The sequence below is a fragment of the Pelodiscus sinensis genome, chromosome 9 (genome assembly GCF_052426305.1).
Source record: "Pelodiscus sinensis isolate ZL-2025 chromosome 9, ASM5242630v1, whole genome shotgun sequence".
NCBI lineage: Eukaryota > Metazoa > Chordata > Testudines > Trionychidae > Pelodiscus > Pelodiscus sinensis.
In genome coordinates, this window is record NC_143060.1 from 67,741,006 (window position 1) to 67,860,893 (window position 119,888).

General features: G+C 65.2%; 3 protein-coding genes across 13 annotated transcripts; 2 read left to right on the forward strand and 1 right to left on the reverse strand.

Moving 5' to 3' along the window:
- The first annotated feature begins 31,955 nt into the window (after positions 1-31,955).
- Positions 31,956-90,588, forward strand: NOS1AP (nitric oxide synthase 1 adaptor protein). Of its 10 annotated transcripts, XR_016350297.1 has the most exons (13): positions 31,959-32,135; positions 52,910-52,981; positions 61,142-61,252; positions 61,456-61,514; positions 66,232-66,340; positions 67,133-67,325; positions 67,476-67,639; positions 70,397-70,564; positions 76,118-76,283; positions 78,157-78,288; positions 86,353-86,665; positions 87,763-88,685; positions 88,736-90,588. XR_016350297.1 is itself a non-coding variant. In XM_089780650.1 (12 exons), exons 1-12 carry the CDS (start codon positions 32,031-32,033, stop codon positions 88,184-88,186), a joined length of 2,016 nt encoding a protein of 671 aa, XP_089636776.1. In that variant the 5' UTR covers positions 31,959-32,030; the 3' UTR covers positions 88,187-88,729. The 10 variants fall into 10 exon arrangements, 9 of the variants coding, with proteins under 9 accessions (XP_089636784.1, XP_089636776.1, XP_089636777.1 ...); XM_089780650.1 differs by lacking the exon at positions 88,736-90,588 and having other exon boundaries at positions 87,763-88,729; XM_089780651.1 differs by lacking the exon at positions 88,736-90,588 and having other exon boundaries at positions 61,142-61,228; positions 87,763-88,729.
- Positions 83,135-85,736, reverse strand: SPATA46 (spermatogenesis associated 46). The gene is made up of 2 exons (XM_075937091.2): positions 85,403-85,736; positions 83,135-83,643 (listed from the first exon to the last, which is right to left on the reverse strand). The coding sequence occupies exons 1-2, from the start codon at positions 85,506-85,508 to the stop codon at positions 83,153-83,155; spliced, it is 597 nt and encodes a 198-aa protein (XP_075793206.2). The 5' UTR covers positions 85,509-85,736; the 3' UTR covers positions 83,135-83,152.
- A 3,918-nt stretch (positions 90,589-94,506) lies between the features above and the next one.
- On the forward strand, positions 94,507-113,020 carry UHMK1 (U2AF homology motif kinase 1). Of its 2 annotated transcripts, none has more exons than XM_089780660.1 (8): positions 94,507-94,796; positions 96,055-96,347; positions 102,346-102,537; positions 103,104-103,198; positions 104,204-104,280; positions 107,314-107,415; positions 111,634-111,722; positions 112,046-113,020. In XM_089780660.1, the coding sequence occupies exons 1-8, from the start codon at positions 94,553-94,555 to the stop codon at positions 112,190-112,192; spliced, it is 1,239 nt and encodes a 412-aa protein (XP_089636786.1). In that variant the 5' UTR covers positions 94,507-94,552; the 3' UTR covers positions 112,193-113,020. The 2 variants fall into 2 exon arrangements, with proteins under 2 accessions (XP_089636786.1, XP_075793205.1); XM_075937090.2 differs by having other exon boundaries at positions 94,508-94,796; positions 107,317-107,415; positions 112,046-113,019.
- The last annotated feature ends 6,868 nt before the right edge of the window (positions 113,021-119,888 follow it).

Below are 119,888 nucleotides of genomic sequence, written 5' to 3' on the forward strand. Positions count from 1 at the left end.
CCCCCCCCCAAAAGACAAAAGTTTTGCTGCAGCAAGTGGCCGTGTAAATGGCTCCTTGTCCGCTCTCCTGTGGCAGCACGAACCCTGCTCATAGGCCATGGACGGATTCTGTCTGCAAACACGCTCACAAACGGAAGTTACACCAGCCAAGTGATAGTGCCATGGCTGTGTCGCTAAAAGCTGCAGGGGAGACACCCCAAGTTTGCACACAACTGTGTAGGCATCTTCCGAGCGCTGCGGGAGACACAAAGTGTGGGGGTGCACGAGGAGGGCCCTAGGCGCGCACACCGGCCTTGTGTGCAAAGCCTGCACTGTGACCTGGAGAGAGAGCAGCAGCGTGCAGCTGTTTGATAAGGGAAGGGTCTGACCAGAAACGTCCCTTTTGCGTATGCTGACATTTCTCGCGCTCGGTCATAACCTTTGTGTTGCATTCAGGTGCGTTTCCATTTAATAGCCACTCAGATCCGCCCCTGCCCGGCCAGCCAGGGTTCTAATTCCAGTCCGTGCGTACGGTGACTTGAGCTGCGCTCGCTCCTGTTTAAGAACCTCCCCAGAATTCATCCGTGGAGTTACAGCCGGAGACGTCAGTTGTTTGCTCTCTGTACAACCCCCCCAGCCTGGGCTTTCAGTGTGCCACAGCCGGCCTGCCCCGCCCCTCAACAATGCAAGCCATTGTGTGTGAGCTGAACCGTCACCTCGACAGAGCGGCTGTTCCTAGGCAGCAGTACAAGGTTCGTTCATCTGACCCTGAGGCTGCATTACCGGCGCCCGGTATCGTTCACAGCAGGGTCATCCAGCTTCAGCACTGCACCCCCAAGCCAGGATCATTAAAATGGCCTGCAAGGAGACTGCAAGGACGGGAGGGCTTGGGGACGGGCGGTGCAAAGCTGGCAGAGGAGCGCAGGCAGGGAACGGGGGCTCCAAAGCTGCCATCCATGAGCTGCTGGGCGACTGTGACACCAGGCCAGGCGCATCCCCAGACCCAGCACTGCCGGGAGTTGGGCCAGGAGGGGGCAGGCCAGGCCTGTTTCCCAGGAACTCTCGGAGGAGGGACTACACTAACAGAACCCCTTTAGCTAGGCAAGAACTCAGCCAGCAGAAGCTTCGCCCTACGGCTTGGCTGTTCCTGGTCTCTTCAGACCCCAGACTGGACAAAGGACTCACATGCAGCCCAGAGGGTTCTTGTTCCGAGCAGAGGGTATTACGAAGTGAGGCAGGTTTCGGTTGGACATTAGGAGACACTTGCTGCCTGTCAGGGTGGTGAAGCACTGGGATAAATAGCCTGGGAGGTGGAGTCCCCATCTCTGGAGATATTGAAGAGCGGGTTACACAGACACGTGTCGGGGTGGTCTAGACAGTGCTGGGTCCCACCGCGAGGGCAGGGGGCTGGACGCGATGACTCTCGAGGTCCCTGCCAGTCCCATGATTCTATGAACTTGAAAGCTGAGATATCCCTGGGTGTGGTTTGAAGCACAGCCCACCAGCCAGGGCCCAAGGAATAAACCAGGCCTAGTTAACATGCTCAGAAATGGCACCGTGGCCCATCTGGGAGAAGGCAAAAGAAGCCTTCTCATGCAGCCGGCCTTGCTGGGGACTGCAGCGCATCGCCAGGGGTCCGTGCAGCATGGCGTCACATGTCTCCTCCCCTGGGATGCAATGGCCGGGGAGCGGGTCCCCTGCTATGAGGCACATGGAGAATCCAGGTCCTGGGGCAGTTCCCTCACTTTGGCACACGTCCAGCCGGCAGAGCCCAGACATCAAGAGATGGCGGCTTTGCCCATCGTGTTTGAAATGGGGCAGCAAGTTGCCCTGAAATGGAAGTGAAAAGCAACGCCTGCCTTGCGCGCACAACTGCACATTTTGCTGGAGCATCTTTTATTGAAATGCACCTCGCCCCAGCCAACAGTCAGCTGCTTTGTCATGCAGCGATCTCGCTCTCCCTCCTCTGCCTGCATTTTCATGCAAACTAAATTCTTGGCTTTACCAGAAAACTGGTGCGGTCTATGGCGTTACCATAGTTACTGAGGCATGAATATTCAGTCTCACACTAATGACTGTCCCCGCTCTTTGTTTGTGCCAATAAACTGTCTCACCCCGAAAGCAAAATGAAATGAAATATTAAAGAAGTTCTGGTTCACAGAGCAGATGTTGTGAATCAGCTCTTGGAACTAATCACATTCTCAGGCCCAGATTAACATAATCTAAGCCCCTAGGCCAAGCAAGGAAGTGGGATGCCCTTAAACCAAGCACACGGGAGGTGCCCTTGAATTGAGGGGCTGAAGGATTGTATAGGAAATGGCATCATGCCCTGGGGCTCGCCCAAACCGCCTGCACGGAGGCTGGCGAGGGAATGCTGCTGGGGACAAGGGCCACGCTCAGGCGGTGCTCAGGGAGGTCCAGCGAGCAGGGCGGCCGTGCCCCGGAGCACTGCTTGGCTGATGAGCTGGATAACAAGGCCAGCTTTATGACCAAAGAGCTTATGAAAGCAGCAGTGGTCCAATGAAGGGGGAGGCAGCCTGCCAGGCAAACTCCACAGGAGCGGCCTCCTCCCTGGCTGAAAATCCCCTCCATTCCCTGCAGCTAGGAGCAATCTTACTGGCCTGGCTCTGGCTCTGGCTGCTGCTTCCTTGCAACAGGGCTGGTCCTGTGTGCGAGCGCCCCTTGGTGGCTGAAGGGGATCTCGCAATATTTAGTCGCCTGTCTGCGGGCGAGTCAATGGCCAGTCTGTGGCCAGGGTTCAGGCCTCTTCTTCTAGCACCCCCCTTGCTCGGGCATGGTTTGCAGGAGGATTGCGGGGACCCAGGCCCACCCGCTCCTCTGGGTCCCGGCCCAGGGACCCTGTACGTAGCAGTTACCTGCCAAGTTTCAAAGTCCATAATTGTGGTCACACCCCAGGCCACTTCCCCAGGACGCCGTGTCATCCAGCCCTTCTCCAGGGCCTTGCGGCTGAATTCCCCCTGTCCGGGGCTCTGCAGCGTTATCATTGGCTAGCCTTTAGTGGCACCGCTCGGAGCTGTCCAAGGTCCTGGTGCTCCCCAGCCAGCCCACAGGTCTGCCTGGGTTGAGCTCCAGGAAGGCACTGACAGGCCTGTCCTAGCAGCTTCTTATATAGCAGCCTGCTGCATCCTGATTGGCTGTTGTGAAGACTGCCCGCCCTCGATTGGCGGACCTCTCCTCTGCTCCTGCTGATGGCCAGGATGCTGAAAGGGAGACTGGCTTTGTCCGCCCCGTCACATTCCTATCAAGCCCTGTCAATCATTGGTCTCTTCCGCTCCCGCCCACCCACCCCCGCGGGAACTCTGCCTCGGACCAAGTCGCAAAATGCAGCCTGAGCTGCACGCGCAGGGTTTGTCTCCATGGCGATGTGAGCCCGGGGCTAGTGGGCCGCCAGTCAGCAGAGCCGGGGTTCTCAAACTGGAGGGCCGGCCAGCGTGTCCCCACAGGTGTATGCTGTACCTTGGGCTCCGGGCTCTGCGCCACAGCTTGCTGACCGGCGTCCAGCCGGCAGCTATGGCCCAGCCGTCCCAGCTCCCACCCGAAACGTGGCTTCCCGACGATCTGCTCCGGCCACAGGCTGGGAAGATGTGAGTGGCAAGTCACCCGTTGCCGGCCGTCTGTACGCCCTGCCCACACGTTCTGCCAAGTCCCGGTCTGGGCATCCCAGCAACAGCAAGGAGTCACAATTTCGAGAACTCTCTTGTTGGGCTTTCACACCTGTTCACTAGTCCAGTAGCACGACTGTGAGACCATGGTGATGTGTTCGTGGTGTGTTCTGACCCCTTCTGGCAGGCCCTGAGCAACACCGAGCGAGACAGGCTCTTGGGCCAGGCCCTGAGCAACACCGAGCGAGACAGGCTCTTGGGCCAGGCCCTGAGCAACACCGAGCGAGACAGGCTCTTGGGCCAGGCCCTGAGCAACACCGAGCGAGACAGGCTCTTGGGCCAGGCCCTGAGCAACACCGAGCGAGACAGGCTCTTGGGCCAGGCCCTGAGCGACACCGAGCGAGACAGGCTCTTGGGCCAGGCCCTGAGCAACACCGAGCGAGACAGGCTCTTGGGCCAGGCCCTGAGCGACACCGAGCGAGACAGGCTCTTGGGCCAGGCCCTGAGCGACACCGAGCGAGACAGGCTCTTGGGCCAGGCCCTGAGCGACACCGAGCGAGACAGGCTCTTGGGCCAGGCCCTGAGCGACACCGAGCGAGACAGGCTCTTGGGCCAGGCCCTGAGCGACACCGAGCGAGACAGGCTCTTGGGTCAGGCCCTGAGCAACACCGAGCGAGACAGGCTCTTGGGCCAGGCCCTGAGCAACACCGAGCGAGACAGGCTCTTGGGCCAGGCCCTGAGCAACACCGAGCGAGACAGGCTCTTGGGCCAGGCCCTGAGCAACACCGAGCGAGACAGGCTCTTGGGCCAGGCCCTGAGCAACACCGAGCGAGACAGGCTCTTGGGCCAGGCCCTGAGCAACACCGAGCGAGACAGGCTCTTGGGCCAGGCCCTGAGCAACACCGAGCGAGACAGGCTCTTGGGTCAGGCCCTGAGCAACACCGAGCGAGACAGGCTCTTGGGCCAGGCCCTGAGCAACACCGAGCGAGACAGGCTCTTGGGTCAGGCCCTGAGCAGACACCGAGCGAGACAGGCTCTTGGGTCAGGCCCTGAGCAGACACCGAGCGAGACAGGCTCTTGGGCCAGGCCCTGAGCAACACCGAGCGAGACAGGCTCTTGGGCCAGGCCCTGAGCAACACCGAGCGAGACAGGCTCTTGGGTCAGGCCCTGAGCAGACACCGAGCGAGACAGGCTCTTGGGTCAGGCCCTGAGCAACACCGAGCGAGACAGGCTCTTGGGCCAGGCCCTGAGCAACACCGAGCGAGACAGGCTCTTGGGTCAGGCCCTGAGCAGACACCGAGCGAGACAGGCTCTTGGGTCAGGCCCTGAGCAACACCGACCGAGACAGGCTCTTGGGTCAGGCCCTGAGCAGACACCGAGCGAGACAGGCTCTTGGGTCAGGCCCTGAGCAGACACCGAGCGAGACAGGCTCTTGGGTCAGGCCCTGAGCAGACACCGAGCGAGACAGGCTCTTGGGTCAGGCCCTGAGCAGACACCGAGCGAGACAGGCTCTTGGGTCAGGCCCTGAGCAGACACCGAGCGAGACAGGCTCTTGGGTCAGGCCCTGAGCAGACACCGAGCGAGACAGGCTCTTGGGTCAGGCCCTGAGCAGACACCGAGCGAGACAGGCTCTTGGGTCAGGCCCTGAGCAGACACCGAGCGAGACAGGCTCTTGGGTCAGGCCCTGAGCAGACACCGAGCGAGACAGGCTCCCGGCCAGGCCCTGAGCAGACACCGAGCGAGACAGGCTCCCGGCCAGGCCCTGAGCAGACACCGAGCGAGACAGGCTCCCAGTCAGGCCCTGAGCAGACACCGAGCGAGACAGGCTCTTGGGTCAGGCCCTGAGCAGACACCGAGCAAGACAGGCTCCCGGCCAGGCCCTGAGCAACACCGAGCGAGACAGGCTCCCGGCCAGGCCCTGAGCAACACCGAGCGAGACAGGCTCTTGGGCCAGGCCCTGAGCAACACCGAGCGAGACAGGCTCTTGGGCCAGGCCCTGAGCAACACCGAGCGAGACAGGCTCTTGGGTCAGGCCCTGAGCAACACCGAGCGAGACAGGCTCTTGGGCCAGGCCCTGAGCAACACCGAGCGAGACAGGCTCTTGGGTCAGGCCCTGAGCAACACCGAGCGAGACAGGCTCTTGGGTCAGGCCCTGAGCAGACACCGAGCGAGACAGGCTCTTGGGCCAGGCCCTGAGCAACACCGAGCGAGACAGGCTCTTGGGCCAGGCCCTGAGCAACACCGAGCGAGACAGGCTCTTGGGTCAGGCCCTGAGCAGACACCAAGCGAGACAGGCTCTTGGGTCAGGCCCTGAGCAACACCGAGCGAGACAGGCTCTTGGGCCAGGCCCTGAGCAACACCGAGCGAGACAGGCTCTTGGGTCAGGCCCTGAGCAGACACCGAGCGAGACAGGCTCTTGGGTCAGGCCCTGAGCAACACCGAGCGAGACAGGCTCTTGGGTCAGGCCCTGAGCAACACCGAGCGAGACAGGCTCTTGGGTCAGGCCCTGAGCAGACACCGAGCGAGACAGGCTCTTGGGTCAGGCCCTGAGCAACACCGAGCGAGACAGGCTCTTGGGTCAGGCCCTGAGCAACACCGAGCGAGACAGGCTCTTGGGTCAGGCCCTGAGCAGACACCGAGCGAGACAGGCTCTTGGGTCAGGCCCTGAGCAGACACCGAGCGAGACAGGCTCCCGGCCAGGCCCTGAGCAGACACCGAGCGAGACAGGCTCCCGGCCAGGCCCTGAGCAGACACCGAGCGAGACAGGCTCCCAGTCAGGCCCTGAGCAACACCGAGCGAGACAGGCTCTTGGGTCAGGCCCTGAGCAGACACCGAGCGAGACAGGCTCTTGGGTCAGGCCCTGAGCAGACACCGAGCGAGACAGGCTCTTGGGTCAGGCCCTGAGCAGACACCGAGCAAGACAGGCTCCCGGCCAGGCCCTGAGCAACACCGAGCGAGACAGGCTCCCGGCCAGGCCCTGAGCAACACCGAGCGAGACAGGCTCTTGGGTCAGGCCCTGAGCAGACACCGAGCGAGACAGGCTCTTGGGTCAGGCCCTGAGCAGACACCGAGCGAGACAGGCTCTTGGGTCAGGCCCTGAGCAGACACCGAGCGAGACAGGCTCTTGGGCCAGGCCCCGAGCAGACACCGAGCGAGACAGGCTCCCGGCCAGGACCTGAGCAGACACCGAGCGAGACAGGCTCCCGGCCAGAAGAGCTTGTGATCTACATAGATGGGGATGTGAAACAGGCAGAGTTGGGAAGTGACTTGCCCAGAGTCAGTGTGCCCCAGGTCAGTGCCTCCCCCGTGGTGATGATACATGTGGTTACGCCGACTCTACATCCCAGATTATCTGGGGCAGTTCTGATTTTACATACTCTGTCCCGTTGTCCCCCAAAGCACTGAAATGTCCTGTAAATTATAATATTGGGGGGGGGGGGAGAAAGCCCCGAGGCTCCCCGCCAGATCTGGCTTTCAGGGAAGAGTCTAGCCAATGGGAGCAAGGGGAGAGCCTCCAGGACATGTATCCCTGCAAAGCCGTTCCCCCAGCCATCAGAAGGGAAAGGCCAGTGCGTGGAATTGGGCCAATGGGAACACCCGGAAGTCCTGCATGCCAGAAAGTGGTGTGAAAGCAAGTAAGTGACCCCTACCACCCACACCGAGACCCCACGCCCCAGCCCCAGCCCTTCCTCACCCTGCCGAGACCCTCCCCCTCCAGCCCAGTCACTGCCCACCCCCCACGCCAAGACCCTGCACCCCCAGCCCGCTCACTCCCCTCCGTCCACGCAGAGACCCGCACCTCAGCCCGCTCACTCCCACCCTGCCGAGACCCCGCACCCCCGGCCCGCTCACTCCCACCCTGCCGAGACCCCGCACCCCCGGCCCGCTCACTCCCACCCTGCCGAGACCCCACACCCCCGGCCCGCTCACTCCCACCCTGCCGAGACCCCACACCCCCGGCCCGCTCACTCCCCTCCATCCACGCAGAGACCCTGCACCCCCGGCCCGCTCACTCCCACCCTGCCGAGACCCCACACCCCCGGCCCGCTCCCCTCCGTCCACGCCGAGACCCTGCACCCCCGGCCCGCTCACTCCCACCCTGCCGAGACCCCGCACCCCCGGCCCGCTCACTCCCACCCTGCCGAGACCCCACACCCCTGGCCCGCTCACTCCCCTCCGTCCACGCCGAGACCCCGCACCCCCGGCCCACTCACTCCCCTCCGTCCACGCAGACACCCGCACCTCAGCCCGCTCACTCCCACCCTGCCGAGACCCCGCACCCCCGGCCCGCTCACTCCCACCCTGCCGAGACCCCACACCCCCGGCCCGCTCACTCCCCTCCGTCCACACCGAGACCCCACGCCCCAGCCCTTCCTCACCCTGCCGAGACCCTCCTCCTCCAGCCCAGTCACTGCCCACCCCCCACGCCAAGACCCCGCACCCCCAGCCCGCTCACTCCCCTCCGTCCACGCAGACACCCGCACCTCAGCCCGCTCACTCCCACCCTGCCGAGACCCCGCACCCCCGGCCCGCTCACTCCCACCCTGCCGAGACCCCACACCCCTGGCCCGCTCACTCCCCTCCGTCCACGCCGAGACCCTGCACCCCCGGCCCGCTCACTCCCACCCTGCCGAGACCCCACACCCCCGGCCCGCTCCCCTCCGTCCACGCCGAGACCCTGCACCCCCGGCCCGCTCACTCCCACCCTGCCGAGACCCCGCACCCCCGGCCCGCTCACTCCCACCCTGCCGAGACCCCACACCCCTGGCCCGCTCACTCCCCTCCGTCCACGCCGAGACCCCGCACCCCCGGCCCACTCACTCCCCTCCGTCCACGCAGACACCCGCACCTCAGCCCGCTCACTCCCACCCTGCCGAGACCCCGCACCCCCGGCCCGCTCACTCCCACCCTGCCGAGACCCCACACCCCCGGCCCGCTCACTCCCCTCCGTCCACACCGAGACCCCACGCCCCAGCCCTTCCTCACCCTGCCGAGACCCTCCTCCTCCAGCCCAGTCACTGCCCACCCCCCACGCCAAGACCCCGCACCCCCAGCCCGCTCACTCCCCTCCGTCCACGCAGACACCCGCACCTCAGCCCGCTCACTCCCACCCTGCCGAGACCCCGCACCCCCGGCCCGCTCACTCCCACCCTGCCGAGACCCCACACCCCTGGCCCGCTCACTCCCCTCCGTCCACGCCGAGACCCTGCACCCCCGGCCCGCTCACTCCCACCCTGCCGAGACCCTGCACCCCCGGCCCGCTCACTCCCCTCCGTCCACGCAGAGACCCCGCACCCCCGGCCCGCTCACTCCCACCCTGCCGAGACCCCACACCCCCGGCCCGCTCACTCCCCTCCGTCCACGCAGAGACCCCACACCCCCGGCCCGCTCACTCCCTGGGCTACCCACTCCCCAATGGTCTCTTGTGCAGCAATGGGATGGTTCTCTTTGGCCCAAACCCATCCCGATTGGTAGAGGACACTGGGAGGCGTTCTTAGAGGGGTCACATGACATCCTTTACTTCTGGTCATGTGTCCATCTTGACCCCAGAAATACCTCAGGGGTGGGGCCTATGGGGCAGGGGCGTGGCTAAGGAGGTCAGGGGCGTGGCTGACACTTGATTGATGGTAAGGCCCTTATACCGTGTCTCCCCGTTTCGGGTTTGGACAGCACGGTCACCGTGCACCTGGTGCCCAGGGGAGCACTGCAGAGGCTCTGAGGGAGGGGCACTTTTATATGGGGGGAGCCGCTGAAAGGGCAGCTTTGCTCCGGCCCCGCCTGGCCCTGGATAGGAGCACGAAGCCGGGCCCGGGCGGTGAATATGCAAAGCTAGAGCATTGTGGGTGCTTCAAAGGGCTTCACTCCTGTTCTTGGCGGAGCAGAGCGCGGCTGACGGGTGGCGTGCGGGAGCCGCCTTCCCCTACTGGAGCTGGGTGAATTCATTACCCACTTGATTGACGCGAGGCTCAATTAGAAGACATGAATAATACAATATTTACATGTCGAGCAGAGAGAAAGAAGTGCAGCCTCGCGCACAGGGAGAAGCCAGAGCTCAGCTCCGTTGGCTGCAGACGCATCCCGCTGTCTCCCGGATCCCGGAGAGAGCTGCCCGGCCCCACACGTGACGCTGCCCAGCCCCTCACGTGACACTGCTCGGCCCCACGCGTGACGCTGCCCGGCCCCACACGTGAGTGCTGCTGTGCAGCCGAGTGGGGTGGGCGGGCGACTGTCTGGGAAATAACCGTGGGGGTCTCGTGGCAGCCTGAGCATATTGGTGGAGCAGGGAGTGAGTGGCGCGTGCTAGGGAAAACCTCTGTTCCGGGGTCAGTCCTCTGCTGGCAGCTCCAAGCCATGTTAAACATTCGTCAATATTAACTCTGCAGAAGTTCAAATGCACGAGCAGCTAAACGGCCTCTCCTGCAGCCCCGCCATGGTCCCCTGCGGGGGTCTTTTGATGGAGCCACGGGATAGACGCAACGGGGAACTAAAGGCCTAGCAGGCCAGGAGCGGCGAGCGGGGAGCATGCAGCGTAGCCCACAGGGACGCTTGACGGGTTCTGGCCACGTTGGGTTTCCACATTTTTCCACTTGGTGTCTCCCACCCAGATGAGCGCAGCATGTTCCAGTAGGATTCCTCACTGAGAACTGCCGGGGCCTGGGGGAATCGGGTGGGCCTAGGCCCCCGACCTTGGCTGCTAGCTCCCCCACCCTGCTGGCAGCCCCTTGGATATTAGCTAGGCCACGCCACCAGGTACTGAAGGGCTGTTCTAAGTGACTCTGGCTGCTAGGCCACACTGCCCTGACCCCCAGGGCTATTGCCTTTGCCTTTGTCCTCAGGGCCGTGAGGTCTGAGATGATCAAGCAGACTCAGCCGCAGTGTCCGAACGCCCATCCCGGCAGGATGGGGGGGCGTTCACCGCCATCGAGACAAGCTGCCACCCACCGGGCAGCGGAGACCCCTGGGAATGAAACGCAGGGCGAGGGGCGTGTTTCACTCAGTAGTTCTGTTCATAAAAGCCACTAGCGGTGCCCACCCGTGCGCAAGGGGCCTGTTCCGTACACAGTTGGAGCCGCTCGGAAATTGGGTAGTCGCTAGAAACCAAAAGACCCTACACTTGGTGGGAAACTACCAAAGACAGGCGGGGGGTGGAAGAGGAAAATGAAAAATAAGCATGTATCAGCTGTGCAAACACCCCAGCCTGCAATGCACCTCGTGCACCCACACAAGCATGTATCAGCTGTGCAAACACCCCAGCCTGCAGCGCATCTCGTGCACCCACACAAGCATGTATCAGCTGTGCAAACACCCCAGCCTGCAGTGCATCTCGTGCACCCACACAAGCATGTATCAGCTGTGCAAACACCCCAGCCTGCAGTGCACCTCGTGCACCCACACAAGCATGTATCAGCTGTGCAAACACCCCAGCCTGCAGTGCATCTCGTGCACCCACACAAGCATGTATCAGCTGTGCAAACACCCCAGCCTGCAATGCACCTCGTGCACCCACACAAGCATGTATCAGCTGTGCAAACACCCCAGCCTGCAGTGCATCTCGTGCACCCACACAAGCATGTAGCAACCGTGCAAACTCCCCAGCCTGCAGCGCACCTCGTGTGCCCAGCCCCAGGGGTGTACTATAGAAAGGCTATTGGCCAGCCGCCATGACGCCTGTGCTCCCAGCCCGTCTCAGAATCAGGAGGGGAAAGGGCGGAAGAGGGTTTCGTGCAGCATCTTTCATACTCCAGGTACCTGAATGCTTTCCAGGGTGAAGACTAGGACTGGACTGGCAATTGCATTGGCCAGGGGTTCTTAACCTTTTTACCTTCACACCTCCCCCTGAAAGTGAACTTCATGTTCACACCCCCTGGGAGCACAGCCTAGCCCCGCCCCCTCACCTGACAGGAAGCCAAGGGGCGTGGCTAGGACTATAAGAACTCTGCCAGGGAGCTCAGTCGGGGCCCAGCCTCTGAGGGAGACAGAGGCCTGCCCAGAGCTCCTGGCTGACGAGGCTGAGACCTGGCCCGGGCCTCCCACAGCCGCCTTCCCTCAGGCCAGCGAAGGCTTCCCTGCCTGGGCCGCCGAGGCCTGGCCAAGCCGGCCAGCAGGGCTACCTCTGACCCAGAGGAGCCCAAGGCGCTACTGGTGCCTGGTGATTCGGAGGACCGGCCTGAGCTGCAGGCCTGCCTGACCCCTGGGACCTGGCAAACCCGCTGGACGCTGGACACAGCCGTCCGAGCTAATTCCCAAGTCCGTCGGCTGGTGCCGCTGTGGGGTGAGTGAACCCTGCTACGATGCCGAAATGAATAGTATGAGCTTTTTACTTTGAACCTTTTCCTAACAAATGTACGTAATATTTGAAGCTGAAAGTCAGCACTGCTCGCGCACTGTTATTGCCGTGCATCGTCACACAGGCCGGATTGATTCGCACTGCTATCGTACTGTGCCGATCTCTAGACGTCAATAAGAAATTAATGTTTATCATTTTAATTCATAATATTTATGAAGAAATCTAAACTTTAGGGCTGCGTCTACACTGGCATGATTTTGCACAAATAATTTTAACAGTTAAGTTTTTCCGTTAAAAGTATCTGCGCAAGAGAGCGTCTACACTGGCATGTGCCTTTGTGCAAAAGCATCTGTGCCAGTGCAGACGCTCTCTTGTGCAAGAAAGCTCTGGTGGCCATTTTAGCCATCGGGCTTTCTTGCGCAAGAAATTGACGTTACCTGTCTACACTGGCCTCTTGCACAAGAGGGCTTATCCCTGAGCGGGAGCGTCAGAGTATTTGCGCGAGAAGCCCTGATTTCATACAGTAGAACGTCAGTGTCTTGCACAAGTACTCGCGGCCAGTGTAGACAGGCGGCAAGATTTTGCGCAAAATCTTGCCAGTGTAGACGCAGCCTAGAATTTTATCCAGTGAGAAGGCAATTGCGATACATTTTCTGGGAGGCACCTCACACCTCCCCTGTATCCCCTTCACACCTCCTCTGGGGAGGCGCACCTCCCGGGTTAAGAACCCCTGCAGTAGGCAAAGGAAGCCGTATCTACGTGGCACGCCAGCGAATGCTCTTGTTGTGGGTGTGCCGAAGGGCCATGTAAGACAGGCCTCTGCACAAACAGCAGTGCACAGCCCTGGGCCCTCTACGGAGACACATGCGGGTTGGGGTGGGGGCCAAGCACCCCTGCGGTGTGAACTGCACAATGGCAGGAGCTGTCCAGGGAGTTCCAGGTCTGCGGGGCGGAGAGCGGAGCCGTTCAGTCTGGCGGGGACGCGCTGACTAGGACAGGCAGACTTGACGGGGAGGGGGACAGGGCGCAGGACAAAAGCAGGGTAAGAGGGGCAGCTGTGACGATTGGGGGGGGGTAAAGCAAAGAGCCAGTCAGCACAGGGCAGAAAATGTCCCGTCAAAACTGTAGAAAACTCTGACATCCCGGAAACCCGGACGCCCTGCTTCAGTGGCTTCTGCAGTGCTGATCCCTCCCTGCAGCCAGACGGCGGGGGAGAGACAGGCACCGCGTGGGCCCCAGCACACCCAGAGGGGGCTGTCCCCACTGCACAGGTCTGGGGGTACTGTAGGCCCCATTTCTCCCTTTCCAAATGCAGCAGTCCCAGCTTTGGCTGCTTCTGCAGCTGCTCCAGTCACCTTGAGTTCCGGGTCACCGGGCTAGCACCAGGAGCCGTGGGCTGCACGAGAAAGGGGCGTCCTGACCAGAAGGGAGAAGAACAGGGGCTCTCGCTCCGACAGAAGAACGAAAAATGGCACAAAGTTGTGGGACTTTGGTCGCTGGAGAGCGATTTCCCGCTTGACTGGCCAAAGCTCGGGACCATGAATTTTGCTCAAAGCAGGGGGCCCAGCAGGGTCTTCGTTGGTGCATTTCCCCCCGGGAAGGATCTACTCCAGGGATCTCCACACCCCCAAAACGTCAGAGGAAAAGCCGAGCGCCCCTGTGTGGAGAGATCACCCTCTCCCCCTGCCCCCGGCTGTCCTATAGCTCCCAGACTTGGCAAGAGCCGGGGTGCGACATGGAAACACCCGGCCCCTTCCCGGAGCTGGTCTGTGCTGAGGACCGCCGAGATCCATCCCTCCTGCATGGCAGATTCAGGCGCGGGAGCAGCGTTGAGCAATGAGACGTGACCAAGTACAGAATAAGCTGAGATGTCTCCGTCTTTCTGCTGGCATCCAAAGCCAGCAAACCGGCCAATCCATCATCTGTCACCTGGTGCTCATCCGTCATATTAGCGGCTATTCATTCAGAATCAGTTCCCCTCTCCAGGGCGCGATTAGTTCGTATCTCTTGTAAGAGGCACACGTTAAACATACTGCCCGCTGCAGCAAGGACTGATCGGACGGGCAGCAAGCCCTTCGCCAAAGCGCTCGCGTGCTTGCTGTCTCGTGGGTCGGATCGTGGCAGGGCTGCGTCCTCAGGGACTGGAAAAAGGAGCATGCCAACCTGCCAAATAAACTCGCAGCACAATGACTGGCACATCCCAGCCTTGGTGGCTCGGCCCCATTCCCAGCTGCGGGAGGGTCTGGCCATGCTGGGTGAGCGGGAGCAGCAGTGACCGGCGGAACTCCCCGCTGGGAGGGGCCATTTGAACCAGGCACACCCGCAGCAGGGAGGGAAAGTGTGCTTGAGGGAGCGCCGGGCCGCGACGTGCCCCTGGGCCGGGTGACGGCTGTGCTGGAGCAGGTTGTGACAGCCAAGGCGTGGGACGAGCTGGTGGGAAGCATCAACCGGCATCGCTGTGCCGGAGTCTGGCCTAGTGCTTGAGAGCAGCCTCTTCCCTCACACAACCCCTTGTGAATGCTCCAATCACCCTGTGCACGAGGGGGCAGCCAGAGAGAGAGAGCCAACTTCCCTGGGCCTGGCAGAGCTGGGTCGCCTCCTGGGGACCCGCCTCGACTCCCGGACACGCCGGCTTAGCACCTCGCCATCGCTCCTCGTGCCGCTCCCACGCACACGCCTGGCGAGGACTGTGGTGACCACCGTGGGGCAGGACGTCCTATTCTCTGAGGAACAAATCCGTTGCTCCCAGACTCAGGGGAGCCCTGGAATCGCTTGCCCCCCGACCAGAGAGGTCACGGGGTCACAGTGCCACGTACATTACGGTTGGGGCGTTATTGCTTTCAGTGCCGTGTGCGCACTGCGCCCGGAATAGCCTTTCCCGCCAGCCAGAGCTAACCCCCCCTGCAGACTCTGTGCCGGGGCGGCAGCTGCTGCACAGGATCGCCAGGCGGGCTCGCACAAGCACCGGCTGGGGATTGATTTTCAGCTGGGAGAGGTTTCTCCGTCAGCCTGTGCTGGGAGTGGCTGTTTCGGCGATAGGCTGCCACGTGCAGCCCGACTGACGCACCCGCAAGAATCAGCAGAAAGAGTCCGCAGCGGGGCTTCCTCCAGAAACCGCTTCCCTGCCCCCGAGGAGCCCTGAGTGGCCGTTTCCCTTCCAGAGAACGTTCATACGCGCAGCGAGCTAGCGGCCGAAGAGAGACCAGGTCTCCAGGTGCCTGTGCACAGGGCAGGGCTGGCTCCGGGGTCTCTGGCAAACAGCCCTCACCGCCTTAATCTGCACTGCCCGGCCTGCTCGTCACAGACGAGAGAACTGTTCCCGGGGCGGGAAATGAGGCCCGGCCCACCCTGTCACGCTCACATTCCCACGGAGGGGACATGGCTTGTCCCGGGACATTCACCCCGTCTGTGCCTGGCCATAGCTTCGCACTGTGCCCAGTTCTGCCCCTAAATCCCATGTGTCCCATTCCGGGTTGTTGCATCTGGGCAGAGAGCCCCGATTCGAAGGCCCGCCTGGATGGAGAGATGCCAGAGAATTCAAGCCACAACTCTTGAGCTTTGACCCCAGTCACACACCGTAGGCAGAAGGGGGGTTCCGTAGTTAAGTGCCCTTCTTTCTATGGGCTGCAAACCATCTTCAGACAGGCCAAGGGCAATGGGAGACGGGATGCCGGTAAGTTGGTCTCCGTGTGCACTGAAGACAGCCCAGGCCAGAGCAGCCTCTGCCTGTAGGGCACCTGGGCCTGCCTCATACAGAGGCTGCTCTGGCTTCTGGAGCAGCCCCCCGGCCATGGCAGCCCCCTAGCAGGCCTGGAGCAGCCCCCCCACCGTGGCAGGCCCCCCGCAGGCCTGGAGCAGCCTCCCCGACCACGGCAGGCCCCTCACAGGCCTGGAGCATCCCCCTGGCCGCGGAAGCTCCCTGGCCGTAGACGGGCCTTGGCAAGGTGTACGTCACGTGCCCACAGAGTGAGAAATACAGCCCTGGCCCGGTGTTCTTAGGGTGAAATGAGAGGCCAAGGCACACGTGGGCCCCTGCACTGAATTTCACCAGTCGCGTGACAGACGTTCCAGACCCCCAGAACCAGATCTGGGGAGTGAACCATTCCTAGTGTGAATCCCAGGAGTGAGCAGAACCAGGGTGAACGGAGACTGGTTTTCCCAGGAAGGGCAGGCCCTTGCATCATAGCAGGCATACGAGTTACCCCACAAGAACAGGAAAGAGGACGACGTTTTATTCCCAGGATGGTGCCTTGCGCTGGGTGGTGAAAGCCCCCAGGAGGAGGATGTATTTCCTGAACGCCGACATTCTGGTTTCCTTGCTTCATTTTCGCCCTGGAGTCTGGAGAAGCAGAGCAGCAGAAGTGCCCCCACCAATTTATCTAGCTTTTTTGGGACCCTTGTTACAGTCCTGGCCTTCAATACATCCTCTTGCAAGTTCCACAGGTTGACTGTGCATTGTGTGAAAAAATACTTCCTCTGAAAGGCCTAGGTTGTGTAAATAGGAAACAAAACAGAGTGTGCTCCTACACGGCACCACCGTCCTCTTGCATTGCACGTCAGGAGCGAGATGCTGTCAACATGGCTAATAGCCTCGTGTCTCTTAAACGAGGACGCGGGGTGTAAAGAGCAGAATACGAGTGAGAAGTTTGCAAACAAGGCACAGAGCTGCAAATAGCACCATGTAAAGAGAAACAAATTGACAGCAAAGACACAAGCTAAACCCTTTTGTGGGTAATGAATTAGGGTATGTCTACACTACAGCATTATTTCAAAATATCTAATTTCAAACCAGTTAATTTGAAATAACGCGTCTACACACAAAATGCATTTCAAAATAGCTTTTTGCTGTTTAGAAATAGCGCGTCCACACTGAGTGCACATTGAATTGCATTTAAGGCTGGTTGGAACCAGTTCTGGCAGGGCATCAGGTCAGAAGTTATCTTGTGACCTGGGCGGCCAGCAGGGCACTTTGGGAAGGGCTGGAGGTCCCCTATTTCGAAATAAGCATCTACACAGCGCTTACTTCGAAATAGCAGTTTCGAAATTGGCGCTATTCCTCGTGGAATGAGGTTTACCAATTTCGAAATAAGCCCTCTGCTATTTTGAATTAATTTCAAAATAACAGAATGGCTGTGTAGACGCTATGAAAGTTTTCAAAATAACTTTGCTGTGTAGACATACCCTTAGAGTATCCCAAATTTTTGCCACGTGGGCTGTGTCTACACTGGCCACTTATTCCGGAAAATCAGCCGCTTTTTCGGAATAACTTGCCAGCTGTCTACACTGGCCCCTTGAATTTCCGGGAAAGCACTGACGATCTACTGTAAGAAATCAGCCACTTTTCTGGAAATACTATGCTGCTCCCGTTCGGGCAAAAGTCCTTTTTCCGGAAAACTGTTCCGGAAAAGGGCCAGTGTAGACATAGCCCTAGTGTTGATTACATGGCTTTTGCTTCCCTTTCATTCATGATTTGCTTGCCACCCTTACCACTGATAAATCTGCTGTGTGATATTAAGAAACTACTTGCCAGGAACAGCTGGTAGCGGCGGGGCAGCCCGCACCCCACCAGGCATGCCTGCCTAGTTTGCCCTACAGGTGCCATACAAGGGAACACGGTCTCTCAGTGTGCAGGTCCAAGTGCCACCCTGGGCAGTTTATTCAGGAGCAGACTCAGCAACCTGCAGAGCACTCCTGATTCAACTGCCCGCCCCCAGGCACAGCGGGGATCAGAAGGGCAGTTCCCTGGGCCCCTTCCAGGAACATTGTTTGCAGGTTGGCCTTTTTATGTAACCAAATCAGGAAGTTCCCGTTTTCTGGATGTTCCTTCCCATCATTCGGAGACGGTGAGTTGGCTTAGAAAGACTAAAAGGAGTTTCTAAGGCATCCCGGAGCTAAGGAGCAGCAAACACACACATTTTAATAGTTATAGATTTGTATTATGAGGAAGATGGGCCAATTTTCTGCATTGCGTGGAAAGCCATTAAAAGTCAATTGACGTGGGAGCCTTTACAAGTTTGCAGGTAAGTTAGAAGAACTGGCCGAGGCCCGTAAAAGCTGGACTGCACGGAGCAGACAGGAGCAGCCTGGAGTGCCGGAGTGCATGGGCCAATGTCTGGGGCACTGAGCTGAGAGGCAGGAATTCCTGAGCACAGTCCCAGCTCTGCCACTGACACGTCGTGTGGACTTGGCCGGGGGCCTGAGGCCAATGTTTTCAGATGTGGCCCCTGATTTTGAGCCCCACCGACCTGGAGACACAGCAGCTGCCACTGCAGGCACCAGAAAGAAGAGGTGCCAAAGGTGTGGGATGACCCTCACCGCATTTGACTTCGTCCACCTTCCAACGGAGACAGTAAGATGGACCTCCCAGGGGTAACACGGCAAAGGCCCCGCAGGGAGTTGGGAGCCTACGGCCCATATTCAGAAGTGACCCAGGGGTGATTTTAAAGATATTTAAGTGCCAACGATGCCAGTGGGCCACTGGGGGGATTTTCAGAAGCAGCGGGGGAGCTAGTGCCCCCTGCAAGGCTGTCACGGTGCTTCTCCACAGGAATTGACTGCTGCTGCCCTGACTGCATGTGACGTAGTGGGGGTACTTGCTGGGCTGTGGTGACCCCTGCTGTCTGGAGCAAGACCCAGCAGGGAAAATCTCGCTAGGCAGAGATAAGGCCAAACTTGTCGAACCAGTGGCCAGACACCCCCCATGGAGAGGAACAAAGGAAGGTGAATGCTGCCCTGGACTGGGGGGCAGGGCTGCAAGGGAATTTAGTTGTTACTGTGGGAGAGCATGGAGGAGACAGCCTAGGGAGAGGAGCTGAAGTTTAGGGGCCCAGTCTCCCCCCAACTCAAGGGGGCCTGAGGCATCCTAGCCCAGTTCTGTGACCAGACTACATCTGGGCTATGCTGTATCCTGGAGAGGCAATAAACTTCCTCTATTCCACTGGCTGGTGCAGTCTGTTTGTGCCATTTCGGGGTGCAGGAGACGGGGAACCCCCAACACGCCGTCACACTGCACTTTCCAGCTGGGCTTGCACACGGGGTCAGAGCAGGGATGGGGTGGGGGCAAAGGGCTTCGAGGTTTTACTCTCCGCTCAGCCCCAGGGGTCACGGCAGGCAGACTTGGCTGAGGTGTGAGCCGCCTCTAGCCCCTTCGCGCCTGGGCACCTCGCTGTCTAACCCTCCCAGCCTTTGCAGAGCCCCGTGGGCGGAGGTGGCCTTCACAGGGCAAGCTGTGGCTATCAGGCTCCTGCCTCGTGGGTGTGTGAAGAAGGCTCTCACGGGTACCGGGTGGAGGAGGCTGCCGGGCCAGCCAGTCCCAGTGCCCGGGGGTTCGTTCTCGCTGGACACAGACAAACGGCTCTGGGAGCTGCAATAAACCATCTCGGCCTCTGGAAGCAGCTGTTAGCACATCTCAGGTTGTCAAGGCAACATGCTCAGCTCCCCTGCAGCCCACACGGGGTGGCCAAGGATAAGTGGACTCTAATTTTATCCGCGGGGCTCATTAGATGAATTACACGGAGCAGCCACACTCCAGCAATCAGCACAGGGCCGAGGGAGCGGCTCTCGACAGCGCTGGGGAACTGCTCCGACTCCACTCTGCTAATGACCTAAATCCAGTCCCACGCAGTGGCCAGTCCTGGGGACAGAAACAAAAGGGCGCCTCTCCACAGGGTGGCCTTGCATGCACCGTTCCTGCAGGGAGGACGCCATCTTGTTTGTGTGTTGTGCATGGGGTGCCACACAACCGCGCACAGCCCACAGCGCTAAAACGGTTCACACTGGACAACGGGAACCCAGAGGGCTCAGAAACCAGCCGAGCTCTAAAGATTTCTTTAAATCAATCACCGCGGTTAAGGACCCGGCTCCTGCCCTGTGCAGGCCTGTGGTGGCGATCGTAGCACCCTACGTTCACGCAGGCCCAGCCTGTTCCCCATCCCAGCCCCAGACGCACACCGGCTCAGCACCACAGCTGGAGAGGCGCTTGTGAAAGCCCCGGCCCCCCTCTCTGCTCAACGCCAAATGAAAGGGGATTTCGGCCGCGCGGGTGAAGCAGCTGTGAGGTCGCTGTGCCAAGGCAGGAGGATGGTAATGGAGGCGGAGAAGGAACGGCCCGTACTAATGTGTTGCTGCTCATGCTGCCATCTGGAAACAGGAGCTGCACTTTTCCTGCTTGCACAGGTCAGCGATGCCGCCTCAGGACTCAGGCAGGGAGAGCCCCTTCCCTCGCCGGCACACAGGGAGAGACGGCGACATCTGAAACGGCTGCCACTGCCAAGCAATTCATCTCGCGCACAAAGCGCGGCCCACTCAGCCCCAAGGCCGCTGGCTGGCGAGGCAGCAAATAGCCCACAGGCTGGTGCCACTGGGGCCAGAGCGGAGCCTCCCATGGCGAGTCGCTCGTCCCCGGCCAGCGGGTTCTCTTGGGCTCAGAGCTCGGCAGCAGCCTGCGTTGAAGGGGGGGGGCCGGGCCCAGGTCCAAGGAGACCAGATGTCTACACACCTCAATATCCTGCCCTTCGAGTCACCCCCCTTGCCTGGCAGAAGTGCAATGCCGGAGAAGGGCCGTGCAAGGAGGCGCTGTCGAAGGGAAAGGGCAAAGTTGCTTGTGTCCTCTGTGGGACACAGAGAGGGGAAAGGAGCGACACACATCCCCCTGAAAAGCAGTTTGCAGAGGCGTGCCAGGAAAGAGGGCTAGGCCTGCAAAGCCAAAATCAGCCACAGCGGAGTGAATACGGGAGGCCAAACAGCCAGGCAGGGCGCCAGGGGTCAGAGTTAAGGGCAGTGGCCTGGTTCACTATGGGGACCAGAGGATGCCCCCAGCCCCGGAGCATGGGGAGGCTGGGCGGTGCGGGCCCTGCCCCCCAGCCCCGGAGCATGGGGAGGCTGGGCGGTGTGGGCCCTGCCCCCAGCCCCGGAGCATGGGGAGGCTGGGCGGTGCGGGCCCTGCCCCCAGCCCCGGAGCATGGGGAGGCTGGGCGGTGCGGGCCCTGCCCCCAGCCCCGGAGCATGGGGAGGCTGGGTGGTGCGGGCCCTGCCCCCCAGCCCCGGAGCATGGGGAGGCTGGGTGGTGCGGGCCCTGCCCCCCAGCCCCGGAGCATGGGGAGGCTGGGCGGTGCGGGCCCTGCCCCCAGCCCCGGAGCATGGGGAGGCTGGGTGGTGCGGGCCCTTTCCCCCAGCCCCGGAGCATGGGGAGGCTGGGCGGTGCGGGCCCTGCCCCCAGCCCCGGAGCATGGGGAGGCTGGGCGGTGTGGGCCCTGCCCCCAGCCCCGGAGCATGGGGAGGCTGGGCGGTGCGGGCCCTGCCCCCAGCCCCGGAGCATGGGGAGGCTGGGCGGTGCGGGCCCTGCCCCCAGCCCCGGAGCATGGGGAGGCTGGGTGGTGTGGGCCCTGCCCCCAGCCCCGGAGCATGGGGAGGCTGGGCGGTGCGGGCCCTGCCCCCCAGCCCCGGAGCATGGGGAGGCTGGGCGGTGCGGGCCCTGCCCCCAGCCCCGGAGCATGGGGAGGCTGGGCGGTGCGGGCCCTGCCCCCAGCCCCGGAGCATGGGGAGGCTGGGCGGTGCGGGCCCTGCCCCCCAGCCCCGGAGCATGGGGAGGCTGGGCGGTGCGGGCCCTGCCCCCAGCCCCGGAGCATGGGGAGGCTGGGCGGTGCGGGCCCTGCCCCCCAGCCCCGGAGCATGGGGAGGCTGGGCGGTGCGGGCCCTTTCCCCCAGCCCCGGAGCATGGGGAGGCTGGGCGGTGCGGGCCCTGCCCCCAGCCCCGGAGCATGGGGAGGCTGGGCGGTGCGGGCCCTGCCCCCAGCCCCGGAGCATGTGCACATGGAATGCAGGTTCCTTTTAGCCAAGGCTGCAGCTCCTCTGAGCCAGTGCGATTCCCCAGCCGTCCTCTGCACGTAGCCACGGGAAAGAGCCGCTTCTGCCTCTTGCTCTGGCCGGTTTCGTTCTGTCTGGTCCTGGTGCCGTAGCCGAGCGCGTAGCCAGGGAGCGGGCTGGCTAGCAGCGACACAGCAGAGGCAGAGCCTGCCTGGGCGCCCGCAGAGGGCTCTGAAGAGCCATGCACGCTGTGCAAAGCAGACGCGGATTTGTTTCGGCATCAGCGGGTTCTCCATTCATTTCTTTCGTTCCTGTTGGGGCCTGGCGGTGGGGTGGCTGCCCCTGCGTGCTCCGTCCATGCTGGGTCTCCAGCTACTTTTCTAGGGGCTCTGGGCTTTTTCAGGGCCTGGGGAGGCGCAGTGAAGTCTGGCCCACCCCAGGCTACGCTAGGTCCAGGGACAGAGTCTTTCATTCACCCAGTGCTGTCTGCCCAGGCGCTTGGGGCAGCTTAGCTCTGATGCTCAGGGCTGTGCGTGTCCTAGCTGGGCCGGCCAAACGGTCTAGCTTGGAGCAGCCCTCAGCCGGAGGAGACGTGCCGAGGAACTAGAGATGGAGCGTCGCTGGCCGGGTACCCTGGGTGGGTATGCACGAGGCTGGCCGGAGCCTCCTGCCAGTGCGGCTGTCCCAGCTACATTCCCTGGCTAAGCGAAGAGTGTTGACCAAAATGTGCCAAATACCAAGAGGCATTTCCCCAGGCTCCCCCCGAGCAGAGCAGCCCAGGGCTGCCGATGGGCAGGAACCGGCTGCGCCTTGGGGATGGGACGCACCTTCCCACTTGCTGCGGTCGGTCTCCGGAACCTCTCGCCTGCACAAGGAGCATCACTGGTGTTGGCCAGGAGAACGGGAGCGTCTGCTCTGGCTCCTGGCTGGCCAGTGCGGCTCCTTGGTGCGGTCCCGCCTGGTGGAGGACTCCAGGCTCGGGCTGTGGGTAGCCCTGTCTCTAGGCAATTGGTCTGACTCGACAGGCAGAGCCCCTTGTTACACCTTGCTACTGGAGCAGGCGTTACGGGCTCCTTGTCCTTTCTGTGTGACTCCAGCACAGGCCGAGCGTTAACCCAGGAGCAGAGGGCAGGCAGTTTCCCTGGACTTAGGTGCATTTTGCAGCGGGTTCGTTGTTGTTTGGGCGGGTTAAGGGGACGGCTGACCGGCTGGCTGGCTGGCTGGCTAACCGCGTTGTCAGCAAAGGAAGAGTCTCCAGGGGAGGGAAGAGGTTGCTTTTGGCTCATGCAGATCTGGAGCACAGACTCTGAGATTCAGGTGCAGCTTCTAGTGGCTCTGAGGCTTTCTCGCTGTGTTTCCTGGGGACCGGCCTGTTTCGAGGTCATTGGCTTTCCTTATGTGCGTGTATGGACAACGGCGAAGCTCAAGTATGTGGCTTGTTAACTAGCCGTGGTGTGTTATAAAAGTACGATGGTGATTACTCATTATGGGTATGTCTACACTACCCCGCTAGTTCCACGAGGCGTACAGATAGTTCGAACTAGCAAGCCATTCCACACTATCTAGCCTGTGCCGCATGTAGCCGCGCGGCACGGGGTTCAAACTAGCCAGCATTTAAAAATGGCGCCGGCCGGCTTATGCAAATGAAGCCCGGGAAATTCAAATCCCGGGCTTCATTTGCACGTTCGGTATGCATACATTACCCCGCTAGTGCGAACTAGGGTGCTAGTGTAGACATACCCTATGTCTCCTTGTCATGAGGCTGGCAATTAACTCACTTTGCTCCTTTGCTTGGGACCGGAATGTGGGCAGGGGACCCCGTGCAGAACCCCCTAGCGCCTGAATGCCAGCTGGCCGGCTGCTTTTCTGCAGCAGTCGGGGTGTTCGGCCTGGGGAAGGGCAAGGAAGCATTCTCTAGCCCCGCCCCCAAGGGTACAGCAGCCCTGAGTCCAGGGACCGTAGTGGGCTGAAACTCTGTGACGTGTCCCCAGCAGCCAGGCGTGGGCCGTGCCAGCTCTGGGTTGTGCGGGCCGAAAGAGAACGCTGGGCAGTGGTGCTTGGGGTGTGGGCAGATGGGCGCCTGAGAGTTGCCAGCGACTATGGGCATAGGGCCAGATAAGAACCTCGGGGCAAGAGGAGGGTTCAGCATTGAGCCAGTGAAGACGTTTGGTCCAGCTGAGCACAGGGCAGCAGACAGGCGGGGCCCGGGCAGGCCCGGGTGGGCGTGCAGCCGTGCAGTGTGGATAACGGAGGGAGGAATCCCTCAAGCAGTCCTGCTCTTTGGCAGTGGGGAGCAGCCACACACAGCCGACCGCACAGTGCCGCCTCCTGACACAGTGATGTCCTAGCTGGCTCGCTGCAGCGGCATCCCAGGCGAGACACAGTGGGATGCAATCGCTGTGCGTGGGCACAGGGCAGTGTCAGCCGAAATCTGCTTGAGACACGGCACCTCTTGGCCCTGGGCTGTTCCGGGCCATGCGAGCCCAAAGCTTGTGGTGCAGGTGTCTGTACTTGTGCTATGCAAACGGCTGGAAGGGGCTGATGTGAAACGGCAGCAGGGAGGGACCTGGAACAGCCTGATTTATCATCGTTTCAGTGAAGCTACTAATGAGCGAGGAGGACAGGGCAGCTATTGCTGTGGGTGACAGGTAATTAGCCGAGTTCCGATTATATACTAATTGCTGCGTGTGGCCATCACACTTCTGCAGCTGATAAATAATTGCAGCGTCCGGCCTCAGCTGAGAATGCAGCTCACTGCTCCTGAGACATCTTATGCTCAGCTCTTGAGCACATGGCAAGGGGCGGGCGAGCCAGGATTCCCCACACTCAGCACTGTGGCTAATTGGAATCACTCTTGGAAGTGATGTCACATATTTATAACAAAGCAGAGCAAAGAATGGTGATCCGCTCGCATCTTTCCCACCTTGGGGCTGGAGCAAGACTCAGTTTACAAGGTATGTTCATTTCCTCGCACAATTGTGGGCTAACATGTTTGACACCTGCACTAATATCATAAACCTGTTTCCATCGCTGCGTGAAAGCCTCCTTTTTATTGTTGCTTTTTGGAGCATCAGATCTTCAGAGCACCTGAAATCTGCTGTGTTTTCACATAACCACTCTACCATGCTATTGTGTGTATGTGACAAGTCTATTAGGGGTGCACTGGGAAACAACTGGATCACTTGAATGATTTGCTCTGAGTGCCTTAGCAATAGGAGAGAGAGCTACTGGTCTCATTGTCTCGCGGCACATGGTGAGCCATCACTGTTGTTGCATTTATGGATCCTGAAAAAAATAAAACAAATTTAGAGATGGGGCGCTGCGAGAGGAATCAGTGTCAGGCGGAGCAGGGGCCTTGTGAGAGGAATCGGTGTCAGGCGGAGCAGGGGCACTGCGAGAGGAATCGGTGTCAGGCGGAGCAGGGGCACTGCGAGAGGAATCGGTGTCAGGCGGAGCAGGGGTCTTATGAGAGGAATTGGTGTCAAGCAGAGCAGGGGCTTTGTGAGAGGAATCGGTGTCAGGCAGAGCAGGGGCCTTGTGAGAGCAGTCGGTGTCAGGCGGAGCAGGGGCCTTGTGAGAGGAATCGGTGTCAGGCGGAGCAGGGGCCTTGTGAGAGGAGTCGGTGTCAGGCGGAGCAGGGGCCTTGTGAGAGGAATCGGTGTCAGGCGGAGCAGGGGCCTTGTGAGAGGAGTCACTGTCAGGTGGAGCAGGGGCTTTGAGAGGGGAATCGGTGTCAGGCGGAGCAGGGGCCTTGTGAGAGGAATTGGTGTCAAGCAGAGCAGAGGCCTTGTGAGAAGAATCGGTGCCAGGCGGAGCAGGGGCACTGCGAGATGAGTCGGTGTCAGGCGGAGCAGGGACCTTGTGAGGGGAGTCACTGTCAGGTGGAGCAGGGGCTTTGTGAGGGGAATCGGTGTCAGGCGGAGCAGAGGCACTGTGAGGGGAGTCAGTGTCAGGCGGAGCAGGGGCGCTGTGAGAGGAGTCACTGTCACATGGAGCAGGGGCTTTGTGAGGGGAATCGGTGTCAGGCGGAGCAGGGGCCTTGTGAGAGGAGTCGGTGTCAGGTGGAGCAGGGGCGCTGTGAGAGGAGTCACTGTCACATGGAGCAGGGGCTTTGTGAGGGGAATCGGTGTCAGGTGGAGCAGGGGCGCCGTGAGAGGAGTCAGTGTCAGGCAGAGCAGGGGTGCTGTGAAAGGAATCAGTGTCAGGTGGAGCAGGGGCCTTGTGAGAGGAATGGGTGTCAGGCGGAGCAGGGGCACTGTGAGAGGAGTCAGTGACAGGCGGAGCAGGGGCGCTGTGAGAGGAGTCAGTGACAGGCGGAGCAGGGGCGCTGTGAGAGGAGTCAGTGTCAGGTGGAGCAGGGGCCCTGTGAGAGGAATGGGTGTCAGGCGGAGCAGGGGCGCTGTGAGAGGAGTCAGTGTCAGGCGGAGCAGGGGTGCTGTGAAAGGAATCAGTGTCTGGTGGAGCAGGGGCCTTGTGAGAGGAATGGGTGTCAGGCGGAGCAGGGGCGCTGTGAGAGGAGTCAGTGTCAGGCGGAGCAGGGGCGCTGTGAGAGGAGTCAGTGTCAGGCGGAGCAGGGGCGCTGTGAGAGGAGTCAGTGTCAGGCGGAGCAGGGGCGCTGTGAGAGGAGTCAGTGTCAGGCGGAGCAGGGGCCTTGTGAGAGGAGTCAGTGTCAGGCGGAGCAGGGGCCTTGTGAGAGGAGTCAGTGTCAGGCGGAGCAGGGGCGCTGTGAGAGGAGTCAGTGTCAGGCGGAGCAGGGGTGCTGTGAGAGGAGTCAGTGTCAGGCAGAGCAGAGGCGCTGTGAAAGGAATCAGTGTCAGGCGGAGCAGGGGCCTTGTGAGAGGAATGGGTGTCAGGCGGAGCAGGGGTGCTGTGAGAGGAATCAGTGTCAGGCAGAGCAGGGGCCTTGTGAGAGGAATGGGTGTCAGGCGGAGCAGGGGCGTTGTGAGAGGAGTCAGTGTCAGGTGGAGCAGGGGCCTTGTGAGAGGAGTCAGTGTCAGGCGGAGCAGGGGCCTTGTGAGAGGAATGGGTGTCAGGTGGAGCAGGGGCGCTGTGAGAGGAGTCAGTGTCAGGCGGAGCAGGGGCCTTGTGAGAGGAGTCAGTGTCAGGCGGAGCAGGGGCCTTGTGAGAGGAATGGGTGTCAGGTGGAGCAGGGGCGCTGTGAGAGGAGTCAGTGTCAGGCGGAGCAGGGGCCTTGTGAGAGGAATGGGTGTCAGGCGGAGCAGGGGCCTTGTGAGAGGAATGGGTGTCAGGTGGAGCAGGGGCGCTGTCAGAGGAGTCAGTGTCAGGCGGAGCAGGGGCCTTGTGAGAGGAATGGGTGTCAGGCGGAGCAGGGGTGCTGTGAGAGGAGTCAGTGTCAGGCGGAGCAGGGGCGCTGTGAGAGGAGTCAGTGTCAGGCGGAGCAGGGGCCTTGTGAGAGGAATGGGTGTCAGGTGGAGCAGGGGCGCTGTGAGAGGAGTCAGTGTCAGGCGGAGCAGGGGCCTTGTGAGAGGAGTCAGTGTCAGGCGGAGCAGGGGCCTTGTGAGAGGAGTCAGTGTCAGGTGGAGCAGGGGCGCTGTGAGAGGAGTCAGTGTCAGGCGGAGCAGGGGCCTTGTGAGAGGAATGGGTGTCAGGCAGAGCAGGGGCGCTGTGAGAGGAGTCAGTGTCAGGCGGAGCAGGGGTCTTGTGAGAGGATCGTGCATTCCGCCTCGGGCGCCAGTTGCCAGCAGCTCTCCTCAAGCCGCTCCTGTTTGCAGCCCTGTCTCCACCACACTGCGCCCTGGAGCCTAGAACAGGAGGCAGGGAAGCTGCTCCCCCCTGTGGAGCCTCTGGACCAGTGGGCAGTGGATTCCCTCAGGGAGGCAGGCCCCACAGAAGGCTAAGAGGAGCCCTTTCGCTCCACTGGCAGAAGTCTGTCCTGGGAAGCTGACAGCTCTGGAGTCTCGTGCTGCTGTAGGCTCGCTGGGGTTTGCATTGGGTTAAAGTTTGTTTCATTTCCTCTATGAGAAAGGCCCCTAAAACCACTGCACCAGTGAAAGCTATGCACAGCCACAAATTACACCCACAACTACTGGTGCCAGGCTGCAGCCTCGCATTTCATCTTCAGCTCCTTCTTCCATCGACACACAGCTCTGGCCTGGGGTTCAGTTATTCCCAGAGCACAACAAATCCTCTGGACTCAGAGGGTGCGTCTACACTGCAGCGTTTTTCCCGAAAAATGGCTATTTTTCTGGAAACACAATACTTGCATCTACACTGCCATTGAGTTCTTTCGACTTTCTGTTGAAAGAACGGAGGGGATTTTCCGACAACGGTAAACCTCATTCTACGAGGAAGAAGCCTTTCTCTGGCATGTGTGGACACAGAAGAAGGAGTTCTTTCGAAAGAAGAGGCTTCCAGGAAATAACAGAGGTGTTCCGGTGGCCACTCCGTCCAGACTAATCACACTTAAATGCAAGGTAGTGTCCAATCAATGGGGATGCTATCTTTCAAAAAAGCACATCACTTTTTCGTTGCGCTTTTGCTGTGTGGACGGTGTCTTCTGAAAGAAACTTGCAGTCTAGACATAGCCAGAGAGAGGCAATTTTAAGTCTCCTCTTCAGGTTTTTTGGGGTGCTGGGGAAGGTGGGGAGGTAGTTTGGTCTTTCTGCTGGCCCGATAGCCAAAGCTATTTTCAGGCAGCAGATTTTGAGTTCTTTTCTGTGCTGCATTTGGCTCAGTTCCCAGCAGATGGTGCTGATGTATCATCCAGGGTTCCAAATCAGTAGAGATGTGCCTTTCTGAAAAACTCTGGAGGATGGTTAGCTGGAGGTGGTCAGGATAACTAGAAAGCAAGTGTGAAAAATCTGGCTAAGAGTGTGGAGTAATAGAGGCTTCTATAAGACAAAGCCCCAAGGATCCGGGCTGTCCCAGTAAAAGTGGGATATCCAGTCACTGGAATGTGAGCTGGCATGCAGAACATTACCTTGGGCAAGCCTGGCTTGTTGATAACATTCAGAATGCTAAAAAATCTTTTCTTTTATGGAACAACCCTTCAAAAACATGCCTGTACTTTGTTTAGGGACACCCAGGCCACTTCTCAGTCACTCTCCTGTGCCTGGGGGTGTCCAGACATCCCAGGCCTTGGGCTCTGCAAGGCACAGATCCAAAGCCCCATGTTCAAAGAGTTCCACCCCCTTGGGTTTACGCCAGAGTAAACTCTATGCAGTTAAAACCAATCAGGCTGGTGTTAAAATACCAGTCACACTTCACATCACAGTTGCATCACTTTAAAGCAGCTCTGCTAGAACTTGGAAGTGCCTATTAATAGGAACAAAAGGATTCTGGCCTTTTGATGACGGGAGTCATCAAGTCCAACCTCTGCTGAAAGCAGGACCAAGCCCAACTCAATCAGCCCAGCCAGGGCTCCACCCCCTCCCTAGGGAACCCATTCCAGTGCTTCACCACCCATTACAAAGATAGCTTCCCCAATTATCACCTCTAATATCATTAGCTCACAGACATTTACCTCCCCCCCCAATCCCCTTCTGTTCTGAAATGTGATTTGTCCTTTTCATATTTGTTCATTTTTTTTAATTGTACCCTTTGGTATATATGGTTGTGACAATTTTCTTCCACTGTTTGATCTGAGGAAGTGGGCCTGGCCCACGAAAGCTCATCGCCTAATAAACCATCTTGTTAGTCTTTAAAGTGCTACATTGTCCTGTTTTTTGATTCAGCTAAACCAGACTAACACGGCTACATTTCTACACCATCCTCCTAGGGAAATCATTTTTCCAACCTAGACCTCCCCCACTGCAACTCCAGACCATTGCTCCTTGTTCTGTCATCTGCCCCCACTGAGAACAGCCTCCCTCCATCCCCTTTAGAACCTCCCTTCAGGCAGTTGAGGGCTGCTATCAACCCCCACCCCTTCTCTTCTGCAGACTAAATAAGCTCAGTTCCCTCAGCCTCTCTTTGTAGGTCATGTATCCCAGTCCCCTCATCCTTTTCCCCCTCCACGGGACTCTCTCCCTTTGTCCACATTCTGCAGGGGTAGCAAATTCCATGGGCACATGGTGCCCGCACTTCAGGAATATTCAGGGCCTAGCGACATGTTTCCACCAATGTTCCCAGCTCCGCCTGCCGCCACTGCATGCCTCGGAGAATCTCCTGGCCCTGCCTGCTGCCCCCGGGTGACTTAACGGTGCCTGAAACCCATGGCTGCTGCCACCACCAGCAGCACAGAGGGGCTCAGGTGGCTTCCTGCCCACCCTGGCTCCAGCTTGCTCCCAGAAGCAGCCAGCAGACACCTGTGGCCCTGGGGGTGTTTTTCTCTGTGCGCCATCCCAGCTCTGAGCACTGACCCTGCAGCTCTCATTGGCTGGGAACTGACCAATGGGAGCTCTGGGGGTGGTGCCTATGGGCGACAGTGTGAAGACCTGCCCCCGCTTTGAAGTCCTGGCCAGAGAAAGGTGCCGGTCGCTTTCAGGAGACACCCACGGTAACCCGCCAAACCTGCCCCTCTGTGCACCCCGAACCTCTGTCCCAGCCCACAGCATGCACCCCAACTCCCTCCAGAGCCTGCGCCCCTCCCGCACCCCAACTCCCTCCAGAGCCTGCGCCCCTCCCGCACCCCAACTCCCTCCCAGAGCCTGCGTCCCTCCCGCACCCCAACTCCCTCCAGAGCCTGAGCCCCTCCCGCACCCCAACTCCCTCCAGAGCCTGAGCCCCTCCCGCACCCCAACTCCCTCCCGGAGCCTGAGCCCCTCCCGCACCCCAACTCCCTCCAGAGCCTGCGCCCCTCCCGCACCCCAACTCCCTCCCGGAGCCTGAGCCCCTCCCGCACCCCAACTCCCTCCCGGAGCCTGAGCCCCTCCCGCACCCCAACTCCCTCCAGAGCCTGCGCCCCTCCCGCACCCCAACTCCCTCCAGAGCCTGCGCCCCTCCCGCACCCCAACTCCCTCCCAGAGCCTGCGCCCCTCCCGCACCCCAACTCCCTCCAGAGCCTGCGCCCCTCCCGCACCCCAACTCCCTCCAGAGCCTGCGCCCCTCCCACACCCCAACTCCCTCCAGAGCCTGTGCCCCTCCCGCACCCCAACTCCCTCCCTGTGCCCCTCCCGCACCCCAACTCCCTCCCAGAGCCTGCGCCCCTCCCGCACCCCAACTCCCTCCCTGTGCCCCTCCCGCACCCCAACTCCCTCCCAGAGCCTGAGCCCCTCCCGCACCCCAACTCCCTCCAGAGCCTGCGCCCCTCCCGCACCCCAACTCCCTCCCAGAGCCTGCGCCCCTCCCGCACCCCAACTCCCTCCCGGAGCCCCTCCCGCACCCCAACTCCCTCCCAGAGCCTGTGCCCCTCCCGCACCCCAACTCCCTCCAGAGCCTGCGCCCCTCCCGCACCCCAACTCCCTCCCAGAGTCTGAGCCCCTCCCGCACCCCAACTCCCTCCCAGAGTCTGAGCCCCTCCCGCACCCCAACTCCCTCCCAGAGCCTGCGCCCCTCCCGCACCCCAACTCCCTCCCAGAGCCTGCGCCCCTCCCGCACCCCAACTCCCTCCCAGAGTCTGAGCCCCTCCCGCACCCCAACTCCCTCCCAGAGTCTGAGCCCCTCCCGCACCCCAACTCCCTCCCAGAGCCTGCGCCCCTCCCGCACCCCAACTCCCTCCCAGAGCCTGCGCCCCTCCCGCACCCCAACTCCCTCCCAGAGCCTGAGCCCCTCCTGCACCCCAACTCCCTCCAGAGCCTGCGCCCCTCCCGCTCCCCAACTCCCTCCAGAGCCTGCGCCCCTCCCGCACCCCAACTCCCTTCAGAGCCTGCGCCCCTCCCGCACCCCAACTCCCTCCCAGAGCCTGCGCCCCTCCCGCACCCCAACTCCCTCCAGAGCCTGAGCCCCTCCCGCACCCCAACTCCCTCCCAGAGCCTGCGCCCCTCCCGCACCCCAACTCCCTCCAGAGCCTGCGCCCCTCCCGCACCCCAACTCCCTCCCTGTGCCCCTCCCGCACCCCAACTCCCTCCAGAGCCTGCGCCCCTCCCGCACCCCAACTCCCTCCCTGTGCCCCTCCCGCACCCCAACTCCCTCCAGAGCCTGCGCCCCTCCCGCACCCCAACTCCCTCCCTGTGCCCCTCCCGCACCCCAACTCCCTCCAGAGCCTGTGCCCCTCCCGCACTCGCGCCTGAGGTGGGTGGGCGCCGCACGCGTTGCCGTGGCAACCGCCGCCCAGCAACAGCTGTGACGCGGCCGTGCGGGGCGGGGCTCCCGGGCCGCTCTGGCCCCGAGTCACGCGCTGGCCGGCCGGGCTGGCACTGCGCATGCTCCGCGCCCCGCCCCTCGGCCGCCCCGCGGGGAGCCGGGCGCGGGGCGCTGCAGGACCGGCCGCTGCCGCCATGCCCCGCGCCGCCCGCTACAGCCCGGTGGAGCAGCGCGGGGACCCGCGCGTGCCGCTGCACAGCGACCAGGCCTTCCAGCGCGGCCTGTGCTTCGAGGCCAAGGTGCGGGGCGGGGCGGGGCGGGGAGACGGGACGGGCTGTGCGGGTGCGGGGCGGTGCGGGGCTGTGCAGTGCGGTGCAAACGGGACGGGCTGTGCGGGTATGGGGCTGTGCGGGTGCGGGGCGGTGCGGGGCTGTGCTGTGCTGTGCAAACGGGACAGGCGGTGCGGGGCTGTGCTGTGCAGACGGGACAGGCGGTGCGGGGCTGTGCAGTGCGGTGCAGACGGGACGGGCTGTGCGGGTATGGGGCTGTGCGGGTGCCGGTCGGTGCGGGGCTGTGCTGTGCAAACGGGACAGGCGGTGCGGGGCTGTGCTGTGCAAACGGGACAGGCGGTGCGGGCTGTGCGATGCGGGGCGTGCAGGGCTGCGCTGGGCTTGCGGGGCTGCGCGGGGCGGGCTGTGCGATGCGGGGCGTGCAGGGCTGCGCTGGGCTTGCGGGGCTGCGCGGGGCGGGCTGTGCGGTGCGGGGCTGACGGGCTAGGAGCTGCCCGGGGCGGGCTGCCATGGGAAATGCGCGTTTCCTGGTCCCGGTTCTCCCCAGCCGGCGCCGGGAGCCGCGCTCAGGTGTCGGGCGGGCGGGCGCTTGGCTTCCCTCCAGCGGGAGCCGGGGGGAGCCTGGCATTCCCGGGCTGGCTGAGCTGACCCCACAGCCGGGCCTCTAAGGGGGATGGCGATGTCAGCACAGGTCAACACCCGCCGCTGGCTGGGCCCCAGTCTACTTCTGGAAGGACTTAGGCAGCTCCCCGGGAAGTGCATTCCTCAGTCTGACTCACCCCCGCCGTGACTGTCACTTCCCTTTGGCCTTGGTGGGGACAGGACCTGTCCCGGGATCCGCTGCCTCTCTTGCCTGCTGGCCAGCGCGTCTGTGGCCCGGTGGCCATGCAAAGTGGCAGCTGAATTGGACAGTGGCCATGGAAAGATCCGTTTTGCTGCCCGTTCAGACCCTTGGTCCAGTCAGTTTGGGGCCGGTGTCTGGCTGCAGCCAGTGCTTGAGCTGCGTGTTCCAGAGAAAAACAAACGTTTCCGCCCCGCCAGGTCTGGCGTGTCACTTTGGACTGGACTGGGGGTGGGAGGTTTTCAGCGTTTCAGCCTCTTGCAGCAAGGCATGCCTGGGGCTGGCTCTTCGGGAAGGACTTGCCTCTAGACTGGGTCTTTGCATCTCAAAGAGCCTTGCAAACTGATCCCATCCCTGTGGGGTTTGTTCCTCCCTCCTCTGGCGTGGGGGGGGTAGGAAGTGAGAGTAAAGCTGGGACGACTAGGTGGGGTCTCGAGCCGGCCGAATGGCGCTGCCCGGGGACCGACCTTTTATTAGGACAACTGGGTGAAAACGGCAGCAGGAGACTTGGAGTGAGGAGGATTGTTCCCCACTGCGCAGTGCTGGGGCATTTGTTTCCACGGAGCAGAATGCTTCCTGCGGCACCTGTGCTTGCCAAGGGCTGCTGATCAGCTTGGTTCACGAGCTGGCAGTACCAGCTTCTTCGTGATTCTGAGCCTCTCGGTGCCAGTTCCATCTTCTCCCCCACACAGAGCAGCCTGTGCTCTTTGTAACTTACACCTCTCTCGCTCTAGCTACCTTCATTGCCCTGCTGGGATTTTTCCGGTTGCTGCTACAGCTTGCTCAGGCAGGGGCTAGCGCTTACGCCTCTTCTCCAAACAAAGGTGCACCTTGTTTTGCAGCAGTGTGGTTACAACAGTTTTAGTTCTTCCTTTTTCACTGTTGCTTTGTGCTCTTTCATTGCTGGTGCCTGGTAGGTGTATGTTTGGCTTGCCTCCATATGCACAGCAGCGGGCTTTGGATCCGGCCCAGCAAATCCACTTGAAATCTGCGGGTATCCGCTTCCACAGACGTGGGTATGTCTGGCTTCTTTTTGAGGATACGGCCACAGTTACCCACAAATTTGCAGGGTTCTAGATACAAAATTTGTATCTGCTTCGTATCCATGGATATCTGGATGTGGATGCTGGTATCTGTGGATCATTTTTGCAGATGCAGATACCGATTTTGTATCCACGCAGGGCTCCGCCCAACGGATCCTTCAAGTTCCAAGCCCCTTGGTGTGTAAGGGAAATGTAGTTTGTTTTGGCAAATGAGCCCTGCCCTATTCTTTTAATACTAGCCAAATAGCCCGTCAGAAAACGGGATTTTTCAGGTCTCTCCTCCACATCCTATTCCCTTTCTATCTCGGTCTTCTCCCCTGAACCTCCGGTCTCTCGCTCCGTCTCTCTCTCTCTCCCCTCCTTCTACTGCTTCCCCCCCCCCGCAGCTCTCCTCTGTCTCCTGCCGCTCACTCTCTTTCTGTCCTCCTCCTCCTGCCTCTCTTTCTCTCTTCTCCTTCTGCCGCTCACTCTCTTTCTGTCCTCCTCCTCCTGCCTCTCATTCTCTCTTCTCCTTCTGCCTCTCGCTCTCTTTCTCTCTTCTCCTCCTGCCTCTCTTTCTCTCTTCTCCTTCTGCCTCTCGCTCTCTTTCTCTCTTCTCCTCCTGCCTCTCTTTCTCTCTTCTCCTTCTGCCTCTCGCTCTCTTTCTCTCTTCTCCTCCTGCCTCTCATTCTCTCTTCTCCTTCTGCCTCTCGCTCTCTTTCTCTCCTCCTCCTCCTGCCTCTCTTTCTCTCTTCTCCTTCTGCCGCTCGCTCTCTTTCTCTCTTCTCCTCCTGCCTCTCTTTCTCTCTTCTCCTTCTGCCGCTCGCTCTCTTTCTCTCTTCTCCTCCTGCCTCTCATTCTCTCTTCTCCTTCTGCCTCTCGCTCTCTTTCTCTCTTCTCCTCCTGCCTCTCTTTCTCTCTTCTCCTTCTGCCGCTCGCTCTCTTTCTCTCTTCTCCTCCTGCCTCTCATTCTCTCTTCTCCTTCTGCCTCTCGCTCTCTTTCTCTCTTCTCCTCCTGCCTCTCTTTCTCTCTTCTCCTTCTGCCGCTCGCTCTCTTTCTCTCTTCTCCTCCTGCCTCTCTTTCTCTCTTCTCCTTCTGCCGCTCGCTCTCTTTCTCTCTTCTCCTTCTGCCTCTCATTCTCTCTTCTCCTTCTGCCTCTCGCTCTCTTTCTCTCTTCTCCTCCTGCCTCTCTTTCTCTCTTCTCCTTCTGCCGCTCGCTCTCTTTCTCTCTTCTCCTCCTGCCTCTCTTTCTCTCTTCTCCTTCTGCCTCTCGCTCTCTTTCTCTCTTCTCCTCCTGCCTCTCATTCTCTCTTCTCCTTCTGCCTCTCGCTCTCTTTCTCTCTTCTCCTCCTGCCTCTCATTCTCTCTTCTCCTTCTGCCGCTCGCTCTCTTTCTCTCTTCTCCTCCTGCCTCTCTTTCTCTCTTCTCCTTCTGCCGCTCGCTCTCTTTCTCTCTTCTCCTCCTGCCTCTCTTTCTCTCTTCTCCTTCTGCCTCTCGCTCTCTTTCTCTCTTCTCCTCCTGCCTCTCATTCTCTCTTCTCCTTCTGCCTCTCGCTCTCTTTCTCTCTTCTCCTCCTGCCTCTCATTCTCTCTTCTCCTTCTGCCTCTCACTCTCTTTCTCTCTTCTCCTCCTGCCTCTCTTTCTCTCTTCTCCTTCTGCCTCTCGCTCTCTTTCTCTCTTCTCCTCCTGCCTCTCGCTCTCTTTCTCTCTTCTCCTTCTGCCGCTCACTCTTTCTCTCTTCTCCTCCTGCCTCTCATTCTCTCTTCTCCTCCTGCCTCTCACTCTCTTTCTCTCCTCCTCCTCCTGCCTCTCATTCTCTCTTCTCCTTCTGCCTCTCACTCTCTTTCTCTCCTCCTCCTCCTGCCTCTCATTCTCTCTTCTCCTTCTGCCGCTCACTCTCATTCTCTCTTCTCCTTCTGCCGCTCACTCTCTTTCTCTCTTCTCCTCCTGCCTCTCATTCTCTCTTCTCCTTCTGCCTCTCACTCTCTTTCTCTCCTCCTCCTCCTGCCTCTCATTCTCTCTTCTCCTTCTGCCGCTCACTCTCATTCTCTCTTCTCCTTCTGCCGCTCACTCTCATTCTCTCTTCTCCTTCTGCCTCTCATTCTCTCTTCTCCTTCTGCCTCTCACTCTCTTTCTCTCTTCTCCTCCTGCCTCTCATTCTCTCTTCTCCTTCTGCCTCTCACTCTCTTTCTCTCTTCTCCTCCTGCCTCTCATTCTCTCTTCTCCTTCTGCCTCTCGCTCTCTTTCTCTCTTCTCCTCCTGCCTCTCATTCTCTCTTCTCCTTCTGCCTCTCACTCTCTTTCTCTCCTCCTCCTCCTGCCTCTCATTCTCTCTTCTCCTTCTGCCTCTCACTCTCATTCTCTCTTCTCCTCCTGCCGCTCACTCTCATTCTCTCTTCTCCTCCTGCCGCTCACTCTCTTTCTCTCTTCTCCTCCTCCTGCATAGGGAGTGTGGAACCCAAACGGCTGTTTGCACCGCTTGCTCCCACGTGGCAGCCTGGCTGAGCAGCTGCCTGTGACCTTCAGCTGCCCCCCTGCACTGTTTCCCTTCACCCCAGCACTGATCCTGCAGCCTCCCAGTTGTCCTCCACCTCCCCCTCATTCCCCCGCCCTCCCCCCAGCCAGGGTCTGTCCACAGCCAGGGGGCGGGGCCTGGACCCGCTGTCACGCCGCACGTCACCGTCCCGCCCCCCCTCGCCTCCTGCCGTGGCGCTCGGCTGACTTCTGCGCCACTCAGCTGGGCTGCTGCGCAGGAGCAAGCGACCGTTTGGGCCCCGCGCTCCCCATGCAGCACGGACCCCAAACGGCCGCTTGCGCCGCTTTTTCCCGTGTGGCGGCCCAGCCGAGTGCCCCGGGGGAGCAACGCCAAGCGCGACAGCGTTAGTCACAGGCATTGGGCTACTGTCTATTCGATTCTTTGTGGCTTTCTCTAGCATTAGCAGCCTGATCAAAATAGCTTTGTGAAATCGGCCATCGACACTGGCTTCTCCATTCGTGTGATCGCTGCCAAGTGTCCCGCGGGGCTGGGTGCTGTACAGGCTCCGAGTAAGACGCAGGAGGGAGCTTTACAGAAACACCCAAGTTCCATTCACAAAGTGATGTAGGGCTTCGCTGGAGTCTCATGGAAATTAGGAGCCTAAGGACGTGTGGGGCTTTCGCCAAGGAATTTAGGCTCCTCTGTCACTAACTGCTTTTGCAAATTGTACTTCTAGTCCCCGTCCCAGCACCGAGAGTCTTGCAGTCTCATTTCTAAGGCCTGACATGGGTGGATTTAGCAGCAGGAAGATAAACACCAACAGTGACAGGAGCTCCTTGCTCCTGGTGACAAGATGCTGGCCTGCACCGCACACTGCCAGCCCTCTGTCCTCGTCCGGCCTTCCTGAAGGCTCAGGCGCCTGTCCTCCGACAGGCCGACTGGGCTGTGCCTTTCTGGGGCAGCGTGGGAGGCCGGGGATGCCAGAGGGAGACGGGTTTGGCCCTACCAATACAGAGGCATTCTTCTTACTCTTGGCAGATTTGGGTTGGGGTTTTGCAGTCTCAACACCGGTGATTCCCTCCCAGAGTGCGGGAAACTTGGCAATCCCTCCGGTGATTTGACCTGAGCGGCAGGCGTTTGGTGACTGTCCGTCTCTGGCAACGGTCACCTGCGTCCCGGGTCGCTGCGCTGCGCTGCACTGGGCTGCAGGGAGCTGTCTCAAGCAATGTTTGCTGGGCAGCAGTGACACCCCACTTGTAGCGTCACCCGGGCAGGGAGGGCAGTGGGGCGAGGACGCGCAAGGCTCCTGCGGTTGAAGCTGTGTGTGTCACTTGGCCCAGCTGGGAGAGCCCTGTTCACCGGCGCGGGCCGGGCCTGGCCGAGGACCCTGCTCTGCTCAGCCACAGAAGACGTGGTCTTGGAGCCAGTCTGGCATCTGCTCCTTGCCTGTGTGGTGGGCTGCCAGACGACTTCCCCAGGAACGGACTTCACTCTTCCCCCCTGCTCTGTGCCAAGTGTGCAGAGTTCAGCCCACGTGGAGCGGAGGTGGTGCCCAGTCTGGTCCCTGTCGGCTGGGGGGCAGCCTGGGAGCAGAAGCGGACCCCTCTGCTCCCTGGGAAGGGTGGTGCGGAACATAAAGCCCGGTCCGTTCTTTTATTTGTCCCAGGCTGCATCCGCTGACGCGGCCCAGCTGCCTGTCCGCTTGCGGTCTCTCCTGCCCCGCGGAGGGGGGCGCCTTGGCCTTGCTCTCTGCAGCCCCCTTTGCTCTCCTCCCCTGAAGTGCTGTGTGTCCGGTGAAGTGCAGGTGCACCGCGGAGCATCCTTTCACCCCGTCTTCCCAGATTGTGCTGCTCAAGGGGCTCCTCCTGCCGCACTGCCTGAGCCGTGTCCTGCCTTTCTCCAGCCGCGTGTGGGCTGGGCAGAACTCAGGGAGGTACTGACGCGTCCCTCAGTCTTATGCGGAAGGATCTCGCGGCCGTGGCTCGCCCACGTCTGAGGGGGATGCAGCAGGTGTGTTGCTGGCGCTGCCCTGCCCAGGGGTGGTGAGGCGGGAGGCAGGGAACCTCTGACCAGATCTGGGGGCGCGGTGGGATGCAGTTACCCACGCCGGAGTTCAGCCCGGAGGCCGGGATCTGTGGCTTGCAGCCCCTGGGAGGACAGGAGCAGCACTCTGCTTCTGGCGATGGGAATTCTCAAGCTGCTTGGGCGCTGCGTGGGGGGAGGCGAGCCCAGGCCTGAGTGTACTCGCGGATTCGACACGCGGGCCCGTGCAAAGCACTTGTGCAAAGGGACCTCTCTTGCCTGGAGTAATCGGCCCCCGTGACGCACGGTGCACGAGTGACCCATGCGCTCTGCCTGAGCAGGGGCCTCGCTGGGCCACGGGGGGTTAGAAACGGGTCTCGGGTCACCCTTGAAACCCGCCAGTGAGGCTCATCCAAGTCCCCATTGGTCTCTGTGGGTCCAGGGCAGGGCCTGGCGGGGGGTGCGGCAGGAGGAGCTGTGGGGCAGGACCTGCTGCTGGGCCCCTCCTGGCCTTTCCTTGGCTCTGGCGCAGCACTGTCGCAAAGGCCAGACGGCGGGCCGGCCCCGCTCCTCTCCAGCAGCGCGGGGGGGGGGGGGCGAGGAGGGCAGGGGCTGCAGGTTGCTGCTCCGTGGGCTCGTAGGAGTGGCTGGCCCCCTCGCTTCCTTTGCCAGCCTGCAGCATGCTGAGCAGCCAGGGCAGGGGTCAGCCAGGCCCACGCCCCACGAGGCGGAGCTGGGCTGCCCGTGCCAGAAGGCGCAGGGGGGCAGGCCAGGGCGTTCCCAGGAGTGGGTGGGGAGGAGCCCTCAGCTCATCACCAGGTCGATCTCACCTGGGAGCCCAGCCGTGAGGGGTGAGGGGTCTGGCTGCCAGCTTAGCCCCACTGAGTATGGCCGCCCGCTGCCAGTGAGAGGCAAACCGGGGCGGGCGGGGGAGCGGCAGGGCAGGGCGGAGTTGACTGACCCGTACGCCAAATGACTTGTCCTACATGCACCTGAGCGGAGGGGATGTGCCACATGTACGTGCCACATCACCTTCCTATTGGTGCGCACAACAAAATTCATGGGGCAAGAGTGCAGCAGGAGGCTCAGGTCTGGGGCAGAGTATGAGGAACAAGAAGTGGGGTGCAAGCTGTGGGGAGGATGAGGGATTTAGGGTGCAGGAGGGAGCTCCAGGTTTGGGGAGGGGCTCAGGATGGGGGTTGGGGTACAGAAGATGTACAGGTTTGGGGTACAGAAGATGTACAGGTTTGGGGAGGGGCTCAGGATGGCGGTTGGGGTACAGAAGATGTACAGGTTTGGGGTACAGAAGATGTACAGGTTTGGGGAGGGGCTCAGGATGGGGGTTGGGGTACAGAAGACGTACGGGGTTGGGGTACAGAAGACGTACGGGTTTGGGGAGGGGCTCAGGACGGGGGTTGGGGTGCAGGAGAGCCTCAGGTTGGGGGGCGGGAGGGGCTCAGGATGCTGTTTGGGGGGCAGGAGGGGTACAGGTTCTCCGCTGCGGGTGTGGACAACCATATGGGCTGGCTTGGGAAGTCAAACGCGAGCTAAGTCTCTTCCGGGGTGGTGCTAATCCATTGTCTGGGGACAAATCCAATAGCTGGAGAATCCTGCCCTGTCTTCTCAGGGACAGCACCCCCTCTGTGCGCCTCCGTTGGCCATGTCCCAGATCGTCCTGCGTCTGAATGTGTCCTGGCCAGGCTGGTGGGCGCTGGAGGGGGCTTTCGTTCTGTTCTGCGCGCTGTGGCTGGCGCTCTGGGCTGAGATCAGAAGCCAGACCCCTTAAACTGCTCCAGGCTTGCGATCAGAGCCCTGCGCTGCGCCCGGGCAGGGGGAGGGGCGCAGAGCCCCGTGAACTAAAGAAATGGGCGTTGAGACCCTCCGAGCCTTCTCTGCTCCGCTGCCTCTTTCTAGCTCCAAGGCAGGAGTGTGCAGGGAGCGTGTTGTCTGGGGGCTGAGCCTGGGAGTGCGGGTAAGCCCTGCCCCTCGGTCCAGGCCCGGGCGCATCCATGGACTCCCCAGGAACCCCTGAGCCTGAGCCGCTCTCCACGGAGCTGCGGGGAGCTTGGACAGACATTGCAGCCCCGAGACGTGGGGCCGCGGGGCTGCTTGCTCCTGCCCCTGCGGTGGCCGAGGGGACGCCTGGCTTGGTTCTCTTGCGCGGGGGCAGCGGGGAGCGCTGGGGGCGCTGGGGGACACGTTCCAATGAGCGGTTCTGTGCAACGGCCGCCGAGTTGTTTCCCTGGGGGCTGGGACCAGGTGTGCGGGTGACGCACACGCCTGAGCCCCCCGGCTCAGACTGAGGCCACAGGCGCTGGGCTCTTGTTCCTCTCAGCTTTCCTGCCACTTCCCAGCTGCTCCTGGGCGGGCCTCCAGCGGGCAGCAGTCCAGGTCCGACCCGACGGGCCCCTTGCCCTCCTGCAGGTTTGTGCTGAGCCCCTCCGTGCCCGCCAGGCGCCGATGCTGGCGAGTGGAGAGAGCGCTCGTCCCAGCGTGGGCGTCATTCGCAAGCAAGCTCGTCCTTTGCTTTTGGGGTTGTTTCTGTGCGGGGGAGAGGGGAACCTTTTGAGCAGCTCTGAGTCCCAGTGGGTAGCAGGCAGGCGGCTGCCCCGCGCTGCTTCGGGAGTCCCTGGCCAGGCCTTGGGCGTACCTGGGCCTGGCTTGCCCTGGGCGCACGGGGGTGGGGCTTGGGACAGGTGGTTTGCCCTCTCCGTGGCTAAGCACTGTGGTGTCTGTTCCCGCAGCTGCTGCTGCGCCTCTCCCCCGCGGGCCCTCCCCAGGCCCTAATGCAGCCCCTAGCTGCTAGACTGTGGGGGAGGGGCCACCCCTCACTCGGCTGGGGCAGGCATGCTTGGATCCTGCCTGGCACGCGTGCTGCGCGGCACTGAGCTGGCTGCATTCTTTCTGCCGCCAGCCCTGCTGAATTCCACCGGGGGCCCTGCCCTGGGCTGTGCCTGTGCAAGAGTGCGGGGGGGTGTCGGCAGCCAGGCGGGGGCACGAGCACCCTGCAGAACTGGTGCTTTGTCTTTGCTTGTCCGCGGCTCCGGGAGACGCGGTGCAAAGCAGCTGCTGGCGTTTGCAATGCGCCTGCTGCCTCTGTAGCCTTGCCAGGGCACCTCGTTAGAGAGCAGCCCCCCGCTCGCTCACGCTGCGCTTCCCACTAATTGGAATGAGGGGAGGGCTGAGGCCAGCGTGGGGCGTGTTGTTGCAGCAGCCCAGGGAGGAGAGCTTGGCCGTGCCTGGCGCGGTGCAGACCGGCCCGTTGTCAGCGCGCCTGGTGGCCTGGCTGCTGTCCGGTCCAGTGGGGCTGTGGGCCAGGACGGAGCCTTGTGGACAAAGCATTGGGTGCAGAGGCCGGAGTGCCCCGAACCTTCCGGCCAGCACGTCGGTGCCTTCTCTGCCTGTCCACTTCCCTGTCTGCCCTCCCGCAGCTCGGAGCGGCCGCTGCGCCAGGCTCCGGGCAGGGGCTGCGTGTCAGGCTGGGGCTGGCGCTCTGCATGGCACAGGCTGCCGGCAGTAGAGTGGGTGTAGGGGGCTGGGCCCCGGTGTGTGCCACGTGGCAGCTGCTGCCTGGAGGGAGACGTGTGAGGATGCGGCTGGAGCGAGGGAGTAGTCGGCTGCCAGTGAGGGGGGCGCTCATCCAGCCATCTCTGCCCTCTCAGCGCCTGGGCACCTACCTGCCTCCCATGGCCATGGGGCTGCCCTGCTTGTTTGCCTGGCCGGAGGGCGGAGAGGGCTCCAGGAAGGGCTGGGAAAGGCCTGCTGCCACTCGGGCCTTGCTCCCTCCTGCAGCGGGGCTGTGGATTTGCAGGTGATTACTGCGAAAAGCCCAGATGTTGGTGAGCCGTGTGCTGAGCTCTCAGTGCTGTGCACATATGGCTCCCTTAATGCCCTGCAGGCTTTGCAGAGGGCTGGTTCTTTGCTGTCTCGCTCTGCCGGCACTTTGCACACACAGCTTTGTTCCTGCCTCTGTCCTGAGCCGCTCCCCTCCTCCAGCCCACTGCGTCCCAGTTCTTCACAGCTCCCCACGTCACCTGCCCCAGCCCTCTGCATACCCGCCAACAGACCCCATGGAGGTTCTGGGCCACCCGGGAGCTTGTTGAGCCTGTTAAGTGATGGCAATAAGGCACTCCTGGGAGGTGCCCAGGCTCACAAGTATCCAGGAGCAGAGGCCTCCCATCCTGGAATCCAGCTCTAGTTTTGCACCAGCCTATCAACTCACAGGGCCTTGGCCAAACAGGATTATGGATTCGCTTCAGCACGGAGTCACCTAAGGATAGTTGCTTTTATTAATTCACCGCATCACTACTACTGCAGGGTTAATACTGCCAGATGGTTACACAGCGACACACCAATAAGCACAGGCAGAGCAATGCATAGGAGAGTAACAGGCACTTAGAAATGGATACGCCCCTTCAGTCTGCGGGGAGTCCCGTTCCTGTCACCTCGCACTGGGCCGCAGTGGACGTGACTCCAGCTGGGGGAATCCAGGGCACCCTCTGAGGTCTAGGTCCCTGGTGAGACTCACCAGGCATGGGACTCACTACATTAGTTATACTACAGGGCTGTGTCTAGACTGCATCCCTTTTCCGTAAAAGGGATGCAAATTAGACACATCGCAATTGCAAATGAAGCGGGGATTTAAATCCCCCCCACTTCATTTGCATAAACATGGCTGCCGCTTTTTTCCGGCTCGGAGTTTTGCTGGAAAAAAGCGCCAGTCTAGATGGGGATCTTTCGGAAAATAAAGCCTTTGGAATAAGGGGTCTTTCGGAAAAGGCTTTATTTTCCGGAAGATCCGTGTCTAGAGTGGCGCTTTTTTCCGGCAAAGCTCCGAGCCGGAAAAAAGCGGCAGCCATGTTTATGCAAATGAAGCGGGGGGGATTTAAATCCCCGCTTCATTTGCAATTGCGATGTGTCTAATTTGCATCCCTTTTACGGAAAAGGGATGCAGTCTAGACACAGCCCAGTTGTTACCAGGTGAGCGTGCACCAGCTCAGTGCCACTTTCAACATTCCCATGGGGCTGAGAACCGAGGTCGTGTTGTTTACCCCACACTTGGCTCTCAGTTAGCCGTGGGGCTGTGGCTGATGAAGGCCATCTGATAAAGAACACCTGGTGTTTCTGCCTGCGGGGTTCATGGCTGGCCTAGAGGAATCGAACTTTAACCCCTGCAGGCCTACACGGCCCAGCCCTGCTGCCGCGTTCAGGCAATGAAACCTGTGTTCCGCTTATCCCTGTGGCTGGGATGTGGACTTTCCCACGTGACCTGGAGCAGTGGCCCTGTCAGTGGGCGGCAGAGGCAGCTGAGATATTGCTGTGTGGATATTCCAGTTCTGGGAGGCATCGGCAGGGCCTTTGGAGTGGTGCCAAGAGCTTGCTTTCCCACTGCCTGCAGGGTGGCCGCTGCTGGGATCCTGGGTCCGGTTCTGGGACCCACAGTTCAAGAAGGCTGGGATTGGGCCGGCCTTGGGCGGGGGCTGGACTTGATGACCCCGTGAGGTCTGTGCCAGCCCTGGGATTGTGAGATTCTCAGGCTGTGGCTAACGGTGGGAGGGCTCCGAGGAGTGGAAAACGTGCCTGGGAGCGACGTGCAAAGGGCTCTGCCGGGTTAGCGGGAGGAGCCGGTTCGGGGTGACGGCTCAGGCTCAGTCCCTACCTGGGGCCGAGCATTAAGTAAACGGGCTCCGTCTGTGGAAGACGGTCTGACGGGCTGCCAGCCGGGAGCTGTAGCTGGACCGATAGGGCGCCCGTTTTAACGGCGAGGGTCGGTAACCGCTGGCACGGGGGCGGATTCTCCACGCTGACAGCTGCCATCCAGGCACTAGCCCACGGCAGCCGGGCAGCGAGCTCGTCAGCCCTCCGAGAGCTGCTGCTACAGAAGAGTGAACTCTCAGCCAAGCACCAGGAAGAGGTTCTGGGGTTCCCCGTCTGTTGTTCCCCACGCAGTTCAGCGCGGCTCCCAGCGGGGGAGTGGGCGCAGGGGCATGGCTGTTGGGCAGCAGCTGGCAGAGAACACCCGATCCCATTGCACACGTCCCTACGCGTGTGCGTGTCAGCGGCATCCCCTGGGCTTCGAGAAACCGCCCTGGCAAACAAATGTGCATTGACTCCCGCCCGTTCACGTAGCCCCCCAGACGTGGGAGACGCCGCCTCCTTCCGTTATACTGTACCCCTGAAAATGCTGGGACCGGTCTCTTAGGGCTGTGGAGAGAGGTTCTGGCGCCTTTCCACCAGCCGCAGAGTCAAACTGCCTGACCCCTGACCTTTGCTGCCGGTGGGATGAGGCGGGTGGTTCGGTCAGAGCCCGGCGGGCTGGCTGGCAGCGAAAGGAGCAGCTGTTGGCAATGTATTTATAGCCGCGCGTTCAGTGTGTGTTCGCCGCACGCCACAGCGAGCGAGACCGGCTCCATCCAGCCCTGCGGAAAAACCCCAGGTGCTTGCTGCTCGTGCCGCTTCGCAATGCGCGGGCCCCGGGCCCCGGCTCAGGCTGCCTGGGCCCCTGTCCCGAGGCGCCTAGTGGGCGGATTCTAAGGAATGACGGGCCCGCAGTGGAACGGTTTGCTTGCCCAGCGGGACAAGGGCTCCCGCAGTGTACTAGTGGGGCCCGCATCCTGCCTCCTAGCACTGTGCAGAGCGAGTGCGGGACCCGCCTCTTTCAAAAGCACCTTCCCATCCCTGGCACACGCCCGCGGGCAGCCGCACCAGTCCCCCACCCGGCGGCAAGTATGGAACCAAGAATACAGTGAAAACGTGCACCGACCCAGGAATTCCACACGGCTTCCTGCCCGCACGCGGAACCAATAGTAGGAAATACCCCCCCCCCGACTGCCCAGCACGGCGCTAGTGGGCGTGCACCGTACACCTTCTCAGCTGCCCAGCACGGCGCTAGTGGGCGTGCACCTTACACCCCCGACTGCCCAGCACGGCGCTAGTGTGCGTGCACCGTACACCTTCTCAGCTGCCCAGCACGGCGCTAGTGTGCGTGCACCGTACCCCCCCCTCCCCGACTGCCCAGCATGGCGCTAGTGTGCGTGCACCGTACCCCCCCCTCCCCGACTGCCCAGCATGGCGCTAGTGTGCGTGCACCGTACCCCCCCCTCCCCGACTGCCCAGCACGGCGCTAGTGGGCGTGCACCGTACCCCCCCGACTGCACAGCACAGCACAGGGCTAGTGTGCGTGCACCGTACCCCCCCGACTGCCCAGCACGGCGCTAGTGGGCGTGCACCGTACCCCCCCCCGACTGCCCAGCACGGCGCTAGTGGGCGTGCACCGTACCCCCCCCCGACTGCCCAGCACGGTGCTAGTGGGCGTGCACCGTACCCCCCCCGACTGCACAGCACAGCACAGGGCTAGTGTGCGTGCACCGTACCCCCCCCCGACTGCCCAGCACGGCGCTAGTGGGCGTGCACCGTACCCCCCCCCCGACTGCACAGCACAGCACAGGGCTAGTGTGCGTGCACCGTACCCCCCCCCAACTGCACAGCACAGGGCTAGTGTGCGTGCACCGTACCCCCCCCCAACTGCACAGCACAGGGCTAGTGTGCGTGCACCGTACCCCCCCGACTGCCCAGCACGGTGCTAGTGGGTGTGCACCGTACACCTTCTCAGCTGCCCAGCACGGCGCTAGTGGGCGTGCACCATACACCCCCGACTGCCCAGCATGGCGCTAGTGTGCGTGCACCGTACCCCCCCCCCGACTGCCCAGCACGGCGCTAGTGGGCGTGCACCGTACCCCCCCGACTGCACAGCACAGCACAGGGCTAGTGTGCGTGCACCGTACCCCCCCCCCAACTGCACAGCACAGGGCTAGTGTGCGTGCACCGTACCCCCCCCCCCCGACTGCCCAGCACGGTGCTAGTGGGTGTGCACCGTACACCTTCTCAGCTGCCCAGCACGGCGCTAGTGGGCGTGCACCATACACCCCCGACTGCCCAGCATGGCGCTAGTGTGCGTGCACCGTACCCCCCCCCCCCCCCGACTGCCCAGCACGGCGCTAGTGGGCGTGCACCGTACCCCCCCGACTGCACAGCACAGCACAGGGCTAGTGTGCGTGCACCGTACCCCCCCCCCCAACTGCACAGCACAGGGCTAGTGTGCGTGCACCGTACCCCCCCCCCCGACTGCCCAGCACGGCGCTAGTGGGCGTGCACCGTACCCCCCCCGACTGCACAGCACAGCACAGGGCTAGTGTGCGTGCACCGTACCCCCCCGACTGCACAGCACAGGGCTAGTGTGCGTGCACCGTACCCCCCCGACTGCACAGCACAGGGCTAGTGTGCGTGCACCGTACCCCCCCCCCGACTGCACAGCACAGGGCTAGTGTGCGTGCACTGTACCCCCCCCCCCCCGACTGCACAGCACAGGGCTAGTGTGCGTGCACCGTACCCCCCCCCGACTGCACAGCACAGGGCTAGTGTGCGTGCACTGTACCCCCCCCCCCCCCGACTGCACAGCACAGGGCTAGTGTGCGTGCACCGTACCCCCCCGACTGCACAGCACAGGGCTAGTGTGCGTGCACCCCCCCCCCCCCGACTGCACAGCACAGGGCTAGTGTGCGTGCACCGTACCCCCCCGACTGCCCAGCACGGTGCTAGTGTGCGTGCACCGTACCCCCTCCCCCCGACTGCACAGCACAGGGCTAGTGTGCGTGCACCGTACCCCCCCGACTGCCCAGCACGGCGCTAGTGGGCGTGCACCGTACCCCCCCCCCGACTGCACAGCACAGGGCTAGTGTGCGTGCACCGTACCCCCCCCGACTGCACAGCACAGGGCTAATGTGCGTGCACCGTACCCCCCCCCCCCCCCCGACTGCACAGCACAGCGCTAGTGGGACTGTCTGGAGCGAGAGGAAAGCTCCCGGCAGGGGTCACTCGTGCCTGCCCCTTGCCTAGAGCCCAGCCCGTCTAGCCCCGGGGATCCAACATCCGCGCTCGGTTTTGCAGCTGCGGATACAAGTTGTGTGTCTCCCAGGGCTCTGCCCGGCCCTCCCCAGCCAGGAGGGAGAGGAAGGGGCAGGCTGGGTTTCCCTCCCGCTCCCTGAGGGGAGGGGACCAGCAAGCAGCGTCCTGGCCCCAGTCTTGGGGACGCCGGGGGAGGAGTGCATTCCGGGCTGGAGCAGTCCCAGAGCGGGGGGGGGGGGGAGTGTGCCCCCAGCCTGGCTGCCTTGGGGGGCCGGGACAAGCGCCTGTCGCGCGTTTCTGAGGGGGCCCGAAGGGACAGGCCAGTGCCTCTAGGAGGGCCAAGGAGCAGAGGGCTCCCCCGAAAGGGCTCGGGCACGCGGGTGGGTCTGCCGAAAACTTGGACTTTTCTTTGTCCAACCCAGTTCTTGGATTTCAGGGTTTGGTTTGTGATGAAAGGTCTCTGCTTCCTGTGAGCCTGTCCCCCCCGCCCGCAGAGCCCCAGAGCACAGCGCCGTGGTGGGACCTGGGCCGGCCGAGCAGAGCCCCAGAGCCCCAGAGCACAGCGCCGTGGTGGGACCTGGGCCGGCCGAGCAGAGCCCCAGAGCCCCAGAGCACAGCGCCGTGGTGGGACCTGGGCCGGCCGAGCAGCGTTCGCCACGCGTGCTCCCGACACGGCCGCCGTGACTGCCACAGGCTCCGTCCTGAACGGCGTTGGAAGGGGGTGCACCTTGGCAATGGGGGCTGGCGTGCCGGCTGACACCGGGCCTGGACGGTCGGGGGTGCTTGCTGGGGGAAGGGCCTTTTTAATTAACAAAATCTAAAGTGAGCCAGGGCTCCTGAGCGCTGCAGTGCTGCTGCAAACAGATTCAGAGCTGGGGGAGCGCGGGGCCGCGCCGGTCAGTTGGGAACCAGCCATTGCTCCAGATTTTATGCCCTGTTGTCTTATCGCTTAATTTAAGCATTATGATTCATACCCCAGGAAACAGTGTGCCATGTCATAGGCACCGGCACCTAATCCCGGGAAAGCCAGGGTGCTAACAAGGGGGAGGGGAGGAAAGGGGGCCGTGCGGGCGGGGGAGGGGAGGAAAGGGGGCCCTGCGGGCGGGGGAGGGGAGGAAAGGGGGCCGTGCGGGCGGGGGAGGGGAGGGGGGGCCCTGCGGGCGGGGGAGGGGAGGAAAGGGGGCCCTGCGGGCGGGGGAGGGGAGGAAAGGGGGCAGTGTGGGCGGGGGGGAGGGGAGGAGGCGGGGGAGGGGGCCGGGCGGGCGGGGGAGGGGAGGAAAGGGGGCCGGGCGGGCGGGGGAGGGGAGGAAGGGGGGGCCGGGCGGGCGGGGGAGGGGAGGAAAGGGGGCCGGGCGGGCGGGGGGGGGAGGGGGCCGGGGGCCGGGCGGGCGGGGGAGGGGAGGGAAGGGGGCCGTGCAGGCGGGGGAGGGGAGGAAGGGGGCAAAAGGGGGCCGTGCAGATCCGCTGAATGGGAAGCGAGCTGTGCGTTCCCCGGGTTCCTTTGTTCACTCTCGCCTGCGGTCAGCCGGCTGCAGGTAACCCCGTCCCAGTGCCGTGGGGGTCCCTGGCCGGGTGTCGCGGGGGGAGCTCTCAGCAAAGGGCCAGGCCAGCTTTCGACTGGGGTGCAAACACGTCCTGATCTCCAGGCTCGGGAGCGCCCGGGCACGTCCCTGAAGTGCGGAGGAGCCTCGTTCAGCGTCCCAGCCAGGCTGCAGCCCCGGGGGTTGCCTTGTGCTCTTGTCCAGTCCCCTTGGCCCAGAGCTGCTGTGGATGTTGCTGTGCTGTCAGCAGGTGACGCGCTGCCCCCCAGGGATGGCTGCATTTCGCTGCGACTAAGCGACAGGTTGAGGCAGGGCGTAGGGCCCTGCGGGGGAGGGTTGCTCCAGCAATGCGCTGTCAGCTCCTTACCCTTCCGGGGGGGTATTTATGGACGCACCGTGCTCCCCCTGGATTCTAGGGTTACCCAGCAGCCAGGCACCCGCCCGGTGGCCCAGCTGTGTCACAAGCAGTCTGCCTGGCTCCCTTCCCCAGCCTGGGCAGGAGCAGCCCCCAAGCAGGGCAGGGCTCCCGGGTGCTTCCTGGAAAGGGGCCCATCAGAGCCCTGCGGGGGCACGTCGGGCTCTGTCCCAGGGCAAGCGCACAGAGGCCCGGGCAGCTGCTGGCGGAAACGGGCAAGTCCCTGATGTGCCCCAACCCCCAGCAAAGGCTGAGCCCTCCCGGGGTGAGGGGCAGGCGGGTCTGTGCTCCCTGGGGAGTGTGGCTGCCCTGCTCAGCCTAGGGGGGCGAGCCCCCGGGCAGGGGTGAATCTGGCTGCCTGCGGGCGCTGGGGGCTTCCCACGCAGGGCCATGGGGCTGCCCCAGCCAGCCTGGGCGAGGGCAGCATTCCCATGCCCCAGGGGCTGTCTGGCACTGTGCCCTGCGGGGAGTGGATGGCCCAGCTCATCTCTGCCCGCCAGGCCAGCTGCTTCCAGAGCTTTGCGCTGCAGAGCCAGACCTGAGGGAAGTGCTGGGGACTTGGCGATGCAAGGGGCGGGCTCCCTGTGCGCTGCCAGGCTCCCTCCCGGCCAGCACTTCTGCGCTGGAGTCCGCCTTCCAGAGTTCCAGCCCCGGGAAGCAGCTGGGGCTTTTCCGTGACGTTTTTCATGGGGAAAATCCTGGTTTCCAGCCTCACTAGCACAGGAAGCGAGTTGGCCATTGGGCCGTGGCAGAAGGAAGCCGCTGGGTAGGTAGCGGAGGAGCTGGAGCCTGCGCTGGTGCAGGGGTGAAACGTGCAAAGTCCCAGGTGTGAAGAAGCTGAGGAGGGCTCGTGTTTCCTTGCACACTGCCTGGCTGGAAGCACCTCTGCCCCGTCCTTCCTTCTCTGATCAACGTCAGCTTCCAGCTGCCACGGCACCTTTGGACTCCACGTTCCTCCTGGCCTTCCCGGGGAGCTGGTGCTGTTCTGAGCAAGCGGCTCTCGCCCGCATGTAGCTGTGGGCATCGCTTCCCACTGGCGCCGGCTTCACGGTGACTGTCCTGGGCTCTCGGCCGGGTGGGGGTCAGGCGACCGAGGGAGAGGGTCTAGACTTGTGGTGTGACTGCTCAGGAGTATCCCGCCTGGTGTTCCTCAACAAACGGAAACGCGAGGAATGTTTAGAACAGCCACGCTGGGTCAGAACCATGTGTCCTGTCTTCTGATACAGCCAATGCCCGGGGCCCTTGAGGGGATGAACAGAACAGGTGAACATCAGGTGATCCTGTCACCCATTCCCTCCCTCTGACAGAGGCTAGGGACACCCTCCCTGCCCAGCCTGGCTAACAGCCACTGATGAACCTGTCCTCTGAACTTATCTAGCTCTTTTTTGAACCCTGTTTTAGTCTTGGCCTTCACAACATCCTCTGGCAAGGAGTTCCACAGGTTGACTGCATTATGTGACAAAATGCTTCCTTTGGCTTGTTTCTAAGTCTGTGCCTATTTCATTTGGTGACCCCTAGTTCTGGCATTATGAGACCCTAACTCGTCCTTATTTCCTTTCTCCACACCACTCATGATTTTAGAGACCTCTATCATATCCCTGTAGTTGTCTCTCTTCCAGCCTGACAAGTCCCTGTCTTCTTAACCTCTCCTCAATGGAATCTGTTCCACATCTCTAATCATTTGTGGCCGTTTTCTGTACCTTTTCCAATTCCAATAGATCTTTGTGAGATGGAGTGGCCAGATCTGCACACAATATTTAAGGTGTGGGCATATCATGAATTTCTGTATCCACAATGACCCCAAGATCTCGCGAACAGCCGATTGGGATCCTGCTATGTTCTGTGCAGAGTTGGGATTCTGACGTGCCTTGCGTTGCACTTATCAGCATTGAATTTCGTCTGGCGCTGTGTTGCCCGGGCGCCCAGTGTTGTGAGATCCATCTGTAACACTTCACCGCCAGCGCTCTACCTAGAAAAATACTCTCAGGATTGTCCCCAGATTTTGCCCCCCTCGCTGTGCACCCCCTTTTCCAGATCGCTTATGAATCTGAGGAGTAGAACTGGCCTCAGCACAGACTGCTGGGGGTCCCCACTAATGAACTCTCCATTCTGAGAGCTGGCCATCCCTTCCTATGCTGTCTTCCAGCCAGTCGCTGAGCCGTGAGCCAGCCTTCTCTCTGACCCCGGGACCGCTGGCTTGCTTAAGAGCTTTCGGTGAGGGACCTTTCGGAAGGCGTTCTCGGAATCGAAGTATCTGGATCCGCAGGGTCCCCCTTGTCCACGTGCTTGTTGGCCCCTCAAAGAACTCTAGCGGAGTGGGGAGGCCGGGTAGCCCTTGATGTCGACTCTTCCCCAGCAAATTACGTTCATCTCTGTGTCTGCCAGTGCTGCTCTTGGTTATAGCTTCAGCCATTACATTGCAGCAGGGAGAGTTAGGTTGGCTCTCAGGAAGAACTTCCTGTCGGGTGGTTAAACACTGGACTAAATTGCCCAGGGAGGCTGTGGAGTCCCGGTCTCGAGAGCTATTGAAGAGCAGGCTGGACACACGCCCGTCAGGGATGGTCTAGGCGGTGCTGGGTCCCGCCAGGAGGGCAGGTGTCTGGCCTCGCGAGGGCCCTTCCAGTTCTACGATTCCATCTTTCTGTGGTCTCCTGGGCCTGAAGTCGGGCTTGCCGGCCTGGGATTGCTGGGCTCACCTCTGGAGCCTTTACGGAAAGGTCGTCACGTTAGCCGTGCTCCCGTCGGCTGGGGCAGAAGCTGGTTTCAAAGCAGTTAGAAGTTCGGCCGTTTCCATCTGCGTTCCTTCAGGACCTGGCGGAGGTTTGGCCGAACCGCGCTGGCTCAGTACAGAGTGACGTTCGCTCCGCCGGGCTGGCCGACCGCGCGCCCCAGCCCACACGTCCACCTCACAGTCCTCGTCTCGGGGACCTGGAGGTGGTGATGGAACATCCCAGCGGGGTGTTGTGGTACCCGACGCGCAGGCCTTGGGGGCGGCTGACCGCTGAGCTGTGTGCAGCGCTGAGACCGGCACTGGGCGCGGGGGCCAGTTCTGGCATCCTGCTGGAAGGAGCTCAGCAAAGAGCTGCAGACGTGGCGGGGGGCTGCCTGGGAGGGAGAGCCAGGCCAGGGCCGTTTTAAGGGGTGACTTGGGCATCTCCGACAAGCGCCTTTGTGGGGAAGCGATGTCGGAGCAAAGGGGCAAGAGCCTGACAGGAGCCAGTGGCTGGACGCTGAGGGTTGGCACATTGAGTCAGAATCAGAAACTCACTTTTTTTAGCAGCCAGGGAAATGAGGGGCGAAGGAACCATCTGCAGACAGGCTCTGCAGGCCAGTCCATGGGGCGAGGGCTGTAGCGACTCCGCCTAGGGAGACTGGGAGGAGATTCTGCAATGGGAGAGGTAGGGCCGGGGGGTGAAGCCAAAGGTCCAGACGGGACTCGTGACGTAGACCGGCCCTAAGGAGCAGTGGTTCTCGTCGGCAGGGGGCGGCTGGCGGAAAGTCCCTGCGCTCTGTGCAGTTCCATAGGCGTGGGAGCTATGCTAATCCCCCCCTTTTTCCCCAGTACGTTGGAAGCCTGGATGTGCCGCGGCCAAACAGCAGGGTGGAGATTGTGACTGCGATGCGGAGAATCCGGGTAAGTGTCGCAAGGGGCCTGCGCTGGAGGGCGCGGCTGCTGGCTTGGGCCGGTCCCAAACGCCGCTGCTGCACCGGGGGCCAGCCTGCCCTTCCGTCTCTTCAATCCCCCACTTGCTGGGGGTGCAGCTGTCGAGCCACAGTTTCATGGTGGCGATAAACCCGGGCTCGCAGGTAAACCGCCTCGGTCGATTCTGGCTGAGCTTCGGGGGCTGAATTCAAGCGCAACTTCCTCTCTGGTCTGGCTGTGACGGAGGGAAAGGAGCCCGGATGCGTATGGACGCCTGAGGGGAGGGGGGATTTTTGGAGGACTAAACCAAAACGGAATCAACTTCACCCCTCCTTGAACAAAATGAATGGCAGCCCGAGGGAAGGCGCTGACGACACCAGGGGTTTCCTGTGCAAGGGGTGGAGTCAGAATGAGGGGGGCTCTGGTCCGGGAGTAAGTCGATATCACCGGTGCCGCTTTCGCTGCTCCAGACAGCACCCAGCCGGCGATCACTGGGCGCCTGGGAATCAAACCCGGATCTCGGGCTCTGTCGGGGGTGTGTGTGTGTGTGTGTGTGTGTGTGCGCGCGCGCGAGCACGTTCCACACAGCCATTTCCCCATGTGGTCAGTCGGCTTCCCCTGCCCTTTGTGTGTCTTACACACACTTGCTCTGTGTGTGTGTGTGAGGCTGGCGGCGGGGTGGGGTGTAACTCCCAGGCGTGTCTTTCGAAAGCCGCCAGCAGGTTTCCTTTGGGGCTGAGGGTGACGGATCAGATGTGGAGCGAGAGGCTGTTTGCCCGCGAGGCCTTCCCGGATTGTGGGGCTGGGCAGGGCAGGGCAGATAGTCCATGGTTCAGGTAACATGCTGAGAGCTGAGAAAATTCAGCCAATTACCACCCTTCCTCTAGAGACAATTTGCATGCAGCGTGAGGAGACTGGGCATGGACAGACGTTCTCACTGGCGACTGATGGCCCGCCCCCCCACTGGCATGGGCACCAGTGCCAGGAAGGCTGCCCTGGCGTTGCTGCCTCCGCTCCCCTGCGGGGGATGCTGTCCGGGATTTGGACAGAGCATGGGGGGCACCCTGAGACAGCAGAGACGGGCTCCCTCTCCCTCCAGCGAGCACGGCGCTCACTACGGCACCTGCTGATTGTCACCAGTGCACGCGTCAGCTGTGCATGGCTCTGACGCAGCCCAGCTGTCGCCCCGCTGGCCTGGCTGGTGGGCTCCACGCTGCGGCGGGGCCGGGCGACGTGCCCATAAAAGGCTGCCCTTGGCTGTTTCCACTGCGGACGGGCAGAGTGACTGGTGCCCAGTGGGAGGGGTTTGGAAAAATGAGGAAGGAGACAGGGCGGCTGCTGGGGGGTGTAAACGCTTCAGCTCCCTCGCACGGTCCTTGCGAGGCTTTTCCACCCTCCCCCCGCAGAGACCCTCTGCTCCAGAGTTCTGTTCTCGCGCCCGCGGTGCCGCCAGTGCCACAGCGGAGCCAGCTCTGCCGGCCGGGCAGGGTCCGAGCCCCCGCCAGAGTCCTGCTCTCACAGTCCAAGCTTGTACCCGTGGGCAGCTGGGGGGCGGCTTGTGTGCCCAGAGGCTAGCTGGCAGAGTGGAGTCTCCCAGGCGCTTCCCCCCCAGGAACCCCATTGCCTGAAGGGTGGCCTGGCCACCCGCCTGCGCTGGGCATGGGCTGGCCGGGGGAGGGCGGCTGGAGGGCCGGCCGGGAGGGGGGGGGGCGGCTCGCTGGAACCTGGGAGCAGCCTAGGACTGTCAAAGCTGCCTTGGGTGGGTGCCCAGTTTCCACGCGCTGGCGTCTGGTCCCCGCGCAGCTTGGGAACGCACTGGCCACGCGCAGGCAGGTCGGTGCTCCCGAGCCCCTGGAGTGCGCGGGGCTGAGCGCTGGGCCCAGTTACCGCGTGGCCGTGCTCCCGGCCAGCCCTTGGGGACGTGGCGTGCTGGTCCCTGCTGGGAGCTGCCGGGGGTGGGTGGAGGGGAGTGCCAGGGTGGGGTGTTCCCTGGGCCGGGCTCCCAGCAGCGCCTGCTCGTTCAGCCCCCGCTTGCCCCCTTGGCTTCGCACGGCCGGCTGCAGCCCCAGCCTGGCAGTGAGAGGCGGCTGGGCTGGCTCCGGCGCCCGCCCAGAGAGCCGGCCCCTCCCACCGGCAGAGCACATGCCTCCCCTCCCCTGGCCCCAGCCCAGCCGCAGTTCTGGCCGGGCAGGGCAGGAAGCGTGCTGTGTCGAGCGCGCCGCGGGACCTTTCACCCTCACCTGCGTCAGCAGCTGCCTGGCCCCGACACTTCCCGGATTCTCTGGCTCCTGCCTGGCCCCCCCGCACGCACGTTGCCTCAAGGGACAGTACAGTGCCCGCTACGTCCGAGGGGGGTTCCTGGCCCGAGGGCCCTTCTGGCCTGCCCTCCCCCGCCGTTCCCAGCCTGGGGTCCCTGGCTTTGTGGGGCACTTCAGCCTTGGCCCATGGCCCGTTCTGCTAGCTCAGCTGGCTGTAGCCTGCCATTGTAACTGGGGACAATGTTTGTGAGAGGAGAAGGGCAGCTGAGAGCTGCTGGGACCATCTGGTACTGCACAGCCAGGCCCTGTGTTAGGTGACAGTGCCCCAGGCAATGTTCCCTGTCATCTTTTCCATCCTTGCGTGGAATAAGTTTTGTTCTGTGCACCAAGGCATGTGCGACTGTGCACCACCAGGAGAAACACAAAGCTAGCTGACAGAGCTGTTCCTGTGTGGCAGACGAGGGCTGGTCCAGGCAGGTGTGAAGCAGGGTAACTGGGCGCAGCTGTTCGTGTGATGCGGGTATGCCGGTCTGTCGGTGCCACGGGGGAACCATTCCACCAGTGTCACTGTGCCTGTGAGCGGGGCGATGCGGCCCAGGGAGGGAAGATGTGGCGTGCGGGGCTGCATCCCCTTGCCCGCCAGGCCGGCTGTCTGCCGCAGCCCGCAGAGCCGTTTCGCACCCCCAGACGGGGGGTTGGGCCTCGCCTCCGGACGCCAGGCCCAAGGCACCTGGGACTGCGCACCAAGACGACCCCCTTAGATGTGGGTGGGTTCCCGAAGAGCCTGTGAAACGTGACGCCGACAGGAGCGAGTTAGGCAGAATGTGTCTCGCCCCCGCTGAACCGCCGGGGCGGGGCTGGGCTGAGGGACGCTCGGCGAAGGGGGCTCGTTCCTTGTCGCGCTCTGTTGCTCCACCTGTGTGGCGGCCGCGCCGGTCTCCCCTAACGCAGCAGTGGCATGCCACGGTGGGGAGTGGGGACCATGCGCTAGCCCGGCTGCCTCCCTGCCTCGGCCTGCAGAGCCGTGGGAAGCTCTGAGCTGGGACAGGTTTCCCAGGCCGCTGGGCAGTCACCGGCTCCTGCCTGCACCTTGTGGGGCGCTCTGGGTGGGTGGAGGAGCCGGGCTCGGTGGGACGGCTGCCGTGGGGAGGTGGCCCGGGAAAGGGCAGTGCCATGGGCGCCAGCGCCGAGAGCTGCAGGGCTGGGGCCGGGCGTGGTGGAGCCAGGCCGGGTTAAAAGCGAATTGGCCTTCGGGCCGGGGGAGAGCGAGTGAGTGAATCCGTGAACGTGAGCGGGGCCGTTTGGCGGCGAGGACGCGCCCGCCGGGGCTGAGAGGTGGCGCAAAGGAGCCGGGGGCCTGTCGAAGGGGGTTGACAGGCCGCGCCTCAGGAGCTGCGTGGCGCCGACCTGCCTGGCAGAACCCGGCCGGCTGGTCTCCGTCCTCGGGCAGCGGCAGGCTCCCCGCCGGCTCAGGGACGGGCGCTGTACTGGACATCGGTGCTCGCAGGCCCGCGCCCGGCAGGTGAGCACCGAAGGACGGAGCTGGTCGCGGGGGAGATGGAGCCAGGTGCAGGAGAGGGGCTCCGTCCTGGCGGCAGGCCTGGCGGAGCGGCTGCTGCTTGCCTGTGTCAGCCCCCGCCTGGCCTGGTCCCAGGGCGACGGGTCGCAGCTCTCAGCTGCTGGCTCTGGAGGGCCCAGGGCAGTGGGGAGCAGAGCCTAGAGCTGAGTGTCACTGGCTCCAGGCCTGGCCGAGGGCCTGCGGTAGAGTCTGTTCCCAGGCGCTCCATGCCCTCTGCCAGAGGGAGCGTCCAGATCCGTGGGAGCTGCCCTGAGGGGCTGGGGAGGTGCCATCCCTTGGAGGTTTCTCACTGCAGCCTCCAGTCTGCTGCGAAGAGCAAGGGGGGATTTCCTTCTGCAGCTGAGTGCCCCTGCTCCCCACGTGCAGCGTTCGCCCCTTTCCTCCCGCATGGGGCTCTGGCGGGCCTGTGTCTGTCTGACGGGGCCCAGCCTTGCCGGCCGCAGGCAAGGGGCTTGCTCCTGCCCCTGCCACGCTGCCGATCTCCGCGGGGCTGAGCTGTCTGCGCCCGACATTGTCTCTGCTCCCGTTCAGTGTCCCCCAAAGTCCCAGAGGCACTGGCCGGCCGGCCCTCCTGCCGATCCCGCGGGGCTGAGCTGTCTGCGCCCGACATTGACTCTGCTCCCGTTCAGTGTCCCCCAAAGTCCCAGAGGCACTGGCCGGCCGGCCCTCCTGCAGATCCCGCGGGGCTGAGCTGTCTGCGCCCGACATTGTCTCTGCTCCCGTTCAGTGTCCCCCAAAGTCCCAGAGGCACTGGCCGGCCGGCCCTCCTGCAGATCCCGCGGGGCGCCGGCCTGCCCTGGTGTCCCGTGGCGGGGCGCCTGCCCTGAGCCGCAGAGATGCACCATCCCCCGAGTGCGCTCGTAGGGCCGGCTTTCAGAAGAGCCCCCGGAGCGGTTAACGGCCTCTGTGCTGTTGCCTTTTGCTGACGGTCCCATCGCTGAGCGCTCCCGCTGCGCCTCCCACCGCAGCTGCTCGTTCTTGGAACCTGGGCTCCAGCGGGGGAGGGCAGTTGGCCGTACAGATCGCGTGTGTCTGCAGAGCCGCCCCATCGCCCCTGCATCTCCAGTGCCTTGGGTCGGGGTCAATGGCTGCTCCGCCTCCTGGCGGCTGGGAAGTAGCTACATGGACTGGGGCTCTCGCTGACAAACGGTGGCGTTTCCTGGTCCGGGCTCTGGGGAGCGGCAGTGCCACGTGGCCACGTAGCGGTTCCCGGTGAGCAGTCGTGTGTGGTGTGTCTCGTTTGGTACCGTTCGGGCAGCAGAGAGCGATGCCTCCCAGCCAGGGCTTTGTGGAATTCTCTGAGGGTGGTGCGGGAGCCGCGTGGGACGTGCTGTCCTGGAATGGTGGTTGTGTAAAGACGCTTGCACGGTAAGAGGAGCAATCGCTGGGCTGCAGCAGGTCCGGATTATTTCTTTGTGTTTATTTTACTGAATTTTGCAGCCATCAGTCTGCAGGTGTCACCCAGGTCTTGTGTAGATCGCCCCGGCATTTCTGATGTCACGTCGCTGGCGATACAAGCTGGAGACTTTGCCAGAGCCGTGGCTGTCCCCCACTAGAGAGAGGGCAGTGCAGCAGGGCCTGTGGCGTGTGCTTGTGCGTTGCTGAATCAGGGCCCCTCACAGCCACGTTAACACAGGGAATGGCTTGCGTGACAGGAACTCGACGGGGTCCTCCCCAGGCTAGGAGCCCAGCACTGGCAGGTCTCTGTCAAATCCGTCTGTGGCGGACCCGGGCTTCTTGGAATCATTAAACCTGCGACCAGGCTGCCCGGGCCTGCAGTTCGCTGTGCCCTGCATTTATGGCCGATAAGACTGGGGATGCTCAGGCGTGTCTGGCTAATTGACCCCTGGGGAGCTGGTGCCACGTAACGCAAGGGGTTTCTGCTCGCACTGCCGTTCGTAACCCGCTACGACGTACCCCGGCCTCTGGAACAGGCCACCATCTGCCCTGCTTTCCGTCTCCGTGGCTCTGGAGCCAGGCTGCCTTCCTGGCAGGGCTAGTGCAAAAGCCAGTGTCCCCGGACAGCATGGGCGCCCCGGAGCCGACCAGTGGCCCAGCCTGTGGTCTGCAGACCCCTGGTGGCCTGCGGCGGAACTGCAGGGTCGGCGGAAAGGGTAGCCTAGAAGTGGAAATACACCTACGGGGGCCGGCAGGTCCCACGGCTCGGGAAGGCCACAGGCACGGCTCTACGTCTGGGGGGACGGTAGAATTGAACATGCTGGGGAAGGTTGGGAGCCTCTGGTTTCGATGCCACCAAAGCCCCGGAGGAGCCGTCGTGCGTGGGAAATCCAGGCTTTGCCCTGCACCTCTGTGTGTCCTGGGCTCCAGCTGCGGTTTCTTTGGTGCGGTTTGTCGGGTGGAGAGCGAGGGAGCCCCGGGTCCCGGGCAGAGGGCTAGCCTCGCTCTGTCCTTTCCCAGGCCAGGAGGCTGGGAATCACCTTTCTCAAGTCGCATCCTCCGGCCGAGTCGCCCGTTCCACTGGGTCTGTCTGCACCTCTCGCTGGCGGCTCTGGCTAGCCCCCCGAGAGGTTCCCCGTTACGCAGGCCAGCTCCTTTGCTTCTGCAGCCTGTCGTGTTCATAGCGGGCGGTTTGCTAGCACCGGCCCAGCTTCCCCCAAAGGAGGGGTCGGAGCTCGCGGGGCCTGAGCTGGCCGTGGCAGATTTCTAGGGTGTGCGGGCGAGCGTGTGCCAGGAGAGGGAGATGGCCCCTCCTGCGCTGGAGTGCAGGGGACTGAGCCGAGAACGTTTTCCCACTCTCCGTAAATTCAGGACTCTAAAGTAGGTGCTGCGGCACGCTGGCCCCTGCGCCCTGGTGCCTTGTGCCCCCACTGCAGGCTTTCCCATGCCGTTCAGACCTGCCCCCAGCTGTTCCTCCCCCACGGAAGGGCGCCCCGGGACACGCCCTGCTGGCGCCGGGGTGCAGCGGCGCTGCGCTCCCACTTGCCACTCGCACACTTGCCCTGTCGAGCTGCGCCCCTCCTCGCTTTCTACCCGCAGGCCCCGCTGCTCATGGACGCTCGGCGGCTGGCTCGGAGGTGAACCCGTCGCTCACGAGGCCGCCCAGCGTCCCCTGGGATTTAGTCAAGTAACGAGGGGTGTAAACCCCCCTAAACTAGCTGGCAGGTTAACCGCCCCCTGCTGGGCGCCTGCCACGCCCCAGCTGCACCCTCCAGTGGGAGAGCCTCCGCTGGGTTGCCACCAGCCACGCCCCCTTGGTGGCTCTGAGTTAGCGCCAGGGGGTTCTCCTGCTGTGCCACATCTCCCTAGAGATCCCTCTGCGCATCCCCAGGCCCGCAGATCCAGCTCCACCCCACTGGCCACCCTGCTGCCCCACTGGCCACGCGGCCCTGTGACCTGGTTCTCGTGGCCTCTGGCCTGGTCAGCGTAGCCAATCTGCGCATCTGCCTGGTGTGTATCCAGGCGGGTCAGAGCTCCGTGGCGAGGAGCCGCAGGATGATGGCCACGGATGAGTGCCACGTAATCAGGGTGATGAGTATCCTGGGGAGATGAGTAAGGCAGGGCTGAAAGGCCAGGCTGCAGGCTGGGGCCTGTGAGATGGCAGCTCCGCCATGCCAGGCCGTAGGCATCAGCGACCTGCAGCGGCCCTGCGGCCATGGAGTCATAAGGCTGCTGCGATTGCTCCACACTGCGCCGTGCTGAGACCACGAGAGCCCGGGCTGCAGCCCCTCACGATGCCCCGCGGGGGACGGGAAGTGCGTGGCTGCTGCTGAGAATGAGGCGCCGATGTTCCTGGGGTGTGGAAATCAAGGCTTCCCCGAGTGGGTCCATGTGGGAGATCCACGGGGAAACCCCACTGGTGCGTCTGGCTGCAGCTGGCCCCTGGCGGAGGACGAGGCTGCGCAGAGAAGGCCGGGCCTGTGAGCGCGGCCGCCCCGGGCCCGTGTCCCTCGCGCCGCCGCGCCCGGGTGATGGTCGCTCTCTGGAGCTTGGGGCTGTAGTGACGGGAGCCCAGCCCCTACGGTGTCACTGGCTGCAGTAGCCGCTGGTCGCGGCCGTCCGGGGGGCTGACGGGGAGCAAGTGCTGCAGGCCAGCCGGTGACCCTGCGGGGCAGGGCCCGACCCTGGGTTTGCTGCATCTTTCTCCGAGGCTGTGCGCTAAAACGGGCAAGGAACCCCCATCTCCCCGAAAGGAGTCACGGCGCGTCCGGCGCCGGACACTGGCCTGGCGGCTGCCCCGGGCGCTCCAGTGCCTGGGTATCCGTGGGTCTCGGCCGCGAGAAGCCCCCTTGCCCTCCGCCCAGGCGGGTGCGGTGCCGGCGGCGCGGGGGTCACTGGCCTTGCTCTTGCCCCCAGTACGAGTTCAAAGCCAAGAGTGTGAAGAAGAAGAAGGTGAGCCTGCTGGTGTCGGTGGACGGGGTGAAGGTGCTGCTGAAGAAGAAGGCGAGTGGCTCTGCCCGTGTAGCCGTGAGTCCTGTCCCAGCCCTCCTGGGCCTGGCCGGGCCGTGGGGCTGATGGCTTGTCTCCGCCCCGGCCCCGGGTTTGTGCCCTTCCTCCTGCCGCCCTCCCTTTGCCCAGGCGCCTAACCCCACGCAGCCCTGGGCGGGGCTCCCAGCTGCGCCTGGCCGGCTCCGCGTCCGGGGCCTCGCTGACAGCTGCCTCTGTTGCAGAAAAGAGACTGGGCCTGGGACGAGAGCAACATGCTGCTCATGCAGGATCCCATCTACAGGTAAGAGCCCCTGGAGGTGGCTCTGGCTCCCCCCCCGACGCTGCCCAGCCGCTGCCCTGGGTGGGCCCCCCCCGACGCTGCCCAGCCGCTGCCCTGGGTGGGCCCCCCCCGACGCTGCCCAGCCGCTGCCCTGAGTGGGCCCCCCCCGACGCTGCCCAGCCGCTGCCCTGGGTGGGCCCCCCCCGACGCTGCCCAGCCGCTGCCCTGGGTGGGCCCCCCCCGACGCTGCCCAGCCGCTGCCCTGGGTGGGCCCCCCCGACACTGCCCAGCCGCTGCCCTGGGTGGGCCCCCCCCGACGCTGCCCAGCCGCTGCCCTGGGTGGGCCCCCCCCGACGCTGCCCAGCCGCTGCCCTGGGTGGGGCCCCCCCCCGACGCTGCCCAGCCGCTGCCCTGGGTGGGCCCCCCCCCGACACTGCCCAGCCGCTGCCCTGGGTGGGCCCCCCCGACACTGCCCAGCCGCTGCCCTGGGTGGGGCCCCCCCGACGCTGCCCAGCCGCTGCCCTGGGTGGGCCCCCCCCCCCGACGCTGCCCAGCCGCTGCCCTGGGTGGGCCCCCCCCGACGCTGCCCAGCCGCTGCCCTGGGTGGGCCCCCCCCCCCGACGCTGCCCAGCCGCTGCCCTGGGTGGGCCCCCCCGACACTGCCCAGCCGCTGCCCTGGGTGGGCCCCCCCGACACTGCCCAGCCGCTGCCCTGGGTGGGCCCCCCCGACGCTGCCCAGCCGCTGCCCTGGGTGGGCCCCCCCGACACTGCCCAGCCGCTGCCCTGGGTGGGCCCCCCCCGACGCTGCCCAGCCGCTGCCCTGGGTGGGCCCCCCCGACGCTGCCCAGCCGCTGCCCTGGGTGGGCCCCCCCGACGCTGCCCAGCCGCTGCCCTGGGTGGGCCCCCCCCGACGCTGCCCAGCCGCTGCCCTGGGTGGGGCCCCCCCCCGACGCTGCCCAGCCGCTGCCCTGGGTGGGCCCCCCCCCGACACTGCCCAGCCGCTGCCCTGGGTGGGCCCCCCCGACACTGCCCAGCCACTGCCCTGGGTGGGCCCCCCCGACACTGCCCTGGGTGGGCCCCCCCGACACTGCCCTGGGTGCCCCCCCCAACGCTGCCCAGCCACTGCCCTGGGTGAGCCCCCCCCCGACGCTGCCCAGCCGCTGCCCTGGGTGGGCTCCCCCGACGCTGCCCAGCCGCTGCCCTGGGTGGGGCCCCCCCCGACGCTGCCCAGCCGCTGCCCTGGGTGGCCCCCCCCCCGACGCTGCCCAGCCGCTGCCCTGGGTGGGCCCCCCCCCCCGACGCTGCCCAGCCGCTGCCCTGGGTGGGCCCCCCCCCCCGACGCTGCCCAGCCGCTGCCCTGGGTGGGCCCCCCCCCCCGACGCTGCCCAGCCGCTGCCCTGGGTGGGCTCCCCCGACGCTGCCCAGCCGCTGCCCTGGGTGGGGCCCCCCCCGACGCTGCCCAGCCGCTGCCCTGGGTGGGCCCCCCCCCCCCGACGCTGCCCAGCCGCTGCCCTGGGTGGGCCCCCCCCCGACACTGCCCAGCCGCTGCCCTGGGTGGGCCCCCCCCCGACACTGCCCAGCCGCTGCCCTGGGTGGGCCCCCCCCCCCGACGCTGCCCAGCCGCTGCCCTGGGTGGGCCCCCCCCCCCGACGCTGCCCAGCCGCTGCCCTGGGTGGGCTCCCCCGACGCTGCCCAGCCGCTGCCCTGGGTGGGGCCCCCCCCGACGCTGCCCAGCCGCTGCCCTGGGTGGGCCCCCCCCCCCGACGCTGCCCAGCCGCTGCCCTGGGTGGGCCCCCCCGACACTGCCCAGCCACTGCCCTGGGTGGGCCCCCCCGACACTGCCCTGGGTGGGCCCCCCCCGACGCTGCCCAGCCGCTGCCCTGGGTGGGCCCCCCCCCCGACGCTGCCCAGCCGCTGCCCTGGGTGGGCCCCCCCGACACTGCCCAGCCGCTGCCCTGGGTGGGCCCCCCCGACACTGCCCAGCCGCTGCCCTGGGTGGGCCCCCCCGACACTGCCCAGCCGCTGCCCTGGGTGGGCCCCCCCCGACGCTGCCCAGCCGCTGCCCTGGGTGGGCCCCCCCGACGCTGCCCAGCCGCTGCCCTGGGTGGGCCCCCCCGACACTGCCCAGCCGCTGCCCTGGGTGGGCCCCCCCCGACGCTGCCCAGCCGCTGCCCTGGGTGGGCCCCCCCGACGCTGCCCAGCCGCTGCCCTGGGTGGGCCCCCCCGACGCTGCCCAGCCGCTGCCCTGGGTGGGCCCCCCCCGACGCTGCCCAGCCGCTGCCCTGGGTGGGGCCCCCCCCCGACGCTGCCCAGCCGCTGCCCTGGGTGGGCCCCCCCCCGACACTGCCCAGCCGCTGCCCTGGGTGGGCCCCCCCGACACTGCCCAGCCACTGCCCTGGGTGGGCCCCCCCGACACTGCCCTGGGTGGGCCCCCCCGACACTGCCCTGGGTGCCCCCCCCAACGCTGCCCAGCCACTGCCCTGGGTGAGCCCCCCCCCGACGCTGCCCAGCCGCTGCCCTGGGTGGGCTCCCCCGACGCTGCCCAGCCGCTGCCCTGGGTGGGGCCCCCCCCGACGCTGCCCAGCCGCTGCCCTGGGTGGGCCCCCCCCCCGACGCTGCCCAGCCGCTGCCCTGGGTGGGCCCCCCCCCCCGACGCTGCCCAGCCGCTGCCCTGGGTGGGCCCCCCCCCCCGACGCTGCCCAGCCGCTGCCCTGGGTGGGCTCCCCCGACGCTGCCCAGCCGCTGCCCTGGGTGGGGCCCCCCCCGACGCTGCCCAGCCGCTGCCCTGGGTGGGCCCCCCCCCCCGACGCTGCCCAGCCGCTGCCCTGGGTGGGCCCCCCCCCGACACTGCCCAGCCGCTGCCCTGGGTGGGCCCCCCCCCGACACTGCCCAGCCGCTGCCCTGGGTGGGCCCCCCCGACGCTGCCCAGCCGCTGCCCTGGGTGGGCCCCCCCCCGACGCTGCCCAGCCGCTGCCCTGGGTGGGCCCCCCCCCGACGCTGCCCAGCCGCTGCCCTGGGTGGGCCCCCCCCCGACGCTGCCCAGCCGCTGCCCTGGGTGGCTCCCCCCCCCCGACGCTGCCCAGCCGCTGCCCTGGGTGGGGCCCCCCCCGACGCTGCCCAGCCGCTGCCCTGGGTGGGCCCCCCCCCCGACGCTGCCCAGCCGCTGCCCTGGGTGGGCCCCCCCCCCCGACGCTGCCCAGCCGCTGCCCTGGGTGGGCCCCCCCCCGACACTGCCCAGCCGCTGCCCTGGGTGGGCCCCCCCCCGACACTGCCCAGCCGCTGCCCTGGGTGGGCCCCCCCGACGCTGCCCAGCCGCTGCCCTGGGTGGGCCCCCCCCCGACGCTGCCCAGCCGCTGCCCTGGGTGGGCCCCCCCCGACGCTGCCCAGCCGCTGCCCTGGGTGGGCCCCCCCCCGACGCTGCCCAGCCGCTGCCCTGGGTGGGCCCCCCCGACGCTGCCCAGCCGCTGCCCTGGGTGGGGCCCCCCCCGACGCTGCCCAGCCGCTGCCCTGGGTGGGGCCCCCCCCGACGCTGCCCAGCCGCTGCCCTGGGTGGGGCCCCCCCCGACGCTGCCCAGACGCTGCCCAGCCGCTGCCCTGGGTGGGCCCCCCCCCGACGCTGCCCAGCCGCTGCCCTGGGTGGGCCCCCCCCCCCGACGCTGCCCAGCCGCTGCCCTGGGTGGGGCCCCCCCCGACGCTGCCCAGCCGCTGCCCTGGGTGGGGCCCCCCCCGACGCTGCCCAGCCGCTGCCCTGGGTGGGCCCCCCCGACGCTGCCCAGCCGCTGCCCTGGGTGGGGCCCCCCCCGACGCTGCCCAGACGCTGGCCTGGGTGGGCCCCCCCCCGACGCTGCCCAGACGCTGCCCTGGGTGGGCCCCCCCCTGACGCTGCCCAGACGCTGCCCAGCCGCTGCCCTGGGTGGGCCCCCCCCCGACGCTGCCCAGCCGCTGCCCTGGGTGGGCCCCCCCCCCGACGCTGCCCAGCCGCTGCCCTGGGTGGGCCCCCCCCCCCGACGCTGCCCAGCCGCTGCCCTGGGTGGGCCCCCCCCCGACGCTGCCCAGCCGCTGCCCTGGGTGGGCCCCCCCCCCGACGCTGCCCAGCCGCTGCCCTGGGTGCCCCCCCCCCGCCGCTGCCCAACCGCTGCCCTGGGGTTGCAGGCTCTCACATGCTGCTGCCCGTCGAGTCCCGGAGAGCACTTCTGTGGTGCAGGCTCTGGAATTTTGGACCCCTCCCCCCCACACACATTGGCCCCCAGACGGGCAGCTGGATCGGCGCTGGTCCGAGAGTCGCCGACGCCTGCAGGAGCCGGCGGGAGGGAGAACCGTTCTCGAGCAGGGGTTAGAGCTGCCACTGGGGGCAGGGAGTGGAGCAGCCTTGCACCTGCTGGGCATGGAGACCTGCGCTCCCAGCAGCTGTGGCGGAGCCAGGCAGGTCTGTGTGCTCTGGCTGCCATAGCCGGCCCCTGGCCAGCCCCTGCGGGCACCTCGCTGCCGGCCTTGGCTTGCGGTGGGCAGAGCAGCCGGCTGCTCCTCTGGCCTCCTCCCCGACACCTCAGGCACTGCTGGCCAGGTGGGGGCACTGGCAGGGTCTGTGGGGCCCAGTCCCCGTGGGTCACTGATGGGACGAGCTGCCGGCTGGGTGATGTGTGGCCCCGGCCAGCGCTGGTGGGGGCGGTGGGGTGGGCGGGAAGCTGGGCAGGCCCCCGGCCCGCTGAGACCCCGTCCCTCCCCTCTCTCCTGGCAGGATATTCTACGTGTCCCACGACTCCCAGGACCTGAAGATCTTCAGCTACATCGCCAGGGACAGCTCCAGCGACGTCTTCCGGTGCAACGTCTTCAAGTCCAAGAAGAAGGTACCGGCCACAGGGCTGTGGGGTGCCTGGGAGGGGGCAGGACGGGCGGCTCCAGCATGCCCTGCCCATGGGGAGGTCCTGGGAACGGCGCCTCTTGAAGACCCCAGAGCTTCCAATTCTCCCTCCAGCGCCCCCAGAGTGCCTGGCCTTGGGACTGGCGAGGGGCAGGACACACTGCCCAGAGCCCCCGGGGCTGGCCCAGCCTCCCGCAGCCACCACATGCTGGGCACGGCCCATGGGGCCTCTTTGCGCCATCCCCCACGGCTCAGCCCCGCGCGCGCCGCAAGCCCCCGGGCAGGGCAGGGTGCCGATGCTGGGGGGGGCGGGGGGCAGCAGGCCAGGGCCGTGCTCTGGGAAGCTGCCAGCTGGTTTGTATGTGCAGGAGCCAGACCCCTTAGGGCAGGGCCCTTGGCCCGCGCTGGGCTAAGGCCTGGTGCCAGTGGAGACGCGCTCGGAGCGGGGCCGGAGGCCAGAAACTCCAGTGCCTGGCTGCTGCCTGGCAACCCCCCGCACAGCTCAGGGCCATGGCCCTGCCGCAGTTGGGTCAGGCCCCTTCCCCAGCGCTCCTGTGGCCGGGAGCAGGCGCCTCCCCCTGGCCTCAGGCTACTGCACTGGGGCAGCCCCCGCGTGGGCCAGTTCCGGGCTGCGCAGGCTGCATCGGGCCCACGGCACGGCAGGCCACAGGCAGGCTGGACGCACGTGGCAGACGTGGGGTTCCCTGCCCTGTTCTCTGCCTGGGGCTGGAGGGACCTTTGCTCCGACCCAGCCTGGCCGTTCTGTTCCCGTGCGCAGGGTGAAAGCTCTCCCTTCGTGGCTGGGCCCCGGGCCCCCGCAGTCGATCCCACAGCCCCTGTCTCCCCCCAGAGCCAGGCCATGCGCATCGTGCGCACCGTGGGCCAGGCCTTCGAGGTCTGCCACAAGCTGAGCCTGCAGCAGGACGCGGCTGAGCGGGAGGATGGCGACAGCGAGGACACGGGCGTGCCAGGTACGGGCGGGGGCTCCTCCGGGGGGCCGTGGTCCCGGCGAGCTGCAGGCGTTCGGGGCCCCCACGCAATGGGCCGGGCTGGGGGGCTCTGGGGGCGTTCCCCAGCCAGCAGCCGTGCTGGGCTGCAGCGTCGCCCTTCTCCCCTGCCAGCCTGCTCCCTGCCCAGAGCTGAGGCGGCGGCTGCCCCCGCGGAGGAGACGGACCTCGACGCCGTGGAGATCCCCGCGCCAGGCGGCCGCAGCCCGGACTTCAGCCGCGGGGTGACGGATCTCGACGCCGTGGGGAAGGACTCCGGACGCTGCCTGGACACAGAGGTGCGCCGGGACGGGGAGGCGGCTAGGATGGCAGGGCCGGGGGGGCGGTGGGGCGAGGATGGTGGGGCCGGAGGGGGGAGCGGGGCTGGGAGGGGGCGGTGGGGATGGTAGGGGTGGGGGAGGGGAGGGCAGTGATGGGGGGGTGGTAGGGGCGGGGTGGCTGGGCCTGAGCTCCCTGCAGTGGGGCGGATGAGCGTTCGCCCCCGTGGGCCTGCTACGTGTGAGTGTCGCAATTCACCATTAAGCCACCTTGGGCACGGCAGGTCTCGCCGGCAGCCCGGCGCCCTCCTCCCTGCGGCTGCCGGCTACAGCCCTGCCCCTGAGAGTGGACAGCAGCTACCTGGGCTGGGGAGCACCGACCAGCTGCCCACAAGGGTCCACTTGGCAATGCGGAGGGGCTGGAGAGTCAGGCGTGCGAGGGGTAGCGTGCGGATGGCCTGGAATGTGGCTGGCATGCGAAGGGCAGCGTGCGGAGGGGCTGGAGAGTCAGGCGTGCGAGGGGTAGCGTGCGGATGGCCTGGAATGTGGCTGGCATGCGAAGGGCAGCGTGCGGAGGGGCTGGAGAGTCAGGCGTGCGAGGGGTAGCGTGCGGATGGCCTGGAATGTGGCTGGCATGCGAGGGGCGGCGTGCGGAGGGGCGGGAGAGTCGGTGGCGTGGAGAGATCCTCTGGAAAAGGGCTTTATTCCGGAGGATTGCGCCAGTCTAGACGCTTTTTTCCGGCTTTTCCCCAAGCCGGAAAAAAAGCGGGGGACGTGTTTATTTAAATCCCGCGGGGGATATTTAAATCCCCTGCGGATTTCCCTATTCCAAAGTTGGAAATTAGCATGGCTATTTCGTAATGGGGCCAGTCTAGACGTAGCCATCTAGTTTAATCTTGACGCCAGATAGATCTTTTGTCCCCGCTACTTCCCTTGGAAGGCCGTTCCAGAACCTCAACCTTCATCTAATCTCAAGTCTAAACTTCCTACTAGCCAGCTTATATCCATTTGTTCTTGTGTCCACATTGGTATTAATCTTAAATAATTCCTCTCCCTCCCTGGTATTTATCCCTCTCATATATTTAAAGAGAGCAATCATGTCCCCCCTCGGCCTTCTTTTGGTTAAAGTAAAGCCAAGCTCCTTGAGTCTCCTTTCATAAGACAGGTTTTCCATTCCTCAGATCATCCTAGTGGCCCTTCTTTGTACCTGTTCCAGTTTGAATTCATCCTTCTTAAACATGGAAGACCAGAACTGCACACAGTATTCCTAATGGGGTCTCACCAATGCCTTGTATAATGGCACTAACACCTCCTTATCCCTACTGGAAATACCTCGCCTAATACATCCCAAGATCGTATTAGCCTTTTTCACGGCCATGTCACAATGGCGACTCATAGTCATTCTATAATCAACCAGGACTCCGAGGTCCTTCTCCTCCTCCGTTACTTCCAACTGATGTGTCCCCAGCTTATAACTAAAATTCTTGTTGTTAATCCCTAAATGCATAACCTTACACTTCTCACTATTCAATTTCATCCTATTGCTATCACTCCAATTTACAAGATCATCCAGATCTTCCTGTATGATATCCCGATCCTTTTCTGAATTGGCAATAGCTCCCAACTTTGTGTCATCCGCAGATTTTATCAGGACACTTCCACTTTTGGTGCCAAGATCAGCGATAAAAAGATTAACTAAAATTGGCCCCAAAACTGATCCCTGAGGAACTCTGCTAGTAACCTTCCTCCAGCCTGACAGTTCATCTTTCAGTATGACTATTCCTCATGTGGTACTGTATCAAATGCCTTACTAAAGTCAAGGTAGATTAGATCCACTGCATTTCCTTTATCTAAAAAATCTGTTAAAAAATCTGTCGGCGGCATGTGCGGGGCTGGAGAGTCAGCGGCGTGCAAAGGGCGGCGTTCGAGGGGTAGGAGAGTCGGTGGCGTGCAAGGGGCAGCGTGTGAGACGCTGGAGAGTCGGCGGCGTGCGAGGGGCAGCGTGCGAGGGGCTGGGGAGTCAACGGCGTGCAAGGGGCTGGAGAGCTGGCGGCGTGCGAGGGGCTGGAGAGTCAGCAGCGTGCAAGGGGCTGGAGCATCAGCGGCGTGCAAAGGGCAGCGTGCGAGGGGTAGGAGAGTCGGCGTGCAAGGGGCAATGTGCAAGGGGCTGGAGAGCTGGCGGCGTGCGAGGGGCTGGAGAGTCGGCAGCGTGCGAGGGGCAGCGTGCGAGGGGCTGAGGAGTCAGCGGCGTGCGAGGGGCTGGAGAGCTGGCGGCGTGCGAGGGGCTGGAGAGTCGGCGGCGTGCAAGGGGCAGCGTGCGAGGGGCTGGGGAGTCAGCGGCGTGCGAGGGGCTGGAGAGCTGGTGGCGTGTGAGGGGCTGGAGAGTCGGCGGCGTGCGAGGGGCAGCGTGCGAGGGGCTGGGGAGTCAGCGGCGTGCGAAGGGCTGGAGAGCTGGCGGCGTGCGAGGGGCTGGAGAGCCGGCAGCGTGCGAGGGGCAGCGTGCGAAGGGCTGGAGAGTCGGCGGTGTGCGAGGGGCAGCGTGCGAGGGGCTGGAGAGTCGGCGGCGTGCGAGGGGCAGCGTGCGAGGGGCTGGGGAGTCAGCGGCGTGCGAGGGGCTGGAGAGTCGGCGGCGTGCGAGGGGCAGCGTGCGAGGGGCTGGGGATTCAGCGGCGTGCGAGGGGCTGGAGAGCTGGCGGCGTGCGAGGGGCAGCGTGCGAGGGGCTGGAGAGTCGGTAGCGTGCAGAGTGGATCAGGCTGTGCTTTCCTCCCTGTTTCCAGGGCTCCCTCCGCCCCCAGAGGATCCCGACTGCATTGCCCGAACTGCTGCCCCCCTCCCCCACCCAGCTGCCGGGCCTGGGGAACCCCCTCTCCGCTCACCACCAAACGCAGCTTCTCCAGCAGCTCCTGCAGCAGCAGATGCAGCAGACGCAAGTGGCCGTGGCACAGGTGCTGGCAGGGCGGGGCTGTGCGGGGGCTGGGGGAGCGGCTGGCATGCATGGGGGCAGGTCTGAGCAGGGGGCCAGGACTATGCAGGTCGTGGGGAGGCCTGGGCCATGTGAAGCATGGGGCTGTGCAGGGGGCTAGGGACATGCAGGTCAGGGCAAGGCGGGGGGCTGTGCAGGGGGTCGGGGCCGGGTGAGGCGGGGGGCTGTGCAGGGGGTCAGGGCTGTGCGGGGCCAGGCGAGGCGGGGGGCTGTGCAGGGGGTCAGGGCCGTGCGGAGGCGGGGGGCTGTGCAGGGGGTCAGGGCTGTGCAGGTCAGGGCAAGGCGGGGGGCTGTGCAGGAGGTCAGGGCTCTGCAGGGCCAGGCGAGGCGGGGGGCTGTGCAGGGGGTCAGGGCTGTGCAGGGCCAGGCGAGGCGGGGGGCTGTGCAGGGGGTCAGGGCTGTGCAGGGCCAGGCGAGGCGGGGGGCTGTGCAGGGGGTCAGGGCTGTGCGGGGCCAGGCGAGGCGGGGGGCTGTGCAGGGGGTCAGGGCCGTGCGGAGGCGGGGGGCTGTGCAGGGGGTCAGGGCTGTGCGGGGCCAGGCGAGGCGGGGGGCTGTGCAGGGGGTCAGGGCTGTGCGGGGCCAGGCGAGGCGGGGGGCTGTGCAGGGGGTCAGGGCCGTGTGGGGCGTGGGTCTAGGCTGTGCGGGGCTGGGCGAGGCGGGGGGGCTGTGCAGGGGGTCGGGGCCGGGTGAGGCGGGGGGCTGTGCAGGGGGTCAGGGCCGTGCAGGGCCGGGGTTGGGTGAGGCGGGGGGCTGTGCGGGGGGTCAGGGCCGTGCGGGGCCGGGCGAGGCGGGGAGCTGTGCGGGGGGTCGGGGCCATGCGGGGCCGGGGCTGGGCGAGGCGGGGGGCTGTGCGGGGGGTCAGGGCCGTGCGGAGGCGGGGGGCTGTGCAGGGGGTCAGGGCTGTGCGGGGCCAGGCGAGGCGGGGGGCTGTGCAGGGGGTCAGGGCCGTGCGGAGGCGGGGGGCTGTGCAGGGGGTCAGGGCCGTGCGGAGGCGGGGGGCTGTGCAGGGGGTCAGGGCTGTGCGGGGCCAGGCGAGGCGGGGGGCTGTGCAGGGGGTCAGGGCTGTGCAGGTCAGGGCAAGGCGGGGGGCTGTGCAGGAGGTCAGGGCTCTGCAGGGCCAGGCGAGGCGGGGGGCTGTGCAGGGGGTCAGGGCTGTGCAGGGCCAGGCGAGGCGGGGGGCTGTGCAGGGGGTCAGGGCTGTGCGGGGCCAGGCGAGGCGGGGGGCTGTGCAGGGGGTCAGGGCCGTGCGGAGGCGGGGGGCTGTGCAGGGGGTCAGGGCTGTGCGGGGCCAGGCGAGGCGGGGGGCTGTGCAGGGGGTCAGGGCTGTGCGGGGCCAGGCGAGGCGGGGGCCTGTGCAGGGGGTCAGGGCCGTGTGGGGCGTGGGTCTAGGCTGTGCGGGGCTGGGCGAGGCGGGGGGGCTGTGCAGGGGGTCGGGGCCGGGTGAGGCGGGGGGCTGTGCAGGGGGTCAGGGCCGTGCAGGGCCGGGGTTGGGTGAGGCGGGGGGCTGTGCGGGGGGTCAGGGCCGTGCGGGGCCGGGCGAGGCGGGGAGCTGTGCGGGGGGTCGGGGCCATGCGGGGCGGGGCCAGGCGAGGCGGGGGGCTGTGCGGGGGGTCAGGGCCGTGCGGAGGCGGGGGGCTGTGCAGGGGGTCAGGGCTGTGCGGGGCCAGGCGAGGCGGGGGGCTGTGCAGGGGGTCAGGGCCGTGCGGAGGCGGGGGGCTGTGCAGGGGGTCAGGGCTGTGCGGAGGCGGGGGGCTGTGCAGGGGGTCAGGGCTGTGCGGGGCCAGGCGAGGCGGGGGGCTGTGCAGGGGGTCAGGGCTGTGCAGGTCAGGGCAAGGCGGGGGGCTGTGCAGGAGGTCAGGGCTCTGCAGGGCCAGGCGAGGCGGGGGGCTGTGCAGGGGGTCAGGGCTGTGCAGGGCCAGGCGAGGCGGGGGGCTGTGCAGGGGGTCAGGGCTGTGCGGGGCCAGGCGAGGCGGGGGGCTGTGCAGGGGGTCAGGGCCGTGCGGAGGCGGGGGGCTGTGCAGGGGGTCAGGGCTGTGCGGGGCCAGGCGAGGCGGGGGGCTGTGCAGGGGGTCAGGGCCGTGTGGGGCGTGGGTCTAGGCTGTGCGGGGCTGGGCGAGGCGGGGGGGCTGTGCAGGGGGTCGGGGCCGGGTGAGGCGGGGGGCTGTGCAGGGGGTCAGGGCCGTGCAGGGCCGGGGTTGGGTGAGGCGGGGGGCTGTGCGGGGGGTCAGGGCCGTGCGGGGCCGGGCGAGGCGGGGAGCTGTGCGGGGGGTCGGGGCCATGCGGGGCCGGGGCTGGGCGAGGCGGGGGGCTGTGCGGGGGGTCAGGGCCGTGCGGAGGCGGGGGGCTGTGCAGGGGGTCAGGGCTGTGCGGGGCCAGGCGAGGCGGGGGGCTGTGCAGGGGGTCAGGGCCGTGCGGAGGCGGGGGGCTGTGCAGGGGGTCAGGGCCGTGCGGAGGCGGGGGGCTGTGCAGGGGGTCAGGGCTGTGCGGGGCCAGGCGAGGCGGGGGGCTGTGCAGGGGGTCAGGGCTGTGCAGGTCAGGGCAAGGCGGGGGGCTGTGCAGGAGGTCAGGGCTCTGCAGGGCCAGGCGAGGCGGGGGGCTGTGCAGGGGGTCAGGGCTGTGCAGGGCCAGGCGAGGCGGGGGGCTGTGCAGGGGGTCAGGGCTGTGCGGGGCCAGGCGAGGCGGGGGGCTGTGCAGGGGGTCAGGGCCGTGCGGAGGCGGGGGGCTGTGCAGGGGGTCAGGGCTGTGCGGGGCCAGGCGAGGCGGGGGGCTGTGCAGGGGGTCAGGGCTGTGCGGGGCCAGGCGAGGCGGGGGGCTGTGCAGGGGGTCAGGGCCGTGTGGGGCGTGGGTCTAGGCTGTGCGGGGCTGGGCGAGGCGGGGGGGCTGTGCAGGGGGTCGGGGCCGGGTGAGGCGGGGGGCTGTGCAGGGGGTCAGGGCTGTGCGGGGCCAGGCGAGGCGGGGGCCTGTGCAGGGGGTCAGGGCCGTGTGGGGCGTGGGTCTAGGCTGTGCGGGGCTGGGCGAGGCGGGGGGGCTGTGCAGGGGGTCGGGGCCGGGTGAGGCGGGGGGCTGTGCAGGGGGTCAGGGCCGTGCAGGGCCGGGGTTGGGTGAGGCGGGGGGCTGTGCGGGGGGTCGGGGCCATGCGGGGCCGGGGCTGGGCGAGGCGGGGGGCTGTGCGGGGGGTCAGGGCCGTGCGGAGGCGGGGGGCTGTGCAGGGGGTCAGGGCTGTGCGGGGCCAGGCGAGGCGGGGGGCTGTGCAGGGGGTCAGGGCCGTGCGGAGGCGGGGGGCTGTGCAGGGGGTCAGGGCCGTGCGGAGGCGGGGGGCTGTGCAGGGGGTCAGGGCTGTGCGGGGCCAGGCGAGGCGGGGGGCTGTGCAGGGGGTCAGGGCCGTGTGGGGCGTGGGTCTAGGCTGTGCGGGGCTGGGCGAGGCGGGGGGCTGTGCAGGGGGTCAGGGCCGTGTGGGGCGTGGGTCTAGGCTGTGCGGGGCTGGGCGAGGCGGGGGGCTGTGCAGGGGGTCAGGGCCGTGCGGAGGCGGGGGGCTGTGCAGGAGGTCAGGGCTGTGCGGGGCCAGGCGAGGCGGGGGGCTGTGCAGGGGGTCAGGGCCGTGCGGAGGCGGGGGGCTGTGCAGGGGGTCAGGGCTGTGCGGGGCTGGGGGGCGGGGGGCTGTGCAGGGGGTCAGGGCCGTGTGGGGCGTGGGTCTAGGCTGTGCGGGGCTGGGCGAGGCGGGGGGCTGTGCAGGGGGTCAGGGCCGTGTGGGGCGTGGGTCTAGGCTGTGCGGGGCTGGGCGAGGCGGGGGGCTGTGCAGGGGGTCAGGGCCGTGTGGGGCGTGGGTCTAGGCTGTGCGGGGCTGGGCGAGGCGGGGGGGCTGTGCAGGGGGTCGGGGCCGGGTGAGGCGGGGGGCTGTGCAGGGGGTCAGGGCTGTGCAGGGCCAGGCGAGGCGGGGGGCTGTGCAGGGGGTCAGGGCCGTGCGGAGGCGGGGGGCTGTGCAGGAGGTCAGGGCTGTGCGGGGCCAGGCGAGGCGGGGGGCTGTGCAGGGGGTCAGGGCCGTGCGGAGGCGGGGGGCTGTGCAGGGGGTCAGGGCTGTGCGGGGCTGGGCGAGGCGGGGGGCTGTGCAGGGGGTCAGGGCCGTGTGGGGCGTGGGTCTAGGCTGTGCGGGGCTGGGCGAGGCGGGGGGGCTGTGCAGGGGGTCGGGGCCGGGTGAGGCGGGGGGCTGTGCAGGGGGTCAGGGCCGTGCAGGGCCGGGGTTGGGTGAGGCGGGGGGCTGTGCGGGGGGTCAGGGCCGTGCGGGGCCGGGCGAGGCGGGGAGCTGTGCGGGGGGTCGGGGCCATGCGGGGCTGGGGCTGGGCAAGGCGGGGGGCCGTGCGGGGGATCGGGGCCGGGCAAGGCGGGGGGCTGTGCGGGGGGTCAGGGCCATGCGGGGCCGGGTGAGGCGGGGGGCTGTGCACAGCCCTGACCCCCCGCACAGCCCCCCGGCTTGGGGAAGTCAGTTTGGCTGGACAACCGTGGAGAGAAGAGACGGAGCCGAGGGCTGGGAGTCCAGGGCCCTGCCCAAGGGGGCTGAGGCTGCCTGGCCCAGACTCCTGTGGCCATGTCCCGTGTGTGCTGGGCTGGATCCCGTTGGACTGGCGGGCGGAGCCTGTTCTGGCTGCAGGACCGGGGGTCCCCGACGTGCCGTCACTCTGGCGTGCGGGGAGAAGCCGGAGGCGGCCGAGCGTGGAGCCGGGTCTCGGGGCGGGAGGGAGGCGGAGGTGGAGGGAGGGGAGCTCCGTTCTGAGCGGCTGCGGGCGACGTGGCCGTCGGTTACGGGAGCAGGAAGCCTCCGTGGGGGCGCAGGGGAAGGGCAGGGCCTAGCCACGGTTGGGGGGCAGTTGTGGGACGGGAAAGAGGGCTCCCGAAGTGACCCAGGTGGCAGGGGCTCAGCCGGGGAAAGGCCTGGGCCTGGCAGATCCACACGGGCCCGTCCGAGGGGAGGCGCAGAAGAGGTGGGGCCGGAGGAAGGTGCCTGGGGCATTGGAGAACCCGCAGACGGCCCCGGGCGGTGCTGTGGGCAGGCGGGATGCCGCGTCCCTGGGCCAGTGGGGTGCGTGGCCTGCCCAGCCGGCTCGGACTGACACGTGTGGGTCGCATGCCCCGCGGGCGCAGTGCGGGCCCCTCAAACGTCCCTGTCTCCGGGCGGGGCCGGCTGGGCGGCTCGGCCGACGTGTCGGTGCAGCCGGGCCGGGCCCTCCTGCGTGGCCACGGCGTGAGGGGCATGCTGCTGCGGGGCAGGTGGCCAGGCAGATGCCTGCACTGGGGGGGGGCTGCAGGCGAGCGCTAGGCCCGGGCGCCGAGAGGAGGCAGGAGCCAAGCGAGCAGCCCGCCCCGCAGCACCGTGCAGAGGAGCCCCTGGCAGCCGGGCGGCTCTGAAACCCGGCGCAGGCCCCTCGGGACGGGCAGCCCCCTGCTCCGGGCACCCGCCTTAGCCCTGCCGCTGGGAGCCGCGGTTCCGCGCGCCCACGCGCTGCCTCTCCGTGTCCCGCAGGTGCACTTGCTGAAGGAGCAGCTGGCGGCCGAGGCCGCGGCGCGACTGGAGGCCCAGGCCCGCGTGCACCAGCTCCTGCTGCAGAACAAGGACATGCTGCAGCACCTCTCGCTGCTGGTCCGGCAGGTGCAGGAGCTGGAGCTGAAGCTGTCGGGAAGCAACGCCAGTAAGAGCCCCCGCCCCCGCCCCCGCCTTGCCGGGGCCCCAGGGCACAGCTGGGAGGTGCTTGCTGCTGGCCCACCTGGCGCCCTCCCCGGCTGCCCTGCACTGGTGGGACCCAGGCCCCTATGCAGAGGGGAGCCCGGTGGGCGAGGTGGCCACAGAGCCGTGCCCATGGCCGGGGTGGGCGCGCCTGGCACACAGCTCGGCCCGGCTCTGCCGTGACCGTCCCATCGTGTGGGGCTGGGAGCCCGGCCCCTCTGCTCCAGGGGCCACGGGGAGAGGGCTTCCGTGGGCAAGCTGCAGGGAGCCCCTCTGTTCTGACCTCAGCTCTGCCAAGGGCTGTCTGTGTGGGGAGTCTGGGGGGCTGGGCATCGTGGGGGCAGGGCTGTGTGCACGTGGCAGGTGTGGGGGCTTGGTGGGAGTTATCAAGGCAGAGCTGGCCAGGGGAACTGGAGGGGTCTGGACGCTATCAGAGCCGGGGGGGAGCTGGAGGGGCTGGGCGGTGTCAGGGCAGGGGGGCTGGACGCTATCAGAGGGGAGGGGAAGGTGGAGGGGCTGGGCAGTGTCAGGGCAGGTGGGCTGGAGGGGCTGGACGCTATCGGGGGGGGGGGGGGAGGTGGAGGGGGCTGGACGCTATCAGAGCCGGGGGGGGAGGTGGAAGGGCTGGGCAGTGTCAGGGCAGGGGGGCTGGACGCTATCAGAGGGGAGGGGAAGGTGGAGGGGCTGGGCGGTGTCAGGGCAGGGGGGAGTCGGAGGGGGCTGGGCGCTATCAGAGCCGGGGGGGAGGTGGAGGGGCTGGGCGGTGTCAGGGCAGGGGGGCTGGAGGGGGCTGGGCGCTATCAGAGGGGGGAGCTGGAGGGGCTGGGCGGTGTCAGGGCAGGGGGGCTGGAGGGGGCTGGGTGCTATCAGAGGGGGGAGCTGGAGGGGCTGGGCGGTGTCAGGGCAGGGGGGCTGGAGGGGGCTGGGTGCTATCAGAGGGGGGAGCTGGAGGGGCTGGGCGGTGTCAGGGCAGGGGAGCTGGAGGGGGCTGGGCGGTGTCAGGGCAGGGGAGCTGGAGGGGCTGGGCGGTGTCAGGGCAGAGGGGCTGGAGGGTTGTCTGTGGGCGCTATCAGAGGGGGGAGCTGGAGGGGCTGGGCGGTGTCAGGGCAGGGGGGCTGGAGGGGGCTGGGTGCTATCAGAGGGGGGAGCTGGAGGGGCTGGGCGGTGTCAGGGCAGGGGGATTGGAGGGGGCTGGGCGGTGTCAGGGCAGGGGGGCTGGAGGGGGCTGGGTGCTATCAGAGGGGGGAGCTGGAGGGGCTGGGCGGTGTCAGGGCAGGGGAGCTGGAGGGGGCTGGGCGGTGTCAGGGCAGGGGAGCTGGAGGGGCTGGGCGGTGTCAGGGCAGAGGGGCTGGAGGGTTGTCTGTGGGCGCTATCAGAGGGGGGAGCTGGAGGGGCTGGGCGGTGTCAGGGCAGGGGGGCTGGAGGGGGCTGGGTGCTATCAGAGGGGGGAGCTGGAGGGGCTGGGCGGTGTCAGGGCAGGGGGATTGGAGGGGGCTGGGCGGTGTCAGGGCAGGGGGGCTGGAGGGGGCTGGGTGCTATCAGAGGGGGGAGCTGGAGGGGCTGGGCGGTGTCAGGGCAGGGGAGCTGGAGGGGCTGGGCGGTGTCAGGGCAGAGGGGCTGGAGGGGGTGTCTGTGGGCGCTATCAGAGGGGGGAGCTGGAGGGGCTGGGCGCTATCAGAGGGGGGGGCTGGAGGGGGTGTCTGTGGGCGCTGTCCTTGCTCTTTGTTCAGCTGGTCCCCCCGCCCCCGTCTGAGCAGCACCACGGGGGGCGGGCGAGGGGGCTCTTGGCCACGGGCCGGGCGCTGCCCCGCCCGCTCACGCCCCCCCCTCTCTTGCAGCGGGCTCCCAGGACAGCCTGCTGGAGATCAGCCACCGCGCCAGCGCCCTGCCGGTGCTGTGCCCGCCCACCACCCCGAAGCCTGAGGACCTGCACCTGCCGCTGCTGGGCCAGGCCCTGGGCAGCCCCCTAGGTAGGAGTGACTGGCTGGTGAGGCTGGAGTACCTCCGCTTCCCGCCAGGCGCCGCGCCCCCCTGCGAGCCGCCCCTGGGCAGCCTGGAGCTCATCCGGTTCCGCGAGTCGGGCTTCGCCTCGGAGTACGAGTCCAGCCCGGACGAGAGTGAGGAGGAGCCGCCGCGCCTGTGCCACGTCCGGGCCGCGCAGGGCCTGGGGGACAGCCTGGAGGACGAGATTGCCGTGTAGGGCGCGGCCGTCTCCAGGCCGAGGTGGGGGCGTGGCCCCGGGCAGGGCTGCAGGCCTGGGGAGGCGGTAAAAGCTCCTTCCCGCCCCAGGGACAGGACAAAGCCAGGGCTCTGAGCTGCTCGGGCGCCCCCCTTGCTGGGAGAGGTGACGGAGCGAGCACGGCCCGGTACGTGTCTCCTCGGACTGTCAGTGCAGACACGGCCACCGGCCCCTCCCCTGCTGCCTGGGTCTGCTCCGTAGGTCATGGCCAGCGATGTAGGGCTGTACCTCCCTGGCCATAGAAATCTCTCTCCCTCCGCTGAATCCTACACAGCGTTGGCCCTGTAACGACCTGCAGCGAGGAGTTCCAAGGCTCATTGTCCATTCTGGGTAGAAAGGAGGAATTTCCCTTGGTCAGCATTGCTCGTTGCCTGCCATCCTCAGGGAGCCCCTGGGCTCTCACCCGCAGTCTGACCCCCTGCTGCCAGCCAAGGGGGTGGGTGATCCCAGGAGCTCAGCCGGGGCGTGCAGCCCCAGGGAGTTGAGCTGTAGCTTTCAGTGAGAGGCGCAGGCGGGGGCCATCAGGCGTGTCGAGCCAGGTGGCCCTAGGCGGAAGGGGCTTTAGCTGGTGGTGGTGCCCAGCTGCGGTGAAGGGTCCCTGGCTGGGGCTGAGCCGACCCCTGGGGGAAGGGCGAGGGGGAGGCAGTGGCCGTGTCTTCTCACCCATTCTCCTCTGGCCAGGCTGGATTGGGCTGGGCCGGAGGGTGGGGGGGGGGGGCGATGGCTGGAAGGTGCTTGGGGCTGGGAGCGGATTCTTGGCTGATGTGGGGGGGGGGAGAACTTGCCCGCACCCCATTGGCTGCAGGCCTGGAAGGGGCACATGGGCACCAGCAGGGTGGGGCGGGGGCTTGGCCAGCCAGCACCCCAGGTGGGAGGGGAAGGGGCACCTGCAGCTGTGTCTGGGCCTGGTGCACTGGTCGAGCTAGGGTGGGGCGAGATGCAGTCGAAACCTGGGTCTCCTGGGACCTTTGGAGGGTGGGGCTGGAGAGGACCCCTCCCCTCTCCTCAACCCTCTGCTCCCCTCTCTGCTCCCCTGCTCTCCTCTCTGTTCCCCTCTGCTCCCACTGCCTGTTCCTGCCTAGCGGGGGCACTGGGAGCCAGGCTGTCTCTGTAAGTGCACTTAACGGGGCGCTGGGCCCTCTCTGTTGGCTTTTGCTAAATAAATCTTCTATTTCTCAAGCTCTGTCTCTCCTGTCTCTGTGTCTCTGATCTCTCCTTGCACCTTCCAGCTTCCGGCCCAGTGCCGGGAATGCAGCTGCACCCGGGGCCATCCTGCGTGGGAATGGAGCTCTCCAGCAGGGGGCTCTCAGCGCCACTGACCCGCACTGCAACCCTGGACCCCGTCCAGCAGGGGGCGCTCTGTGCCACTGACCTGCACTGCAACCCTGGACCCCGTCCAGCAGGGGGCGCTCTGTGCCACTGACCCGCACTGCAACCCTGGACCCCGTCCAGCAGGGGGCACTCGGCGCAACTGACCTGCACTGCAACCCTGGACCCCGTCCAGCAGGGGGCGCTCTGTGCCACTGACCTGCACTGCAACCCTGGACCCCGTCCAGCAGGGGGCGCTCGGCGCCACTGACCCGCACTGCAACCCTGGACCCCGTCCAGCAGGGGGCGCTCAGCGCCACTGACCCGCACTGCAACCCTGGACCCCGTCCAGCAGAGGGCGCTCTGTGCCACTGACCCACACTGCAACCCTGAACCCCATCCCGCAGGGGGCGCTCGGAGCCACTGACCCGAACTGCAACCCTGGACCCCGTCCAGCAGGGGGCGCTCTGTGCCACTGACCCGCACTGCAACCCTGGACCCCATCCAGCAGGGGGCGCTCGGCGCCACTGACCCGCACTGCAACCCTGGACCCCGTCCGGCAGGGGGCTCTCAGCGCCACTGACCCGCACTGCAACCCTGGACCCCGTCCGGCAGGGGGCTCTCAGCGCCACTGACCCGCACTGCAACCCTGGACCCCGTCCAGCAGAGGGCGCTCTGTGCCACTGACCCACACTGCAACCCTGAACCCCATCCCACAGGGGGCGCTCGGAGCCACTGACCCACACTGCAACCCTGAACCCCGTCCAGCAGGGGGCGCTCGGAGCCACTGACCCGCACTGCAACCCTGAACCCCGTCCGGCAGGGGGCGCTCGGCGCCACTGACCCGCACTGCAACCCTGAACCCCGTCCGGCAGGGGGCGCTCGGCGCCACTGACCCGCACTGCAACCCTGAACCCCGTCCGGCAGGGGGCGCTCGGCGCCACTGACCCGCACTGCAACCCTGAACCCCGTCCGGCAGGGGGCGCTCGGCGCCACTGACCCGCACTGCAACCCTGAACCCCGTCCGGCAGGGGGCGCTCGGCGCCACTGACCCGCACTGCAACCCTGAACCCCGTCCGGCAGGGGGCGCTCGGCGCCACTGACCCGCACTGCAACCCTGAACCCCGTCCGGCAGGGGGCGCTCGGCGCCACTGACCCGCACTGCAACCCTGAACCCCGTCCGGCAGGGGGCGCTCGGCGCCACTGACCCGCACTGCAACCCTGAACCCCGTCCGGCAGGGGGCGCTCGGCGCCACTGACCCGCACTGCAACCCTGAACCCCGTCCGGCAGGGGGCGCTCGGCGCCACTGACCCGCACTGCAACCCTGAACCCCGTCCGGCAGGGGGCGCTCGGCGCCACTGACCCGCACTGCAACCCTGAACCCCGTCCGGCAGGGGGCGCTCGGCGCCACTGACCCGCACTGCAACCCTGAACCCAGTCCGGCAGGGGGCGCTCGGCGCCACTGACCCGCACTGCAACCCTGAACCCCGTCCGGCAGGGGGCGCTCGGCGCCACTGACCCGCACTGCAACCCTGAACCCCGTCCGGCAGGGGGCGCTCGGCGCCACTGACCTGCACTGCAACCCTGAACCCCGTCCGGCAGGGGGCGCTCGGCGCCACTGACCCGCACTGCAACCCTGAACCCCGTCCGGCAGGGGGCGCTCGGCGCCACTGACCCGCATTGCAACCCTGAACCCCGTCCGGCAGGGGTCGCTCGGCGCCACTGACCCGCACTGCAACCCTGAACCCCGTCCGGCAGGGCGCGCTCGGCGCCACTGACCCGCACTGCAACCCTGAACCCCGTCCAGCAGGGGGCACTCGGCGCCACTGACCCGCACTGCAACCCTGGACCCCGTCCCGCAGGGGGCGCTCGGTGCCACTGACCCGCACTGCAACCCTGAACCCCGTCCGGCAGGGGGCGCTCGGCGCCACTGACCCGCACTGCAACCCTGAACCCCGTCCGGCAGGGGGCGCTCGGTGCCACTGACCCGCACTGCAACCCTGGACCCCGTCCGGCAGGGGGCGCTCGGTGCCACTGACCCGCACTGCAACCCTGAACCCCGTCCCGCAGGGGGCACTCGGTGCCACTGACCCGCACTGCAACCCTGGACCCCGTCCCGCAGGGGGCGCTCGGTGCCACTGACCCGCACTGCAACCCTGGACCCCGTCCCGCAGGGGGCGCTCGGTGCCACTGACCCGCACTGCAACCCTGGACCCCGTCCGGCAGGGGGCGCTCGGCGCCACTGACCCGCACTGCAACCCTGAACCCCGTCCGGCAGGGGTGACTTGGTCGCAGTCGGTAGGTATCTCCATAGTGCCTGGGGGCAGGGGCAAGAGGCCCCCACCTGCCCAGGGCTGCCCACAGCTGAGGAGGGAGCTGGCCTCCCCACATGGGATGGCCCGTGTTGTCTGTCACAGCTGCCCCTGCCCAGCCCCATGTCTGGCTCTGACTGGCCAGGACACCCAGCCCCAGGCCTCTTCACCGTAACAGCTAGTGCAGGCACCTCTGTGGCAGGGGGCTGTGGGGCCAGGGAGCGGGGGGGGGAGGCTGACTGTGCCAGGGAAGGGGAGCAGGGGGCTGTGGGGCCAGGGAGTGGGGGGGAAGCTGACTGCACTGGGGAGCGGGAGCAGGGGGCTGTGGGGCCAGAGAGTGGGGGGGAAGCTGACTGCACTGGGGAGCGGGAGCAGGGGGCTGTGGGGCCAGAGAGTGGGGGGGAAGCTGACTGCACTGGGGAGCGGGACCAGGGGGCTGTGGGTCCAGGGGGCTGACTGCGCTGGGGAGCGGGAGCAGGGGGCTGTGGGGCCAGGGAGCGGGGGGAGGCTGTGCCAGGGAGGGGGAGCAGGGGGCTGTGGGGACAGGGAGCGGGGGCGGAGGCTGTGCCAGGGAGGGGGAGCAGGGGGCCCTGGGGCCAGGGAGCGGGGGGGGAGTCTGACTGCGCTGGGGAGGGGGGGGCTGTGGGGCCAGGGAGTGGGGGGAGGCTGACTGCGGCAGGGAGGGGGAGCAGGGGGCTGTGGGGCCAGGGAGTGGGGGGGGGAGGCTGACTGCACTGGGGTGCGGGAGCAGGGGGCTGTGGGGCCGGGGGGGGGCTGACTGCACTGGGGAGCGGGGGGCTGTGGGGCCGGGGGGGGGAGGCTGACTGCACTGGGGGGCGGGGGGCGACCCCTCCAGGGAGCAGGGGGGCCAATCTCGCGCAGGAGCGGGAGCCAGGCCCCGTGGCGAGAGGGGGGGCCGCTGTCCCTCCCTGCAGTGGGGAGCCCGTGGGGCAGGCTGCTTGGAATACTCTGCTTTATTGGGGGTTGCGGGGGAGCGTCACTTGGGCGCCGTGGGGCCGGGCCGGGCCCTCCCTGCCCCACAGGGCCTTGAGCCGCTGGTAGTACACCTGGCAGCTGAAGCCCTCCCGGGAGCCGCGCTGGACGTGGGTCTTGAGCGAGTGCAGGGTGGGGAAGACGCGGCAGCAGGCCAGGCACTTGGAGCCGTTCTGCGGCGCCGGCTGCCACCGGGCCGCCAGGAGGATGTCGCGGGAGGTGATGCAGCCCTGGGGCTCCGTGCCGGGGCCCGCCCGCTCCAGGGAGCAGGAGGAGCAGGGGCTGTCGGGGAGCTCGGCGGCCTGGCCGGCGTCCCGGGCGCTGGCTGCTGGCGTGTCCGGGCGGCTGCAGGCCTCCCGCGGGCTGGCCCGGCCCGTGCACACCAGGTAGCTGTAGGGGGAGAACCAGGGCCGGTAGATGGTGCAGTTGCGCCCCGGGGGCTCGCTGCTCGGCATGTCGCTGGGGACACAAGCTGCCAAGAGAAGGGGTTGGGATGAGCCTGGGCCCAGCGCCGGGCAGGCTGGGGGCCGGGCTCGCCTTGGCTCAGTGCCTCCCGGGGAGGGAGCTCTCCAGGGCCCAGCGCCGGGCAGGCTGGGGGCCGGGCTCGCCTTGGCTCAGTGTCTCCCGGGGAGGGAGCTCTCCAGGGCCCAGCGCCGGGCAGGCTGGGGGCCGGGCTCGCCTTGGCTCAGTGCCTCCCGGGGAGGGAGTTCTCCAGGGCCCAGCGCCGGGCAGGCTGGGGGCCGGGCTCGCCTTGGCTCAGTGCCTCCCGGGGAGGGAGCTCTCCAGGGCCCAGCGCCGGGCAGGCTGGGGGCCGGGCTCGCCTTGGCTCAGTGCCTCCCGGGGAGGGAGCTCTCCAGGGCCCAGCGCCGGGCAGGCTGGGGGCCGGGCTCGCCTTGGCTCAGTGCCTCCCGGGGAGGGAGCTCTCCAGGGCCCAGCGCCGGGCAGGCTGGGGGCCGGGCTCGCCTTGGCTCAGTGCCTCCCGGGGAGGGAGCTCTCCAGGGCCCAGCGCCGGGCAGGCTGGGGGCCCGGCTCGCCTTGGCTCAGTGCCTCCCGGGGAGGGAGCTCTCCAGGGCCCAGCCCTTCCCCTGCCCGCCCATCTGCCCCACGGCTGGGCTCCCGTGGGAACCGGCAGCAGCTGCGGGGCTTGTGCTGGGCACCGTGGGACGGCCGATGCTCAGAGCCCAGGGGTCGGATGCACTCTCCGTGCGGAGGTCGGAGGTCGGACCCCACCGGCTCCCATGGGTCCTGTTGTGCTGTGCCCAGGGGCCGCTGCTCAGCTACCCAGAGGAAGGGGTGCGTCTGGAGCAGGGCAGAGAGGCCTCAGGCACGGGGGCAGTGTGGGGCTGGCAGCAGAGAAAGGACCCCTCCCCCCTCAGCTTGTCTCCAGCATCTGTTCCCGGAGCCAGGCTGGAGCCATGGGGTGGGGGGGGGGGGTGCAATGTGACACACAGAGCCCCTGGCGGGCCCCACGGCCTGACTCAGGCACAAGCCCCTGCGATGAGTCAGGAAGGCGTAGGAGGCAGGGACTGTCTGGTTCACCAGCGCCCACCCCGGCCTGAGATCCTGCACGGGGCTACCCGCCACACGAGCCAGACCCAGGCGTTTCCAGCGCGTGCACCCCCCCTCCCCCCCCAGGCCATCCGCCAGTGCCTAGCTCTGCCAGAAGCTACTTCCCAGGCCTGGGAAAGGCGGCGTGTGACTCTGGAGCTGGGTCTCTGCTACTGACTCCCTGTGGGTCCTCGTCCAACTCATTTAGGCCACCATTTTCAAAGGGGCGTTGCCCATTGTGGCACAGCTGGCCGCTGAGTCCAGCAGTGCGGGGGCCACAGCTAGGTGAGCTCAGTGGGGGCTGTGAGTGTATCGAGGTATTCAAGGGGGCTGCCGCTGCTTTCCCCAGCTGCTCACGTGTCCCCCGGCCCCTCTTAGTTTCGGTCTGGCCCCCTGGGAGCTGAGGGATGTGGTGTGCGCCACGGGCAGGGTAGTGTCTGTCTCGACGCCTGCAGCCAGGCAGCAGACGCACCGAAAATCAGGCCCTGTAGCTCTAACAGCGAGTCCCCAAAATCAGAGCCCACCGTGGAAACCAGCGGTGGCTGCGTGCCTCAGTTTCCCCACCTGTACAGCAGGGCTCGTACCCCTCCTCCACTTCCTGGTTGGCCTGGGCTGCTGCTGGGGAGGTGGGGAGGGGCTGGAGAAAGGTGGCGTGTGTGACCCAAGGTTGGGGGGGCCGTTACCTGGCAAGCTGGGAGTGCGCCGGGGGGCTGGCGCGTCGCGTAGGCTCTTCATGGCACAGCTGGGCAGACGTGGCCCAGAGATGGTCAGCAGGGAGAAGTTCTCCATCCCCGGCGGCAGCTGGTGCAGGGAGCAGGTGCCAGCCAGTGAGATCCTGGGGCTCTGGCCGGAGTTCCCGGGGCCTGGCTCTGTGACGTCACCGGCCGACCTCACAGTCCCTGCGCCGGGAGCAGCCGGGGGGAGGGCGTCTGGCGGCCGCTTGTGTCCCGTGCTGTGCGAGGGCGGAATAGCACGTCTTGGCCCCTCGCGCCCGCCGGGCCCTGCCCAGGCACGGCCCCCGAGGGCAGCTGCTCCACGCCCAGGCAGAGCCGGGCCCTTCCCGGCGCCTCCAGCTGGGGCAGCTGGTTGCTGGAGGGGGGGCCGGGCCAGCGCCACGGCTGGCGAGGGAAACTGGGCGGCCGTACCTCTAAGGTGGGGGCCAGGGGCAGACTCTGGCTGGGTGCCGCTCGCCTTGGGTGGCTCCCCTCTGCCCCGGCCCCATGCTGCCCCTGCCATTGCTGCGCTACGTACCGGGCAGAAGCGTTTGAGCCGCAGCCTCTGCACCCGGGTAGTGCAGCCCTGGCTCTGGGGAGAGTCCCCTCTCACTGGGAAGGTTGTGTGCACCACACGCTGGCCACGGGCCGGCTCCCCGCACGTCCCCCTGGCCACGGGCCGGCTCCCCGCACGTCCCCCTGGCCACAGGCCGGCTCCCCGCAAGTCCTCCGCCCCACGCACAATGCACCCTGCCCACGTGCCAGCTCCCCACACATCCACTGCCCCATGTTTGGCGCGCCCTGCCTGCGTGCCCCCCCCATCCACGTGTCAGCCCATCACGTGCTGCCATCTCCCCGCAGCCCACCTCTCCGTCCAAGCGTCCCCCTCCGTGCGCCGACCCTCCTCTCCTCTCTTCCAGCTGACCACAGCCTGTTTGAGAATTCGAACACGACCCTCGCGCCAAAGCTGCAGCCCAGCCGGTCTGTCTCCAGAGCCCTGCAGGGCCCACCCCAGGCAGCCCTGCCGGACACCGCTGGGCCTGCCCTGCGAGCGGGAAGCCAGCACCTCAGAAACCTGAGCAAGGCCGTCGGGGCCAAGGTCAATGACTTGCTGCGCCGGAGGGAGGCCGCCAGCCTGGGCGAGGCCTGGGTGACCGAGGTCAATGCCCGCGCGGGCGCCGAGCTGGCAGGTGGGACGCTCGCGCTGCGTGAGGATCAGGCCCACGCGACAGGGTGAGTCTCGCCGTGGCCCAGCCCGGCCGCTGGAGAGCGGGGCAGAACCCTCGGTCCGTTGTCAGGCGCGGGCGGGGAGGGACCCTCGGTCTGTTGTCAGGCGCGGGCGGGGAGGGACCCTCGGTCCGTTGTCAGGCGCGGGCGGGGAGGGACCCTCCGCCCGTTCTCAGGCGCGGGCGGGGAGGGACCCTCGGTCCGTTGTCAGGCGCGGGCGGGGAGGGACCCTCGGTCCGTTGTCAGGCGCGGGCGGGGAGGGACCCTCGGTCCGTTGTCAGGCGCGGGCGGGGAGGGACCCTCGGTCCGTTGTCAGGCGCGGGCGGGGAGGGACCCTCGGCCCGTTGTCAGGCGCATGTGGGGAGGGACCCTCGGTCCGTTGTCAGGCGCGGGCGGGGAGGGACCCTCGGCCCGTTGTCAGGCGCGGGCGGGGAGGGACCCTCGGTCCGTTGTCAGGCGCATGTGGGGAGGGACCCTCGGTCCGTTGTCAGGCGCGGGCGGGGAGGGACCCTCGGTCCGTTGTCAGGCGCGGGCGGGGAGGGACCCTCGGCCCGTTGTCAGGCGCGGGCAGTTCCCCCTTTGACAAGTGGTGGGCAAGGCCTGTTGCTTTCTCCCAGAAGCCAATGCTTGAACTCCCAGGCCAGGGCCAATCCTCCCAGCACACACCCACGTCCGCCAGGCACCCGGGCAGCACGCGCCCAGCCAGCGAAGCCTCGGCTTTCAGCAGCCCCCTCGCCCGGCCCGCCTTGCGCACACCCCAGCGGGTACAACACCGTTCTGCGGCGCCGCCCCAGGGACAGCACAGCCCAAGGTGGCAGGAGGGCTGCGAAGTAACGAATAACCGCAGCCCACGGCCGCTGAGACTTACCTACTGGTGGGCTCTGCTCCCAGGAGGCCTTTGGAGCACCCTCCAGCTGGGAAACTGAGGCACAGTGGCTGAGTGCAGCAGACTAGAGCCCAGCTGTCGGAGCTGGTGTCCGCTGCGCGAGTCTCCTGCGGCCGGGCGTGCTTGTGTCTGCGTGCAGGGGGTTGAGCGCCCGGGGGCCCCGAGGCAGCTGCCAGCGCCGTGGGTCTGCCGCTCACCAGGGCCGTTGTGCTTACAGGCACGTGCTGCTGGAAACCTTCCCCCGGCTGGACCCACCGCCCCCCGCAGCCAAGAGGCGCGCGCCCCGGGCGCTGAAGACCCCCCTGGACATGCTGATCTCCCAGCCGGCGGCGGGCAGCGCGGAGGCCGCCGGCGAGCGGGCCGCCCAGGAGGAGCAGTGGAAGACGGCGGGGGCTGGGCCTCGGCCAGGGGCCGGCGCTGAGCTGGGTGCCCCAGGCGTAGCAGGGCCCAGTGGGGCCGGGCCTCCCCACGGCAACGCCCTCTCCGTGCCTGATCTCCTCCAGGAGGAGACCTTGCAGGGCCAGCTCAGAGCTGCTGAATGGTGCCCAGAGAAACCCGCCCTCCGGCTCAGCCTGTCCCAGCGCCAGCCCTGCAGCCTGGACCAGGAGGGGCCCCACCCGGACCTCCTGTCCTTTGAGTAGCTGCCCGGGGCACTGGGCCGTCGCCTCTCCCCCGGGACATTCTGCCCCTGCCCTGCAGGCCTGGGGCAATCTGACCGTGCTCTGGGGCATCATCCATGACGGGCCCGGGGGCTCGGAGAGAAGCCCGACCCCTGCCCCCATATCCCGTCGCACACGCGCAGGGCAGGGGGATGCACACCCGCACTGCCTGGCCGCCTGGCTCAGGCACCCCGCACAGGACTTCCCCTCTCCCAGCAGGGGCTGTAGCTTCACCCTACACCCTCCCGTCCCTGCGCCTGTCTCACAGGCAACCCTGGGGCTGGGGGCAGGGGCCAGCCACGAGCCATTTCCCACGGGCCCCTCTCCAGCACCGCCCTGCGCAGACCCTGCCCCTGCCCCGGGCCACGGCTCTACCCGTGTTTCCGTCCATGCACAGTCTTTCCTCTGATCTGCCATGGGGCTGGCCAAGCCCCCGAACCCACACGGCCTTGTCTCTGATCTGATCTATGGGGCCCCCCACGCCCCCCTACCCACACGGCCTTGTCTCTGATCTGCCATAGGGTCAGCCAGGCCCCCCTACCCACACGGCCTTGTCTCTGATCTGATCTGTGGGGCCCCCCACGCCCCCTACCCACACGGCCTTGTCTCTGATCTGCCATAGGGTCAGCCAGGCCCCCCTACCCACACGGCCTTGTCTCTGATCTGATCTGTGGGGCCCACCACGACCCCCTACCCACACGGCCTTGTCTCTGATCTGATCTGTGGGGCCCACCACGACCCCCTACCCACACGGCCTTGTCTCTGATCTGCCACGGGTCAGCCATGCCCCCGTACCTACACGGCCTCATCTCTGATCTGATCTGTGGGGCCCCCCACGCCCCCCTACCCACACGGCCTCGTCTCTGATCTGCCACGGGTCAGCCATGCCCCCGTACCCACACGGCCTTGTCTCTGATCTGATCTGTGGGGCCCCCCACGCCCCCGTACCCACACGGCCTCGTCTCTGATCTGCCACGGGGCCGGCCAGGCCCCACCTAGGCCCCTTCCATGTCTGTACCCACTGCTATGAGCAAGAGGGGCTGCAGCTGGAGCCTGAAACCCCCCAGATGCCTTTGTCTTGCTTAGTGCCTAGCAAGTGAGCCCCAATTCGCGGGCGGGAGGGTGCACGAGGCCAGGGAAAGCAGCCTGGCCCATCTGTGCTGTAAGCTGGGAGCTGGCCGGGCTGGCCCCCATTCGGCTGTGGGGCTGGAATTCGCTCTGGTGGGTGGCAAGCAAGGGGAGGGGCAGTGGTTTCCTCGGAGGGGTCAAAGGCATGGCCTGAGCGCTGTGTTCCTGGCACCACCGGCTGCAGCGCGATGCAGGCATGTGTCCCGTGTGTGTGGAAGTAGGCGTGTCCCAGCCACCACGGGGCCTCTCTGCATCTCAGGGAAAGGGCCCTTCACCCCCCTAGGCAGCAGGCTCTGGCCATCCCCAGCGACAGCTGCCTGCAGGGACTCCCCAGGGCCGGTTCCTGGCGGCTGGGAATGAGCAGAGCTGGCGGCCGCTGGCGATTGGCTCCCGGCGGGGCTGGGGCGCTGTCTTGCGGGGAGGGGGGGGGAGGAGAGTGCGTTTCCCATCCCAGCACCACTAGAGCTGCACATGGCAATGAAACCTCCCTGTTCACACCAGGCCTTAAATTCCCATCAGGTATTTCCCAGAAGCCCTGTGCACCCCCAGCATGCTCTGAACGCTCCAAGGGGGCTGCGTGCCTGGCCTGATCCCCCTCCAGACGGCAGCCCTGGCTCAGAGCCCTGGTGTGCCCGGGCTGGGCTGGGCTGACAGGCAGGCAGGGGCTGACGACCCGTCTCTTCAGCTACTTTGACAATCAAGTTTTGTAGGTGGAGACAGTTTTGCCATCTGCCTGAGGCCATGCTACTGAGGGGCCCTTGGGTTTGGGAACCAGACAGCAAAGCTGTGACTGATACTTTGGGGAAAAGCCAGGGACAGGTCACAGGCAAGAAACAAAAAGTCCCGGCCTGTGACCTGTCCGTGAGTTCTACTAAAACACTGGTGATTAACTCGGAGTAGGGGGTGCCCAGATGATTAACTCGGAGTGGGGGGTGCCCAGGGCCAGTGGCACCCTGTTGCACGGGCCTTGGACTGGCTGTTCTGGTTGGCTGCCCAGGGACTGTTGCTGGATTCTGTACATGACCAAAGCTACCGTGCACACAGCAATTTGTATAGAAGTGTGCAGCATCTGTAAGCACCTACATAACGTATCACAGACCCACCGAAAGTCTCTGCGAAGAGAAGGAGTCTCCCAGTGCACCGCTGTGCTGAAAAGCCCTGAGGCTCCGCGAGCCTTACTCTGTGTCGGGCAGGATGTGTTAGGTGTTCTGCAGGAAACTGCAGATTGCACAATAAAGACTCTTTATCCAGTGTGATCAGCTTTCTGAAGGACAGTTAGTCTAGGGAAACGGGCTTGTTCTTCAAGTGCTTATCCGCAGTGATTCCATGCTAATTATTACACCCTGCACCATCGTGTGCTGCCACCAGTGTGGGCTCACCATTGTGCGCAAATCATCGTGCACTGCCACCAGTGTGGGCTCACCATCGTGCACTGCCACCAGTGTGAGCTCACAATCATGGGCTCACCATCGTGCACTGCCACCAGTGTGAGCTCACCATCATGGGCTCACCATCGTGCGCTGCCACCAGTGTGAGCTCACCATCATGGGCTCACCATCGTGCGCTGCCACCAGTGTGGGCTCACCATCGTGCGCTGCCACCAGTGTGGGCTCACCATCATGGGCTCACCATCGTGCGCTGCCACCAGTGTGAGCTCACCATCATGGGCTCACCATCGTGCGCTGCCACCAGTGTGGGCTCACCATCATGGGCTCACCATCGTGCGCTGCCACCAGTGTGGGCTCACCATCATGGGCTCACCATCGTGCGCTGCCACCAGTGTGGGCTCACCATCATGGGCTCACCATCGTGCGCTGCCACCAGTGTGGGCTCACAATCATGGGCTCACCATCGTGCGCTGCCACCAGTGTGAGCTCACAATCATGGGCTCACCATCGTGCGCTGCCACCAGTGTGAGCTCACAATCATGGGCTCACCATCGTGCGCTGCCACCAGTGTGAGCTCACAATCATGGGCTCACCATCGTGCGCTGCCACCAGTGAGCTCACAATCATGGGCTCACCATCGTGCGCTGCCACCAGTGTGAGCTCACAATCATGGGCTCACCATCGTGCGCTGCCACCAGTGAGCTCACAATCATGGGCTCACCATCGTGCGCTGCCACCAGTGTGAGCTCACAATCATGGGCTCACCATCGTGCGCTGCCACCAGTGAGCTCACAATCATGGGCTCACCATCGTGCGCTGCCACCAGTGAGCTCACAATCATGGGCTCACCATCGTGCGCTGCCACCAGTGAGCTCACAATCATGGGCTCACCATCGTGCGCTGCCACCAGTGTGAGCTCACAATCATGGGCTCACCATCGTGCGCTGCCACCAGTGTGAGCTCACAATCATGGGCTCACCATCGTGCGCTGCCACCAGTGAGCTCACAATCATGGGCTCACCATCGTGCGCTGCCACCAGTGTGAGCTCACAATCATGGGCTCACCATCGTGCGCTGCCACCAGTGTGAGCTCACAATCATGGGCTCACCATCGTGCGCTGCCACCAGTGTGAGCTCACAATCATGGGCTCACCATCGTGCGCTGCCACCAGTGTGAGCTCACAATCATGGGCTCACCATCGTGCGCTGCCACCAGTGTGAGCTCACAATCATGGGCTCACCATCGTGCGCTGCCACCAGTGTGAGCTCACAATCATGGGCTCACCATCGTGCGCTGTCACCAGTGTGAGCTCACAATCATGGGCTCACCATCGTGCGCTGCCACCAGTGTGAGCTCACAATCATGGGCTCACCATCGTGCGCTGCCACCAGTGTGAGCTCACAATCATGGGCTCACCATCGTGCGCTGCCACCAGTGAGCTCACAATCATGGGCTCACCATCGTGCGCTGCCACCAGTGTGAGCTCACAATCATGGGCTCACCATCGTGCGCTGCCACCAGTGTGAGCTCACAATCATGGGCTCACCATCGTGCGCTGCCACCAGTGTGAGCTCACAATCATGGGCTCACCATCGTGCGCTGCCACCAGTGTGAGCTCACAATCATGGGCTCACCATCGTGCGCTGCCACCAGTGTGAGCTCACAATCATGGGCTCACCATCGTGCGCTGCCACCAGTGAGCTCACAATCATGGGCTCACCATCGTGCGCTGCCACCAGTGTGAGCTCACAATCATGGGCTCACCATCGTGCGCTGCCACCAGTGTGAGCTCACAATCATGGGCTCACCATCGTGCGCTGCCACCAGTGTGAGCTCACAATCATGGGCTCACCATCGTGCGCTGCCACCAGTGTGAGCTCACAATCATGGGCTCACCTTCGTGCTGCCACCAGTGTGAGCTCACAATCATGGGCTCACCATCGTGCGCTGCCACCAGTGTGAGCTCACAATCATGGGCTCACCATCGTGCGCTGCCACCAGTGTGAGCTCACAATCATGGGCTCACCATCGTGCGCTGCCACCAGTGTGAGCTCACAATCATGGGCTCACCATCGTGCGCTGCCACCAGTGTGAGCTCACAATCATGGGCTCACCATCGTGCGCTGCCACCAGTGTGAGCTCACAATCATGGGCTCACCTTCGTGCTGCCACCAGTGTGAGCTCACAATCATGGGCTCACCTTCGTGCTGCCACCAGTGTGAGCTCACAATCATGGGCTCACCATCGTGCTGCCACCAGTGTGAGCTCACAATCATGGGCTCACCATCGTGCTGCCACCAGTGTGAGCTCACAATCATGGGCTCACCATCGTGCTGCCACCCAGCCCCGCAAGCAGAGCGCCGCGTGCCGTGAGGGCAGGCCCGTGGGTGACACGCGCCGGGAGGGGGCAGCAGCAGGTCGGAGGCCGAGTCCGGCTCAGCCTGGGGTGGAGGCAGCGGCCCCGCCCCTAGCGACAGGCCTCAGACGGGACATAGGCTCTGGGGCAGAGCTGAGCCGCTGGCGGTGGGCGTGGCCTGTCGGGGGCGGAGGCGGGGCCTGGCGGGGGCGGGGCTCGGCGCTGAGGCGGGGGCGGGGCCTGTCGGGGGCGGGGCTCGGCGCTGAGGCGATGGCGGGGGCGGGGCCTGCCGGGGGCGGGGCTCGGCGCTGAGGCGATGGCGGGGGCGGGGCCTGTCGGGGGCGGGGCTCGGCGCTGAGGCGATGGCGGGGGCGGGGCCTGTCGGGGGCGGGGCTCGGCGCTGAGGCGATGGCGGGGGCGGGGCCTGCCGGGGGCGGGGCTCGGCGCTGAGGCGATGGCGGGGGCGGGGCCTGTCGGGGGCGGGGCTCGGCGCTGAGGCGATGGCGGGGCCGGGGCTCGGCGCTGAGGCGATGGGGGGCGGGGCCTGTCGGGGGCGGGGCTCGGCGCTGAGGCGATGGGGGGCGGGGGCTGTCGGGGGCGGGGCTCGGCGCTGAGGCGGGGGCGGGGCCTGTCGGGGGCGGGGCTCGGCGCTGAGGCGATGGCGGGGGCGGGGCTCGGCGCTGAGGCGATGGGGGGCGGGGCCTGTCGGGGGCGGGGCTCGGCGCTGAGGCGATGGCGGGGGCGGGGCTCGGCGCTGAGGCGATGGCGGGGGCGGGGCTCGGCGCTGAGGCGATGGGGGCGGGGCCTGTCGGGGGCGGGGCTCGGCGCTGAGGCGATGGGGGCGGGGCCTGTCGGGGGCGGGGCTCGGCGCTGAGGCGATGGCGGGGGCGGGGCCTGTCGGGGGCGGGGCTCGGCGCTGAGGCGATGGCGGGGGCGGGGCCTGCCGGGGGCGGGGCTCGGCGCTGAGGCGATGGCGGGGGCGGGGCCTGTCGGGGGCGGGGCTCGGCGCTGAGGCGATGGCGGGGCCGGGGCTCGGCGCTGAGGCGATGGGGGGCGGGGCCTGTCGGGGGCGGGGCTCGGCGCTGAGGCGATGGGGGGCGGGGGCTGTCGGGGGCGGGGCTCGGCGCTGAGGCGATGGCGGGGGCGGGGCCTGTCGGGGGCGGGGCTCGGCGCTGAGGCGATGGCGGGGGCGGGGCCTGCCGGGGGCGGGGCTCGGCGCTGAGGCGATGGCGGGGGCGGGGCCTGTCGGGGGCGGGGCTCGGCGCTGAGGCGATGGCGGGGCCGGGGCTCGGCGCTGAGGCGATGGGGGGCGGGGCCTGTCGGGGGCGGGGCTCGGCGCTGAGGCGATGGGGGCGGGGCCTGTCGGGGGCGGGGCTCGGCGCTGAGGCGATGGGGGCGGGGCCTGCCGGGGGCGGGGCTCGGCGCTGAGGCGATGGGGGCGGGGCCTGTCGGGGGCGGGGCTCGGCGCTGAGGCGATGGCGGGGGCTCCGCTGCTGGAGGCGCTGGGCCGCCTGTGGCAGGTGCAGGCCCAGCTGGGCAGCGGCGCCTCCGCCTCCGTGTTCCGCGTGCGCTGCTGCGGGGACCCGCGCGCCCCGCCCGGCGCCGTCAAGGAGTTCGTGCCCCCCGCGCGGCCCGGGCCCGCCGCCCGCAGCGCCCCCGAGTACGGCTTCGGCAAGGAGCGCGCCGCGCTGGAGCAGCTGCGGGGCCACCGCAACATCGGTACCGCCCCGCCCCTCCCCTGCGGCCGGCATCGGGCCCCGCCCCTCCCCCTGCGGCCCGCACCGGGCCCCGCCCCCTCCCCTCCGGCCGGCACCGGGCCCCGCCCCGCCCCCTCCCCTCCGGCCGGCACCGGGCCCCGCCCCTCCCCTCCGGCCGGCACCGGGCCCCGCCCCTCCCCTCCGGCCCGCATCGGGCCCCGCCCCGCCATCAGGCTGCCCCCCTTGTCCGGGCGGTAGCCCAGGCTGCATGACCGCTCCCCCGTGCCCCCCCCCAGGCCGGGGGTTCAGATCCGGTGGGGCATGGAGGGGCCGGGCCTTGCGAGTGGAGCGAAGGAGGCTGGGCCCTGAGCCCAGCTCTGCCTCCTGCACATCTAGCCCGGGTGGGAGTGGCGGGGTCGGCGGGGCAGCGCGCGGAAGAGGCCCCCCATGCAGTCACCCCTCACCCCAGCAGCACCTGCAGCCTTTACACATGGGCAGTCCAAGCAGGGGAGGGGGGATGCCGTAGCTAGGGGCGGTGCTGGACTATGTCTGCCTGGGGGTCTGCTTCAGCCCCCTCCCTCCTTCCCTGCCTTGGCGTGTTCCCCTGCTGCTTGGATTCCTTCTCTCCTGGCCATGCTGTGCTGCCACCCGCTCCTCTCCTCCTTGGACAGGCTGGGCCCCCAGCCCCTTGTGTCCTGGCTATTCCTCTCCCCCGGCTGGGACCACTAGACACCGTGCCCCCGGTCTGCTGCGTCGCCAGCTTGCAGACTCCCCGCCAGCTAGCCTGCTCCAGCTGCGTTTGGACTTGTCTGTCAGTGAGTCTCACGCTCGCTGCAGCTCCTAGAGGCCGAAGTCCCACGCAGACACCTCACGAGAGGCCTTTCCCAGCCAGGGTTCAGTGGGGATTGGGGGAGAGATGCAGGATTGGCCCTTTTCTACAGACGGGGGCCCGAGACTCTGGCTAGAGCAGTGCTTCTCACACGTTTGGGTGGAGGCTGGCAGCGCGTGACTTCCCTAGTAACCTCGGGACCCCCGATGGGTCCCAGCCCCCCGTGTAAGAACAGCTGCCCTAGACTAAGCGACCAGCCAAGCCGAGCACGAGGCCACAGTCCAGGGCCTTATCCATCAGACAGCTGCTGGGAGCCCTGTCACGGACAGCACCACTCTGGGTGTGTTGGGAACTTCCGGGGGTGCACGCTGACACCCGGGCTCTGCGTTCAGCCTCTCTGAGGGACAGGCAGGGTGTTAACCCGGGTCGCTTTGCCCTTGTCTGTTTGCAGTGACGCTGTACGGCGTGTTCACCAACCCCTTCGCGGCCAACGGCCCGTCTCGCTGCCTCCTGCTGGAGCTGCTGGACGTCAGTGTGTCCGAGCTACTGTTCTACTCCAGCCAGCAGGGCTGCTCCATGTGGATGATCCAGCACTGTGCCCGCGATGCGCTCGAGGCCCTGTCTTTCCTGCACCACAAAGGCTATGTGCATGCAGACCTCAAGCCACGCAACATCCTGTGGAGCGCGGAGGAGGAGTGCTTTAAACTCATTGACTTTGGGCTCAGCTTCAAAGAGGGGAATCAGGTTTGGACGCTGCTTGTAGGAGCCCTCAAGTCTGTTGTGTGTCACTGTGCTCTCAGCAGCCACCTGGATTTGCTTGGCTGGGAGCAGTGAGGGGCTGGTGACTCTTCAGTTGCCAGTTTCCAGGAGTCACTATCCAGCCAGTGGTCCAGCTGGGTAGGAATGTGGGGATTGCAGGCCCAGAGGGAAGTGCAGCTAGGAAGTGCCCTGGATGGGAGTTTGCATCTCCTCAAACAGGATGCAGATGCTCCCATTATCTGTGTAAATGTCTAATCCATCTCTGGATTCCTACCGACATCTTAGTGGCTGTGTCTTCCTCGGGGCTTACTTGCCCTTTCTAAATGTGGTGCCTTTCAATTCCACAGACGGTCCCTTGCTCTTGTATTGTGCAAGAGCGTAAATGGGCACACATGCCACAGGGTCCCCTCTCGCATTCCTGATGCTGTATGCCACCATTGCCCCATGCCTGTGGGGATCTCACTGGCGCTCGCTTTTCACCCATCTTTTCATCACTTTTCCTGCCTGTCCCATCCAAGGTAGGATGGTGCTATTCAGTTCTCCTATCGTTCCCATTGATCAGCCTGTCACTGAGCCCCAGTTCCTTTGCCCTGTGACTCGACGCCCCCTCCTCCCCTTCCCCCGGTGTGTGGACAGGCCCCACTGTGCACTACCTCACGTTATCACCACTGACTTGCCTCTGTTGCTAGGCAGCCTCCATTCATCCAGCTCGGTTAGGCCCCTCTCTGGAACTTCAGCCTGTCCTTGTCTCAGACAGTGTAAACCGTGTTGTCTTCTAAACCTCGCCATCCTTCTGGGCAGCCCCTTTTCTGGGTCACTCCTGTGCTAACCAGCCCCAGTGCTCCTGAGGAGCCATAGGACCCCTCGCTGTGAACACACGACACTGATTTACCCCACACCCAGAGTCCCTTCATTTCCTTGCTCGCTTGCTAGGAGGGATCTACCAGAGTGGCTTTGAAGTAGGAATAAGAGATCCTCCGGAAAAGGGCTTTTTTCAGGAGGATCGGGGCCAGTGTAGACGCTCTTTTCTGGCTTTTCTAAAAGCCGGAAAAAAGCGGCGGACATTTGTATTTAAATGCCGCGGGGGATATTTAAATCCCCCGCGGATTTCCCTATTATGACCTGTAAAATTAGCATGCCCCTTTCGGAAAAGGGGCCAGTGTAGATGTAGCCTCACAGTCTTTGTTTAATCCTGAGCTGATGGTGTCAAATTTGCAGATGAACTGCAGCTCAGCAGTTTCTCTCTGAAGTCATAGAATCATAGAATCATAGAATAATAGGACTGGAAGGGACCTCGAGAGGTCATCGAGTCCAGCCCCCCGCCCTCAAGGCAGGACCAAGCTCCGTCTACACCATCCCTGACAGATGTCTATCTAACCTGTTCTTAAATATCTCCAGAGAGGGAGATTCCACCACCTCCCTTGGCAATTTATTCCAATATTTGACCACCCTGACAGTTAGGAATTTTTTCCTAATGTCCAATCTAAACCTCCCCTGCTGCACTTTAAGCCCATTACTCCTTGTCCTGTCCTCAGAAACCAAGAGGAACAAATTTTCGCCTTCCTCCTTGTGACACCCTTTTAGATATTTGAAAACCGCTATCATGTCCCCCCTTAATCTTCTTTTTTCCAAACTAAACAAGCCCAGTTCATGAAGCCTGGCTTCATAGGTCATGTTCTCTAAACCTTTAATCATTCTTGTCGCTCTTCTCTGTACCCTTTCCAATTTCTCCACATCTTTCTTGAAATGTGGCGCCCAGAACTGGACACAGTACTCCAGCTGAGGCCTAACTAGTGCAGAATAGAGCGGCAGAATGACTTCACGAGTTTTGCTTACAACACACCTGTTGATACAACCTAGAATCATATTTGCTTTTTTTGCAACAGCATCACACTGTTGACTCATATTCAACTTGTGGTCCACTATGACCCCTAGATCCCTTTCCGCCATGCTCCTTCCTAGACAGTCGCTTCCCATCTTGTATGTATGGAACTGATTGTTCCTTCCTAAGTGGAGCACTCTGCATTTCTCCTTATTAAACCTCATCCTGTTTACCTCTGACCATTTCTCTAACTTGCTAAGGTCATTTTGAATTATGTCCCTATCCTCCAAAGAAGTTGCAACCCCACCCAGTTTGGTATCATCTGCAAACTTAGTCAGGTCCTGAAGTCTTTTTTTTCTGCAGGATGGCTACCTTTAAATCTGCTATTGTGTCCAGGGAGATTGAAGTGTTCTCCTACAGGTTTTTGTATATTGCCATTCCTGATATCTGATGTGTCCAGTTATTCTTTTGCGTAGGGACTGTCCGGTTTGGCCAATGTACATGGCCGAGGGGCATTGCTGGCTCATGATGGCGTATATTACATTGGTAGATGTGCAGGTGAATGAGCCAGTGATGGTGTGGCTGATCTGGTTAGGTCCTGTGATGGTGTCGCTGGTGTAGATATGTGGGCAGAGTTGGCACCGAGGTTTGTTGCAGGGATTGGTTTTTGAGTTAGAGAAACTGTGGTGCGATGTAGAGTTGCTGGTGAGAATTTGCTTCACGTTGGCGGGTTGTCTGTGGGCGAGGACTGGCCTGCCTCCCAAGGCCTGTGAAAGTGAGGGACCGTTGTCTAGGATGGGTTGTAGATCACTGATGATGCGTGGGAGAGGTTTTAGCTGAGGACTGTAGGTGATGGCCAGTGGTGTTCTCTTGGTTTCTTTTTTGGGCTCGTCCTGCAGCAGGAGGCTTCTGGGTACACGTCTGGCTCTGTTGATCTGTTTCCTTACTTCCTCTTGTGGGTATTGTAGTTTTCAACAAGCATTCTGTAGGTCTTGTAGGTGTTGGTCTCTGAGGGGTTGGAGCAAATGCGGTTGTACCTCAGTGCTTGGCTGTAGACAATGGATCGTGTGGTGTGTCTGGGATGGAAGCTGGAGGCATGAAGGTAGGCATAGCGGTCGGTAGGTTTTCGGTATAGAGTGGTGTTTGTGACCATCACTTGTACCGTGGTGTCCAGGAAGTGGACCTCCCATGTAGACTGGTCCAGGCTGAGGTTGAGGGTGGGGTGGAAGCTGTTGAAATTGTGGTAGAATTCTTCCAGAGTTTCCTTCCCATGGGTCCAGATGATGAAGATGTCATCAGTGTAGCGTAGAGAGAGAAGGGGCGTGAATAGACGAGAGCTGAGGAAGCATTGTTCCAGGTCAGCCATACAAATATTGGCATATTGTGGGGCCATGCGCATGCCCATAGCGGTGCCACTGGTCTGGAGGTATATATTGTCACCAAATCTGAAATAGTTGTGTGTGAGGATAAAGTCACCGTGCTCAGCCACCAGTTGTGCTGTGGCATCAGGGATACTGTTCCTGACAGCTTGTATTTCATCTGTGTGGGATGTTGGTGTAAAGAGCCTCTACACCCATGGTGGCTAGGATGGTGTTTTCTGGCAGATCACCAATGCATTGTAGTTTTCTGAGGAAATCAGTGGTGTCACGGAGATAGCTGGGAGTGCTGGTGGCGTAGGTCTGAGTGGAGAGTCCACATATCCAGACAGTCCTGCAGTGAGAGTGCCAATGCCCGAGATGATGGGGCGTCCAGGATTTCCAGGTTTGTGGATCTTGGGTAGTAGGTAGTATAACCCCAGTCAGGGCTCCAAGGGTATGTTGATTTGTTCCTGTGCTTGTGTGGGGAGTGTCCTGAGCAGATGATGCAGTTTCTGGTACCCGTTCATCTAGCTCTTCTATGATTGTTATTTCAGCACTGGGCCTGGTCTGTGACTCCCAAGGTCATTCATTGATGTGCTGCTTGTACAGTACAGTACTGATTGTAATGAGTGTGCTTTAGTTAACAGTCTGTCCTGGAGTCTTTCAGGGCCCTTGGCTGTGTGCCATGCTGTGCTAGGGACTTGTCACTCTGCCTAGCAGAATGTGTTCAAGTTTTTCTGTCCTGGACTGTTTGCTCCTGTAAGTCCCTCTTAACCTTCCTTATTCACAACTTGCCTTTGGGCCTCTGTTTGCTTGTTCTGAGCTGAATTTGACCCAACCACAGTAGAGGTGGGGCTCCGGGGCTCAAACAGAGAACCAAGGACTCCCCGGCATGCGAGTGCGGCTCCCCACGACAGCCCACTGAACAATCGCTGCCCGATTTATAAATACGAAGGGGGCGGCTCTGCAGCACATCCTGCTGCTCCCGAGGGAGCCGTTTGGCTGCATCCATCCCAGGTGACACTGCAGTTGCTGCTCGACAGCAGCTGTGGGGAAAAAAGAGGAGGAAGATGATTTAATGGTGTTGGGGATGCTCGACTTTTGGAGAGGTTCTCTGGCAAAATGAGGGCTTGATCACTTGTGATGAGCAGCAGTCTTGGCTCTTGCCAGTGGTAGAGCTGGCTAAATTCCAGCCTGGGAATTCCATTTGGTCTACTTGCGGAGTTTCAGCTTCCCAGTGTCATCTTTCTGCCCTGTGCTGCTGCTCAGTTGGGTTCTGAGACCTGGGTGAGCTCTCCAGAGGGGTCTGCGCTCTGTGGTGGGGGAAGCAGACTTTGAAAAGCTCCTGTATCGGTTGGACGCTGGCAGGGCACTTTGAGACCAAATCTGTGTGAGACGTACAGTCAGGTAGTGGAACTGAAATGAATTCTCTTCCAGGCAAGGCTGCTTGGCTCCACACTTTGCCTGGAGAATTTACTTTCAAACTCTTCTTCTCTGCTGTAATGCCCTGGCTTGACTCTAAATCCATGCTCCTGAGCAGCCGGACTGTGCAGCGTATTTCCTCTGTTCCCGTGAGACAGGCGGCCTACCAGCATTTGACTTTTTCTTTAGTAGCAAAAGCAGAGCTGTGGATGCTGAACCGGAATGAATTGCTGCGGCTTGCTCTGGCTGCAGAGAGGAGAGCTGTAGGGACCGTGTCTCTGCGTTCCCAGCCTGCATATTGCAGATTGGTCTAATATTAGAAAGCTTTGAACAGAAGTCACTGTCCATCTTCTGCTCTGTGATCGAAGCTGATCGGGAGCTAGGCCCCAGAGATGTCCTGTCTGTCCTTCTAGAGTAGTTCCCGGAGGAGCGTTAGGGGACTTGACCTTACTCAGAAGCATCTAGAACTCTCCCTGCTCAGATGAGAGCCAGGGGGTCACTGCTTGCATTGAGTTTGCTGCTCTGTCTTGTACTTCTCTCTCTAGTACAAATAATTGACGCCAAACCGGTGGGTAAGGATGTTCAGAGGCAGGTAATTGACTAATGGTGTAGTGGATACAATTTGTATCGACTCCCAGCTCTCTCCTGGCTCACCACAGTCCAGGAGCTACCCTGCTGCGGCTCTGCAGGTTTAAATGTGGTAGGAGCACAGGCAGCCAGCTCCTACCACATTTAAACTGCAGAGCCGCAGCAGGGCTAGGTCCCAGACTGGCACGAGCCAGGGCCACTGCAGCTCTGCATTTTAAATGTGGCTCTTACTACTCTTCAAATGCAGAGCTGCAGCGGTCCCGCACCGGTGCGAGCTGGGGCTGAGCTCGGTTTGCTCGGTCCCAATTCGCACCAGGTCCAGCAGCCCCTGTCCACAGCCAGCCCCGGCTGCCATGAACAGAGGCTGCTCTGGCAGCAGCCCCTATTTGCGGTGCCTGGGGCTGTCCATGAACAGGGGATGCTGCTGGAGAAGCCTCCCCTAACCTCTGCCTTTCCCCTTGTTGCCTCTGATGGAGGCAGCAGCAGGGGGTGGGCAGGTGGGACTGCAGAGACACCACTTTTAATTCTGCTCCCCCCCAGTGCTGGCTCCTTCTCCTTCCCCCTGCAGCAAAGGGAGGGAAGCGAGTAGTCGAGTAGTCAACTCGAGTACTCGCGTACATCCCTGTGACAGGTAGGCTACTCAAACTGCCTGAGCTCTCTAGCTTGGCTGGCTGTTGAACAGCTCCCATGTTTCCCTTAAGCTGCCTATCGGGAAAGGACTCTGGAAGCTGGTGTAAAGGGGGGCGGGGAGTCGGAAGGTTGGAAAAGTGGCTGAATCTCCGTGCTCCCCTAGGATGTGAAATACATTCAGACCGACGGGTATCGGGCTCCGGAGGCAGAGCTGCAGAACAGCCTGGCTCAGGCAGGGCTCCCGAGCGAAACGGAATGCACCTCGGCTGTCGATCTGTGGAGTCTAGGCATCGTTCTACTGGAAATGTTCTCAGGAATGAAACTGAAACATACGGTCCAGTCTCAGGAATGGAAGGTGAGGAACCCCTGCTCGGTGGGCCCCAAGTGCAGGTCATTGGTCCTGCTGGAGGAGCTTGCCTTGTTTTGTCCTGCTCCTAGTGCCCCGAAAATGCATTGAAATCACCCCCTCGAGCCGCATGCAGTCCTCTGAGGAGCTGCTGTTCTGGAGCATTCGAATGGCACCGTCCCTGCAGGATGGGCGAAAAGCTAAGGCTCCGGGACTCGGTGGAACCCAGGGCCTTGGCTACGCTGCAGAGTTTGGTGGCGGAGCTGCAGAGAGGCACGCTACAACGCCCCCTCAGTTTCAGCAACAAAGCCAAACCATCTGTGAGGAGAGCCAGAGGAGCTTTCTGCGGCAGAGCGTCGCTGTAGGCACTGCCTCCAGACCTGGCCTCCCCCAGTATCCCACAATGCCTGCGATGACCGCTCTGCTCCTGCCCCGTTCCAGCGAGGAGTGAATGGTTCACCCTCCGCTGCCCAGGGCCTGGGGAGATCAGACTCCTCTCCCCCGCGTGCTCAGCATGTGGTGACTGTTCACCCCGGGCTTCATTTCCTTGCTAACCGGCTGCTTTTGCTTTCCAGGCAAACAGTTCTGCTATCATTGATCACATTTTTGCCAGTGACGGTGCGGTAAATTCAGCCATCCCAGCCTATCACCTCAGAGACCTTATCAAGAGGTATATTGCAAATAGCGAACGTGCTGATCCGAGCAGGCTTGGCCTTGCCTTCGGATGCAGGCAGTCCTGCAGTCCTTGCCGAAGCTGCCTCCTCTCCCAGAACTGCCCTGTGGCTGGGCCTGACTCCAGTGCGAGCGGGGCTGCACGGCGTGGGGGGCGTCGGTGGGAACTCGGAGGCAGAGCTCGACGGAACGAGGCTTTGCCAGCACCTCTGCGGATGGAATCCGTAGGGAGAAATGCCTTCCCCGGGTACGGCCTGGCCCAAATAGGAAGCTAGAGCTGCAGATGCTCCTGAGTTCGGAGAGGAGAGGGCTCCAGCGCTGCTGTGGCTTAGAGTCTTGCCTGCTCCTGGCTCCAGAGGCACTCCAGTCTGCTGCTAGTGGGGGGAGGGGGCTCTGAGCAGCAGCTGGTCACAGCTCCCATGGAGGCTGGGAGAGGCCATAGACATTTGTCCCTGAGCAGCCAGTGGTGGAGCCCCTGTGGCCACAGCTTTTCCCAGAAGGCTCAAGGTTGCCTGGCGTCTCATGAGCGGGCCTGTACGGAGGCTTGCCAGAGATGGGCCACCTCGCTGTGGGGTGTAGACGCTTGAGCACCCCCGGTGCCGCGCCTGCAGCTCCTGGCAGGTGGTAGAAATGGAGCCACTCCTAGCTGTGGCCTGTGCTGGGATCTGTCCCTTCCAGACTCCGTGTTGGTGGGACCGGTTACTACTGAACGCTCTTGTGCGGAGCCCCAGCAGGTGCGTTTTGCGCCAGAGTCGCGTGCGCCGTGGGTCGGCAGTCCCTGTGAGCGCCGTGGGTCGGCAGTCCCTGTGAGCGCCGTGGGTCGGCAGTCCCTGTGAGCGCCGTGGGTCGGCAGTCCCTGTGAGCGCCGTGGGTCGGCAGTCCCTGTGAGCGCCGTGGGTCGGCAGTCCCTGTGAGTGCCGTGGGCCTCGAGTCAGGCTCCAGCCTCGTTGGAAGTGCTGATCTCGGCGCTGGGAGCTGAGCCGTAACGCTGCCTCTCTTCCAGCATGCTTCACGGCGACCCCGGGCAGAGAGCCAGCGCTGCAAAGGCCCTGGGCAGCCCCTTCTTCAGCATCCCCTTCGGTAAGCTGGGCATCTGCCCGCCTCGCCCGCAGCAACGGAGCCCTGTTGCCCCTCAGGCTGTCCTCATGTCTCCCTGGGCTGGTCGCTTGTGCCTGAGGGAAGCCTGCAGCTGCCACAGGCTTTGCCCCTGCTTCGCCCTCACTGGAGAGCACAGAGCAGGGGCGCCCCTCTCCCAGGGCGGGCAGGAGAGCAGGGGCACCCCTCTCCCAGGGCGGGCAGGGGAGCACGGAGCAGGGGCGCCCCTCTCCCAGGGCGGGCAGGGGAGCAGGGGCCCCCCTCTCCCAGGGCGGGCAGGGGAGCAGGGGCCCCCCTCTCCCAGGGCGGGCAGGGGAGCACGGAGCAGGGGCCCCCCTCTCCCAGGGCGGGCAGGGGAGCACGGAGCAGGGGCCCCCCTCTCCCAGGGCGGGCAGGGGAGCACGGAGCAGGGGCCCCCCCCTCCCAGGGCGGGCAGGGGAGCACGGAGCAGGGGCGCCCCTCTCCCAGGGCGGGCAGGGGAGCACGGAGCAGGGGCCCCCCTCTCCCAGGGCGGGCAGGGGAGCACGGAGCAGGGGCCCCCCTCTCCCAGGGCGGGCAGGGGCCCCCCTCTCCCAGGGCGGGCAGGGGAGCAGGGGCCCCCCTCTCCCAGGGCGGGCAGGGGAGCACGGAGCAGGGGCCCCCCTCTCCCAGGGCGGGCAGGGGAGCACGGAGCAGGGCCCCCCTCTCCCAGGGCGGGCAGGGGAGCACGGAGCAGGGGCCCCCCTCTCCCGGGGCGGGCAGGGGAGCACGGAACAGGGGCCCCCCTCTCCCGGGGCGGGCAGGGGAGCACGGAGCAGGGGCCCCCTCTCCCGGGGCGGGCAGGGGAGCACGGAGCAGGGGCCCCCCTCTCCCAGGGCGGGCAGTCAGATGTGTCTCTCTGACTCTGCTGCACTTACACCAGCAGCTCTGAGATGTGTGTGGAGGGTCCCTGTCTAATGTGCTGGGGGCTGCAGCTGGCACCGAGTGTGTGGGGAGGGCTCAGCTTACAGGCCTGGGGCTGAAGCCCTTGGGAGCTGCCACCCAAAGTGGCTCTTCCCCCCCCCCCCCCCCCCCCGGCAGCAGGGCTTAGGTGGGCACAGGCTCTGATCCCCCTTTGTGGGGCCGATACTGACAGGCTTTCTCCCCCCCCCCCCCCCGGCAGCAGGGCTTAGGTGGGCACAGGCTCTGATCCCCCTTTGTGGGGCCGATACTGACAGGCTTTCTCCCCCCCCCCCCCCCCCCCGGCAGCAGGGCTTAGGTGGGCACAGGCTCTGATCCCCCTCTGTGGGGCCGATACTGACAGGCTTTCTCCCCTCCCCCCCCCCCCCCCCCGGCAGCAGGGCTTAGGTGGGCACAGGCTCTGATCCCCCTTTGTGGGGCCGATACTGACAGGCTTTCTCCCCCCCCCCCCCCGGCAGCAGGGCTTAGGTGGGCACAGGCTCTGATCCCCCTTTGTGGGGCCGATACTGACAGGCTTTCTCCCCCCCCCCCCGGCAGCAGGGCTTAGGTGGGCACAGGCTCTGATCCCCCTTTGTGGGGCCGATACTGACAGGCTTTCTCCCCCCCCCCCCCCCCCCCCCGGCAGCAGGGCTTAGGTGGGCACAGGCTCTGATCCCCCTTTGTGGGGCCGATACTGACAGGCTTTCTCCCCCCCCCCCCCCGGCAGCAGGGCTTAGGTGGGCACAGGCTCTGATCCCCCTCTGTGGGGCCGATACTGACAGGCTTTCTCCCCTCCCCCTCCCCGGCAGCAGGGCTTAGGTGGGCACAGGCTCTGATCCCCCTTTGTGGGGCCGATACTGACAGGCTTTCTCCCCTCCCCCCCCCCCCCCCCGGCAGCAGGGCTTAGGTGGGCACAGGCTCTGATCCCCCTCTGTGGGGCCGATACTGACAGGCTTTCTCCCCTCCCCCCTCCCCCAGCAGCAGGGCTTAGGTGGGCACAGGCTCTGATCCCCCTTTGTGGGGCCGATACTGACAGGCTTTCTCCCCTCCCCCCCCCCCCCCCCCGGCAGCAGGGCTTAGGTGGGCACAGGCTCTGATCCCCCTCTGTGGGGCCGATACTGACAGGCTTTCTCCCCTCCCCCCTCCCCCGGCAGCAGGGCTTAGGTGGGCACAGGCTCTGATCCCCCTTTGTGGGGCCGATACTGACAGGCTTTCTCCCCTCCCCCCTCCCCCCAGCAGCAGGGCTTAGGTGGGCACAGGCTCTGATCCCCCTTTGTGGGGCCGATACTGACAGGCTTTCTCCCCGCCCCCCCCCCGGCAGCAGGGCTTAGGTGGGCACAGGCTCTGATCCCCCTTTGTGGGGCCGATACTGACAGGCTTTCTCCCCCCCCCCCCCCCCCCCGCAGCAGGGCTTAGGTGGGCACAGGCTCTGATCCCCCTTTGTGGGGCCGATACTGACAGGCTTTCTCCCCTCCCCCCTGCCCCGGCAGCAGGGCTTAGGTGGGCACAGGCTCTGATCCCCCTTTGTGGGGCCGATACTGACAGGCTTTCTCCCCCCCCCCCTCCCCCGGCAGCAGGGCTTAGGTGGGCACAGGCTCTGATCCCCCTTTGTGGGGCCGATACTGACAGGCTTTCTCCCCTCCCCCCTGCCCCGGCAGCAGGGCTTAGGTGGGCACAGGCTCTGATCCCCCTTTGTGGGGCCGATACTGACAGGCTTTCTCCCCTCCCCCCTGCCCCGGCAGCAGGGCTTAGGTGGGCACAGGCTCTGATCCCCCTTTGTGGGGCCGATACTGACAGGCTTTCTCCCCTCCCCCCTCCCCCGGCAGCAGGGCTTAGGTGGGCACAGGCTCTGATCCCCCTTTGTGGGGCCGATACTGACAGGCTTTCTCCCCTCCCCCCCCCTCCCCCCCCCGGCAGCAGGGCTTAGGTGGGCACAGGCTCTGATCCCCCTTTGTGGGGCTGATACTGACAGGCTTTCTCCCCTCCCCCCTCCCCCGGCAGCAGGGCTTAGGTGGGCACAGGCTCTGATCCCCCTTTGTGGGGCCGATACTGACAGGCTTTCTCCCCTCCCCCCTGCCCCGGCACCGCGGGTGGGAAAAGCAGCTCCCCACATTGAGGATCTGGTGATGCTTCCGACTCCTGTGCTCCGGCTGCTGAATGTCTTGAGTGAAGCCTGCCTGCAGAGCGAGGAGGAGTATGACGGTGGGTATCTGGTGCAGCTGGCGCTGGCGCGCAGAGGTGGGCGGGGGGCCATGCCGGGAGTCGCTGACAGTGCTCTGGGCAGAGCCTGGGTGACCCTGAGACTGGAGTGAGTGGCTGGAGGCTGCCTCGAACATCCTCCCTTAATGAGCCTGGCGCACAGCCTCCTGGCAGAGCCGCACCGGGCCCTGAGTGAGAGCAGGCGGCAGGCGGCCTGGGAAATGCGGTGGCTGGGCTGGGACGTAACCTCTCTGTGCAGCCTAGGGGAGCGGCAGAGCTTCCTCGGGGCGGTGAACGGTAGGAGGAGCCTGCTCACCCAGAACTGCCTTGTCGCAGCCAGGGGCGCTCTGAGCCAAGGCTTCCTGTCACCAAGGGCATTCCCCAGGGCCCAGGGCTGGCCCAGGCATGTCCGACTCGAAGCCCCCTGAGGGCTGCACGAACAAAACCTGACAGCTTTGAGAGCCACCTAGGGTTCCCAGATGGTTTGTCAAGGGGGAAAAAAGCATTTTAGTCCCAGGCAGAAGAACCGGACACCCGGCAACCCTAGGGCCACCAAAGAAAATGTTCTTTGTCGGAAAGTCGTAGTTATTTATTATTAGAGATTGTTTTATAATAATACAGTCATTGGATGTGTACAATTGTTTGCTCATATTACATCATTTTTAATATAAATATAAATTTAAGGTACTTTTACATTTTGTCTATGATGCATAACTTGTTTTGTTGAAATAAAAACAAGTAGAGGCCCCGGTTAATCAAATACAACAGGCTTCTGTGAAAATTTCAGATACCTTGTAAGTTTGAGATTTTGTATAAAGATATAATTATTCATGCAATTGCAAAAAATTGACCTATTTGTTGATATAAAATTAATATAAATGTTGTGGGTTTTTTAACCCCTTCCCCTCCCCCAGAGCCAGGCTCTCCCAGGCCCCCCCCCAACCTAATACCTGGGTCCCAGAGTCAACATTGCCAGCTGTGAGCACCTGCTGGCGAGCCCAGTGCAGAGCGGCCCAGCCGGCTGTGAGCGGTTGCTGCGGCGCAGAGCGGCCCAGCCGGCTGTGAGCACGTGCGCAGAGCGGCCCGGCCGGCCGTGAGCGGTTGCTGCAGTGCAGAGCGGCCCAGCCGGCTGTGAGCACGTGCGCAGAGCGGCCCGGCCGGCCGTGAGCGGTTGCTGCAGTGCAGAGCGGCCCGGCCGGCTGTGAGCACGTGCGCAGAGCGGCCCGGCCGGCCGTGAGCGGTTGCTGCGGCGCAGAGCGGCCCGGCCGGCTGTGAGCACGTGCGCAGAGCGGCCCGGCCGGCTGTGAGCGGTTGCTGCGGTGCAGAGCGGCCCGGCCGGCTGTGAGCGGTTGCTGCGGCGCAGAGCGGCCCGGCCGGCTGTGAGCACGTGCGCAGAGCGGCCCGGCCGGCCGTGAGCGGTTGCTGCGGTGCAGAGCGGCCCGGCCGGCCGTGAGCGGTTGCTGCGGTGCAGAGCGGCCCGGCCGGCTGTGAGCGGTTGCTGCGGTGCAGAGCGGCCCGGCCGGCTGTGAGCGGTTGCTGCGGTGCAGAGCGGCCCGGCCGGCCGTGAGCGGTTGCTGCGGTGCAGAGCGGCCCGGCCGGCTGTGAGCACGTGCGCAGAGCGGCCCAGCCGGCCATGAGCGGTTGCTGCGGTGCAGAGCGGCCCGGCCGGCTGTGAGCACGTGCGCAGAGCGGCCCAGCCGGCCATGAGCGGTTGCTGCGGCGCAGAGCGGCCCGGCCGGCTGTGAGCACGTGCGCAGAGCGGCCCAGCCGGCCATGAGCGGTTGCTGCGGTGCAGAGCGGCCCGGCCGGCCGTGAGCACGTGCGCAGAGCGGCCCAGCCGGCCATGAGCGGTTGCTGCGGTGCAGAGCGGCCTGGCCGGCCGTGAGCGGTTGCTGCGGTGCAGAGCGGCCTGGCCGGCTGTGAGCGGTTGCTGCGGTGCAGAGCGGCCCGGCCGGCCATGAGCGGTTGCTGCGGTGCAGAGCGGCGCGGCCGGCTGTGAGCACGTGCGCAGAGCGGCCCAGCCGGCCATGAGCGGTTGCTGCGGTGCAGAGCGGCCCGGCCGGCTGTGAGCACGTGCGCAGAGCGGCCCAGCCGGCCATGAGCGGTTGCTGCGGCGCAGAGCGGCCCGGCCGGCTGTGAGCACGTGCGCAGAGCGGCCCGGCCGGCTGTGAGCGGTTGCTGCGGTGCAGAGCGGCCCGGCCGGCTGTGAGCACGTGCGCAGAGCGGCCCGGCCGGCTGTGAGCGGTTGCTGCGGTGCAGAGCGGCCCGGCCGGCTGTGAGCACGTGCGCAGAGCGGCCCGGCCGGCTGTGAGCACGTGCGCAGAGCGGCCCGGCCGGCTGTGAGCGGTTGCTGCGGTGCAGAGCGGCCCAGCCGGCTGTGAGCGGTTGCTGCGGCGCAGAGCGGCCCAGCCGGCTGTGAGCACGTGCGCAGAGCGGCCCGGCCGGCCGTGAGCGGTTGCTGCAGTGCAGAGCGGCCCAGCCGGCTGTGAGCACGTGCGCAGAGCGGCCCGGCCGGCCATGAGCGGTTGCTGCAGTGCAGAGCGGCCCGGCCGGCTGTGAGCACGTGCGCAGAGCGGCCTGGCCGGCCGTGAGCGGTTGCTGCAGTGCAGAGCGGCCCGGCCGGCTGTGAGCACGTGCGCAGAGCGGCCCGGCCGGCCGTGAGCGGTTGCTGCGGCGCAGAGCGGCCCGGCCGGCTGTGAGCACGTGCGCAGAGCGGCCCGGCCGGCTGTGAGCGGTTGCTGCGGTGCAGAGCGGCCCGGCCGGCTGTGAGCGGTTGCTGCGGCGCAGAGCGGCCCGGCCGGCTGTGAGCACGTGCGCAGAGCCGCCCGGCCGGCCGTGAGCGGTTGCTGCGGTGCAGAGCGGCCCGGCCGGCCGTGAGCGGTTGCTGCGGTGCAGAGCGGCCCGGCCGGCTGTGAGCGGTTGCTGCGGTGCAGAGCGGCCCGGCCGGCTGTGAGCGGTTGCTGCGGTGCAGAGCGGCCCGGCCGGCTGTGAGCACGTGCGCAGAGCGGCCCAGCCGGCCATGAGCGGTTGCTGCGGTGCAGAGCGGCCCGGCCGGCTGTGAGCACGTGCGCAGAGCGGCCCAGCCGGCCATGAGCGGTTGCTGCGGCGCAGAGCGGCCCGGCCGGCTGTGAGCACGTGCGCAGAGCGGCCCAGCCGGCCATGAGCGGTTGCTGCGGTGCAGAGCGGCCCGGCCGGCCGTGAGCACGTGCGCAGAGCGGCCCAGCCGGCCATGAGCGGTTGCTGCGGTGCAGAGCGGCCTGGCCGGCTGTGAGCGGTTGCTGCGGTGCAGAGCGGCCTGGCCGGCTGTGAGCGGTTGCTGCGGTGCAGAGCGGCCCGGCCGGCCATGAGCGGTTGCTGCGGTGCAGAGCGGCCCGGCCGGCTGTGAGCACGTGCGCAGAGCGGCCCAGCCGGCCATGAGCGGTTGCTGCGGCGCAGAGCGGCCCGGCCGGCTGTGAGCACGTGCGCAGAGCGGCCCGGCCGGCTGTGAGCGGTTACTGCGGTGCAGAGCGGCCCGGCCGGCTGTGAGCACGTGCGCAGAGCGGCCCAGCCGGCCATGAGCGGTTGCTGCGGTGCAGAGCGGCCCGGCCGGCTGTGAGCACGTGCGCAGAGCGGCCCAGCCGGCTGTGAGCGGTTGCTGCGGTGCAGAGCGGCCCGGCCGGCTGTGAGCGGTTGCTGCGGTGCAGAGCGGCCCGGCTGGCCGTGAGCACGTGCGCAGAGCGGCCCGGCCGGCCGTGATCTGCACTCTGCCATGTGCTCCAAGCGGCCAGCGGGCCACACTTCATTCTCTTATAAAAATGTTCTGGGAGCTGCAAAAAATTTGAATCAGGCCACAGTGGGCCCCCCAAACCCAGTTTGATGGGCCTGGTCTAGCCCGTTCCCCCGCGGGGCCCCGGCTCTGCCCGTCCTCGGCAAGGCTTGTTCCCACGCTGCTGCACCAGGCATGGTGACTGAGGGGGGCAGGGCCTCTGTCTGCAGACCCCATCCAGTGATCAGTTTTCTGCTGATGCTTCTGGGACCAGGCAGGCTCGGCGGGCGGCCCACGCGCTTCTGGCAGTACTCCAGGGCCAGATGCCCCCATGCTGGGTGTGGGACCAGGCAGCGCTGCTCCCTCCCCAGCCTCCAGTGCCCGAGCCTCACTCGGCCGGGCTGCCCGCATCCCCTCAGCGGCTCGCCCTGGTGTCGTTTGCTGAGCGTGGGCCACGTGGCTTCCTCTGCCCTCAGATGTGCTGCAGGACATCCGGGAGGAGTGTCAGAAGTACGGCCCGGTGGTGTCCATGCTTGTTCCAAAGGAGAATCCTGGCAAAGGCCAAGTAAGTGTGCGGGAGGGGCGGGTTGCCCTGCGGCCCTCCTTGCTGCCTAGCCCCAGTCCTGCGGGCAGCGCGTGGCTCGGCGATCCCCGGCCCAGGTGACTCCCAGCTGGAGGAAGGGGTGTGTGGAGATGTTCAGGGCCAGGTAACTCCCCAATTCGCTGCATGTCCAGCCCATTGGTCAGTAGAATCCCCTCCAGGCTTGCGCTGGGTGTGCCCTGCCCTGCTGCCCCGGGCGTGCCGCCTGTCGGCGAGGGAGGGGGAAAATCCCGCCGGCGGGTGCTGGGGGCGTCCCCGGGGTCAGCAACCTCCTTGTCTCTGTCCAGGTCTTCGTTGAATACACGAGTGCTGGGGATGCCAAAGCCGCCCAGAAGTTGCTGACTGGAAGGGTGTTCGATGGCAAGTTTGTGGTGGCCACGTTTTACCCGCTGAGTGCCTACAAGAGAGGCTATCTCTACCAAACCTTGCTCTAGCAGCCGCGGCCGCGCCTTGCTTCCGTGTGCTCCGCAGCTGAGTGTGCACAGCGCTTCCTCGCCTGCTTCGGAGTCGCTTGCGAAGGAACCTGCCCAGGACCAGCCTTGTGCGCCCTCGGCGCTCCCCACGCTCTGCGCTGCTGTTCGCTCGCGGGCCGGGCCCCTCTGCCTGCCAGGAAGGCTCTCGGCGCCGGGCCGGAGTGGAGACTCGGTGCCCAAGCGTTGTCTTGATGGGAAAGGACCCCCCGCACGTGCTCTGAGGCCCCTGGCAAAGCAGGCAGGACTGCCCTGGGTCTCCCTGGCCTCGACGGGACAAGGCAAGCAGAAGCCCCTGTGTCGAGGTGGGCGCGGGACACGGCAGGTTCCCCAGTCGCTGCCACCTGGCCCAGGGAGGCCTGTGAAGTCTCCGCTCTAACGTCTGCTGGTGTCGTGCTGGCCACCTGAGCGCTGGCTTCTGAGAGCAGGGCCCCTGCAGCAACGCCAGGCCGGGGGACTGGAGCCCACTGAGCAGTATTAGCCCTGGCCCCTGCAGCGTGCGGCGGAGCTGTTGCAGCTGGCATCCCTTGTGCTTTGTTCCAGTGCCAAAGGGCAGAGTGCAGCAGGATGCCAAGCGGGGGGTCTGAGGAGGGCTGGAGCGCACGGCGGGGGGGCGTGAGGCAGGCTGGAGTGCATGGCGGGGGGGTGAGGCGGCGGGGCGGGCTGGAGCGCACGGCGGGGGGGCGTGAGGCAGGCTGGAGTGCATGGCGGGGGGGTGAGGCGGCGGGGCGGGCTGGAGCGCACGGCGGGGGGGCGTGAGGCAGGCTGGAGTGCATGGCGGGGGGGTGAGGCGGCGGGGCGGGCTGGAGCGCATGGCAGCATGGGGGGGGGGTGTGGTGGGGGGCATGGGGCGGGCTGGAGTGCACGGCGGGGGGGCGTGAGGCGGGGGTTTGAGGAGGGCTGGAGCACATGGCAGGGGGGCGCAAGGCGGGCTGGAGCGCATGGCAGGGGGAGGTCAGGTGGGCTGGAGTGCCCGGTGGGGGGGCCACCCGTTGGGGGTGAGGAGAGCCCCCTAGCCCAGCCCCAGGGAAGCGTCCTAGAGGAATCCTGGGGGGCAGCTGCTGGAGAGCTGTCCCTGCACGCTCTGCGCTGAGCTGCTAGCTCCTTGCCGTCCCCCGCCTGCACCTGGCCCCTGGTGCCGGCAAGCTCACCAGACTCCGTCTGCACCACTGGCTGGCTCTTTTCTCTGTGCTGGGGTGTGGCTGGGCCACGCAGGCTCCAGCACAAGGAGCCTGTCCCCTGGGGAGCGGGTAAGAGGCCCCGGAGGAATGTGCATGGTTTGAATCCAGCAGGCTGTTGCAGGGACTGGCTGAGTGCCCGGCAGGGCTGCACCAGGGAGCGGCCGTGCTGAGCCGCACCGCTGAGTGTGCAGCAGCTGGGGTGGCCGCGTGTGGAGACCTGGGCTTGGCTCCATGGACGGTTAGGCTCCGGTGGCTTACCCTGTCCTGCGACTGACCAGGCTGAGCCGCGGGGAGGCACCCAGGACGTGTCCACGCTGGAGACGCCGTCGTGCGAGAGCCTGGCAGTCAGACGCTCTGTACGTGAGGGTGGCCCCGTTCAGGTCCCTATCGCTGGACCCCTTTAAATGTGACCCTCACTGAGGCTGAGTAGCCCTGTCCCGAGACAGGAGATGGGGGATGCACTGAGGGGGGAGGGCGGGGGTGGCAGGGACCCGGGATGGGGGTCCCGCGCAGTGGGAAGGGCCTATGGAGCCGCGAGGCCCAGTGTGGTGCAGTTTGGTCCATGGCAGCTTTCTGGATACAGACATTGCGGGGGGCACGTGCTGAACCCTCCCCTCCCGTGATGCCGGCCTGCAGCCCAGTGGGAGCTCGACCCCTTCCTGCGAGGGGAGCTGGGCAGAGCCCGTGGCAGGCGTGCTGCAGCCGTAGGGCAGCCCCGGCGTCCCTGAGTCGCAGCGCTTCCCTTGGGCAGCAGGCCACCAGCATCTCCCAGCCTGCCTGACGCTGGGGGCTCCTCCAGCCAGGGGCCTGGTCAGGGAGGCCCCAGGCGGCTCCCCAAGGGCTGAGCCTTTGGCTGCCCCAGGCCAGCCCACTTGTGTACCCCATGTAGACAAGTGCTCCAGCTCTCACAAAGGCCCACCCAGGCCTTCTTCCTCTTGCCTCTCACCCTTGCTGGGGAGGCGGCCGCCCCCACCGTGGCTCAGTGTTCCTGGTTTGCCAGTCCCCGTTCTGACTGAGCCATGGTGCTGCCTGTAGGGGCTGCCTGCCTGCTCCCCCATGCTGCACTGCCTTCGCTCGTCCCCGGGTGGGGAGGAGAGCTGCTGCTTCCTGCACCTGGCCATCTGCAGGCCCCAGGGCTGGGGTGTGGCTAGCTGGCTCCTTGCACCGATCCGTTTTGTTAGCTGCCTGCTCTGAGCCCCTAGGGGGAGCCAGGCTTCCTGCTGGAGTGCAGGGGGCCGGCCGGCTTGCATTTTGGTGGAGCTGGCTACCAAAGACGTTGGCTGGAGCGTTGTTTATAGCTTTAATAGAGTGAACCAAATAAACCTGCCACATGCAAGCAGCTTGTGCCAGCTTGGTCTCTTGGGATGCCGTGCTGAGCCAGGAAGGGCCCTAGGGCTCTGTCTGTGGAGGTTAGTCTGGGTGTGCCGTGAGCTCGTGTGTTCCTCTGCAGCTCCTTTCCATTTAAAAAAAAATTACCTGTCTCCTAGAACTGGAAGGGGCCTTGAAAGGTCATTGAGTCCAGTCCCCTGCCTTCACAGCAGGGCAAAGTACCATCCCTGATGAATTTTTGCCTGAAATCCCTAAATGGCCCCTGCAAGGATTGAGCTCACAACCCTGGGCTTAGCAGGCCAATGTTCAAACCACTGAGCTATCCCTCCCTCCTCCTGCCCATACAAACTGCCAGAGCAGGGTCTTGGGTGTTGGGGGGAACCTGTCCACGGGCCCCTTGGCAGCACTTGGTTGTGTTTACACGTGTCTGTCCGGTTCGCTGCAGAGCCAGCATGGTCCAGGGTCCCTTGGAAGAACACGTGGATGGGGGCACCTCTGACTGTTGTCGGTTTAGCGCGACAGGGCAGCAGGAGTCTCTCCTGGATCCGGTCGGAGCCATGCCCGCCCCATGCAAGCAAGTGTCCTAGACCCATTAGCTGGCCCTGTCCCTGGTTGCCAGACCCTGTGCACTCAGGCTCTGTGCGAGACCCCCCAGCAGCACGGGATGGCTGCAGCGTAGCTGGGAGGGGACCTTCTACAAGGCTGTAATTGCACTGTCCTGCCCAGCTCCAAGCAGGTACAGACTGGCGCTGTGCCAGGGACGAGGTGGGAACCCACGGGCTCCGCTGCGGAGGCCATATGGACCCCAGCCCTCCACAAGAGGCTCCGTGCAAAGTGCTCCGGCTAGGTCCACAGCAGCGCCTCAGGGCGGGCGGGCGGGCATAAGAGCGGCCACACTGGGTCAGACGAAAGGTCCATCCAGCCCAGTGGCCAATCTCCCACAGTGGCCAATGCCAGGGGCCCCAGAGGGAGGGAACCGAACAGGGAATGATCAAACCACCTCTCTCCAGCCAGCTGCACCCGCTGACACACAGGCTGGGGACACCAGTCCTTACCCGGCCTGGCTAACAGCCATTGCTGGGCTTAACCTCCAGCCTGCGATGCACCTGGCAGGATCCAAGTGGCCCAGCTTGGCTCCTAGCTGCTGTTCCTACAGAAGGGGCCCTGCCCTAGCTCTCTGGTGCGTGGAACTTGTCTGGTTACTCCTGGGCCAGGCTGGGACCTAGAGTGACGACCCTGGCCCCCGATAGCAACTAGCAGCGCTCTGTGCTGGAACCGCTCCGCCGCCTGTCCAGGCCGGGACCCGGAGCGACGCTCTGCGCTGGAACCGCTCCGCCGCCTGTCCAGGCCGGGACCCGGAGCGACGCTCTGCGCTGGAACCGCTCCGCCGCCTGTCCAGGCCGGGACCCGGAGCGACGCTCTGCGCTGGAACCGCTCCGCCGCCTGTCCAGGCCGGGACCCGGAGCGACGCTCTGCGCTGGAACCGCTCCGCCGCCTGTCCAGGCCGGGACCCGGAGCGACGCTCTGCGCTGGAACCGCTCCGCCGCCTGTCCAGGCCGGGACCCGGAGCGACGCTCTGCGCTGGAACCGCTCCGCCGCCTGTCCAGGCCGGGACCCGGAGCGACGCTCTGCGCTGGAACCGCTCCGCCGCCTGTCCAGGCCGGGACCCGGAGCGACGCTCTGCGCTGGAACCGCTCCGCCGCCTGTCCAGGCCGGGACCCGGAGCGACGCTCTGCGCTGGAACGGCTCCGCCGCCTGTCCAGGCCGGGACCCGGAGCGACGCTCTGCGCTGGAACGGCTCCGCCGCCTGTCCAGGCCGGGACCCGGAGCGACGCTCTGCGCTGGAACCGCTCCGCCGCCTGTCCAGGCCGGGACCCGGAGCGACGCTCTGCGCTGGAACCGCTCCGCCGCCTGTCCAGGCCGGGACCCGGAGCGACGCTCTGCGCTGGAACCGCTCCGCCGCCTGTCCAGGCCGGGACCCGGAGCGACGCTCTGCGCTGGAACCGCTCCGCCGCCTGTCCAGGCCGGGACCCGGAGCGACGCTCTGCGCTGGAACGGCTCCGCCGCCTGTCCAGGCCGGGACCCGGAGCGACGCTCTGCGCTGCAACCGCTCCGCCGCCTGTCCAGGCCGGGACCCGGAGCGACGCTCTGCGCTGGAACGGCTCTGCCGCCTGTCCAGGCTGGGACCTAGAGTGACACTCCGCCGGGGCGGCCTGGGGAGGTCACTGGGCGCTAGGAAATGCTGCCCCACAGCTGTATTTCCTCCCCCTCTTCTAAAACAAAGCACCACAGGTGGAGCCAGGCAGAACTGGCAGCAGCCCCAGCTGGGATCAGTAGCCAATGATCACCACGCAGCCAGCTGGAGACCCCACCCAGTGCCCTGAGCTGAGTACACCCCGCTCCTGGGCCCCTCTCAGAGGCCACACCTCCCTGGCAAGCACAGTCCATGCAGCAAAACCCTGTAATAAACAGAGGGAGGGCAGTGACTTCATGCTAGTCTGGGAAAACACGGCAGCTACAGGCTTCATACCCATCATCCACGAGCAAAAGCCTCACCCCAAGTAAGCTGGGGAGTGTCCTTTCCCTGCAGTTAAGTCCAAAAGTCCCTTGACCTTGCCCATCCCTTCTCCACACCCCACTCCCAGGGCATCCGCCTGGGACCCCAGCATGAGTCCCCGAGGAGCACCAAAGCCTCCCGCAGGTAAGCCGACCGTAGCCACTGACAGGCCTGGGATGGACGTGCTGGTGCTGGGGGACTGGGCTCTAGGCTGAAGCAGAGCCGTGCCTACTGGATTCAGCTGGTGCCAGGAAGCTGAAATAGGCACCCAGAGCCTGGGAGAATTCTGGGATTTTGCAGCCGGAAGTGGAAGATGGGAGAGTCAAACCTCCCCCCCCTTCCTGCCGCAGGCTGACGCTGGTAGCCCAATGTAACACGATGCTCGTGGCCACTGACTCACGTGCACCATGCCTTGGGTTGGCTCCCGTGGAGCTAACTGCACACAAGGTAACTTGCTCACACGTAGCCGATGAGGGGACTGAATACTGCTCTGTTCTGAAATACATGACACGAGTAATTGGGGCTATTTCTACAGGCCCAGTCAGCTGTTCCAGCCAGTGACTGACCCAGGGCGCTGCTCAGCCAGGAGAAGTTCCCAAATACCAGCATTCGCTAGGGGTGCCTACAGCAGGACACAGACCAAGCCATTAACCTGAACTCAGTTGCGCATGTCTTTGGTTTCATCACTCGTGTGCCCTAAAGCACCTTGTTGCACCCCACAGAGGTGCTGGGGAGTGGCCAGATTTCAAAACCACAGGAAACGTGTCTGAGAGTAAAAGTGGCAGGGAAGGTCCTGCACAAAGAACGGGCCTTTAGTCAGTCATTGCTTGGCAGCCCACGCCCCAGTGCGGCAGGTCCCTGGCTGTGTGGCTGGTTGTGCAAGTCCTTGACGCAGCCTGGCTGACTTGCGAAATAGGAATGAGCACAAGAGGGAAGAACAGGACAAAAACAAACAAGCCAACAGAGTCCGGGATCCAAGGGCGTGCAGCACCCTGGAGCAGAGCCAGGTTGTGGCTCATCGTCCCCTGGTGTTTATTGGCAAAGAGGCAACAAAACTCTTCCCCGAGCTCTGTGCCTCCTCTGAGCCACCGCACTGGTCGTAACTAGCTACGATCAAGCCTCCAAACCCCGGTTCCTCGGTTGGCTCTGTAACCTGGATCCTACGAATCTCACCTTGCTTTCCAGGGACTGGGCTTGCTCCTGGCTGCTTTCGCCACCTTCTGGCCATATAGGGGATGAGCACTTCCACGGTTGCTCATCCATGGCTCCTGCCAGTGCCTGGGCAATGCAGAGAAGAGGGAGCAGCCAGGCTGGAAAGTAGGTGGATGAGGAGCCAGAGGGAACAGGGACAGATGCTAAGGGAGAGGCCAGTGGTGCTGGAACTATTTTTGGGGTGGGGGCCTGATCTGAACCCCCCTGTTCAGTGGCTCGCAGTACAGGGGCTCACACTGGTACAGAGGCTCGCAAAACAGTCTTGCACCGGTACAGGGGCTCACACTGGTACAGAGGCTCGCAGAACAGTCTTGTACCGGTACAGGGGCTCACACTGGTACAGAGGCTCGCAGAACAGTCTTGCACCAGTACAGGGGCTCACACTGGTACAGAGGCTCGCAGAACAGTCTTGTACCGGTACAGGGGCTCTCACTGGTACAGAGGCTCGCAGAACAGTCTTGTACCGGTACAGGGGCTCACACTGGTACAGAGGCTCGCAGAACAGTCTTGCACCAGTACAGGGGCTCACACTGGTACAGAGGCTCGCAGAACAGTCTTGTACCGGTACAGGGGCTCTCACTGGTACAGAGGCTCGCAGAACAGTCTTGCACCGGTACAGGGGCTCACACTGGTACAGAGGCTCGCAGAACAGTCTTGCACCGGTACAGGGGCTCACACTGGTACAGAGGCTCACAGAACAGTCTTGCACCGGTACAGGGGCTCACACTGGTACAGAGGCTCGCAGAACAGTCTTGCACCGGTACAGGGGCTCACACTGGTACAGAGGCTCGCAGAACAGTCTTGCACCGGTACAGGGGCTCACACTGGTACAGAGGCTCGCAGAACAGTTTTTCACCGGTACAGGGGCTCACACTGGTACAGAGGCTCGCAGAACAGTCTTGTACCGGTACAGGGGCTCGCACTGGTACAGAGGCTCGCAGAACAGTCTTGTACCGGTACAGGGGCTCACACTGGTACAGAGGCTCGCAGAACAGTCTTGTACCGGTACAGGGGCTCGCACTGGTACAGAGGCTTGCAGAACAGTCTTGTACCGGTACAGGGGCTCACAGTCTTTAGTTCGAATTAGCTGTTACTCCTCCTGGAATGAGGTGTAATAGTTAATTCAAACTAAAGACTTAGTTCGAATTGCTGTTTCACTGCCGTAGCCACGGGCAGTTAGTCTGGACTAGTGGCATTTAAAAATGACAACCAGACAGGAACATGCAAATAAAGCCCGAGATATTTAAAACCTGGGCTTCATCATTTGCAACTTCGAATGCCTACGTTAGCCTCCCTAGTTCAAGCTAGGGGGCTAGTGTAGACAGACCCTAAGGTGCCACAGGACTCCTTGTCGCTTGAGCGCAGGGAGTCGCTGTTGCTC

Bases quoted from the DNA above. Each gene is read 5' to 3' on its own strand.
- NOS1AP (XM_089780650.1), top strand. From the start codon at position 32,031: ATGCCCCGCGCCGCCCGCTACAGCCCGGTGGAGCAGCGCGGGGACCCG. The intron at 67,640-70,396 runs GTGCGCCGGGAC...CCCTGTTTCCAG, and splicing joins GACGCTGCCTGGACACAGAG to GGCTCCCTCCGCCCCCAGAG. The intron at 76,284-78,156 runs GTAAGAGCCCCC...CCTCTCTTGCAG, and splicing joins GCTGTCGGGAAGCAACGCCA to CGGGCTCCCAGGACAGCCTG.
- SPATA46 (XM_075937091.2), bottom strand. From the start codon at position 85,508: ATGGAGAACTTCTCCCTGCTGACCATCTCTGGGCCACGTCTGCCCAGC. The intron at 83,644-85,402 runs GTAACGGCCCCC...TTCTCTTGGCAG, and splicing joins GCGCACTCCCAGCTTGCCAG to CTTGTGTCCCCAGCGACATG.
- UHMK1 (XM_089780660.1), top strand. From the start codon at position 94,553: ATGGCGGGGGCTCCGCTGCTGGAGGCGCTGGGCCGCCTGTGGCAGGTG. The intron at 107,416-111,633 runs GTGGGTATCTGG...CTCTGCCCTCAG, and splicing joins GAGCGAGGAGGAGTATGACG to ATGTGCTGCAGGACATCCGG. The intron at 111,723-112,045 runs GTAAGTGTGCGG...GTCTCTGTCCAG, and splicing joins AGAATCCTGGCAAAGGCCAA to GTCTTCGTTGAATACACGAG.